This window comes from Thermobia domestica, chromosome 6 (assembly GCF_964235325.1).
Source record: "Thermobia domestica chromosome 6, izTheDome1.hap1.1, whole genome shotgun sequence".
In the NCBI taxonomy this organism is placed as follows: Eukaryota; Metazoa; Arthropoda; class Insecta; order Zygentoma; family Lepismatidae; genus Thermobia; species Thermobia domestica.
This window is the reverse complement of record NC_137459.1, coordinates 304049084-304193262: the sequence shown is the minus strand read 5'-3', so window position 1 is coordinate 304193262 and position 144179 is coordinate 304049084. Positions and strand designations below refer to the sequence as shown.

Sequence of the window (144179 nt, the reverse complement as noted above, 5' to 3'; positions counted from 1 at the left end):
GAAGATATACATCATCCGTGTGAAGATTGTGGACAGTGGGAACATATTTTTCAAGATGATCCGATCAATGCCTTTCTTGCGTATCTACGTCAACCACGACCCAACATCAAACTTATTGTATCTTTGGCACATAACTCTAAGGGATATGATGGTCATTTTATTCTTAAATCCTTAGTGGTAAAACATGAATTGAAACCTACTTTGATCTTGAACGGAGCAAAATTTTGAAGCATGAAAGTGAATCACTTATCGTTTATTGACTCCTTAAATTTCATGTCAATGGCTTTAAGTAAATTATCCAAGGCATTTCATTTACCAGCGACCAAAGGATATTTTCCACACTTTTTAATACTGCTGCAAATCAAACGTATGTGGGAAAATTACCGGACATCCATTATTATGGTGCAGATGAAATGAAAGTGGATGAACGAGAAAAATTCATGACATGGTACAACGATCACCAGAACGATACGTTTATTTGACAAGAAGAATTATTGAAATGTTGTATCCTGGACGTCAACGTACTTCGAATGGCTTGTATATCTTTTATGACCATTTTTGACAAGAAACTCACGTCAATCTTTTCCTGGAGGCTATCACTTTGGCGAGTGCGTGCAATTTAGTATTGCGACGAAATTCTTTAAAACCCAATACTATTAGCATTCTTCCTGCACGAGGATAAAGTCACAGAAACAATCAGTCACGGATTGATTTGCAGTGGCTTGCATACATGGAAGAAAAAGAGGGCCATCACATTCTACATGCTGCAAGAGGGAAAGAAGTTTATGTTGCTGGTTTTCATCTGGACGGTTACTACAAACATCCCGACACTGAAGAGGAACACGTGTATGAGTTTCAAGGCTGTAGAATCCATGTCTGTTTTCTATGTGTCCCTACAGGTCGTGATCAGCCCATTTATGAGAACTACGAAGAAACGATGAACTATCTCTACGAGAGAACACAGCGTAAAATGAAATTACTACGTTCCATGGGATATAAAGTACATGAAATGTGGGAATGTGAATTTCGTCAAGTGTTAAAATCCAATCCAACATTGGCCTCTTCTTTAAGCACACATCCTTATACCAACAAGACACCATTAAATCCAAGAGACAGCTTCTATGGTGGCTGTGTTAATGCCATTAAATTGTATCACGTCGCAAATGAAAATGAAGGCGAAAAAATAAAATTTTTGGATATCGTTTCCCTGTATCCTTATGTGAATAAATGTGGACTGTATCCAATAGGGCACCCACTAATATATCTACAGGGAGATCCAGAAATGCCCGCCATTCAAGATGTCAATGGATTAGTCAAGTTGAAGATTTTGCCTAGCAGAAATGTGTTTCATCCAGTACTTCCATTTCGCTCAAATAAGAAGTTGTTATTTCCACTTTGTGCTGACTGTGCCACAGCATTAAATCAAGATTCTGAATGTACACATACCGACAGTGAACGAAGTCTAACAGGAACGTTGGTGTCTTATGATATTCAAAAAGCCATTGAAATTGGGTATCAAGTCATTGAAATTTACGAAATTTGGGATTACGACATCACCGAATATCATCCAGAAACCAAGACTGGCGGATTATTCAGCGAATACATTAACACATTTTTGAAACCTAAGCTAGAAGCTTCTGGATGGCCTGCCAATTGCGTCACCGAAGAAGAAAAGCAGCAGTATATTCAAATGGTACAACAACGTGAAGGCATAACTTTGGATGCAGCAAATATAATGACAAATTCAGCGCGTCGTAGTCTTGCAAAACTCTGTTTGAATGCCTTCTGGGGACGACTCGCTATAAGAGAAAATTTCAGCCAAACGACCATCATTAATGACCCCAAAGAACTGTATCAGAAATTAACTGCTCCAGACATAAAAGTCAACCAAATTTTACCTGTTAATGATTCGTTGTTATACCTTTATTGGCAGTATGAAAATGATGTTCCAGTACAAAATCACAATGCTAATGTTGTCCTTGGAGCATTTACAACGTGTGAAGCTCGTCTGGAACTCTACAAATATTTAGAATTGCTGCAAGAAAGAGTACTATATTTCGATACAGACTCCGTGATATTCACGCAGCGACCATCAGAGCCCACATTAAAGCCAGAAGTATTTCTTGGTTCAATGTCAAATGAACTGGAATCAATTGGACCAAAAGCATACATTAAAAAATTCGTGTCTGGTGGCCCAAAACAATACGCTTTAGAAATCTACGACCCCGACACGAAATCGTGTATGCAAAATTCGTGGATTCACACTCAATTATACATCAAGCCAAAAGTTAAATTTCAATAGTCTGGAGCAAATAATCGTAAATCAATCCAATGAAAAAAATCTCCATTAGCACGCCACACAAAATTTACAGAACCCACTATTATCAGCTTGTCACAAAATCTGAAGAAAATAACTGAAGGAACCTGAAGGAACGAGAGGCACCTAAGAGGTGCGGGATAACAATACCAAATTTATAGCAATAAAGCACATACTAAATGGGGGCGACTCCACCACTAGCCTTAGGCGACTAGAACCACGAGCAAAATTAGACAAGGTAATGAATATGAATTTAGTGTTAAAATAATTTGAAAATAACCAATACATTTTCATTGAGAATTGGTGGCAATAGGGGCGTTAAGGAATAGATGGTAGAGCAAGGGAATAGCAACTAATTTTGAACAGTCTCACCCTAATTCGAAGTAGTTCCAATCTTCTCCCTCTTACTCATAGGTGATGTTTAGGCGTTGTCCTCGAAGTTCCAGTAACTTGCAGGTTGGGTTGTCCTGATGAAGTCCATGATGAAAACTTGTCCGACAATCAACCATGGCATTGAATGCCGGACCGAAAAGGCAGGGAGACTCTGATGTGTCCCGCGTCGTGGTTGAGATTCAAAGACCCAGATCGTGTTCTCTCAATTGCTTTTGACCTGACTGTCCCTCTGACGTCAGAATGAGATGATGGTGACACCACAGAGTTTCCTGAGCGGGGTCGATTACCCAAAACTGGCATTGACCAAGTCAATGTTTCTACACGTCGTCGACTCAACACAAAGTTCTCAAACTAGCTCCTGAGATTGCTAACGTTGTTAGGTAAACGAACCCAAAAGAGACTCACCTGAGTCAAAGTACTTACTTCTGTATTTATTACTTCCTTGTTGTAACATCGTGTCGTGGGTAAACGAACGAAACGGACAATGTCTTGCAGTAGCCTGACTATGAGGGGCCAATGAGGTATAACCAATTGAGATAAGCAATTGAACTAACAAAGCAAATTAAAAGCGTCGCGTGTGAGACTGTTTGGTAGGCAAAAGGTAATAGGAAGTTGCTACCACTGTTTATTACAAATTACAAGTACAAAGACTTCCTCAATAACAGCAAAGCAATAGTTAATTAATTTTTTGATGTAAAGTCAGCAAGCAACGTACAACAGAATATTGGTGTTAATAACATCAGGCAGTGAACTCTTGAAGGCTGTTTGGCTTCCATTGATGGCTGGTTGAATTTCCACATGAAATAAAGATGTCCTAGCTTGTCCTTACTTCATATCCCGTAACATTAGGGTCCAGTACCATGATACCAAATGTTTAAATTTAGCAAATTTTTAAAACTTAAGGGGGGCAAGGTACCATTCCCAAAAATGTCAAGGGGGTGCACAAATGTACTTATGTTTCATAATAGGGAATGGACTCCTATACATGGCCATAACCATACAAGGTAATAGGACTTCATCCAAGGAAATAAATTAGGTCAAAAACTAAACACCTGGTACAACGTACTGCTTACGTTTATATTTTGGCAATTTTATACCCCTAAAAGGAAACGAGGTAGACCACCCAAATTTATAGTGATCTATATTAGGATTCTATAATATTATACAAAATGTTTAAATAAGGCGATTTCCAAAATTTAAGGGGTGGGCCAAGGTACCCCTCCCAAATTTTTAAAGGGGTGCACAAATGTGCCTATGTCTTATGATAGGGAATAGACCCCTATATATAACCATATAACCATATAAGGTAATAGGACATCATCCAAGAGGATAAATTGCGCCAAAAGACCAAACACGTGGTACAACGTATTGCTTACGTTTATATTTTGGCAATTTTGTACCCCTAAAAGGGGACGAGGTGAACCACCCAAATTCATCATAATACATGTTAGGGTTCTATACTATTATACCAAATGTTTAAAATGGGCAATTTCCAAAACTTAAGGGGTGGGGATAGGTAAACCTCCCAAATTTTTCAAGGGGTGCATTATTATATCCATGTCTTATGAAAGTTAATGGACCCCTGTTTACTCCCATATAACCATATGGGATAATAACACCTCATAAAAGGGGAGAAATTAGGTCAAAAACCTCCGAAATTTGAATATTTGGCAATTTTTTACCCATGAAAGGGAACAACATAGACCCCCAATACTGTTAGAGGTACATACTGTGATCCTAGGATACCATGCCAAATTTTTAGATTTGGCAATTTCCAAAATTTAAGGAAGGTGGTCCTATGTACCCGTGTCAAAATTTAGAGGGGGTGGTCCTGTGTACCTCTGGGTCATTGACCCGTCCAGGGACCATGGGTCCTGGGGGGTGGTCCTATGTACCCTTGCCAAAATTTAGAGAGTGGTCCTAAGTACCCCTAGATCATTGACCCCGGGCCAGGGACCATGGGTCCTGAGGCAGGGACCCAGGGGTCAAAAGTGTCATCAGGTATCCCCATTACTACTATGCTCTATCAGATGTGCTATGTGACAATCAGATTTTAGCGACAATCTGTGGAACCTTAACGTGTGACATAACAAATTCGAAGTTTACTTTCAAGAGATGGATTGCAATAGTTTTAAAATACTAAGTACTAAATGATCCAAAAATAACATTGCAGTAACACTGTTCTCTGACACAAGTATTTTTCCCAATAATATGTTAAGATTGATAAGATCAATGTTGACTCAATTACTAGCAAAAAACCTCATATAACGAAGTTTGCTCTAAGCGCCATCTTTCCCAACAGGCGAAAGATTTTATTAGTATGCAAACATATATCAGTTTAGACATAGATTAACATAAACATGGGTATGATTTTACCCACCTAAAAGTCTTGATATTATGACACACACACACACACACACACACACATATATATATATATATATATATATATATATATATATATATATATAGTATATGTATATGTATATATCATAGTTTACTTTTAAGAAGTAATGACATCATAGACCACTTTTGTGACCTCATATCGAAAGGTTTGAATTATCAAAAGATTCGAATAATTCTATTTTCCACGAACAGAGTCAAATGAAATGAACACCTTTTATAATGCTACAAAAATAAATTAATAACGGAGACCAATTTTCCCCTATCAAATGAGGTCTTCGTGTTCAAGAAGCCTAAGTTAAATCTGAAATTGTGACAATCATGAAACTCAAAATGAGAAGTAATATGTCAGCTTTCTTATTCTTCTTCCTCTTCTTTATCTTCTTCATCTTCTTATTCTTCTTATTATTAGTAGTAGTAATAGTTGTATTAGTAATAGTAGCAATATAGGTAGTAGCACTATTTCACTCGTTGCTGCAGAAAGGTGGTCCCGCGTAGCGTACTCGCTAAAGCTCTCGCCCGAGCGGTCCTGGGTCCGATTCCCGGTGGGGGTATTCGATCATAACATGTAAAAAGCTTTTTCAGGCCAGCCGTCAAAAATGAGGTTTCATTGGGTTTTCCTCATTCACGCTAGGCAAATGCCGGGATGGTATCTAACATATAGGCCCCAGGCCGCTTCCTTTCTTACCTTTCCTCGGACAACGTGATCGCAGAAAGACGTCATCCCTCGTTATGTGAAGGGCAAAATGGTCATAAATGCTGAAAGCCCAGAAATCTACATCCTATATGGTTGCTGCAAATACCGCAGACTGAAATAGTAGTACTTATTTTAATCACACTTTGTATTATAGTTTAAATTTCAAATCATGCATTCATTATTGGTGGCATCACAATGTACTAATTTATGAAAGTGTATTAAATTATATTGTGACAATATTATTAAATTAGCCTTCCATGAAATCAATTTTAGGTCTCACATATTTGAATCACGACATTTGTCTGTTGTTTATTACTGTGCGTAATTAAGAATTACTCTATTCAATGTTTCTATATTACAAACATGCAGATAATAATGACTGCAAATAAAGCGAATTTGAATTAGTAGCATATGCAGATTTGTTAGCTATTCTGTTCTTCTAGTTACTAACTTTAGAAGTGCTAAAGAGTACGTGATCCAAATTGAAACACACACACACGCATACACACACAGTAATTTAAAATAGAACTTGCTGTGGACATAAGAGAACTCTGCGCTCGAATAGTAAACAACAATTGACAATAGCTCAGTTCATCGCACTGCAGCCTTTAAAGGAATTCTAAACGTTTGCTCGTTAATTTAATTCTAGATTAAGCGCGTTACTGCTAGTGTCTATTATATGATGGAAACTACTTTTCAGTGAAAACAAACGTAAATGAAGTTTTAGAATTTCTCTGAGAAAATCTGTCTTCGCTTTGACAGAGTCATTCCCTTGCGTTACGTTGCAGAATGATTTGCTTACGCTGTTTCCTTGTGCAAATTTATTTCATTGTCGATAATTGCTTATTATAATACCCTTATCAATATATAAACAGTTACGTTGTATTTAATAAAAACAGTGTTCTTTATAAACGGATCTTTTGATAAGTTCCGTATCTTTCTGAGCAGTTAATAGCGTTGTGTGTAGGTAAAACCAAGGAATTCGGGTTATTATTCAGCTCAAAATCTCTTGTGGTTGAGGAATTCTGTCGAGAAATTTGAAGCTTAAAATATATAAAACGATAATCATGCCTGTTGTTCCGAAACATGATCGCTTACTCTGAGGGAAGAACACAGACTGATAGTATTTGAGAACAAGATCCTGAGGAGAATATTCGAACTCAAGAGAAACAGGAATGGGGAATGGCCAAAACTTCATAACGAGGAACTACATAATTTATACGGTTTACCAAACATTGTTAGGGTCATCAATTCTAGGAGGCTTAGGTGGGCAGGTCATGTAGCTAGAATGAAAAAAAAAGTAGGAACGCTTTCAAAGTCTTGACTGGAAGACCAATCTGAAAGCGACCATTAGGAAGACCTAGGCGCAGATGGGCGGAAATATTAAGATGGATCTCGCAGAGATAGGAACACAAAGTAGAAACTGGATCTAGTTGGCTAAGGATAGAAGTCAGTGGAGAGTTTTTGTGGACGCGGCATTGAACCTCCGAGTTACATAGGCCATAGAGTTAGTTAGTTACTTAATAGCGATAGTGTATCATAGCTAGAAACGAAACTCTTTCGCTCATGCAATATGTGCGATATAACGAAATACTTTGGATAGTTTAATAATTACCTGCACCTTAGGCAGAAAGTGCTCATACATGTGCACTATACTTAATATAATGTTAATGTAAAAATAACAAAAGAAGAATGTTTTTAATATATGTAAAAATAATATATTAGGGGATAGTATTATGTAGTGGTTGCTATGTAGTTGTTTATGGATACCTAATCATCATGTCTGTGTGCATGACAGTTTGAATGAAAAAAATATTATAAAGTGTATCAACTAGTAAACCATTTAGTACCGTTCATCGACTTTATAATTCTTATAGAAAAGGTGAGAATAATAGTATATATAATTATTAAAGATAATTTTACATGCAAACGATTACTACCACTCAAGATTTTTATATCATCGATCGAACCAGGTTGACGACTACCCTTGGTGAGTCGTTGTAAAAATTTTGGTGCCTTCACACCGGGATTAGCTAAAAATTTTGGTTTACCTCACCCGGGAATTGCTGTAATTTCATATCCCGAAGCAAAGTAAGGGTGAATTTACTTTTGTAATAAGGTTAATGAATACAAATTTCACAAGACTTAGGAGTGGTAGGATAATTATAAGAAAAATGAACGGTGAAGCAATGGAGAATGAATCCAATAATAGTGACAACGGTGAACATAGTGTAGCACCAGGAATGACATCAGAAGACCGAATCTTGCTAGCCTTACAGCGACAATTGATTCAGATGTCTACCGAGTTAAAGCAGACGATAGAACAGAAGTCCGAAGAATCTAACAAGCAATACGAGGAGTTAAAGCAGACGATAGAGCATAAGTCCGAAGAATCTAAGAAGCAATATGAGGAATTAAGTAGACGAATGGAACAGAAGTCAGATGAAACGAAACAGTCAATTGTCCAGGCGATGAATCACATCTCCTCGCAGTTCGAGGAAAAGTTAAAAAGAATATCCGAGGATTGTCAGGATAAGCACGATCACCAAATCCAAGAAATCAATGGTGTAAAAAAAGGATTTAGAAGTAATAGAATCTTCTGTTCAACAGCAAAAAATTCAGGTCATCAATAATTCTAACAACATACGTGCAAATACGCAATTGATAGCTACTCTACAGGAAGAAATTAGGACGCTACAGGTTAAGGACAACATATACCACATTAATATGGGTAGTGATCGCTTGGAGTTTCCCCACTCACCAGAGATGACTTCGCCTTCACCTGTGTCTGATGAGGATATTATCTTGGAAGAAATTCATCCGAAGAGTACAGATGGGCGAAAAATGGATGGTGCAACGACACATCACGTAATGGATAGGAATTGTCACCCAATAAGTACACGGAATGATAAAAGAAAGGTAAAGTGTTAAGATGAGTGAAATACGGGCTATGAGCAAATTCAGTGGTAAATGTAATGAGAACGCTACTTCTTTCCTGGAAAAATTTCAGGACGAATGCAATATAATGTGTATAGATAGATCACAATATATGAAACTAATCCCTCATTTATTACTCCCACCATGTTCTTTATGGTTTAAAGCAGTACGTGATCACATCAATACATACGAGGAATTCAAAGCGGCACTGATCGCAAATTATGAAAATGACTTTTTGCTTGCAAATCGAGATGCCACCATTAGAAATCAACATTTCAATCCTCGTTTGCACAAATCTGTTGTTGAGTTTGTCGTAAATACATACAACGAATTAAAAGTCGTTAATCCATTACAATCGGAATCTAGAATAATAGCATCGATTCGAAATTTGCTCCCATTTAAGTTACAACAGATCTTGTTTTCTACACAGTGTATGAGTTTCAACCATTTATTAATGCTTGTCCAATGCTATGAAACTCAATACCATGCTTTGAATCAACAAGTAGGAGTGGGTAAAAATAAGAATAATTCAGATCATTTTGTACCTGTTCGGAATCTAAATATCCGTAGTGTGAACGATACGGAACACAACCTAAGCCGAGTAAATTCTAGCAATCAAAACGAGCAAAATAGGCAAAGTTATGTAGGGAATCAGCCTAACCTAATTAATCGTGGTAATCATGATGTCAGATCACCCAACAGAAATAGACATAAAAACAATCGGAATATAAAGCGAAATTACAGGAATACAACAAGCTACATGGATAGACGTAATTGGAGGTCAAGAGATGGCACTTTGTATCAAAATCAGAATCACGATGAAATACATGTACAACATATTGTGGAACCTAATCATGATTGTGCAGTACAATGTACTTTATTAGAGTCATATGCAAGTATGAATGTAAGCTGATTACCGTTAATGAAATTAGGTTAAACCCATATCAGTTATAGATCCTTGTAAACTTTTATTTTTAAGTTTATGTGTTAATATCAATAATGAAAACAATTCTTATAACTTCGCTATACAGGCAATATGAGGAATTATAATTCGATTCATAATTGATTAAAAGCAAAGATTATTTATATTAGATTGACTTGTGTTGAAAACTTAATTGCCAAAAGATTATGTTAAGTATAAGGTTCATTCTATTAAGTTAATTATTCAACGACTGTCTTGAATGAGATTCTTCTATATGTTGATGCCTTATTGATCCAATGTTTATTTTAAAATATCACCTAATATAATTATTATATAATGCGCCCTGGATAATGGTAACTCATGTTTGTTTCTTACGATTTTGACTTCGCACCCTTCAAAGATTAAATAAATAGGCGACGACGTTTTAATAAATAAATATAATTAATGTAATAAAAGATAAGTATTAATGAAGTGAAAGATTTGTTATAAATGTATCTATATCTATAATATGTAATGAAGATACATACGAGGGGCGATCAAAATGTGAGGGACATATGTAATGTAAGACCATTATTGTAAACGGACCAGTGGTTCTTGAAGATAAAAGCCAAGCTCGCTTATGACTTTTATATTCAGTCCAATTGTCGGGCGACATTTTATATAACGAAATACTTTGGATAGTTTAATAATTACCTGCACCTTAGGCAGAAAGTGCTCATACATGTGCACTATACTTAATATAATGTTAATGTAAAAATAACAAAAGAAGGATGTTTTTAATATATGTAAAAATAATATATTATGGGATAGTATTATGTAGTGGTTGCTATGTAGTTGTTTATGGATACCTAATCATCATGTCTGTGTGCATGACAGTTTGAATGAAAAAAATATTATAAAGTGTATCAACTAGTAAACCATTTAGTACCGTTCATCGACTTTATAATTCTTATAGAAAAGGTGAGAATAATAGTATATATAATTATTAAAGATAATTTTACATGCAAACGATTACTACCACTCAAGATTTTTATATCATCGATCGAACCAGGTTGACGACTACCCTTGGTGAGTCGTTGTAGCGAAACGCTAATAAAAAAAGGGTAATTTTTCAGGAAACCTCAAACTTTTCGTTTCAGGGACAAAAATAAGGTTTATATTATCGCGAAGATTTGAGAAATTCGGCACTTTTTGCTATAAATGCGAATGGGAACGAAAATGTAGAATAATTTCTGCTAATAATTACTAATAATAACCAAAGTATTGATGAAGCTGCAAAATTACACGGAAGCAAGTGACGACAATTCTGTGTGGAGATTTTACGAAAAGCTCTGCGAGTTATTTGATCCATAAACTGTTTCACTACATAAAGATGTAGACATCAACAAAACTGAACTGTTGTTTGAATCGTTGACTGTGTTTTGTTGTGAAAGTGTTCATGATCTGTTGATTGTTTACCGTGAATTTAAAAGTCAGGTCATTGAAATTTTCAACAGTGAGGATAAGGAAGTTGACTTACATCATTGTTAAACAGTTTAAAAGGTCTTGATGTCAGCTCGTTACTTTCAATATTATTGCCAGTCTTGAATGTTGTTGCCGAGAGATTCTTTTCCAAGCATAATATGATTATTACTGACAGGAGAACAAACTTAAAAGTAGAATTTTTGGTAATGTATTTTTGCATGTTATCCTTTAATTAAGGATAAGGTTAGACGAAGTGTTTAAATTCTTGCATTACTTTCTATATTTCAGTGAATACATTAGCTAGAATGTTCACCTTATCAAGGTTTGCCCTCATTTTTGTATTGGATACAACATACTGCCAAAAATATACTGTTCACAAGTACCATAATTAAAAAAAATACTTGTGTTACATTTAAAAGAATAAATGCTACATAAATACGAAAACTGTGATAATCCTACAAAATATCAAAATAATTGCGAAAATGTTTCGTCTATAATCATAGCACTTTAGCTACATACTTTATTATTTTCACCACATAAACTATATGTAATGTGGATCTATAATTAACCACGTGATCTAAATTACATTAACTGCCATTGGGAATCGAACATGATATTCCCTCATAACAGATGCGAATGTTAATTACAATTCATGTGAGAGTTCTAAGATTTATGTGTTTAGGTCTAAGAAAATCCAGTTAAGTTACACATACTGTAGATTGTAAGTTACTTCTACCATCATTCTCAAATAATTTGCGTAAAATAAACACATCTTACAAGGTTTCGGAACCTGGTTAAACATTACTAAATTTTAAATAAGGGCATTATAGATTTTAATCGTTCTTTTTTAAGTAAGTGTGATTTCCATTTCACAAATTTCACCAGAAACATACACAACTGATTAACCTGAAACAAGGAATAACCGGATAGCTGGAAGTTCCTGTTGTTATCAACGACCGCATTTGTACTATATCGTCGTCTGAGATTTAATACCGCATAAGTAACATTTCACCAATTTTACAGGAGAAACAAACAAACAAACAAACAAAAATTGTTTGCTAAGTAGTTTCAGTTTCGTTATATGCTATATTACTTTGAGGCAATAACAGCGCCATTTTGTTGTGATACAAGTAAGTGTACTACTTAACCAGATTGTAGGCCATCCTATCCTGATTCTAATGGCATCGAAAAATCAATTTCGCCAAAATTAAGGATAAGAGCTGTTGAATCACAGATGACGATATGCCAATTTCAATGTTTTGGTGTGCGAAGTTATTTTTATTTGAGAGGAAACCTCTATTTTATGATTTCCGCAAAATACTGCAATTTCCCTCCACGCAGATTATGTAAACAACAACAGAAACAGACGACGCCTCATTACTATGGTACCATCATGTGACACGAATAGAAACACAAGCATCATTTTTTCCCAGAACCATCGATATAAAAGGAGCCGATCATCACCACTCCAGATCAGTTAACGTTTGTAATGTACCATTACAGTCGATATAATAAGATTTTTTTGTTTGGAGAGGTCTGATATTTTTTGAACATACTGCACTGTACGATTTTTTTTTTAAATATATATTTTCGGACTATGTAGTAAATTCATTTGATCTATATTTAAGTCAGAATTAACGTGGAAGCTTTGAATAACCTAGTAGAAATTATATTTCGGGGAATAATATATTTATTTATATATTATTTTAATGTATATTTTATAGATGGACATTACAAATAGATGGGTATTAAAATTATACACCTTAATTCTATATGAAAACATAAGCCCGGATTGAAGAGAGATTCTTCAAATTATATACCAATCTGATATTTGACAGAATAATTTAGACCAATTTCGTGCCTCTGAGATGTACTATACTCCCAACATCCGGTTTCATCCAGTTTTTACCACTTTCTATTAGCTTTGTATTCTTTCCACCGCAAAACTCTTTGTCACGATTGGAACTATTTCGAAGCGCTTGCGTTAAGGCACGATTCTTCTCATTCTCTACCTGAAAAAGCTGTGAGCAACCACGTATTAGTTGGCTTCGAATAAATATTGGATTCCTTATGGAAAAGCAGTATTATCAAGGTGAAATTAGTTTCAAATAATGACTAAATAGCCAAGAAGCAGTTGAGTCTCAAGGTATTGAAATTTCATTAGAAACAGTTAGAAAATCAAAAAATCAGTAAATCAGATATATTTATAGAAAGTCAGATTGACAGACGCCATGTTTACATTAACAAGTAGCTATGGACAGGTTCTTCAAAGTGAAGTGCGTTAGTTTCCTATCTCGTGATTTCATCAAAGTACAGGTGGAATTATTGCTTTTCATCTAAATAAAAATCCCTTCACCCTCCAAAAGTTAAGTTTAAGTTTACGATAGTCTGTCCATCTATATATTCGTACGTAGTAAATGTGCTTTTTAAAATTATTATTAACATGGCGGTAGGTGTAGATTTGTTTGTGGTTAAATTAATTTTCATAATGTCCGTGTAAGTTAGAACAGGGGATCTCATTTCTGAATTGACTAAGGCTTCCAACAGAGATGGGATGAACGATTTTTTGTTAGTTTTTTTTTTCCTTCAGGAAAGGGACCCTTACCATTAGCACTTTTAATATGTCCTTCTGGGCTATTAAAAGCGTTTGAAACACTATGGTTTAATTCAGTAGTAGGGCCATTGGGCTCTAATTATTCAGTTTCTTTTCCCCCAGTTTATAGAGCCGATTTAGAATGTTGAAAACAATGATTCATTCAGTGTGCATATAGTGAATTCTTTTAATAACATGATTTTACGTACGTAATGATATGTATTGATATGTTACTTAGCTTATGTAATATGTAGCATGCATGTGTGAGTATAGAATAGTAATTTGACCGTAGTAACATGTCAGTCAATGTATGATTTAGTTATGTACGGATAGTGTATTGTTGTTTATTGATTATTCATCTTCTTTGGTCCCTCGTAGTAAGTGCATTGATACATGATTAAAATTTATAGTTATTTCTGTACAGTATACTACTTATAGATAGACGATAACAGAGTGCAAATAATATTTAATAGTACACAGGTTGTTTTCGTATTACTATCGCCACCTCGTCCGAGTTAAAAAAAATATACGCTGCTAGTGTTCTGTTACTCGAATACTTAGTGATCTGGTCAACATGAAAATAACCCCTTCTTGCTATAAATAATGAGTAAATATTATGTCTGGCCCATAAGAATAAATATTTAGGTAATTCACGTCGTAAATTACCCTTCCAGAAAGGCACGATCATTTTATAACCTAGTAACCAAATTATGATTAATATTAAACTTCGCGATTTGTCTTAACTCAAAGATCGTTTATATGGCATTATTTTGATGCCAGGCTACATTTACGAATCCTCTCTATCGGTTGCTTTCTGTGAGCAATTACGTTGTTAACATTTTCTAATATATAGATGCATGCTATTCAAAACATTGAATCCTCATTGTATACAAAATAAATTCGAAGCCGTGAAGTGAAATATACCATAGTTTGTTATGAAGGAAATTCATATTCAGTTCATATAGAATTACACGTGTTCGTTAATGTATTATAATAATTTGCTGATTGTAATTTAAATAATAATACCGCTTTCAACAGTCTGCGGCGTATTGATATAGTATAGGATATCTCAAAATAAATCGACGTTATAGAGAAAAATAATTTAATATATAAATTAATAAGCGAGTAATGATAATATTATTGATATATAGAAGTGTATAGTAGAAAGTATGAAAAATAGTAGGACGCCTATGTGTATGTGTGCCCAGTGGTAAAGATTGATACGAGATATTTATTGCATATATATAATGATAAATTGCTTAGTGCATTAATTATCACATTAGAATTTTGTATGAGGGCAGTGTGTTAAATAAAAATGATTGATGGTATTTTCACTTCGTGGCTCGACATTTAATAGTAAACATACCAGTTAACTAATAAATTGGCCTAACAATATAAATAATAGTCATATGACAAATGATTCCGGATATTTTACAGTCAATCAAAGAATAGAATAACCGTCTGCAAAATGGATACAATTTAAAAAAAAATACTCTTTCAGTTTATTTTTTTGATACTACTCTGCAACTTTGAATTTCTCCACGTCACCTGTCAGAGCTAAGTTCACTATTGTCCGCAGAGGTGACGAAGCAGACATGATCGAATAATATAGAACATGTTATTACAGGAGAATATCCTATTTCCGTACCCTTGTGTCAATCCTCTCTCCCCTTCAAATATTCTTATTTTTCCTTAGTTTTAGACTAGGTAACTATTGAAATTAAACGACACCTCAAAGATTGGCACCCTTGCGGATTGGCAGCTACTAGTAAGATTTGGCAGATAACTTATTAGTACAGAATTTATTTTATTAAAAGTTTTTTTTTATTTTAATTTTGGCAAATAACTGTTACGCTTATTTTCTAGTTATCGACTTTAGTTTTCCATACTTTCCTCATAACTCTTCTCAGTTTCTGAGGTGTCGGAATTTTTATTATTTTGAAATTCTAAATAAGAGGCCTCACCATCCTTCCGGTAGTGGCGTAGTCTCCAAGGTCTCGGCCGGATACAGTGAGTTGTGGAATTTCCCTGAAGGCTTTGAATTTACGAAAATTCCATTGAGGGCACGGACTAGCTCTTGGGCTTGGAAATATTTATTTTAGGCTACGCATTGTAGTAGGCCACTTTTTCGGCATGGGAAAGCATATTTGGCTGTGGACAGCTGTGTGTTGAAATTCGACCACTTATCTTTATAGTTTTAGTATATTAGCTTATTTCTTTGGCGCCGCTTCTCTTTCTCTCCTCTATCTATTCCTCTATTCTTTTGCTCAACATTTCTTATTTTAACCTACCCTTCCCGAGATTTGAACTTGATAAATATCACTCATTCGACATTTATCATTTGGACTTCACTTACCAGCTGAGATGTCGCAAGATACGACTCGTAGAGGTATTCGTTATTGTGGAAGGTCAAGGGAATGTTTTACATCATATTCTGACCCACTGCAGCGGTGGGCGATGCTTCAGTACCCGATATAGTTTTACTTTTATTCTTCCGTTATTCATTTAGAATTACTACAGATTATCATTGAGTTTCTACTCTGGTTTCCCACAAAGATAGATGTTGATGTAGTTATTCTGGGTCCAAAAGAGTGTTAACATTTTAAAACTATATATTTAAATATATTATGTGCTTACCTGTCTGTCATGCTATTGAAATATTTCCCAGTTTAAATAAAATATTTGAGAATTCTAATTTTATCATTATGCGCGGGTAATTATTTTATTTTATATATGTGCGATAGTCGTATATTTTATGTAAAGTGTTGCCACCCTAATATTCAATTTGTCGGGGTTAATAATTTGAAAGATTGAATAATTATATATATATATATATATATATATATATATATATATATATATATATATATATATGAATATGTGTGGAATATGAATATTATTTTTACTTACCCCGAAAGGTTCTTGGTTGCCATAGCTACGAAATGTCCGATAAAGTGCATAAAATGGAAAAGTTGCAAAATACTGCCGTATGTTAGATATTCTCGTCAAACTCTGTAATGTATTTGTATAATCTATGTAACAACTAACATCGTATGTAGTTTACTAACTACAGGTAGCATGGGATTTAGGCAGGTCATCATAACCCTAATGTATCCTTGAATCAACCATCACATTAGTAAACTAAAATCGTTCTCTAGAATTTCACTTCAATTTCCGTCCCTCTCATACGAATCCTCAAACTTCACCAGTGTTTCCAGTTTAATAGTTGTGTTTTCCATAGCAGCAACAATCCTTCTGAGCTTGGAAAATTCTCGTGCAGGTATATATATAGTGCAATCCTAACGATAAATATGCGTAATTAGTAGTACAAGGCGACATTTATTGAAATATAGTGAATGTTATAGTAAGCCAATGACAGACTACGTAACATGGTCATCATGATACGATTGACGAGACCTCCGACTTTGATCTCTTAAACTCCCGAAATAGGAAAAGTGTTGATGAATACTTTTTACAAACTGAATATGTGTTTAAATCCTTATAAAATCGAATAAATATGATTAACGTATATACATCCTTATGTGCAAAGATAAGAAATGCAAAAAGTGAAAATTGTGGACGCCAGAAAAGGTGCTTCGACGATATACAGAATATTATATTTAACCTGTAGTACGAGAAAGGACTTGTTTAAAATCACTTTCAAAATACTCATAAATGAGGCAGAGACTTATTACAAATCCTCATTTTAAGATTTTTTTTCTTTCCATTAGTCAAATTTGGATATTAAAATTATTATCAAATTTATGGTATTTTTTTACCAGAAGCTAAATAAAAATATAATTTCCTTTTTTTTTCTTTTGAGCATGTCTAGTAATAATATATATATATATATATATATATATATATATATATATATATATATATATATATATAATTTAGTTGTATATGCTACTGCATTAGTATTATGCAATTTCGTATGTGAATTGGCCAATATAAATGTATACTTATTGCATGTTTACGAAATTCTCTGCCTTAATTTCTTAGTAAATGTAATAAATGTTCACCAAATTGTGTTAGATGTTTTCTGTCAAAACTATTATTACCCATGTTAATACGCTGTCCTGTGTGTATGTGAGTGTGTGTGAATGAATGGTAAATTTAGTCTTAAGTAGTAGCATTTAATATTGATTTACTGTGATAATATTCGTAATAAGTGTGTAATAGCATCTCATATGTATTCGTGTATGACGAAGTTTATGGAATATAACTGATTCTAAAGTAGTTTAAATGGGATCAAGGAGAAAAGCTAAAATACCAGGATGAGCCCGAATAACTGACAGTCTTTTCTGAAGTATCAAAACATCTATTTGTGGAAAATATGCATTTTGATGTTTTTTCCTGGCTGATTCAAGTGTGTGTTCGATCACTATTACAAAAATGCAATTACTGGATACAGGTTATTTAACACTTCGAAATAATAGTCAAACAGTTAAATTAAAACTTCTTGTCACCTGGGCTGGGTTAGGGCAACTCAAAATTGTGCAGCTGACTGGATCCAGGTCGGGGTAGTATGTGGGAGCATGCATCTCTTCGGAATCACATCAGAATTGATCCTCCGGTAATAACCTTCGAGTACGAACCACCCTTTTAATAACTATTCAAGTTTCTTTATCGCATGTCCATAATTATCCAGCAATCATTTATCCGTAGGTTTTCCCTTTCGTCTTTCTCTTTTTCTCCATTCTCCTACCTCTTTGTCTTCTTTCTCGCTCTTTCTTTCTTTTTTTCTAATAAAACTGAAGAGGGGTCGTGACTGGGAGTGTTCGCGACACGGTCATGAAATAATTTTTCGAAGTCCGATAAGAACTAGTTAATCCTAAAACATACAGAAAGCATTTCCAAAATTCATTAATTTATTTTAATTTAATATGTTGACTAATTTATTAAAATTACAAGAAACTAGAGTTCAAAAATAGCGACTACATTTCCCACTACTCATGATTTATTTTTTTCTCTTCACGTTTGACTGTCCAACCTTAGCTTCTCTTCTTCAGCTGCTACGGGGAGCAGAAATCTTAAACCCTCTCTCCAAATTTTATGAGCAGGAGAGATTCGGAGCACCTTTTTAGGAACATTAGAAGATTATATATATATATATCACTGGTTAGTTTTAAAAAGTGCAACATAGTTTGTGTAATTATTTATAGTTTTGTAATAAAACGAGGTGAGAGAATTAAAATCCGTGTACGCTTATCTCTACCGAAACGTAAGTGACATTACAATATTCATAAATAAACATTACTATGCTTTTTAATACAGCTGGGGCGTAGGGACTTTGTTTGATCTCAGCTTGCGCCAATTCAGCTTTATGATGGGTAAACATCGTGTAATTGGATTTCCTCCCGTTTCCTCCCACTTCATTCATTTCGTTCATTTATCACTTCCGCCGTCTTCTTTAGATTGCACGGAATATTAGTGGGGCACAAAAAAAGAAGAAAAATGTTATCGATTCACTTTTAACACAAGTTTGTATTAATGTAACATTCTGAAATAGCAACAGTTAAATATAAAATTAATTATAACGTTGTATACCATACATTTTCCATCTTGAAAATAGTCTTTATTATTTCTGGCATTGTTGATTCAACAACCTCCCCATTAAATTGTTTTCCTTTAGTTATGTCCTTAGAGTCTCCCGTTTCATTCGTATATTTAACTCAGTTCCGAATACGTTTCTTGAATTGGGTTCACAATGATTAAAATGTATCGCTGGTTTGGTTTATATATATATATATATATATATATATATATATATATATATATATATATATATATATATATATATATATATATATATATCGGGTGATTCCGTTAGGCAATACCAGGCCTTTAAATCGAAAATGGTCCGAAATATGTATACACAACTCCAAAAGTGCATTATCACCTGTAATTATCATTTTCCTGCAATAGCAGGCAACACAAAAAGCTCGGCGGTTGGGTTGGTTGCAAATTTGAAAGGCGTTGGACTAAACCTCAATTTTGTCACAAATATATCAGTGTTGCAAACTGCAAATAAGAGAATAAAACAAATTGTTAAGAATGACAATTTTATTATTGTGATGGAGTTGGATGACATCAAAAGTTGCAAAATGACTTACTTAAGCAGTTCAAACAAGATGAATTGTTAGAAACAGATATAAGAATAAAGCATTTCTCTCTTTCCCTAACCCCCCCAAAAAAGAAACTCATAAATAGAAAAAGTTATATAATATAAAGGTTTCATATAAAAGCCTAACAGCACAAAAACAAATAGATAAACGAAGCGAAAAAGAGACAAACACAGAATAGGGGCACACCAGTGGCGTAGCAGGCTTGCGGCCCTCTCATGCAAGATAAAGAAATGGGACCCTAGTTGTAAACCCCATAATAATAATAATAATAATAATAATAATAATATTATTAGAAAGTCGTTTCCTTTTCAAAATCTTTGACTCTGTCTAAGAGCATGAATGCATATAGCGATCATGTGTGCACGTTTTGTCAATGAGCGGTTCCAAAGGCCAAAAGGGGTGGAAATCTCAAAGAGAGAGAAATAAAAAAAAACTTTCTTATGGTAAATTCTAATTCAGAGTTCGAAGCACTTGCTTCTGCACGTGATTTTTTTTTCAGGGAACAGAAAGTTCTGGCGCCTAAGAAATTATACCAAATAATATTGCAAATTTGCAAGTGGATGTATTTATATTGCAATTTGTGGTAATAAAGATATTATGGTTAGAAAACAATATTGTAAAATTAAGTTTAATTTCTTCATCCATCGCAAGTCTTAGGGGCCCCTTATACCTTGTCGCCCCCCGAATATTGATATCGAAAACTTAGAATGATATATTCATGTCCATATATTCGCGATATCGAATGTTCATATATGATAATATAGATATCGACGATAGCGATGAATCGACATATCACAGGCCCAGGTATGAGAAGTGATGCTTGTAATATATTGGAATCAACAATAAATTCTAAATAAGTTCTCCATTTCGAATATTCAATGTTGAGGGGGAAGGGAGTGAACCCGAATAGAAATTTTAAGAAAAACAAATGTTAAGATGAAAGTAGGTTTTCCCTCTCCCCTTGAATATAAAAGTTAACAGAAAACTATTACTGTAATTTACTTTTACATCTGTTTCTGATTGTTATCACAAATAATCGACAGTACACATACTTTACATAGAATAACAATACACTTTATAACCTTTCACAACCAAGCAAGCCGGAAGATGAATTTCCTGTAATATTAAAGTGGAATATTCTACAAAATAGTCATAATTCATTGGACATATTTCTATCAGTACTTTGGTACGGACTAAGAGCTACAAGACTAACATAACTAGAAATTAGAGATTTCATTCCTTTTTTCTCTCAGACTAAAAGACTTCTGCATTTTCCTGAGATTTTCATTTTCTTAATATAAGTCCCCTATCCTGGGCTAATTCTGGCTACCGCTGTTTCGAGGTAATCGGTAAACGAAAGAGCAAAGTTTGTTGTTGTTTCTTCGTTACAAAAACACTTCTAGTTAACTTTATTCATGGTGAATTACTGAACTTATAAACATATACAATTATTGAAAAATGAATAATTATTTTTAAACATAAAAGGTCGTTACAGTTCAGTAGAATGCTGTAGTAGAATGCAGAAGTGAAATAAAATATTGTTTATTTGTTGAGATGTGCAAACTGAATGTGAATAATAAGTGTTTCCCATTCTCTTGTCCAGAGGCGGATCTACGATGGACTTCTGGCGACTCGGTGGTTGGTAATACTCCTACTCAGAGCTAGTTTTAAGAGCTCCAAACTCTGGAATGGGTTTTATTTATATACAAAATAAGAAATATCCCCCTTGTGGGGGGCAATCGCCATGATCGCCTACTGGATCCGTCCTCGCTCTTGTGTAGCAGACTTTGAAGATATTTTGCTCGTGTATGCTCTTGACGATGCTGATTAGGGGTTGGCACAACTAGTTAATTTTTCATACTGAAATCAGAAAGAAACTTATCCGGATTTGCAATACCCGGTTGACGGATAACAGATACTATCAGGATAACGATGACGGATAATATCCGGATAACGAATGACGGACAATATCCAGATAACGGATACTATCCGCATGATGGATAAGAGACACTATCCGGATAACCGATGATGGTTAAGATCCGGATAACGGATGATATCCGGATGACGAATAATATCCGGATAATGGATTTATCCGGATAATTTATAAAATTAAGATAACGGATAATATCTGTATAATATAACATTCGGATAACTGATTACATCCGGATGACGAATAAAATGATAATATCCGGATAACGTATATGGTTTGAAAAAGACCATATAGGAGAGGGACATATCAGTCCTTTTTGCTCATGCTGTTTTTAAAAGACGATCTTCAGGCAGTGGTCTTTACCATTGAAAGATATTGCTTCTTAAAATATTTCCAAGTAACTTCCAATTTTCTTGTTCTTGTTGTGGGGCTCAATGGTAAACCGCTTACTCTGGCGCGCGTGGTCTTTATTGTTTCAATCCCGGGCCAAGTAAGTTTGCGGTGGACAAGATCATATCCGTAGGTTTTCTGAGGGTACCCCCGCTTTTTGCCACTTTCCATTCCACCAATTCTTCTATTATGATTGACTTGTTGTAATCATTGGGCGCGGTGGTTCAGTGGCAGAGCAATTCCTCTCGTGCGTGGGGTCTTTATTTTTCGAATCTCAGCAAAGTAAGTTGTGTAGTGGACAGGATCGTATCCGTGAGCTTTGCCAGGGTACTCCCGCTTCCTCCCATATTTCATTCCGCCATTTTTTCTCTTATCATTGACTAGCTTCAATCATTGGGGGCAGTGGCCCAGTGTTAGAGCGCTTCCTCTGGTGGACCAAGTAAGTTTGTAGTGGACAAGATCGTATTCGTGGATTTTCTCAGGGTACACCCACTTCTTCCAACTTTTTATTCCACAAATTCCTCCATTATCATTGACTTGCTTTAATCATTGGGCACGCTAGCTTAGTGGTAGAGGGCTTCTTCTGGTGCGTGGGGTCCCTAATGTTTCGATCCCTGTCCTGATAAGTTTGTGGTGGACAAGATCGTGGGTTTTCTCAGGATTCTCCTGCTTCTTTCCACTTTTCATTTCACCAATTCCTCTATTATAATTTACTTGCTACAATCATTGGGACCAGTGGCTCAGTGGTAGAGCGCCTCCTCTGGTGCGTAGGGTCTTTATTGTTTCGATCCCCGGTAAAGTTACTTTGTTGTGGACAAGATCGTATTCGTGGTTTTTCTCAGAGTCCTCCCGCTTCATCCCACATTTCATTCAACCAATTCTTCTATCATCGTTTACTTGCTTTAATCATTGGAGAGGTCTTGGTCCCTTGAGCATTGCGGTGATGTCAGAAATCAGATTCGGTCCCAAGCATTTGGGTTGTGATGTAAACCTTTGCTGTGGTTCAATCTCAGTATTTTATTACGCGAGATAAAGCCATCCATACATCTATAAATGTTGTTCTATCTTGCGCAACCAGGTATTGATATTTAGCCAATTCGGAACCTCATTTCTGGCGCTTTGAGGCCAGGAAACGATTTCGGACATTACGCTGTCCTCAAAAGACTAGGATCTTTCCAATGTTACCATCCGCGTCCAACAACCCCATGCTTAAAAGAGGAATAGAAAGGACCCGTGTCTAAAACTTGCGGTCCCAGTTTCTTGAGGGTCAAGGGTAGGGATTGATTTCTGACATCAGAATTGTGCTCAACGGATCAAAACCTTTCAAATGCCGCCAACGTCGTCCAACAACTTCATCTTTAATAGGTAAATAGAAGGGACCCGAATCCATAACGTCAGGACACCATTCCTTGAGCTTCGTGGCCTGGGCCAGACTTCTGACATTAGTACTGCACTCAAGGGACTCGGACCTTTCCAACGCTACCAGTCGCGTCCAGCAACTCCATGTCTAACATGGTCGTCCTGACGTAGAAGAATCGACTCCATGCTTTTTTCATAATTACTCTCCAAATGGATTTGTATACAAGGTAGTTTGGCAAGTTTAGCAGCAAGTCTAAAATAAGCCTCTTGAGAGCGGCTCTTATTTGTTAAAGAATACATAACGATCGCTTTTGGCTGTTGCAATGGTCTGTTCAAGCGGCTTGGTAAAAAGAAAACAAAGAAAAAAACAGCGCAGCATAACAACTAAAAGTTGTTTCTCTTATATGTTAAAAATAAAAGCACAGAAAGGAAAAGTCAAAGTTTTGTAAGGTGAGTGTCGGGGGACGCCGAATTCTACTTCGCCCCGTGCAACGAAATATATAGCTACGGCTCTGAGCTCCAACACTTATTTCTGTTTCAGAATCTCATCCCTTACCTACAAAAACGAAGTTTGATTAACCTGCTATACCTAAACGTTTGGAAAGAACCTGTGAGTGTGGCTTTTTGATACTTATGCAATGTGTTGACAGAGTACTAGTCTTTAGTTCAGCAACGAAGGTGCCCTTAGGCGATCACGTTGCTCTCTACTTTTGTCTGTGCCTTGTAAATCGTAACATTGTGTTTAAAGGCAAACAGAAACAACGTCAGTTGTTTAGTAATTCTTTGTAGAACAACTGATAAGGCGTTTGCGTCCTTTACACAAATAATTGTTGCCAGATTGCGGTTTGAAGCCTTTTTGCATTATACACTATAAAACAACATATCCAGATTCAGAGAAATCCACAGAAAGTTTAAAGAAGGGTGAAAAATATCTTTATTATTCAAATCCTTTATTATTATTATTATTATTATTATTATTATTATTATTATTATTATTATTATTATTATTATTATTATTATTATTTTCTTGAGTACAGAGATACAAAGAACAAGAACACCGTCACCATTAACATGGAAGCAAAAATGACTTCGAATTGGAAATAATAGATTAATGCTTATAATTTCGGGGAGATTCTATAGGGCAGGGACGGATCCAGAGAGCGATCGGTACAATCGCCCCCTCCCACGGAAGAGGAAGCTTTCTTATTTTATATATAAATAAAAGCCATCCCAGAATTTGGAGCTCTTAAATCTAGCTAAGTAGCAGTATTACAATCCACGCCCCCCCCCAGAGGTCCGTCCTGGATCCGCCCCTGCTACAGGGGTACTTTAGGGTTCACTGCTTTTCCTTGCAATCCACGCTCATTGTTGGGTAAGTATTATATTTCATTATATTATTTGTTAAATTCAGCAAAATAGTTTTACCACAGCGGCAAATTCAGCAATTAGGTTTAGGAAAAATAACGCATTGGTTTAAACACACACAGAAAGAGAGAGTCCATTTTTTGGGGAAGTTTTTAACAAGGAACGTAAATTGGCATCCGGTATATCAGTACTTCAAATGAAAAGCAAAAAGAATAGAGACAAAGATGAGTGTATTTTCCTATGCTGTATTTGCGGCATTGAAGAATATCGTTACTGTTTTACTGATCTACTGTACACACTTCTGCGTTTTACTAACCAAGCCCCAATCATGCTATATATACCATATATCGGCTAGATCCAATCTGCTGCCAATGCGCCTTTTCTTCAAGGAACTTTTTTTTTATTATTACACGCTCAGAAACAAGGATAATGACCCGAAACCTGAGAAGATCTGGAGAATACCCAGTAACAATAAACTGACAAAGGGAAGGAAAGACAAAAGTGGAAAACTATTGTAATCCAAAGTTGAGGCATTTTTTCTTGCAATAACCAACCCTTCAAGTCGGGGAAGTTTCTTGAAATAATAGTAATATATGTTTAACTTGCTGCTTATTTTAGCTTACGTAGTAATTTAAGACACAAAGATATATCGCAAATTTGCAATACATTTTTTCAATTTACATTGCATTTCCACGTTTGCACGGCATTGCATTCCCATTTGCATTGCAAACTCCGATGCGATACTCCATTCCAAGATGCAAAGAGATTCCTGACCAGTTGTTCTTTCAGAAAAAAAAATGTTCCGGGGGGGGGGGGCACTGCCATAATCTATTTATTATTGTATTATAGACGTATTATTTTGGTCTCCTCCGGGGGACACTCTCAGAGCTTCGGGGGGGGGGGCGTGCCACTAAAAACATATATGGAAGAAATACTGTTCCTGACACCAAGATAAGACAAAAGGTAATAACTAATCTGGGTGCACAAATGCTTAATTTCGGAGTTATAGGCTGCCAAAAACATGAAAAAAAAGAACTTTAAAAGTCCATAGCTCCAAAACTAGGCAATGTATATGTTTATTCATTTCGGTATTTCATTTGAAGATATACGTTTCACTGCATTAATGTCTCATGGATTTCAATTTTACACGACGCATAGGGAAGAAAAGGGCAGGTAAGGACAGGGCTGAAACCTTGCGTCAATTCCATTATTCGCCTGTTGTTACTGAGGAACACTGAGCTTAAGATAGGTATACAGACGAACCAGGTGTGACATCATTCAAATATAGGTCGGGAATTGGGGGGAAATGCATTCTCGAACGGAAATAACACAATAACGCAGAGAGGGTCGCAATGTGACACTCGGGCATTGGCAAGACTTATACGTCATTGGATAGCACACGGCAAGTCCAGAATACAGATCTATTTATACCGCCGTTTTGGGTTCTGGGCTGAATGCGGGCAAATGGTGCAAAACAACATGTCCCAGAGGAATGTTCCGTATAATTTCTGTACCCTGGAGAGTTATGGTGTGCATCATGGAAACAAATCAGCGCGTAGTGCACACAGCCGAAATATTTCGTCCGTTGCACTGGCCAGTCGTGAGGATACAGTGTTCAATTTATTTGATCCCATAGTGACGGAGGTCTGGGAGGGGAGAGACCACCCTAAGAAGCAACATCACAACTACCGACAAAGGGCTTTCAAACACACATCCTGTGCGGAGACTGTAACCATTTCCTCTCTCCGTCCCCACAACCCACCCATGACAACATTGAATAAATCCAAACATGTATTGGAAAGCAGGTCGTAAGGCCAGAGAGACAAAACAACCACACATCTGGATGAGTTATTTAACTTCCCGAAAATCTAATTTGGTTTCTGGCCAAAATACATACATGAATTCTATATACTATTGAGGTTATAAAGCTGGTTTTTAGAAATATTAAAAAAAAAGTCAATAATTAACAATTGTATATATAATCTTTAATTATCAAAAATATTCAACAAGAAACTAAACGCAATTTAGTTTTGTCAACTCTAAGTTGTGGATATGTAATATTTTTAGTTTTATTCAAAATTACCTTAACCACGAGGACACAATAGTCCATCTTCTTTTTGTTACAAAAATGGCGTCAGCCAAAAGATAAAAAAAATGACAAATAATTATAATTATTATGTATGAAAAATATATGAACTAATATTCGGAATATTCACATAAATATATGTATATATTTTAAACTTATCTGCAATAGGTATATTACTGGCAAGACTCGATTATACTGTCACAAAACTATAAATAATTGATGAGCTATAAAAAAATGAAGTTAACTCACCAGGCAATTACGTCAACTAAAGCAGCTGAGAAATTTTACATGGCGAGCCAGCAAAGCTCCCAGCATGCTCCAGTTGATAATAAGTGAGAAATTAAATTCGTAAAAACAAAACTACAATGCTGTGAAGTAAAAATAATGACCAAAGCAAGGAAACAATAACATAATAATAATAATAATAATAATAATAATAATAATAATAATAATAATAATAATAATAATAATAATAATAATAATAATATTTTATAAATGACTAGATTCTGAATACATTACATATCACCCTCCTCCGTCTGAAAAAGTTCAGGTGATCAGGCTGAACTTTTTCAGGCCCAGAATGATACCAACCTTATTCAGAAAATAGATCATTGAAATATATAAACCATAAATACATATATATATAATATATAGTAAATGAAACAACTACCAAATATATACAAAGGAAATAAGTATTACATATAGATAATTTTGACGTTTTTGTGGCCACAAAAAAACAAATTATGAAGTGCAATTAACACAACAAAACCAGAGAAACATATTTATATGTAAATATTATATATCTAGTAGTCATGCCAGACCTCCTTAAACCTTAAGGATCATTAACATGCATCCGAGGTAAGTAGCGTTTTAATAACGATACATGATAAGGAAACTTCCTATTTTGAGATTCATTGAATAACAGAGCTGTATTTTTACACAAAAACGAGTCAATAACCACGGGCCCAACCCATAAGGGCGACAAGGATTTATTAATCGCATCTTTCTTAGACGACACAATATGAGAGCGATACAGCACTTTATCCCCTTCTGAAAATGTTACTGGAGTTACTCGTTTATTATAAATACGTCTTCGTTCATTCCATACTTTTTCCATATTGTGAAATACCTTAGACCAAATATCCTTGGCATCTTGAGCTACAATATCGTTATCAGAAATATCCCACCTAGCCATTAAGGGATCAATGGGTTCTCTTCCCATATACAAACGAAACGGGCTATATTTAAGTTCTGAATGAACTGCCGCATTAATGCCAAATTGCAATTCTTTCAAATAACTCGACCACTTGTCTTGTTTGTCATGAAAATAACTTCTGATAGCCGTTTTCAAAACCTGCACGTATCGTTCCACGGCGTTTCCACCAGGAAAATAGGGTGAACTACGTATGTGCTTAATACCTAAGCCATGCAGGAAAGACCTAAAGGTATAACTTGTAAAATAAGAAGCCCTGTCCGTAGTGAGAGAAAACGCGAACCCAAATTTACAAAAAATGTTATATAATTCGCGTGTAATAGTAGTGCTATTGGCCTTCCGCAATGGAACTAAATGCAAAAAACGTGTACAGTTATCAAGTACCAATAACACATAAGAATAGCCAGAACTAATGGGCAAAGGACCAGCCAAATCGGCAAATAGATGCCCATTAGGAATCTTATTATATTTAGATATTAATTCTCCTTGAGGTTTGACTAGTCTAGGTTTCGAAATTTGACACGTATGGCAAGTGGTTACAAAAGACTTGATATCAGCCATCATATTCGGCCAAGTGAAAAGCCTACGAATTTTACATAAAGTTTTAAAATAACCAATATGATTGCCCGTTAGCTGAAATTCGTGATAGTAACTCATGATCATATTTCTCAAACACAAAGGTAACAATATTTTATACTGAACATTACGAGCTTTAGTTCGCTGGTAAAGAATACCATTTTCTATTCTATAATTACCCAACTTATTTCCGTTATTAGCCACTTGTTGATATAAGTCTTTCGTGTCAGATTCAGTTTTTTGATAATTCCTAATATCACCATAGGCTAGAGGCAAATCTCGCAAACTACAAATAAAATTCTTACCATAAACATCTTCATCCAGTGGTTCATCTAACACATCATACAAATTGGTGTCATATATACGGGTGAGAAAATCCGGTATTAAATTCTGTCCCGAGGTAATATGTTCAATTTTAAAATTGAACTCAAAAAGTCTTTGAATTATGTTACCATAACGAGATACTTTCTTAGGATTGCGTAACATATGTACCAAACTCATATTGTCAGTAAGGATTCATTTACCAAGAACTGCTGAAATCTAATCACCGCATTAAAAATACTAAGCAGTTCCAGTTCAAAAATTGTACGATTAGCGTCAGCCTCCTTTAAACGTTTAGAGTAGAAAGCAATAGGGAGCATTGAACCATCAGTTGTCTTTTGTGAGATTGTCGCAGCCAGGCATTTTAGAGATGCATCTGCCTGAAGATAAAATCTCTTATTAAAGTCAGGAACCTTTAGTATTATATTTTCTTCAAAGGCTTCCTTTATTCTTTTAAAGGCATCGACCTGCCTAGGCCCCCACTCAAATTTTTTCTTAGGAGATTTTAACTCCGTAATAGGAGACATTATTTCCGCATAATTAGGACAATGTTTCGCATAATACCCCAGAGCTCCCAATAATTTCTGAACCCCTCTTCTACAACGGGGGGGTGGCAATCGACGGATCGCCTCAATACGCTCAGGGAGTAATGAAACATTACCATCAGAAACCAAAAAACCCAAATACTGAATAGAAGTTTGAAACAGCTTACACTTTTGAGGCGAGACCGTTATCCCTCTAGAACGCAATCTAGAAAATACCTCAAGCAACAAATTCTTGTGAGATTCTACATCTGAAGAAGTTAGGACAATATCGTCAATATAGAAATCAACACCCTTTCCTTTTAGATCACCCAGCACATCATACAAAACACGAGTAATTGCTTGACTTCCTATCTTTATTCCCATAGGGATTCTATTCCACACATAGGTTTTCCCCTCAAAAGCAAAGGCCGTGTAGGCCCTACTACATTCTGCAAGGACAATTTGATGAAAACTCCGCTTGGCATCAATATGTGATATTATCTTAGCGTTAGCTAGTGAAGCCATACACTCTTCTACATTAGGACAGATCATATTATCACCCATTAAATGCTCATTTAATTTCGCGTAATTTAAAACTACTCTCTCTTCACCTTTGAAATTTTTAGCAATGAAACAAGGAGAACGGTAATCAGAATTCGCTTCTTGAATGACCCCATTACGCTTATATTCTTCTATAAATTTTCTCATCTCATTTCTGTGAGCTTTCGACAGCGGATATTGTTTTTCACAAACAACAGTGTTATCCTTTAATTTTAAGTGATATTCAAAATTGGTAACCTTACCTATTTTATCTGTAAGAACTTCTTTAAATTCATCACACATATATTGAACAAACGAACTTAATGTAGGATTTGAAACAAGCAACTTTTTATCAACACTATTTATAATACTATTCGTATCAACACTAGGAGCCAAGTTGGCTGCATTATCAACACTACAACAGTACATTTCATATTCCACTGGTTGAATGTCTGGCACAAACAGGTGTATAGGAAAACAGCTGTTATTTTTCTTTTGTCTTTTTGTTGATAAACATTCATTTTTCGCTGGCAAATGATAAGCACTCGCTGAACGTGTGGACTCTCGATTCTCATAATTATTAATAGATAAAGACCTCACCTGCTGTTTTTGAATGTCAGTGGCGTATCTTACCGGGACATCCACCTCACTAGAAACGCCAGGAATCAGGTTCCCCTCAGATAGCCGAGAATGTGAATCCTTCCACTGTGCCCCAGCAACAGAATAAACAGATGTAGCCTTAGATCGACGATCCTCTGCATTGTTAAACATTCGAACAGCGCAGGAAGTATCTGAGGTGACAGCATCCCCAAAAAGAGCGTGTATTGGGTGCCCTTCATCGACAGACTTCCTGCAAGTAGAATCAAAGGCACCAGTATCCATTTTGGAAAAAGATCCAGGGGAGGGTGGGGGGAGTTGAGTTGTTATTCCCGTAAGTAGGGGAATAGACAGTTGATAGCGTTGAAGTTTTAAAGATTTACTCTTAAAGTCCATGTAGCACTGAGCATCATTCAAAAATTCCAAACCCAATAAAACAGGAAATTCAAGTTCTGGATAGACAAATGAACGCACACTAATAAGTTTGTTTTGTATTTTAAAACTGAATCGTACACACTTGTCTAACACAAGTTCGGTATTATTAACTGCCTTTCCTTTAAATGTTTTAGGAATAATTTTTAAGTTCATTTTTGTTTTCAAAAACTGAAACACCTCATTATTTATTAAATTGACTGAAGATGCTGAGTCTATACAAGCATGATATTGTTTACTAAACAGCTTAATTAACACATAAACACCTCTATTGGTCTCTTGTGAAATGGTACTGAAGCGTCCCTGGCCTTCAGTATTATACGAATGTCCTTTTATGTTCTTAGAATTAAAGGAAGACGAAGGCAAGCGCGCAGCACTATCTTTATTGTGAAAAGTTCTACCACCTTTTGGAGAAAAATAATGCCCCGATCTAGATTTATGAAACGAGGGGGAAGCACTATCAGTAGCAGTTCTCGTAGAGGACGATGTGGGTTGAAACGAATTATTGAATTGCAGAGAATAAAGTTCATGCCTCATATACTGTTCCAATAATTGTTCAAAGTCTCTCATGGATTTAGGCATTCCAGCATAGAATAATTTCTCCCTAACACTGGGAGTAACACCCGAAGCAATTGCACGCAATATACTTTCTTCACCCACTGTAAGATCTAAAATTTTTACACTAGTACACACCCTCTTTACATAGTCCTTAATGCGTTCACATGGACCTTGGGGACGATAAAAGTTAGTAACCATAAGGTGATGTTGAGCACAGTCAGAAATTAACTGCCGAACAACGTGCCTACATACAGGGTCCCAAGCGCTAGCCAAAGAACACGCTTCAGTAAAAATATCACTAAGAGGATTTCTCATCCTGGATCTCACTGCCAACATTAAACATTCGAAAGGAAAAATGTTTAACTCGTCCAATTCACTCAAATGGACTAAAAAGGTATACAATTGGTCGGGCACTGTACCATCACACATCGGAAGTTGATTCACATACATATCAATAAGCTTCAATTGTACATTTTGTTCTAATTTGCTATGAGGGATTGAACCCGAACTCTCATTCATATAAGGTAGTGTTTGTCCGCCTATCACATGTTTACTAGTCCCACTATCACCTCCTGACACAAAATCGGTTTGAGTAACTTGTGACTTCGCCTCGGGTTTTGAACCCCATACCTTTCCGGAACGAGTAAGGTGCAAGTCCTTATCTTCTTCAGATTCTGACATTATGAATTATAACAAATATTTATTGGCAAAACAAATAAATGAAGTTTGTAAGACCTTAACAGAATATAGCTGTCGCTTTTTTTTTGTCCTACTAAATAATAGCACGTACCTGTATTCGTAAGTTCAAGGCTACACACCAGCAATCTACACCTGTTGTTTATAATCCAATTGATAACACGAGAAACAGACAGGTTTCTTTCACTATCAAACAAATACAAGTAATAGCAAAGACTACATGCCACCGAGCTACTTCGATTAAAGGCCAGAAACAAAAACATACGAGAGTGAGTTGACGTAATCTATTATATGTAACCATTTCCTCTCTCCGTCCCCACAACCCACCCAAGACAACATTGAATAAATCCAAACATGTATTGGAAAGCAGGTCGTAAGGCCAGAGAGACAAAACAACCACACATCTGGATGAGTTATTTAACTTCCCGAAAATCTAATTTGGTTTCTGGCCAAAATACATACATGAATTCTATATACTATTGAGGTTATACTGCTGGTTTTTAGAAATATTAAAAAAAAGTCAATAATTAACAATTGTATATATAATCTTTAATTATCAAAAATATTCAACAAGAAACTAAACGCAATTTAGTTTTGTCAACTCTAAGTTGTGGATATGTAATATTTTTAGTTTTATTCAAAATTACCTTAACCACGAGGACACAATAGTCCATCTTCTTTTTGTTACAAAAATGGCGTCAGCCAAAAGATAAAAAAAAATGACAAATAATTATAATTATTATGTATGAAAAATATATGAACTAATATTCGGAATATTCACATAAATATATGTATATATTTTAAACTTATCTGCAATAGGTATATTACTAGCAAGACTCGATTATACTGTCACAAAACTATAAATAATTGATGAGCTATAAAAAAGTGAAGTTAACTCACCAGGCAATTACGCCAACTAAAGCAGCTGAGAAATTTTACATGGCGAGCCAGCAAAGCTCCCAGCATGCTCCAGTTGATAATAAGTGAGAAATTAAATTCGTAAAAACAAAACTACAATGCTGTGAAGTAAAAATAATGACCAAAGCAAGGAAACAATAACATAATAATAATAATAATAATAATAATAATAATAATAATAATAATAATAATAATAATATTTTATAAATGACTAGATTCTGAATACATTACAAGACCAAGGTCAAGATCTGGGAAGAGCCCCAGACCTCTTACAAAACAGATGCAGGAAACAATGGTACAGCATGCTTGCTTCGTTCCACATCTCGAAAAATTATGTGCAAGCAAAGTATAAATAGTTGTTTTCTCCTGACCGACTAGTGTCATTAACTCAATATTTCGGCTGTATGCACCACTCGCTGTTGTGTTTTTATGATGAACACCCCAACTCTCCAGGGCTACCGGGCACTGTCCAGCAATTTTACCGCCAATTCCACTGGAATATGTGTTTTTTTTTCACATTTATTTCAATGCAACTTTTGATGAGATTTTGACCCGCCGCCAAGTTGCATAGGGTGATCGTAGAGAATCGGGACTTGTAGCTTCTTTCTTTCTTCAAGAGCTTTCAAGAGATATACCACTTGACCCCTCTTTCCATTTGACAGTTTTGAGTTGGACCCTGTCTGGGGCCCTGCGGGAGACCCTGGGACGAAATTTTTTCTTCGCCCTGTTGTCCTTTGCAACTAATTGGATACGTGTTTTTCAGTTTGTTCATATCTCGGACGGTTTTCGATTTAAAGTCCTGGTACGGACTAACGGAATCACCATATATATATATATATATATATATATATATATATATATATATATATATATATATATATATATATATATATATATATATATCGAGCGAGTCAAAAGTCCCTTGCCATAGGCCAACTCGATGACTATTGAAGATATGAAAAAATGATAAAAGAACCTTTTGATTGCCAAGTGTAGGTTGTTAATCTAAAATGGTGGAATTTTCGTAATCGAACCAACCGTTTAAGCTCGACGCTGGTATAGCACGCAATAACAAAGAAAAATGCAACGTTCCCACGTCAGTGGAGGAGAAGATGGAATGAAATAATCTGGAGCGTAAAATGACCTGGACCAAGGAGAATAGAAAGGGGGGCAAATTAAAGAACAAAGGAGCAAACCTATTTGTAGGGCCCACGACAGTGGTGTGAGCACCACAAAGAGGAAGGAGTAGGGGAGAGGAGGTATAAGAGGAAGACAAACAAATGAAAATAAGTCGTGTCGTTTTCTGACAGGTTTACTGTGAGAGGTAAGTGTACGGAAGCCAATATCCCAACTGAAGACGCCTGTTTCTATAACCGGGTCCAACCCTTGAATTATAGATTTTGGTTTGTGTGGAAGGAAAGGGCTAAGGGAATAGTTCGTGCCGCAAACGCTGAGGCCATAGCGGCCCTGTTAGGTAAGATGAGGAGTGGGGGTGAGCAGCCCTGGGGATGGCAAGTGGGGATGAGGAGTGGTCAGCGAAACGGTAGCATCCCGGCACTCGCCTGGTGGGACTGCGAAAAACCATGGAAAACCGCAGTCGGGATGACTGGATCTTGTCATTTCTTGTGTCCATGTAATTGTCTATCACTGGTATTTGCTTGTGTATATTTATTTTCTATATGGTTATTATTGCTATTATTATTATTATTATTATTATTATTATTATTATTATTATTATTATTATTATTATTATTATTACTAGTACTAGTTGTTGTAGTACGATTATGTAAATTGTGATTCGGGTGTAGCCATTGGTTTATGCGTTGCTGCTATTGACTACGCACTAAGCTCTGTCCGAGCAGTATATCGATGTTGTTTACTCAAGAAGAAACAACGGGTCAGCAATTCCATTTAACTGGTGGTCTGTGATACATTTGAACAAAATTGGCAAGGTCGCAACCTGTACTTACACAGATCATTTGTCTGAGTGAATTTGATCGTTATCATCAAAGTGTAGTGGTGGAATTAGTACATAGCAATCCGAGCTACCTGTGCCACACGGCTATTTGTTCGTGGGGTGTCTAATCCGACCGCCGTGGATGAATTGAGAACATTTCTGTTATCGACTTCATCTCTGACACGTGTGTTTTGAGGACGTGATATGTATTCAATGCAAGAAAAAGATGAAATGGTGCTCCTTCATGCAGCTGAAATGAGTCAACGGGAAGCAGCAACATAGTATCACAGACATAATCCAAATCAGGTCGCGCCGTCCCACCAACTCATTTAGATACTCATGGCTCGCTTTAAAGCTACAAGTAGCGTGGTGGACAGGCCCCGTAGTGGACAACCACGAACTGCAACATCCTGCGGGATGATTATTGATGTGCTTGCAAAGGTGGTAGTTATTTCTGAAAGACCAATACGGAAGATTTCACAAGAGGCGTCCATACCTCAGAAGTCCGTCCCCAGAATTTTATCACGTGGACGGTGTCATCCTTACAAGATACATTTGGTACAACGGTCAATCCACACGAACTGGTCTAGAGGTGGTTGCTCGACTATCTCCGGAAATTATAAAAATTTGAGTTTGATGACCCTTGTGTATGAGAAGGTCAATAACATAATTCACGTTATCGTATGTACAAGTGTTCCTGAATGACGGCCATCTTTGTTGTCGGTGGAGTAACAATTTTTGCATTTGCAAACGTTTACGAAAACTGCAGTTGCTCAGGATGTACAAACCAAAACGAATGTTTACAAAAGAGACTGAGGTACGCGGAGAATATAAACTTTTGCGTCTAAATAAATATGCAGTGTTACAAACCAATACATGAAATCACCAGAAAAAAGTACAGAAAATTACACTTTTAAAGGAGCTGTATTTTGGAATGGCATAAAGTGAGACTTTCGTAAGTTTTGTGCTAAATATTATTGCATGTAAACAGTCTGTAGAAATATTCTCGGCTATGATACTACTTGCACCGTAGATTTATGGGGGTCCGAAAGTTGAACTTTGCGATTTTGATGCCACTTTTGGGGCGTAATATCTCAGGATGACAAAGTGCTAAAACTTGCTGCTTATGCCACAAAGTAACTCAGTATGTGAACAAACTATTGCAAAAAATCATGACTGATATTACACGAAGAAAAAAGTGAGGACATGGTACAAACGCGAAGAAAGCACGTGCGTGACGATGGTTGTAGCCCGGAAAAAAATAAATGTTTGGATATGTTTCATGCTAGAACTCAAAAACTATGCGTGGTGCAGCAATTAGGCCTGCTTTTGTTTGTGTTCAGTTGTGCAAAAGCTTGCGATTTGTTTTTGTTTCATCTTTCTAGCTCCATGATCATTGCCACGTCTATATGGTAAGGAGGTTAGCTCCCCCTTGCTCCCACGAGAAACATCGTTGAACTGGACCACAGTATTAAGTCATTTAATGTATCAGCAAAGTATCATTGAAATCTAATCACAGTTACGAAAGTTAATATGTCCATAAAGTTGCATTATATAGGATAGACCAGTCTTTGGTTAACTGGGTACTCCACTCCAAGACCCCCGCATTTGCTCAGCCTACGAGCTGCAACATCTAAAACCTACAATTCTATCAAATTTCAAGTTTCTTTTCGTATTTCAACTATCTAATATATATGATTTTGTGTCACAAGAAAACACGCATTAAAATAATATGGGAATTACCTCATCCCCCGAATAGATACCTTAAGAACTAAAAATATTCACTTTTTTTTCAATTTTCCTCTTTGTTAGCCCCGGAAGACTACAATCATGCCAAATTAAATCATTCTAATACTGCCGGAAGTGCCTAAACATTTTAGGATGCAGAATATTTCCTATGTAAATAACATTGAAAAGACTTTTCAGTTCCCCATAAAACCTCTCTACGGTTGAACTTTTTTTCTTTTACTTTTCGTGATTTACTGAAGTAGTGCTAGTAGCATCGTACAAGCATATCGAATTTCAAGTGTTTAATCCAATTCCAAGTACCTAAAATATACGATTATATGTCCAGAAGAGGTCTCATTTAAATAAGAGATTTTTTTCATCCCCCCTTTAGACCCCTTAAAACTTAAAAAGATTAACTTTTGGCAATTTTCCTGTAGGTCAGTACTTGAAAAATACAATCAAACTAAATTTTAACTTTCCACGTCAACCGGAAGTACCCTTTTATTTTATGTCAGTTCATGTAGTTTTATACAGTTAGGATAGACACGACGCAACACTTTGAACATATTAACTTCCATAATTGGGATTGGATTACAATGTCACTTTGCTGATACATTAAGTGCCTTAATACCGCGGTTCGGTTCGACCATGGTGTCGTGGGTGCAAGGGGAAGTTAACCTCCTTACCATACAGACGTGGCAATGATCATGGAGCTAGAAAGATGGAACAATCGCCACTCGCAAGCTTTTGCACAACTGAACACAAACAAAAGCGGATCTAATTGCTGCATCATGCATAGTTTTTGAGATCTAGCATGAAACATAATCCAAACATTTATTTTTTCCGGGATACGACCCTCGTGACCCAAGTGCTTTCTTGTCATTGTTACCATGTCCTCACTTTTTCTCCATGCAATACCAGTCATGACTTTTTCCGATAGTTTATTCACATACAGAATTACTTGGTGGCATAAGCAGCAATGTTTAGCAGTTTACCATCCTGAGATATTACGCCCCCAAAATGGCATCAAAATCACGAACTTCAACTTTCGAACCCCCATAAATCTACGGTGAAAGTAGTATCATAGCCGAGGATATTTCTGCAGTCTCTTTATTTGCAATAGTATTCAGCAAAAAAATTATGAACCCCCCACTTTATGCCATTCCAAAATACAGCCCCTTTAAAAGTGTAATTTTCTGTAGCTTATCTGATAATTTCATGTATTGGTTTGCAACCCTGTATATTTATTTAGACCAAAAGTATATATTCTCCATGTACCTCAGTCTCTCCTGTAAACAATCGTTTTTGTTTGGTATTCATCTGATTCGTACATCCTGAGCGACTGTAGTTTTCGTAAATGCTTGTAAATGCAAAAATTGGCACCCCACCGACAACAAAGATTGCTGCCATTTAGGAACACTTGCACATACGAAAATGAATGACGTTATTGACCTTCCCATACACATGGTTCGTCACACTCAATTTTTTATAATTTTCGTAGATGGTCGAGCAACCATTTTCACCATTTTCGGACCACTCAGATGCATTGACCCACAAGCGTTACATGGGAATGACACAGACAGACGAACAGAGTTATGTGAGTGGTTTCACCGGACACGAACACAACATCCTATGGTAGAGTCTGACATTGTATTAATGTGATGAGGCAACTTTCCACCTCAACGGCACAGTCAACACACCGAACGCTCTGTATTGATCTCGCGAGAATCCCTACAGAGTTGTTGGAGCGCACAATCAAGCCGATTCGCGTGCAAATGTGTGGTGTGGAATACACTGCAACGTCATATTAGGGCCCGTGTTTTTGCCCGAAAGGTTAACATCAGACCAGTATCTACATCATCTGCACACCACATTACAGCCTTATCTGGACGAAATGCCTTTGGTATCGCGACGTGTATCTTATTTTCGGCACGATGGAGCACCGCCACATTACGGCTGCATAGTACGAAAATGGCTCAACGAGGTGCTTTCTGGCAGATGAATTTTTCGAAGGGGTCCCGTGGAGTGGCCGCCCAGATCATCTGACTTCACGCCATTAGACTTTTTCTTGTGAACTATCAAAAGTCCGATGTGTATCGGAATAGGCGCAGAACCGTGGAACAGCTGCAGGAGAATATTTTGGGATGTGTGTAGAGCAATAACGCCCCAAACACTCCGGCATGTGCGTAGTAGTGTGCGAAGCTGTATCCGTTTTTGCTACAAGGAGAAGGGAGACCAATTTGAGCACATGTTGGCATAGTGCCCAGGACTGTTCCGTCTGGAAGCAAGTGCCGTGGGTGCGAAGGGATGTGCATTTCTTCTCACTAACATGTACAGTAAACCTGTCAGAAAACGACACGACTTACTTTCATTTGTTTGTCTTCCTCTTATACCTCCTCTCTCCTACTCTTCCTTCTTTGTGGTGCTGACACCACTGTCGTGGACCTTGCAAATAGGTCCGCTCCTTTGTTCTTTATTTGCTCCCCTTTCTATTCTCCTTGGTCCAGGGAATTTCACGCTCCAGGTTATTTCATTCCATCTTGTCTTCCACTGACGTGGCAACGTTGCATTTCTCTTTATTATTGGGTGCTATACCAGCGTCGAGCTTAAACGGTTGGTCCAATTACGAAAATTTCACCATTTTAGATTGACAACCCACACTTGGCAATAAAAATGCTCTCTTATATATATATATATATATATATATATATATATATATATATATATATATATATATATATATATATAAGGCCTATGGCAAGGGACTTTTGACTTGCTCGGTATAATATATATTCTTTACCAATAACGTAAAGTTTAAGATTCAGTTTACTGTACCAGTAATCCTAAAGACAATAAGGTGGTTCAGTTCATAGGTGAACCCAATTTACTTCACAAGTATCCTGCCATCAGTTCAACGAACTAAGTAATTTGAAGCTTTACATGTGTGTAAATTTAATCGATGACTTGTTGTATTGATACAAAGATGAATAATTTTCTCTTCAACAAAAGGATAATGGGAGTAATGACAGTTTTTATTCTGTATATTCTTTGTTTGGTGGTTTATTTGCTGATATGGTCATATTTTATATACTGCCGCATATTGTTGTGACGCTGAAATGTGATATAATGCAAATAGAGGAATAATTATTTAACATACTCTGCAATGGCATCAAATTAAGTGTTACCAACACATCATATAATTATATTGTTTATGAAACTACTAGAAAACACATCAGGAACTTATTTTTAAATTTACTAGTCTTGTAATATTTTTACAAGTCATAAAATATCATAAAGTAGTAGAAGTTACATCTAAAGCTAATGTGGATACCTCTAATTTGTAATGACTCAATGGTGTAAGAAAATGCAAAATGTTTGATTTTGGAAAGTTTCACTCTAGTATTACAAGACTAATAGTTTTGAGAAACAGGCTCCAGTTGCATTTCAAATATACTTACTAGACGAAAACTTGCAATATCACATTTAATATTCAGTGTTACAAACTAAGGACTCTACAGTACAACAAACATCAACACTTTGGACGCATCTACAAAAGTAACAAAGCCACTGAGACAGACAGGGCAACTCACAAGTACGCTCAAGTCAAATACCATAATCATGATACGGGAGCCTATTCCGTAACAGTTTGCGTCTACCCAACGTAAAATCTGAGCTTTAGTTTGTGATAATAAAGCATACCAAAGCATATATATATATGTGTGTGTGTGTGTGTGTGTGTTAAGTTAAAATTACTTTGTGCATATAATTTACTAAAACAGTAGTCTACTCAAATTAATACTTCGTATATCCACTTTAATCTTGTTTATTCTTATCTATACCTTTATACTAGCTTCCTACAAATCTCATTCGTATCATCAATCCAATTAAATCATATTTCTCATCATTGTAATATCTTTTGTAATCTTGAAACCTTAAATCATAAAATCAATAATCCTAATCTTCATCACATCTAATTTCTTACTGTTTGCACATACTCATAATTATCTCTCTTAGCAACGGCTAGTGCCACATTTTAAAACCCTTTTCACCTACGTACTCTTATATCCCAACATTCTCCCCTCTTTACAAAAACGAAATTGTACATCTTTCAACAAAATCTAATCACTTGTAACCTAATCTAATAACTGGTAACCCAACCTAACATTACACATCTAATCTACCAACATACAACAGAACCTAATCATCAAAAAATATTAATCCTCTTTAAGAACTCTCCGACTCAATCGAATTAACTTCCTTTCCTTTCCACCTTCTGTGGTTCCCTCTTCTTGGTTGAGCATGCCACCTGTCCAGCAGAAAATCAATCTGTGCTTCCATGCACTGTTGTTTTTCGATCAACTTAATAATAAGTTCATCCCGTTCTTGTTCTTGCAGTCCGCATATTCCCGACATACTCTTCTTCTCTTCCATAGAATCATACTTCTTATTTCTACCATTTAGCCACTTTGACCAGACCTTTTTGAAACGTTTACTAGACTTGGTTGACTTATCTTCCACTATACCCAATGCCAGGTAGTTAGGTAACTCTGCCTCCTTTGAATCCGACCTATACACTTTGGGTACTTCTTCCATTACTAATTTCCTGTCTCTCATTTCATCCTTGCCCTTGGTTAACTCTTTGCTCTTCTGATCAAACCATAAGACATCCGATAAACCTAGGTGTGGATCTTCATGTGATGACAAGGGTTCCTCTACACTGTCACAAAATATGTGATCCATGTTCAACTGGCTAACCATCTCTACCAATTCTTCCTGTTGTGATTTGGGACTGTGAACAATGGTATTCTCCTGGGTTTGAAATGTGCTATACTGGCAGACTAAAGCAAAATGATTCTGGCGACCACATTTGAAACATTGTTGTCCCCACGCAGGACATTCTCCTTTCCTATGACGCAATCTACAAAAACGACATCTAGTTGCTGATTGGGGAGACGATTGCGTCGAAGAAGACGATTTTGGCGATGATACACTGCTACTAGTCACTTGTCTGTCATTCCATTTTGAGAAACGCTTCTTCGTAGGGTTCACCATATTAATCCCACTTTCTGTCTTCGGTTTATACAAACGTAACTGTTGTTCCGTACATTCCATATTGAGGGCGATTTCCGTAGCTAACTGAAATGTCAGATCCTTGGTGTTCAATAGTTTACGTCTGATCAATTCATCACCAACTCCGAATACAAACTGATCTCGTAAGTTTTCTTCTAAACAACAAGTGTAGCCACAATATAACGATTGCTTCTTAAGGTCCAATACGAAACTGGTAATGGATTGGTACGGCTTCTGTTTCATTGAATGAAATTTATATCTTTCCGAGATAAGATTAACTTTGGCGGCATAAAATGTTTTCATCGCCGTTTTAATTTCGTCATACGATTTATCTGAAGGGGAAGCAGGCCAACAAATATTGCATATTTGCTCATAGGTTTCTGATCCAATCACTGCAAACAAGGTTGATACTTTCCGTTCTTCGGGAACTTGTGTGGCAATGCACAAATGCTCAAACCGATCTAAATATGCCTGTAAACGATCTGTCTCACTGTTGAATGGCGGAAAACTTGGTAACGAAGACATACTGATTTATTCGTTCTTCTTCTACTCAAATATCTATCTATATGTATATATATGTATAGATAACCTATTCGACTGCGCCAAATCTGTTAGGTTAGAATTACTTAGTTGCATATAATTTACTAAAACAGTAGTCTACTCAAATTAATACTTCGTATATCCACTTTAATCTTGTTTATTCTTATCTATACCTTTATACTAGCTTCCTACAAATCTCATTCGTATCATCAATCCAATTAAATCATATTTCTCATCATTGTAATATCTTTTGTAATCTTGAAACCTTAAATCATAAAATCAATAATCCTAATCTTCATCACATCTAATTTCTTACTGTTTGCACATACTCATAATTATCTCTCTTAGCAACGGGTAGTGTCACATTTTAAAACCCTTTTCACCTACGTACTCTTATATCCCAACAATATATATATATATTGTACGCTTTGTGTTGTGTTATTCTGCGCAATTTTTGTGAAGTAGATGCGGAATAAGGAACATGATGTATATTAAATAAATGACAACAAAATTCCAAGGAATTACAAATTTGAGTTTTTTTTTCTTCAAAAGACTTCATTTCGATAAACTGTTTACGTAAGTATGACACTTAATCATATAGATGATTTCCAATAGACATGAAGACCATAACTCCCATTACAGCAATTTACCGTTTTTAATGGTTTTGGAATTCTGAGAAAAAAACATTGACAAGGTTTGCAATACTGCATAAAATTTTTGCAATTGCGAAAACTTCTAATTACAACCATCGAAAACTATTGCTGTAATGTTACGAAAGCAACACTTATTTTTTTAAAATTTCACACAAATTAAAGCTGAATATCCATGTTTTTCATTTGCACTTAATTAAAAATTTTACACATACTTCGAATGAAGAACAAAGGGATTGCCTCACTTGCCATAGGCAGCACTCTAATGTATATTTTCTATAGAACTTATACACTGAGGCAGTATAAGGTCTATAGAGAATATACGAATATTTGGTGAGGGAGCTTGGCTCAGTTGGCTGTGTTGTAGACACGTAATAAGACACACCCCCCCCCGACCGAGGTCAACCCTGATCGGATACGAAGTATCCGGTCTAAAAAATGTACGAGTAACTAGTCGGTCACAGACGGGGCCATTATGCATCGATGAGTAACGATTTACCATTTAACGGAACTAACTTCCTGCCGTGGCACACGTGCAGAACATCGAGCATGGGCGTGGCCGCTCGGGGCAGTTCCGACGGCACGCGACCATGAGTCGCTATCATCGACAGAGGTCAAACCCCGCACATCCGGAAGGCACCGAGGAAGATTCGCGGTCAACGATCGTGCCATCATAATCAAACATGCATTGTGCTAATTGTAATAAACGTATCGATAAGCTAAAACGTGCACAAAAGCGAATTTTGAATGTACAGTGGTTCTGTAATTCGTGTGCTATGAAAATGTATAGAAGAGACAATGTTCGAAGCCGATCGAGATCAGCTTCCAAATCAGGTTCAAGTGGAGGTTCGGAAATAGAACCCAGTTCGGAGTCAGGCACTGGATCGGACACAGATTGTAATAGTGATAATGTGGTTAATGCGGATGAAAAGGAAGAAGAGAAAACTGTAAAGCTACCATTCTCTAGAACATCAAAGACGAAAACAAATTGCTTACTAGGGTGTAAGGGAAAACCGCTACGAAACGTGACAAAAGAGGCAATAACCCAAGTGATGGTTGAAAAGGCCATAGTCGTTCCTATCGATACAAGGTTCTGTCGTGATCACTTCAAAAAAAATGACAACTTCAAGCAAGAAGCACTTGAAAAAGTGGTTCAACACGAGATCAGTGAGGACTTAGAGCTGCCTGTAAATGAATGGGTAAACCTCATCACAGAACTAAGAATCGGTAGTTCAGTACATGAGAAGGCAAGCGATTCCTTCTCAAAAATGTCAGATGTGGAAATGTCACTAGCTACAGGTAGAACTAAAGCTCAGTTTCATGACTTAGTTAGACAATCAAAATGCAATAAGATAGATCTTGGAGTATATCTGACAATGCTGTACACTGGTGAATCCCAAAGACCACTTGGACTAAGATATAAAACGGATAAGACTCGTGTACGAGTATATAGATGTATTCAGAATGCTCGTCAGTCAATGTGGATGAACTTCGTTTCAAAACATATCAGTATAAAAATAGAAACACAAGAAGATGCAGATGCTCTTCGAGCTAATCTCAAAAATAACCAATCAATGTTCGCAAATACATTGTACGGAACTAACGATGAATCGATAATAACGGTGTGGAATGGTACGTACTTGTACTTGAATAAGAGCTTCAATTTTCGATATCAAAGAATGTCATACTCTGGACATAAAAAGCGAAACTGTGTGAAGTCAATGGTGATATGTGCTCCGAACGGATACATACAGTCCGCACTCAGAAAATCGGACGATGACTTCTGTGATGGAAACTCGTCAGATAGAGCAGTTCTCCGCATGATAATGAATCAAACCTGGTTCAAGATGTTGTACAAAACAGGTGATGTGTTCGTACTAGACCGAGGATTCTCCCATGTAGCAAATAAGCTTGAAGAAAAGGAATTTGTAGTTAAAATACATGTACCTCACCAAGGAAATAAACAGTTGAATGACATTCAGGCAAATCAATCAAGAGAATGCACAGCTGTTCGTTGGGTAATCGAAAACACGAATCAAGATCTTAAAAAATATAAGTACTTGGCTAAACAGTTAAGGAGTAGAATGATACGAAGTCTACTTAGAGACACAACAGTTGTAGCCGCAATGCACAACGCGTACGGTAAGAGAAGATACAGAAAGAACGAAGCTCAGGCGGCTCAGAAGCTAATCAGCTTGATCAATGAACGCACCTGGCTAGCTCCGTTAGTTCAGCCGATGAACAAAGTGAGAGCAGCGTTCCAAAAGATGACAGTTGATGAAATACCAGAATTCCCAGAGGTGAGTGAACGAGACATGAACGAACTAGGCACGACATACATCAAAAGTCTAGCCAAGTCATACTACTTCGACCACGCGTTCAATGGAGAATATGAGTTCTCGATAGTAAAAGATAATCATCATCCTGACTATGCCGAACATATGCCAGCAATTCCAATGCTTGTAAGAGGCAAAATGCAATCGCGTCATTCGAGCTGTAAGCAGTACATGCTGTGCATTCTGTGTGACTTGGACTTAGATGGACAGAAAGCCATCAAAGCACACTACTGTACTTGCAACAACGGTGGAAGAACTGCAGGTTGCTGCGCACATGCAATGTCAGTAATATGATATCTCTGGTACTGTAGACACACTGACGAAACGATACACGCTCCTTTAGACTTCCTAAATAGGCACTTCAACGGAAGTGCAATGCCACCATACGAACCTGACGATGAACCTAGGATGTAAATAGTGTGGATAAAGAAAAACAAATCAAAAAACGAAAAAAATAAGGCAATCCATACGATAGTAATAAACTACGAAAATAAAAAAAACATAAAATACAAAAATCAAAAAAAAATACGAAAATGCAGAAAAAGAAATAAAATGAAAAACTCCAAAAAAAAGTCATGCAACTATAAAAAATGTAAGCATAAAAAGAAACAACTGTACATATACATTTTTTTGGCTACCGATTTTCATGTCACGCGATTTTCTTCAGATAAAAAGATATACATTTTCAGAAAGCTCTTTGTCCATAGTTTCTTATTTTTTTTTTTTTTTTTTGTTAAACATTTCCGATGTTCACGTACCTAATATCTTAAAAAAAAAACTACTAATTTTCGCTCCTCCCATAGACTGCCATGTTAATTCAAACCGATTTGTAGGTATGATCCAGATGGTCATCGTACTTACATTTGGTATTAACGTACGCAGAATTGATCGCGCTACAACATAAATCCATATCATTATTGTTCGCAATGGGGTGCTACAGCATTATACGGGAGGCAATCTCTTTAGATCAATTTATGCTCTCTGAACTATTGGCATGTGTTCTCTTTCTGCTGGGAATTGTTGTTGAAAATTCTAAAGAAGTTTGTGTTGGAATGGAAAGATGGAGGGCTCATCATATATATGAACCAACAAGTTAGAGTAGAAGAGGAAATGACATTAGAAGTGCAATTGGAAGGAGAGTTCGATAAGGATGTTGTCTCTCGCCCACATTAATTTATATCCATCTAGAAGAGATAGTGAAAAAGAGCCTACAAAATGAAGACGGTGTTTCGGTAAGAGATAGAATGATTAGGTGTATACGGTTTGCAGATGATATGGCGCTTGTTGCAGTATCTGAAGATAAAACAAATATTATGTTAGAAAACTTGAGGAAAGGTTCTGAAGAATATAAGATAAAAATACATGTTACAAAATGGGGCCGCGGTCGCTCAGTGGTACAACATTCACCTCTGGTGCATGTGGTTTCCTTGGTTCGATCCAGCTCGCGCCAAGTGAACTTTGTGGTGGACAAACACCGTGAGCATGGTTTTTCTCGGGGTTCTACCGTTTCTTTCAATTTTCTTGATTCCGCCATTTCATTTATTTCTCATCAACACCGTCTCCTTTAGCCTAGCCTGCACAAGTGTGGGACGTAAAATTTGAAGATTTCATTTTATTCCATAAATGTTAGAAAGACAAAATCCATGGTGATTGGAACTAAGAAGTCGGTGTCAAATATAAAAGTAGGAGGGGGGAAAATAGAACAGGTGAATAGTTTTCGATACATGGGTAGTATTATTAGTATTATTAGTGATGATATGAAGTCTGAACATGAAATAAGAGCAAGGATAGGAATGGCGAAATAAGTCTGTAGGACGGAGAACTATTTTGTAGGACCTTGAATAAAGAGTTGAGAAAAGTGCATTTTGTGAAGTATTGTGCTGTGAGAGTCAGAAACATGAACATTACGCTAAAATGACGAAAAATGGCTGGAAACTTTCGAAATATGAGTGCGGAGAAGAATGGATAGAATTAGATGGGTCGAGCGGAAAACGAATGAGAGGATATTAGAAATGGTGTGGAGAGAAATAACAATTTTATATATTATAAAGAAGAGGAAGATAAAACGGTTGGGACACTGGCTAAGAAGGAACTGCATCATGGGGGACGTTTTAGAGGGTATGGTGGCAGGAATAACAGTGAGGGGGTGAATGAGACTACAATTAATGGACGATATCAAACAGAAGTTAGCGGAAGACCCTGGAGCATGGAAGGTTCTCAGTTACAACAAGTGACCTGCCAATAATGGCATAATACATATGATGATGACTATTTACATAATTTTCTCTTAAAAAGAATCTATCAAATCCTTCTTTTGTCAACAGTTCATAATAAATATAATCAATACAGAAACCATACTTTAAAAAAAAATATGTATAAGTTCCTCAAATCTTTATTGTTATATGCTTTCCTTTTTTGTGTAGCAATCTAACCTTTACGTGTGTATTTCGAATCATATTAGGTGTAATCATATTGCATTACTGTCGGCATTTGATAGGCATTAGTCACGTTGTACTATCCTATATTGCGGATGAATCGCGAAATGAAATTAACACATACACACACACACACAAAATGCTTCTCCCAATTTGTTCCAGTTTGAGTTTAAGGGGAATCTTACAAAATAATTCATCACTTGTAATTATATTTATTTCTTATTGTTAACATTATCCTATTAAATGCTTGAAGGCGGATGGTTTTAAGTGATTTTCAATTAAATACGCACTTGCTGTAAATGAGTGTGGTGTTAAATTTTGGGGGGGAAATAGTTAATGAACTCATGTTTTTATTTTGTACATGAAAATATACGACATTGAAAAACGTGTAGCGTAGAGGGAGATTTTGATTGTGATTACCTTGTTAGTAACCTTCTGTTCTGAGGAAAGCAAGCGTAAGGGAGAGCTAAGAACAATATTAGCAGTTATACTAGCTTAAACGAGCTGTATTCAGTACGATATGGGTCCATTGTGGCTGTACTGCAGGAAAATCCATGGATGTGAAGTGGGCGTGTTATACAATGTTAAGGGAAGTTTTAGTGCTCTCAGACATTTTCGTAAATTTTCCTTCAGTCAGACCGTAGGGGAGGCACTTAAGATGTTTAATTCTTACCTTGCGTTTTGAGCTTCTAAGACTCGCTATTGAAAGGGATTTTAGCAGTAAAATATCACATTGTCATTGCTATAAAAGTACGCATGACGTTTGTTTCGCTAGACAACGAAGTCATTAGCTTTTATCACCAACTGTTAGAAAACGGCTTGGCTGCACTTTGCGATGTAACAAGTCTCAGTTTATTTTTTTCTAGTGCATCATCAAACATAAACAAGTAAAACTTCCTTAAACTTCAAGGCAGCGATTTTATAATTATGAAACGATTTTTTTTTTTTAAGAAAAGCAAAATGTAAATATGATGTGTTAAAAACACCTCGAATAATTCAACGAACTTTTGAAATATTTTATGAGAATATGTTCATGGTTTTGTTGTCAAAATGAACTTCATAATTAGTTAAATGGGTGAACAACTCACTGAGAAAGGACAGATTTGAAGCGACACAAAACGTTGCTGATTTCCCTTATTATTTTATTCATAGGTCAATATGATAATATATACGCTAATATATATTTCTATGAGCTGAATAACGTTTGAAAGGATTTTAGGTATTAAGAATTAGATTTCTGGGCAGTTGGCATCTATGGTCATGGCAGCCCCTCACGTACGAGAGATGAAGTCCATCGGCGATCACACTTTAGGGAAAAAAAGAAGCGGCATGGGACCTAAATGTTAGGTACCATCCCGACATTTACCTGGTGTGAATAAGGACAACCCAGAAAAACCTCACTCAAGATGACTGGCCTGAAAAAGCTTTTACACTTTTTCGACCGAGTGTCCCCACCGGGAACTTTGAAAGGATAGAGTTATTTCAACTAGCCTATATGATACCATTTTGATCATCAATTATATTCTGGAATGTCAGAGCAAATGGAGTGGTTCTGCAATATTGCTCTTTTGGAGGCAAAATAATGTGATGGGGAATACAATATATTGTGAGAAATGATCTTGATGGTCTATGCACCTGGCAACTGTACCGAATCAAGTTCCAATTTTAGTTCAGAGCCCACGCTTAAGTAGATCAGTTCCTTCATATACTCGGTGCTCTACAAGGACGCAAAATACAAACATTCAAAAGTGACTCTTAAACACATTTTATATGTTGATATAATCATCGAAAGTACCAATTCTTCATTAAAAGCAATTGCCCACAAGCTTAGGGAGTTGGATCCAATTGTTAAACGCTGAAAATATATAAATGGTACTTAGCTATTATTATCATTACTAGTTGAACCTGCGCTCTCTACACAGTGCATAATTCATATGAGCATGAATCTCCTTGTCATTCCTCACAACATCTGTACATGTCCCTTTACACAAGACGTATTGATTAAAATCTTCAAGGGGTACCAAGACACAAGTGAAAGACGTATTGATTATAGTCGGCAAGGGGTACCATAAATGAGAGCTTTTTATCTATTATTTTTTTTTTTTTTTCAATATCTAGCACGGTTTGCAAGATTTGAGCCTATTTTCGGTTGGAGTTTCTAATTCGTGTATGATCAGTGTTTTCTTTTTTCTTGTATGCAAGATTAATAAGTAAATACATAAATACACAATTAATTATAATGACAGTGACATATGGTATTCATTGGACAAAACACTGCAAACCATAAAGATTCATCTTAGACTAGAGAAATGGTTATCCTTCGGTTTTCATCATCGTTTGAACATGAAACAATCGCCAGAGAAATATGCAACTCCAATGTACAACTATATTGTGTTGGAATGTACAACCCGTAGGATATGATGTTTTATTTTTAAAAAATCGACAATTCAAGTGTTCTCCTGAAAAATGTGATTAATAAATAACGGACACGTTTTTTTATATATATATTCAATTAAACTGGACAATCCACACAAAATTTGGAATCGACCAGTGAGAACGACACGTTTCTAGCACTTGTGGTTTTCGAGAGCTCATTTTCGAAAAAAATGGAGACAAATATACAAACCTAGCATTTTAATATATAGACTAGCTGAACCTGCTCTGTCTACTCAGTGCATCGTTCTATTATAGCCATGGATCCCTTTCCCACGGTGCATGTTTCCTTACTCACACAACTAAAGGATAGGAGACTCACGAAGAAAGTGAATTGCTACACATAGATGTTGGAGTGAGTTTGTAGCAAAGAACAACGTATACACAAAGCATTGAATTTCCTCTTCTTTCCGATTTGAGTGATTTTTATATATGTTCTAGCTGAGGGCCCCTGGTCAATTGTTTATATTTGTCCAGCTCCCTGTGGCCCACCTTGTAACCTCCAGAAGTCAGCAAATGTCAAACCGTTACGTGGACTATCCTCTTACCATAGCCCAGTATAACACACAACTAATTTTTGTATGCCAAGTTTGAACCAGTTCAACCAACACCTGTTGGGTGGTCTTTGGTGATCTCTGGAGGGCACAGGGTTGATCATAGGGAGTTGGCCCCGTATAAAAAATTTCCAGGGCGGTCCTCAGCTACAACATACCCAGAAATCTCCCAAATTGGACAGACGAGGAAATGCAATCCTGTTTGCACGATTTGACCTTTGTTGACCTCTCGAGATCACAACGTTGGTCATAGGGAGTTGCTCCCATATTAACAATTAAGTAAGAGGTCCTCAACTACAACATATCAAAAGATCGCCAAAATCTGACACAGAAGGAAATGCAATCCTGTTTGTACACTGTGACCTTTGGAGGTCACAGAGTTCATCATACGAAATTGAGCAAAATATAAACAATTGGCCGAAGGGTACTCAGCTACAACATATCAAAAAATCACCCAAATCAGACAGACGAGGAGATGTAATGCTTTTTGTACGATGTCCTTTGTAGAAGTAACACGATATCAAGTGGAAATATTTTTTCTGATAAATCCATATCCGTCCGATACGCCTCATTGCGCCTCTTGAAGCCTTTGAAGTTACCAGCATGCAATAGGCTTTGCCATAGATATTTAAGCAAAGCGCCAGCAGTATCCGTCAAATCTCCCTGCGTAACTTCTCTGCTGGTTGCTTAACACCGTAGTTTCGGCCTGCAAATATGTTAATCTTATGGGTTCAAAATGGCCCTATAATGTTGAATAGAACAATAATGAAACGGTTCTTGAAAATTTGAATAAGAATTGGACAATCTACACAAAATTTTGAATCGACAAACTAAAACGGCACGTTTCTAGCACGTGTGGTTTTCGAGATTTTATTGTCGAAAGGATTGGGGACAAAAAAAAAGCCTAGGTACATTTCGCCAGCCCCAAACTTAAAATTTCGAAACAAAACCTATGTCAATCGTTTGTGCTACGTTTGTGTCGGAATGTACCGCAAAAATTTTCGTTTGTACCACTTCCGGTACAAGGTTAGAAAAGTTTTAAAGTGTGGGGCTGGCGAAACGGCAGCCCCCACCTTGAAATTTCGAAACAAAACATATGTCAATCGATTGCGCTACGTTTGTGTCGGAATGTACTGCAAAAGTTTTCGTTTGTATCACTTCCGGAACAAAGTTTTAAGTTTTAAAGTGAGGTCTGGGGAAACTGCAGGCCCCCACCCTGGAATTTCGAAACAAAACCTATGTCAATGGTTTGTGCTACGTTTGTGCCGGAATGTACAGCAAAATTTTTGTTTGTACTACTTCCGGTACAAAGATATGAGAGTTTTTAAACTGGGAGGCTGTCATTTCCACAGTTTTCCCTCCTTTGAATTTAGAAATAATGTTATGTCAATCGTTTGTACCGGAATGTACCGCAATAAATTTCGTTTGTATAAAGATTACGAAACAAGTTCTTTCGCTTTTTCACCCATCGCCTTCGAACATCGATGTGTCACCTAAAACGTACCTGGAAGATCAAATGTAATCCCCATCAGCATCGACCAGCTCCTGCAAACGTTCAGGTCATGGATTCCAGCGCGAAACAAATTGTTGGGCCGTGAAGTGAAGAAGGTTTGAACTGTGTTTTGCACTTCTACCACTGATTTGAATTCCGTCCTGTAAAATGATTGTGCAAAGAATGGAACAGGTGATAATCGGACGGTGCAATGCCCGGGAAGTATATCGGATGCAACAATGCTTCCCATCCAAGGCGTAGAAAGGCGTTCCGGATCATCACTTTCGGTACTATGTTATAAACAACTAGTAGTCTGCTATAGAATGCATTCATTTTCATTGATGGAGCTCTGATCATAGTGGTTCCTAATACAACAGATACGGAGGGTATTTCATATTTAGGCTTGATTGAAGTCAAATTATAAGAGACACGGAGATATAAACTTGCGTCCAGGGTTAATGGCTAACCCACTATGGCGATTATTTAATATGTTCAATCCTGACATATGAAAAGAAAAAGATCCCATAAATGCTGATCATTTTTGTTATACTTTTCAAAGAAAACTCTAGAAATCTACAAATGAATAAACTACAAGGTAACCGGAAAGAAGTTGTTGCTGTTTCTGACGTACTGTTAATCATGTGCTTACAGAGAGAAAATGAAATAACACACGTACCTGCCAAGCAATCGGAAGTTAATCTGATCGTCGGCTTTTAGTAATACAGGCACGATCCGCACGCACAGGAATCACAGCTCGTGCAGTGTCGAAGAGAAATATAACTATCGTAGCAGTTTGTTCACATGATTTTTTTTTTGTATGACTTCAAAATGGGCCTGTCAGATGTCGCATCAAGTCTCCACATGTGCTAGGTAGGCATTTGGGAAGAATGCTCTGAACGAGAGGTAATAGCTCCAGAAGTTTCGTTCGGAAGATATGAGTCTTCCTTGTGAAAATTGCAGTGAAGGACCACATATGTTGGACTAAGGGGCCCTGAAAGCAGCAATCGGTGTTTCGAAAGCCCCCACTTCCAGACTCTTATAACTTTGTACCGGAAGTGGTACAAATGAAAATTTTTGCTATACATTCCGGCACAAACGATTGACATAGGTTTTGTTTCGAAATTCCAAGGCGGGTGCCGCGGTGGCTCAGTGGTAAAGTGTTCAACTCTGGTGCATGGGGTCTCGGGCTCAAACCCTGCTCGCGCCAAGTGAACTCTGTGGTGGACAAAAACTGTGTGCGTGGGTTTCCTCGGGGTTCTCCCGTTTCCTCTCACTTTCTTCATTCCACGGTTTCATTCATTTCTCATCTTCACCGTCTCCTTTAGCCTAGCCGGCATAACCGTGGGACGTAAAACTCTAAACTTTCATTTCATTTCGAAATTCAAGGTGGGGGCTGCCGTTTCCAAAGACCCCCACTTTAAAACTCTTTTAACTTTATACCGAAAGTGGTACAAACCAAAATGTTTCCGGTACATTCCGGCACAAACGTAGCACAAACGATTAGCATATGTTTTATTTCGAAATTCCAAGGTGGATTGGGGCTGGCGAAGTGCACCTTATGAACCTAATATTTTAATATACAGACTAGCTGAAACTGTGCTCTTTACACAGCGCATCATTCATATATGATCATGAATCTCCTTGATATTCATAACATCTGTACATGTCCCTTTGCAGACACAAGTGAAAGAAGTCTTGGTAAAATTCGGCACGAAATACCGTAAAGGGGAGATTTTTTTCGATTACATTTTCAATATCTCATACCGTTTGCAATATTTGAGCCTACTTCCCGTTGGAGTTTTTAATTCATGTATGATATGTGTTTTTTTTTTCTTCTTGCATGTAGTATGTAATAAGCAAATACATAAACTAAGTAACTCTATGGCCTATGGAACTCAGAGGTTCAATGCCGCGTTCACAAAAGATCTCCACTGACTTCTATCCTTAGCCAACTGGATCCAGTTTCTGCTTTGTATTCCTATCTCTGCCTGCGCCTACGTCTTCCTAATCGTTGTTTTCTAGCTGGTCTTCCAGTTAAGATTTTGAAAGCGTTCCTACTTTCTTCCATCCTGGCTACATCACCTGCCCATCTGAGCCTCCTAGATTTGATGGCCCTAACAATGTTGGACAAACCGTATAAATTATTTAGTTCCTCGTTATGAAGATTCCGCCATTCCCTATTCCCGTTTCTCTTGGGTCCGAATATTCGCCTCAGGATCTTGTTCTCAAATACTTTCGATCTATATTCTTTGTTCCAAGTAAGAGACCATATTTCGCAACCATACAGAACAACCAGCATTATTATCATTTTATACATTTTAAAATAAGCTAATAGGTTACACATACAATCAATTACAATGTCAGTGATATATGGTGTTCATTTGGCAAAACACTACAAACAATAAAGATTCAACTTAGACTGCAGAAATGGTTACCCTTCGTTTTTCATTATAATTTGGCCATGAAACAAACACCTGAGAGATATGAAGCCCCTATATACAATTATATGGTGTTGGAATGTATAATAGGTAGGATATGATGCTTTAGTTTTTTTTTTTTTTTTTTTTTTTTAATTTCAACACTTCCAGTGTATCCATAAAAATGTAATAAATAAATAATGGCCTTGCTTTTTTAAATATTGAGTTAGAAATGGACAATCTATGCAAAATTTGCAATCAATTAGTGAAAGCGTCATCTTTGTAGAGCCTTTAGTTTCCAAGATCTCACTGTCGAAAGGATTTGCCACAAACATATAAACTTCCACAAACGTATAGTTTAAAGAACTCCAGAGATGGCAGCACAATTCATTTGCATTCATTTCGGGGAAGGCTTATTAAAATGCAAAGGCTTTGAACAATAATATAAAAGGATAAACTTTGTGAAAAAATCTCTCTTTAAGTAATTTATTTAAAGCACACCTTTTTAAAAATATTTGTCTTTGTTATAAACGTGAAATCACAAATAGCCACAAATCAAAGGCTTGAATGCTGTAGTTATAGGTTGGAGCTCGGTCGCTCTTAATTGTTATTCTAGCATTTAAATAGATATATAATAGATTATATGAATTAGGGGGAGCGAAAAATCACTTTTTATATATCGAAAACGCAATAGTTCTGAAAAGTTGTCAATTGATGTTGAAAAAATACTGTAAAAAATTCGTCGATGAAATCAAATATCGTCGGGTGGCGAATCGCCACAAAAGATTTTACGTCTTTATAGGATATGCAAACACGCCGTACACACCTCTCTTTTATGTTTCTATAGTAAATGAACAAAAGTATTACCTACATTTCTTAACTTAAGTAATATATAAAATTTAGGAAATATTTCCTGCATGATTTAGGCATATATGGAATCACAAAATAGCCAATTTGATCAAAATAACAATCTACTTAATACAAAATACACATTTTTTGCGCACTTTCTGTTTGTTTCAGTGAAACGACCCAGGACCTACGACGAGGACGTGGATGCAGGTCGGATCCCTGCTATGCCCACCGTACCATCCATACACGTATGTTTAAAATTAGGTCTTTGTTTCTTTGCAGAGCGTAGTTTGCCTTTGTTTCTACTTTTGGGTTTGCAGATCGGGATTTTAGTGTAAGTCTGATAAAACCATCTCTGCCACAAACTGCTAAAGATGCTTCTATTACAAGTTTCTCGCGGCGTTCTGAACTCTTAATGTGACAGGAATATTGCAAAGCTCTTTCTATGCCTGAATGTTCACGGTTATTACTGTATATTTCAAGTTCTTTTTTTGGAAAACAAGACAGCACTGGAGGATGCGTCACTTTAACTGATTCGCAATTAATAACGTCTGTGTAATCGTTTGCATTGAAACTGAGCTTTGATAGCTTTTTTTTTTTTTTTTTCGTATGACCCATTGTCTACTTTAGCTGGTCTTTCTCGTTTCGTCTTCCTAGTGTTGCTACTGTCATTATCTCTACTCTTCTCGTTCCTAGCTTTTCCCCTTGCGTAGATTATGTTTCGAGTTGGTTTTGAGTTTAACGTCCCGTTCAGCAGCGATGCTATATGAGACGTAGACCTACTGATTAACGTGGAATCCGAACCATATGAACTCCGCCGGGAATCAAACCTGGATCTCCCACGCCAAAGGCGCGTACGCTAACCGCTTAGCCACGAGGGAGCTCCCGATGACTATGTTTCTCCATGCATCTTTCCTGATGTGAAGTCTATCATTGTCAACTATAGAAAGCAATATATTCTCCGGGTGTGTGAAATCATAGTTATTTTGGATTACTTCTTGAACCAATTGCAGCTCCTTTTGTGAAACGTAGCTTGAAGAAGTTATCATTAGTCACACGTGTTTGGCTCCATTTTTAAAAGTAGAATATCTTTTTACTGAAAAGCAGCAACCTCCAGTCTCTTTCCGGTATAGAGTTTCATCTTTAAGACCATCAAAGTACAAGACTCTAAGAGCCTTTCATATGGTCATTATCACTTTCTTTTGTCATATCTTTTCCCTTTCTCGACTGATTTTTGAGCAGTCTATCATTTCGCCATCATTCTTTGGAGCAATTATTCCAAAACTTTCAATGTAGCTGTTGCTATCAAAGCAGTTGCACGATCAGATGTTTCAAATCAGTCTTCCAGCATAACGAGAGGTTTAAGGACGCCGTTGTTGCTTGTTTTTTTTTTCTCTAATATCCAGTTGTTTCGCAAAGTAATCATCAGTACTTGACACATCACCATCAGAAGATGATGTATGGAGTTGATTAGAAGTACTCATTTGTGATATGTAAGAAGACTGTTGGCGGGTGGTCTCTTGTGATTTCCTTTGAAAGTCTCCTCGTAGTCAACTCCCTCTGTTCTGCCTACTCGTGTTCTCTTATCTTGCAGAAATGTCCACTTCTTCCTAGGTACTTTCTTTCTCGATTCATATGAACACATGGAAAGTTTATGACATTTACAGAAACATACATTAAAGAACTTCGTGTAATCTTGTTTAGATATATCTTTTTTTTTTCTGGAAACTAGCGGAAGTTTTCGTTTTCTCACAGATTTAACGAACTGCTTGTATAGTTTCCGTTCAAGGCCAGTAGAAGCTGAACTATACGTTCTAACGACACAATAGGGATGGAAGCCTTGTCCTAAACTAATTTCACACACTAAGCAACTTTTCTCGCCAGCATCTTTACAGATCGATCATACCTTTTCTCACACTTTTCAAGCTCTACAATTGAAAGTAATGGTTCATTACATCTGCTTTTGCGAGCAAATGTGTAATCGAAAGCTCAGCTGAATATCGAAACACGGGGTAAGTCGTTCTTAATCTTGTTTTATCTTCGACATGTTTAGAGTTTCAATATTGTTATAAAATACAGATCCCACATACATTTCACAAAGATTAATTTAAAGTACACAAACAAACTGCTTATACACTTACCAACTGCATACAACGAAATAAAAACTGAAACGCAATTTTAACCCCGCAAAATTACCTTGAAAAGATAGACTTCCACACTCGAACCAAGTTATCGAATACTAACGTTGTTTCTTTTTAATACTGCTACTATCAATTGGACTACCCAAATTGAATTCTTATGCAGGGGAGGAAGGGAAGCTGTATAAAGCAGTGCGATATTTTTTTAAAGGAATAAGAGTCTTGAAGGAAAAATTATAATGAATAATGAACACATTTATCGGCGTATTAATTGCATGCTAGATTCTTATATGAAAGAACAAATACTGTATATGATATACAATGCTTTGTTTTGCTAAAATGGGCTATTGCGTTGTTTCAAATCTCCCAAAACCATCTAGAAATTATTTATTCAGTTTTATATACTGATTAAGTTAAGAAATATAGGTAATACTTCTGTTCATTTACCGTAGACACACAAAATAGTGATGTGTACGGCGGGTTTGCATACCCTATAAAGACACAAGATCTTTTTCGGCAATTCGCCACCGGAAGATATTTGATTTCAGCGACGAAAATTTTTCAGTATTTTATCAATATCGATTGACAACTTTTCCCCACTATTGCGTTTTCGATATTTAAAAAAGTGATATTTCGCTCCGCCCTAATATATATATATATTGATTATTATTATTATTAGTAGTAGTAGTAGTAGTAGGAGGAGGAGGAGGAGGATTAATTTAAATAACTATTTTATGAAATATATTCCGATAGTTTTTGTACGTATGCCACTGTAATTCTAAATACACAAAAATCTTAGATAAACCAACTTCAAAATCAGTGGATAAACATGCTTCTATGCAATCGCTTCAACTTTCAACAGTAATAGCAATGCACTTTAAATTGAAACAGTTGTATAGTACTGTACAGATAAGCGTATCCATATGTATTCACAATAGACGTTGTGTTAGGAAACATTCATTTCTACTGTAAAGTGTGAAACCTGTGAGTATTAGGCTTCCTTTAGGCAGGTATCTTAAAAATGTATTATGATGTCACTGGGAGGTTCTCTGTTAATCTGGTTCTTCTAATGTAAGTTCCAAACCATCAAGAGCTATTACCGATATTTGATTTTATTGAATTCTGGTAATAAATAGTTACACTAATAGATGTCACTACTTGCACTATCACTTGCCTATGTGAAGCTAATGAATGTAGCTATCTGCACTGTATCGTTTACCTGTATAGTAAAGTCCTTATATGTTTGCGTAAATATGGTATGAATTCCGGGTGGTTGGTGGATAAACTCAGAAAGAAAGAAATTAATACATTTATTAAGTATAAGCAGTTGAAACTTTTAATTATAAGTACAATAATGAGCAGCAGACCAAATGCTTGAGCGGAACAACAAGTATTTGTAATGTTAGAGGGAACTAGACAACTTGCAACTGTTGCCAAAAATAAATCTTAATACTTGTAGCTTTAATACAATTTAGCTCTCTCTTGAATCTTTTATCATATGGAGTTGTATAAGATACCATAGTTGATATGTGTTAAACAAATTTTGGGTTACCATATTGCAGAATGTTTATCATTTGATTTATAACCAAATATTCTTGTTTATATATATATATATATATATATATATATATATATATATATATATATATATATATATATATATATATATATATATATATATATTCTTTTTGAAGCGTACATACTGATTTTTTAAAAGTACTTTCTTAAATTTTCTTATTTCAACTTTTGAAAATAAATATTTTAGCACAATTTACGGCGGAATTGACCACAATCTATTTCCCTCTCTCCGTCCCATTTCCGCTCATTGTATCTTACTTGTTACCGAAAGATGAAAAAGGAAGAGCGTCAGATTGTGGCAGTTAGTGTTGAAGACATGGCTTCACGATCTCGACTTTTCTGTGGCTCGCAGTTAGCGTGTCGCCACAGCTATTGATTACTGGATTGTTAAGAACCCCATTGGGCCGGAGACCTATCTGGGAGGTGGCTGTTCTTTGGTCCAGCCAACAGACAATCAGACACAACAAAACACTAATATCCCGCACAATGTTCATCTTACATCAATTAGCTACTGGCCACTAGAAAGAAGCCAATACCGTTTCAGGAACATCGCTTGGCGATTAGATTGACCAGAACCAAACAAATTATTGTTACTACCAATAAATTTGTAATAATAATCATATTTTTTTTTTCTTGCAAATACTGATTAGAATTCAAAATGAGAGTATAATTTAAGATTAAATTATTCTACTCTTGACACTGTAGATAGTCAGATATCGGATGCATATTCATTGAAGTGTAGAAGCTACTACCTGTGCAATGAATTTATAATTATACAGAATCGTGGGACGTTAAACTGATGATTTCATTTGTTTTATTTAATTTCACGATTATATAGATCTTGAATACCTAGTATACGTAATTCCAGTTCTAAACCAGTTCTTCAAGGATGGTATCGAGACGAGAGGAGGCGAGACTTGGTACAGTCTCGGTCCGGTCTCGGTTGATAAATAGCGGTCTCGGTCTCATCTCGAGTCACAAATCGATGTCACTGTCTCAGTCTCGTCTCGGTCAGCAGATGCTTGTCTCGATCTCGGTCTCGTTCTCGAGATCCAAGTCTCGACCTCGTCTTGAAAGTCTCGAAATAAAAAGTGTGAAATTAAAATTGTGAAAGTAGGTATCGTACAGTCTATCGTTTAAGCTGCTTATTTTCTGTATTTATTCTTGACTTAGAATTGTGGCGTGGTGTACCTCTTCATAGCTAATTTGCTAGCGCTAACGCTTTCCGTCCGTGAGTTCCATTTTCAAACATCAGTGGATATTCATACCTGGGATGAAACCCTAATAGTAACCCATATTTCACTTTCAGCAAAAGACTTTGTCTCATATTGCCTCAGTACTGCCTATAGAATTAAACTGCATTAAATTAACTCAAGTATTATACAGCAGATTTGGCGTGGGTCAGTGAAAACTTGGTCCACGACCCACTGACCACCCAGCCGCCATGACCTACTCTGACCCACGACCCACCATGACCCACCAACTACTGTAACCCGCTCTGACCCACAACCCACCATGACCCACTGAGATCCAACGTGACCCACCACCGACCGTGACCCACTCTGACCCACCACCCACTGTAACCCACTCTGACCCACCGTGACCCACCAACCACCATGAACCACTCTCATCCACTGTGACCTACTCTGACTCACTAAAATCCATGGTCATCAACTCTGAACACGATCCACGGCCTCTTCTGTACTGACTAAAGAGTTGTCACTTGTAATAAAACATGACTGTAAAATTGTCACTAATCGGAGTTTGAATTTCTAATCAATCGCTCAAGCACCGCTCTGTTACAATAACGGTGGATCTGACGTTTATAATATCAAATGGTAAAGCATTTGTCAGTGAGGAAATTGAAGTACTTCGATGTGGGGGGAAATTAGTGTGTTCCTAAAAAATACTTGTACTAAGAGAGCCTTCTTGCAAGTGTTAATTTCTCAACGCATTTCAAAAGAGGCTTCTATTCACAGGAAAATACAATATGGAAAATCTTATGGTTTCTCAGTTCACAGTATTTTTCTCACAAAATATTTGAAAAATCAGTTTTTTACAGTGTATAAAGGTGCTCGGATACCCTATGTGAGAGCATCTCCATAAAGTATTCTCATAATTGTAATTTGTGTAATCACTAAAACACCACGTTAAATTTAAGTTACAAATGTGCATAATTCTAATTATTATGAATTCAAAGTAGTTTACCTAATGAAAAGAAGAGACTTATTAAAAATTAGGTACAAAGTTGAATAACACAAATAAGTCATTAGTAATACAAGTATACATTTTCCATAACTCGTAATTTTCCACCTTAAAAAAAAAAATCTGAACTCGAGTTTATTTCCTGTTGGCCTCCAGAACTTTTTCGTGGTAAATCATCCGCAGCGGAATGATGTCCATCCTTCAGCCAAGAAATAACTATCTCGTCTCCTTTGAGCTTGTCTAGTGGTGGGTCATTAACATTGATGAACAACAAGTTAAACATTGTTTGAGCACTTAGTCTATTTCTAATATCAGTCATCTGTAAATTCATAAAAGGAAATCCCCGTTCGCACTCTGTCGTGGAAATTGATATTTCTACCTGATTATACAACTCCTCATCGAAAATCTGCTTGTTACACTTAAATCTAATCGTTAATCTAATAACGATTTTTCTCGGTCAGTTTTAGAATACTCAGCAAGAAATATCATCTCTCTATCACCATACATCTTTCCCATATCGACCATGTCAGTTGGCAATGTGGACTCATGGAGAACAAAAATTCCATCTGCCACACCTTCGATAGGGAATCTTGTGCATAAATTATGAATTAAAGCCTGATAAACTAATGATTTCTTATTTGTTTATAAATTTAATTTTTGTAAATACACATGAAGGTTTGATGCCATTACCAAGTTCCCTCCCCCCTGTAGAAAGCGAAAAGGAACGAGATTCCTGGAAAGTGTTCAGAGGTTGAATGGGAATTTAGCTCCTTCTTCTCCTTCAATTACCACACTGCTGTTTGCCATGTGCGAAATTACGATGAATTTCAATTAAATTATCATAGTATAATTATTTCCTTGATAAATTATCGATACTTTTCAGTGAAAAAAAAAAGATGAAATTTGAAAGTCAAAAATCAAGGTAAGTAGACCAACGTAAAGGAAAAAAAGAGTAAAATTACTCATATAATAATGTATGCAATCCAAACTTAAAATTTCCGTGTAATTAAGCTTACATTACAAATTTTATGTCTATTTTTCTCACAACCTTATGGGTTGATTTACCTGTGCTGTAACCGCTCCATATAATAAATATAAGCTTCAGCAATTATTATAGTAGAAAGCAATGTGTATATGAAGCCAAGCACTGTATTTTTTTGCTTTTGATTTTTTTTCTTAAATAACATCGATCGTTTTCGATCATTTTTACAACACATAGAAAATGGAAGACCAAAAATTGCATATTCTCCATATTTTATTGTTTTACTTCAGGCAAGGGAAGAACGCGCGAATAATGTTTGTGATTTTTACTGTCCTCAATGTTTCTGTGTTTTTGTCCCTCTTCCTAAAGAGTTAGTGGAAAACTGTAAAAGTGAGTAAAACGCGTTAAAATAGGAAACAAGGTACTGAGGAAGTTTCGTTAAATTAATTAACTTAAAAAAATAATCCAGTGCCCTGAAACACCAGATTCCAATCAATATAAGTATCTGTCCAATGCCGTTCCGTGCAAAATCAGGGCCCGAGGCGAAAAAATATGGCAGCGCTTCCGTACATATGAGTTGTCAATTTAAAGTTGACTTCTCTGAACTGTTCCTTCTGCATAATACTTTACTATTTTATCACGACTGAAATCAGAAAGTTTCAGCATTATTACACTGGAATCGTAAAAGTGTGTAATTACTGAATTCACTACAGCTTCATTTTTCCTTCTCTATGAACAGCGACGTCTTAGAGTAGTGGTTTAAGCGTTAATTTCGTAATGTTGATGAAGCGAGTTCGATTCCGGGTGTGGCAATTCAGTAAATTTTTACCATCTACAAAACTGATACTTCTGATGTATACTAACATGAAAAATATTCAATTTCTCTGGGTCTAAGAGCTGAGACGACCCCCTTCACAGGCGAAATGCCAACAACACAAAATTACGTCATTTGTATCAACTTCATTCGTAACTGTCTGGCAAGTAACATGCTTGAACAAGAATTGATGAACTCATAAGGACTAAACACGTCCTTACTACTGTAGTATGGGCCAAAAATGAGTTCCAAGGAATTGTTCGTAGCTTTGCACAAATTGCAAATTGTGATCGAATTTACAACGCTAGTCACGGGAATGATCCTATTTAAGAGGTCATATCACCTTTCTACCTAGAAGAAGGACGAAACAAAATGCATTACTATTATCAGCTAACAAATATTTATATTCCATTTTTTGTTGTCATAAAATAATAATTCTATCTGTAAATCCATAAACGTAATAATATTATTGCATTCATGTGTAAACCTAAGAAACATCTGATATACTCTAAATCTTTTCTGTTCCTATGAATACCTTCGACTATGTTACTTTTTCTTTCCTTCTGTGGTAATAATAATAATAATAATAATAATAATAATAATAATAATAATAATAATAATAAAGGAATGACATAATTACAACAGCAATTACATAAACATTATCTTCCCATTCAGAAAAAAATAATAATTGCTACGACGGGATTTGAAAACGCGTAGCTACAATGGGAGTTTCCTGCTTTGACAATTTCTTTTAAACAAATCGCCCCAACCGGAGTATTGTTCGCCACTGGCACCTCATGTCCTTTCTACGTATTCCAAACACTACAGGAACACGAACACAGAAATACTGAAGACAATTAAAATTCCAACCTTGCTCTTCAGAGGAATTCGAACCCTTAGTGGATTGCGCCCATGTAACGTGGGTTCCTGTCACCACGGCATGGCGCGTCCTCAGGTTGCGGATTGAGGAGAAGGCCTCTAGATATAGAGGTTAGCTGCGAATATACTGAATAAGCAGTCGCGGACAGACGACTAGGAGTGATCCTCCAGCTTGGGGGTTTGGGTAAGGCTAACACCCTCATCCTGTAAAAAAAAGGTACTTGTTCAGAAACATTCACAAAAGCCTCGGACAAGGACTGAAAACTTGGCACGACATCAGCAAAAGAAAATGGATATGAGATTTGGAACATGGAATATTAGAAGTCTTTATAGGGCAGGCGCGTTAAAATCTGTAACGAGTGAGTTAGAGAAATACAGGATGGACTTAGTAGGAGTTCAGGAAGTTAGGTGGAAAGGAAATGGATCTGAGAATTCCGGAAATTTTACGTTCTTTTACGGGGAAGGAAATAAAAATCACCAGTTAGGAACAGGGTTTTTCGTTCACAAACGAATATTACCAGCAATTAAACGGGTTGAATTTGTTACTGACAGACTTTCTTTTATTACTCTTAAGGGACGGTGGTGTGATATTATTGTTTTAAATGTACATGCTCCAACTGAAGATAAGGGTGACGATATAAAAGATAGTTTTTACGAAGAAGTGGAACGGATATTTGACCAACTCCCGCGATACCATATGAAGATTCTATTAGGGGATTTCAATGCGAAGGTAGGACGAGAGGATATTTTCAAACCGATTATAGGGAACGAAAGTTTGCATAAGGAAAGTAATGACAACGGTGTTAGACTCGTGAACTTTGCAACATCCAAAAACCTAATCGTGAAGAGTACAAAATTCCCACATCACGACGTTCATAAATACACTTGGACACCACCAGACGGAAAAACACATAATCAAATTGATCACGTTTTAGTAGATAGAAGAAGACAATCTAGCATAATTGAGGTCCGGTCGTTTAGAGGGGCTGATTGTTACACTGATCACTACTTGGTAGTAGCGATAATACGGGAGAGATTATCGTTGAATAAAGGTAATATTCAATGTCTGAAAACGGAGAGATTTAATTTAAAGAAATTAGAAGAGAGCCAGGTAAGAGAGGAATACCAGATTGAAGTTTCGAATAGATTCTCGGTCTTAGAAGACTCGGAGTGCACTAGTGTTGAGGATACTTGGATTGAAATTAGAGATAGCATTAAAAGTTCAGCAATAGAAAAATTGGGACACGCGGAAATACGTAGGAACAAACCATGGTTCGACCAAGAATGCATAAAACTAGCAGAGAAGAGAAAACAGGCAAAATTACGGTTGCTACAAAATCCGAATGAAATAACTACACAAAATTTCGCAGATATCAGGCGGGAAACTTCCAAAACTTTTAGAACAAAGAAACGGGATTTTTTGAAAGCTAAAATTAAGGAACTTGAAGATAACAGTAAAAATAAAAATATTCGGGACATGTATAAGGGAATCAGCGAATTTAAGAAAGGCTATCAACCTCGTGCTTATATATTAAAGAAATCTGACGGAACAGTTCTCACTGATACGGATAGCATCTTAAATAGATGGAAAGATTTTTTTGACGATTTGCTGAACACGCAGCCAAAAACTAATGTGCGTGGAGAAAAGGAGATACACACCGCAGAACCGTATATTCCAGAACCCAATCGAATAGAAGTGGAAGCCGCTATAAAGAAATTAAAGAAACACAAATCCCCGGGTGTAGATGAAATTCCGGCTGAGTTAATTTTAGCTGGAGGCGAACAATTGTGGAACAAGATACACAAACTCATTCTCCTTATCTGGAACAAGGAAGAATTGCCACAAGAGTGGAAAGAGTCAATCATTGTTCCGATTCACAAGAAAGGCGACAAAACTGACTGTAATAATTATCGAGGCATTTCTCTTCTGTCAACATCCTATAAAATCCTTTCAAATATTCTGTTAGCAAGATTGACCCCATACGCAGATGAAATTATTGGAGATTATCAGTGCGGATTTAGACGAAATCGATCAACTATCGACCAAATATTTATCATAAGCCAAATACTCGAAAAGAAGTGGGAATACAATACCCCGGTACATCAACTATTTATTGATTTTAGAAAGGCTTACGACTCGGTTAGGAGAGAAACATTATACAACGTTCTTACAGAACTTGGAATACCGAGAAAGCTAATTAGATTAATTAAGATATGTTTAAGTGAATCCCAAAGTAAAGTCCGGGTAGAAAAATTTTTGTCCACGAGCTTCCCCGTCGAAAATGGCCTGAAACAAGGAGATGCGTTGTCGCCATTATTATTTAACTTTGTGCTGGAATACGCCATAAGGAAAATCAAAGATAGCAACCAGGGCCTAGAGTTGAACGGCATTCACCAGGTTATGGCATATGCTGATGATGTAAATTTAATAGGGGAGGATAGGAGAAAAGTAGAAATAAATGCAGAGATCTTATTAAACGCTTGCAGGGACATGGGCTTAGAAGTAAATGCAGAGAAAACTAAATACATGGAAGTGCGTCGGGACCGTAATACGGCAAATTGTGGAGGCGTTAAAATATTAAATAATGCTTTTGATAAAGTGGATACTTTCAAATATCTAGGATCAATATTAACAGACGAAAATCATATTCACGAAGAAATTAAATGTCGACTAAAAGCAGGGAATTCGTGTTACTACTCGGTTCAAAATCTCTTGTCGTCGCGAATTCTGTCGAGGAATTTCAAGCTTAAAATATATAAAACGATAATCATGCCTGTTGTTCTGTAAAGTTGCGAAACATGGTCGCTTACTCTGAGGGAAGAACATAGACTGAAAGTATTTGAGAACAGGATCCTGAGAAGAATATTCGGACCCAAGAGGAACGAGAATGGGGAATGGCGGAAGCTTCAGAACGAGGAACTACATAGTTTATACGGTTTACCCAACATTGTTAAGGTCGTCAAGTCTAGGAGGCTTAGGTGGGCAGGTCATGTAGCTAGAATGGAAGAAAGTAGAAACGCTTTCAAAGTCTTGACTGGAAGACCCATAGGAAAGCGACCATTAGGAAGACCTAGGCGCAGATGGGAGGATAATATTAAGATGGATCTCGCAGAGATAGGAATACAAAGTAGAAACTGGATGCAATTAGCCAAGGATAGAAGTCAGTGGAGAGGTTTTGTGAACGCGGCACTGAACCTCCGGGTTCCATAGGCCATAGAGTTAGTTAGTTAGTTAGTTAGTTAGTGGATTGCGCCTCATGATCAGCAGCCTCATGATCATGTGGCCTCAATTTGCCACAAATCCCTCATATGAACATAATAAAATAAACTAGTAGTTATGGAAGATACACATAGAACTGTCTATTTCTACACGTGTTGACGCAATTTAAAGAATGTGAAAATAATTTCTGTCGCCTTTTCTTCTTTGGCAATTAGAAGTTATATAAAATACGAAATGTAATGTAAATCGGGACAATCCCTGCAACCGATGACCTGCGCCGTAACTTAGTTTTTTTTCTTCTGAGGATTGAGGGCAAGCATTAATAAACTTATTTGGGTCCCTTAGAAAAAGTTGTTCTTCTGATTCTTGGGTCCCCTCTTTCCAACTTTCTCTGAATCTTTATGGGCCTCCCGGAGCCTGTGGGCCCTCTCGTATGGCAAGGTCTGCGGTTCCGTTAGTTACTCCCTGGTCCCATTCCATACATGACAAAATTATTAAGCGGACAATATTGATAATTCTCAAAGCCATACGAATAAATATTATTTCTACAGCCCCTAATAGCAGACATTTTTTTTTCTGAAATGGGTCCACGACTCGTTTTTGTTCTATTTACCTTTTGTGTACTGTTTTGTTTATGTAATGTAGCGACCCTATTTGATGCTTCGTTTCTGATTTCATGTTCATATCGTATATGGAGTAAGAATTTTTTTTCTGAAAATGGGCCCCCTCGAACGGCGGGGAGGTTCTCTGGTTTGACAGTTGCCCCCTGCCCCACAAGTTGTGGCTCTGCCAATGGCGTAGCCTTAACTTGAAGAACGTTTAGTAATATTTTCCTCATTGAGCAACATCTACATGACTTGTTTTTGAGTTAAACAAGGAAATCTCAAGTAAGTCATTAAGAAACTCACACAAGTTGCTTATATTTTATTATTTATATTTTTTATTTTGTTTATATTTGTTTTTTTTTATATATTTTAGTATCTTGTTTGTAGTTTTGCATGAAACGATTTTAAGTAGTTATTAGTTTGGGTGGAAGTTTAACCTTTTGGGGATTTTATGGTACAATTTGTACCATACGCGTTTTTCATGGTACATTGCGTTATAACTCTCCTATTTGAGCTTTTTGGTCCGGGTTTTTGTTTTTGTTTTGTTTTTCAAGTCCAGAGGTATTGTAGAAGACATTACGTATGGTTTCACACCTTCCTGCGTCCAGACATAGTAGGTGATGACGTCATAAGTCTAAAATATATTTTTTCATTTATTAAGTCTATGTTCAATATTTTTTGGCGCCCTTATTTTTGCACGTAGAAGATTGAAATTTTGCACAGATATTCAGTCCACCGAGTAGTATTTACCAGATTTTTTTTCAGATTTGTTAGTTAAAACAAGGGGGGAACCAGAGGGTCAAAGTGTTGAAAAAAGGGATATTTTTACTCCAAAAATCCCTTTCCTCGGGATTTTCCCGCCTTATATACGTGATGGAGACACATGATTCATACCGTCTTAAAGGCAATTTTATTCTGAAGAGAATGATGTGCGAAACATGACCCTAGGGTAATTAGGGATGTCTCAGGGAATTTTAAAAAATCCCTCTGTATACGAGAATATGGTACATTGTCGGTATATATATTTTTTGGCGGGCTTACTTTTGTACCTAGAAGATTGAAATTGTGCACAAACATTCAGTCCACCGAGTAGTATTTAACAGATTTTTTTCAGATCTCTGCGTTAAAACAGAGGGTGGGTCCAGAGGGGCTAAATGTTGAAAAAAGGGATATTTTTACTCCCAAAATCCCTTTCTTCGGGATTTTCCCGCCTTATATACATGATGGAGACACGAGAGTCATACCGTCTGAAAGCCAGTTTTATTCTGAAAAGAATGATATGCGAAACATGAACCTAGGGTAATTAGGGATGCGTCAGGGAATTTTTATCAAAATATACTTCTGTATAGGGGAATATGGGGCAAGGTCGGTATATATATATATATAGCTATATATAGCTATATATAGCTATATATATATATATATATATATATATATATATATATATATATATATATATATATATATATTTTGGCGGGCTTATTTTTGCACCTAGAAGATTGAAATTGTGCACAAACATTCAGTCCACCGAGTAGTATTTAACAGATTTTTTTCCGGATTTATGCGTTAAAACAGGGGGGGCCAGAGGGGCTTAAAGTTGAAAAAAGGGATATTTAGACCCAAAAAATCCTATTTTCGGGAATTTCCCGCCTTAGATACATGATGGATACATGTGAATGGTACCGCCTGAAAGGCAGTTCTATTCCAAGGAGAATGATGGGCGAAACATGACCCTAGGGTAATTCGGGATGTCTCAGGAAATTTTTTCCCTGAGATCATAGTGTTTTGTGGTAATTTGGGGCATTGTGGGAATTTTTCATAAAATTTCTCCCGCCCTTACTATTCAAGATTGGAACTTGAAATTTGGCACACACATTGAGTATACCAAGTACTATTTATCAAATTTTTCTTAGATGGCTACGTTCACACAGGACCGCTCCAGGGGGGGCCAAAGTGCGAGAAAAAATTTTCCCTCCGAAATTTTCCCTTTGACATCATTTTTTTTTTTCGCTCTTGGTATACGGTATGAGCATGCAAGTGGTACCATTTGAAAGCCAGCTCTATTCTGAAGAGAATGAGGTATAAACCATGATCCTAGGATAAATAGTGACGATGCAGTAGCTGCTTGACTGAAAGTCTAAAAAATAGCCCAAAAAGTCGAAATCTGGAAAGGGTTAAATGGCGCGGTGGGTGAGTGGTTAGCTCATTGAACTTCTACTTGGTGGACCCGGATTCGAGTCCAGGCCAGGCTGAAGCTTTTTCAATTGTTTTTTTTTTTCAATTTCAATGTCATTGCATACTGAGTGTGATAAGCAAGATCTTCTCTCCTCCAGCAAGAAGAAGATGTTGGAATGAGGAGAATTGGAGAAGGTTTCTTAATGGAGGCAATCATTTACAAAATTATTTCCAGCAGTTGTTCTAGATTTGATATTTTCAGCTACCTTCAAGCATTTTCTGATTCATATGTGATCAGTGTTTTTATTTCTTTGAATATACAGTATGTAATGAAAAAATACATTACATACACAGCAATAGCGAGATTAACATATGGTGTTCATTGGACAACACGATCTGAACCAGAGAGATTGATCTCAGAATAATGAAATGTTTCGTGCGTCATCTACTCACAATTTTACTTCCATACAGACTTGACTCAGTGCTACCAACTGCTGTCCGTGCCGAGAAAAGTTACGTGTAAGTTGGATTGCATCTGTCTAGGCGTTCTCACAACCGCAAATGACCTGGGCTCCAAGTAATGGCATTAGAGAGCTTAGGGAGGGGGGGATAACTTTTGTGGCTTGGTGTACATGCAATGCGAAAAAAATATCTCAAATTTATTTCGGGAGGTACTTGAGCCCGTTAGACACTCCTTAAATACGCCACTGTTCATCAGTCAGCCGTTCCCATATTATCAAACATAGCAACGAAATAAATTTTGAGTGAAAACAATTTTAATTGCTATCAATATTCGAGACGAGACCGATATTTTCATGACTGACCTAGGTCTCATCTCGATTTATAGAGGTATGTCTCGGTCTCGGTCTCGTCTCGGTATAAAAAGTTCGTCTCGGTCTCGTCTCGGTATATAAAAGTCCTTCTCTGTCTCGGTACCATCCCTACTTCTGATCCATCTCGTTTAATTACCAGTATGTCTTTTCATGTTTTAAACCACAGGATAAATAAAATGACCACACTATTCCCAAGTAAGTACCTTAGAGGTTCCACCTAAGTACATTAGGTTAAGTGGACTAGAATCTGCCTTGGCAGAATACTTATAAGAGTCCACAACTGTATAATTATTCGGTCATTTTTTAAATATATTGATCTAAACACACTTGTTTATGGACTTAAAGATTCTCAAGAAACTGAACTAACCTAAATTGATTTTTCAGATGAAAATTTCTACCTTTAAGTATGTGTCACCGCTGGTAGTACAATCTCTATTAGGTCTGACACTGACTTTCAGTCAACAATTATACAAAAGTTTAGTAGCATAATTGACCACTGAAAGTGTATTTAATAGAACAGAAAAAAACATCAACAACTAATACATAGCATTGATACGAAGCCTAATATGAACATGTAATGTTAAGTAAACATTAAGTAGGTTTTGGGTTGTCACAAACTGAATATTTGTGTAATCATGGGTAAACTATTTAAAACATTAATGTGTGTTATTAAATAGGTGTAAACCCACTAAAAACTAAACAACTTATTTGATTTGATTTGACTTAGAGTTTAGTGTTCTGTTCAGCAGCGAGTCTCTATGAGACGTGAACTTAAAGTTTAACATAGAATCCGAACCACATATGCTCCTGCCAGAATCGAAACCCGCAATTGAATCAGCCAAGCTTTGCTTTTAATATTTGTCTCACCAATGTGACAGAAATAAAAAAAAAAATGGATTATTGACTGCACTTTTAGTTAATCAAAAATTTGCTCTAGAATTACAGAATTCAATAGTGCAATCGCAAATGACTCATAAAACCGTATCGTCGTTAGCCTTTTTTTTATGTTCTCTACTCATCTGTTGTTGTTGTTGTTTTCAATTTTACTTATTTGTCAGGATCCGCAACTTGGAGGCATGCTATTTGTGGGAAATTTTGCAGAATGCTAATTGAAGTGCCTGTCCTTCACACGGGGAAATAGATTTTTGTGAAACGTTTGAATTCCTTTTCATCTTAAAATATTTATCTGAATAAAGTAGAATAATTAAAATACAGAAAATATATTTTTTGGCATAAATATTAAAACAATCTACCCCACAGAATACGCCCCTAATCAAATTGATATTATATATATATATATATATATATATATATATATATATATAAGCTTCAAGTGGGTAACAACTATCTTCCGAAGATAATTTCAAATAAGTCAAGACGCTTTCCCGACACTAAGACCCATATTCAGTGAGGTTTACCAAGATATTCGGTGATAAATTGCTTTCCAAATAAATCTTACTTTCATGAACCTCCCTGTGTGCATAGATACTAGAAGACCATGGCAGGGAGGGTGTTTGGATTTACACTATCATGCGGAGCACTGCAAACAAGATTGTTTTTTTTTTTTTTTTTGTTTTTTTTTTCATTTTAAAACAAATGTATATTCTATACAAAAAGTCGATGCAAGTAAGCGCGAATTTCAAGTAGAGAAGCAACAAGGAATTTTCTCATCCTTGAAAAAAATAAAAAAAAATACTGATGAAGGCAGGTTGGCGTTTGTCGCATCGTGTCAATAGCTTCGCCTTAATCCATGGTTTGCCCGCGGCAAGGTGATGACTCGCGATTTTGTGATAGCAATAGAGACTGCCTGAATGCTCTTTGAAGAATCCCCTCTCCCCTGTGTCTCTCCGGCCGTCCTTCCTTTTGCATCTCAGAGTCTCAAGTTTTTCTGCACTGTCATTGTTGAAGGCTTGCCAGTTGTGAAGTGGAAAATCTCTTCGAAGTAAACGAAGCCTTTCTTCTAAAGAGTGTGTGCCAACACAACAGACGCTTGTGTTCTGTCGTCCAGAATATTTTACACATGGATCCATTAAGCGACAAAGATTAATGTCATATTTCTTAGTAGATGTCACACTTACTCAAGTGAATAGCTTGAATGCTCTGGACGTAACGGTTAAATTCCTGTATATATATATATATATATATATATATATATATATATATATATATATATATATATATATATATATATATATATATATATATATATATATATATCAATTCACAAGTGTTTGTTAAAATTGTTGCTAATGCACTCAGCTTACTACTGTAATATTCTCCATTATACCAGCTTTGTCTCTTACATACTATAATTAAAAATAAATTATCGCTGAGCAAGGCAAGCCAATTTATTATTATAAAACTAATGTGTTGTGATAGTTTCGCCAACTGTCTACTTTGCTTCATCAGACACTGACCTACATGGAAATTAACATATTATTAAAGAGTTTAAAAGCGTGAAATACGCATCATGTTTGCTGTTCAGAAAATTGATTATTTAATATCTACATCTATATTTTAGTCGCAAACACTTTTCAGTCGTAAATATTTTTTCGTTCACTCTAGAAAACCAGAACCAGCAACGATGAATACCTATGTACTGATCACACATCAGCCACCTAAAATAATGCTTGGTTAGTCATAGTTCTTTGGTGCTGGAACTGAATACGCGACAAAACGTACCACCGACAAAACGTACCACTTACCCTGAGGGATGCTTGTGAGAGGTTTTCTAAAAACACTTTAAATAATGACAAGCGACAAAACGTACCACTTGCCTGGAGGGCTACTTGTAAAGAGTCTTCTAATCAGTCATCAAATAATGACAGGCGACAAAACGTACCACTTGATAGGACGGTATATAAATATATATATACCGGCCAAAATAAGGTTAAAAGTTGAACAGATTGCTGGTGAGAAAAGTACCGATGCAAGACTAAGACTAAAACTAAGTCTAAGACTAAGACCATGCCTGCAAGATTCTCGCAACACCAAGACAATACCTGCAAGATTCTCGCCAGACCAAGACCAGCAAGAATCTTGCATGTGCAATGTTTGAATATTTGCTGATTTCCATCACACTTTATTCAGGCTTTGGACCAGAGACGGATAGGCATTATTAGAGGGACGCGGGCGCTTTCTCCTACAAGGGCCACCAGCATCTCAATGTCACAAATCAATTGCAGTTTTCTTTCTACAGTAAATCAATAGTATTAACAATTGACAATTAAAACCTGATATTTTTTCATCAGTATATTATTCTGCATTGTTCAAAATATTATATGAAGTTCAAGGAGAACGTATACTATATTACAAAATTAGCAGATGTTTTAGTGTACTAGTTTTTGATGCTACTGTATCTATCACTTTTGTATTCGAAATATTTTTTTTTTTTTAAGAAATCTTTTTCAATAGACATCAACATAAATGTTTTCAAATGTTCCTGAGATATGGTACTCGTTATCCTATTTTTAATGTATTTCAGTTTATTTAAGTTTTGAAAAAAATATTTTACATGTTACCTGAGTTACGGGCAAAGTCAATAAAAATGTGTATGCTGGAAACCTGGATAAGTATTACTGCAAAATTTGCAATTCTTCAAAATTAAAAAGCAGCACATTGGACAATTTTGCAACACGTTTTGCATTCGATTTCCTTGTAAACAAATGTATTTTCTCCTAATTCTGAATCACTTGCACCATCAGGGCAATCATTTTTTTCTCGGTTGTGCTCGTCATCAAGACTGACTTTCAAGGATATCCACGTCCTTCAAAAGTCCAAGAGAATACATTTATAGTATCCTTGGAAACTTCTTCACTGAAGTTTTTCAGAAAATATGTAAGTTTATCGAAAGGCACGTCTGGAAGTTCTGTTACTTGGTTGAAGTGGCTAGGGTCCAAATAATCCATAAAGTATATTGCTTCTTGAATCTTGAAGAAATACTCGAAGCTACCATGTCCAATATTGTATTGAATGCTTCGAAGCAATTCCTGGTGATTGGATGGAAGCAGCTTCATTTTCATATTTACAGGAAAATCTTTGTCCATTTCTGAAGGCGAATTGTCTACAGGTCAATAGAAAAAAAAAAGAAAGAAATCACGTTCTAAGTCTTCAAATTTGTTATTGGCCCATTCTGCAAAGCTTAATGCTGCATTCTTAACTGATTCAAAATCATCTCTCTACTCTTTCACTTGGAACAGAGTAGTCTGCGCACCATCCGATAGGACTACACTAGCCGCACCCTCTATTTGGAGATAGGCTGACAGAGAGGTCGTCACTTGAAATATCTTAAGGAATATTTGTGCTGTCCGAGTTGTTTTGAACTTGAGAAGATCTTTTATATATCATTTCGCTTTACACCTAGCTTTTGGTTTGATATTTTCTGTAGAAGCAATTTTCTTAATTATTATGGTCAACTCTATATACAAAGCACTTTCTGGGTTCGAAAAATGACCAAACTTTTTCTAAAAAACAGTGTGTTTTCTACCATCTTGTTTCCGCAATAACTGTAAGACGCCTTTGTTAACATTTTATCTTCCAAATGTGCATTCGCTGATAAGACTCACGCATAAATATCGCACAGTCATTCACCAGAATAATGCCACAGATTCAATGCAACTTTTTGTCAGATCACATATGACATGATTGAGTATATGAGCGTAACACCACACGTGTAACTGAGTTTCTTAGTGGTTAAGCGGTTAGCGTATGCGCCTTTGTCGTGGGAACCTGGGTTCGATTCCTGGCAGGAGCTCATGTGCTTCGCATTTCCCATAAATCAGTATGTCCCGTCTCATATAGCCTCGCTGCTAAAAGGGCCGTTAAACTCAAAATCAACTGAATCACAGTGCAACTGATCATAGGTGAATTGGAAACATCCGAATATTGTTACTTGAGCCATCGGTTGAATTTCCAATACGCTTCTTAATATCGAGGTTCAACTTCTGCAGAATTTCCTGCAGAAAACCGCAAGGACACTGGTCTGTGGTAGATATACATTTTACAATGACAACAATACTTTCTTTAACAACCATTTTAAGAACATACCGTAAAAAAAACAGAGCACTGGCCTGAAACTACTATATCTTGAGTAGTGTCTGATAGAACAGAAAATATTGAAGCTTGAGAGACTTCTTTCGAAACATCTTCTCTGATAAGCAGAGCCCGGATGTTGTTGACCTAAAATTTTCTAAAATGTGACCTATAAAATGACACTAAAATTCCTGTAAAATGACCCTAAAAAACACAAAAATTGACCTTAATACTTGCATTTTCTTAAACGTTTATTTCGTTAAACACTGACATTTTTTAATGTCCATTGGATTTTTAGTTAACATTTCTCACTCATATTCAAAAAGTATTGTTTCACTTAGTTGCAGTCCATTGATCATTTATTTCTATTGATCAGTCCAGTATTGAAAGCGTCAATTCACTCCCGAGTTGAAGCTAGGAAGCACTCTTAAACAATAAAAATTTGCAAGTGTAGACTACATGAAAATAATAGATAGACACATGTTTAAAATCCTTGTACGCCTTCTAATCCATTTTTAGTTATTCACGTGATCACATCTTTTGTGGTCAACAACCCAAAACTATATGTTTGGCCACCTACCAACCCCCACCTTTCGTTAACCAGCTACAGCTTAGTTTTCATTAGCTTGTTAAGAATGCAGTTTTTCCACCCCAATAGGAAGCAAGAAAGGAGATTATTCAACTTCGTCTTTTACACATTCGTAAACCGTGTTCATTTAAAGATTTCCTTATGTAGAAGAAAAATAATTAAAGACCATAAATGACCTAAAAGTTACCTTAAAATATTTTTAAAAAAATGACCTGAAATTTCAAAACGGCAAAAATTGACCAAAAGTTGACCCTAAAAAACTATATTTTTAGAACCTAGAGCTGATGGATAACGTTTTTATTTGAACTTGCCTTGTCCTATGCATAACAGGAAAAGTTGACTTGCCAACAAGATCCGGGCCCTGCTGATAAGTGTGTTGATAGCATTCAAAACAAAATTCACCGTGTTTAGTAAAAGTTATGCGACAATTATCCTGCTTACTTCCTCGTATATGACTCTTCTCGGTGACCTTATCTAAATTACTTTTAAGCGGAAGATAAAATTTGCTTAAGAAAGGAATAATACCCAAAAAGTTTCCATGATCTATAGCTGTGTCTTTCAGTTTATAGGCTGCTACATTTCCTCTGTAAATGAGACATCTTTTACCAATGAGTTTCTAGACTTTGACAACTCGATACACTACCTGTCCAGTGGCGTAAGGAAAGGGGGGCCAAGAGGGGCCGCCCCCCCAAAGAGGTCCGGCAATGTACTTTGGTACTTTGATGTTTGTATTTTTTTTATATATTTTTATGTTTATATATTTTTTTGTTTGCAATTTTTCTATGTGTACCTATAACAGCACTCCCCCCCCCAAAAAAAAAAACACTTCCTGGCTACGCTACTGTTGTCAACCTTATACTGCCGTTGTTTTACCTGTTCATGAGGAAGTAGTTTCTTAACATTGTGTTCTCTTTTTGGTTAGATATGTAAGCATCCACATTGGTCTAATCTATTTTGGAAGACTCGTGTTCTCTTACTCGCTGATAAAAGTGTTTAATGTTACGTTTGTCACGTACAGAGCCTTTAAGAGAAGTTTGTTCGATCTGGGGAATAATCTGTGAACATGCTGCAAAAAGAAAATGCTTGAAGTGGTACGTTTTGTCGCGGATTAAATATCCGAAATGTTTTAATTAGTCCAAGACAGGTTGTAATTTATATAAGTGGTACGTTTTGTCGTGGAATAAATATCAGAAATGCTTTAATTAATCCATGACAGGTTGTCATTTATGACAGGTCGTCAAAAGTGGTACGTTTTGTCGCAAAAATTCAAGTGGTACCTTTTGTCGGGACACCGCTGGAACTCACTTAAATATTTGCTAAGCGGTTAACGTATACGTCTTTGGCGTGGGAGACCCAAATTCGATTCCCGGCAAGAGCACACGTGGTTCGAATTCACGTTAATCAACACGTCCACGTCTCACATAGCCTTGCTGCTGAAAGGAACGCTAAACTCAAAATCAACTTAACTCAGCTAAAATACTTCTTGGATTCCTTCAATTTTGATACAGAACTTTTTTTTTTGTACACAACAGATTAGATTTGGTAAACACTGAAAATCTACCTTCGAAAATTAGATGAGGTATTTAATGTAACTCTACAACATTAACAGTGTTTAATGGGAAAAGCATATCCATACATAAGACATATACCAACGAACGTGTCTTATTTAGCTCAAAGAAATTATATATATGAGTGTAAATCACCATACATCACCATTTTTAAAAAAATACGTGTAAAACAGAAACAACATATTTTCTCTTCCAAATTTAAACACTGATGCAATACGATAACCACAACTATGAAGATAAAACTAATGCCAAAGTACACCATAATAAAGCTTTTAATTATGATAGTGGCAAGACGACAGTACATGGCGCGATTAAAATAAATTGAAATAAAATATTTTAGTCTAGCGTCCCACGATCATGCCCTTTAGACTAAGGGATATGATTAGGGATGCGCACGAGTCGAGTCGAGTCGAGATTTAAGCCTGTCTCGACTCGTCTCGAGAAAATGTTAAATCGACTCGTGTCTCGACTCGAAAATATGTTGCTGTCTCGACTCGTCTCTCGACTCGACAGTCTCTGTCTCGACTCGACTCGAATTCGAGTCGAGACCTCTCAAAATTCGAGTCGAGACAAAATATACGAGTTAAAATATACACACACATCAGCCAGACCATTACGACTACCTACCTAATTGTTAGTACGTCCACCTTTTGGCACGAATAACAACGGCAACGCGTCTTGGCATGGTCGCAATGTCCCTCGGTGGGTCGCTGGAGAGAGTTGGCACCACATATGCACACATAGGTCATCTAATTCCCTTAAATTCCGGGGAGCGGGTGATGCGCCTTCACGTCACGTTTAATCACATTCCAGATGTGATCGACTGGGTTCAGATCCGGGGCCAGCACATCACTTGGAACTCGCTCCTGTATTCCTCGAACCACTCCATCACACTCCTGGCCTTGTGAACTGGTGCATTATCTTGTCGAAAAATGCCACTACCGATGGGAAACATGGTTGTCATGAAGGGGTGTGCGTAGCCTGCAATCAGCGTGCGATGCCCCGGCCGTCATGGTGCCTTGCTCGAGCTCCACTAGGCACATGGATGTCCCCAGATAATAATTAAGCCGCAGCCAGTTTGTCTCCGTCCCGCAGTATAGATGTCAAGGAGCTGTTTCCTTGAAAGACGACGGATTCACACCCTCACATTGTCATGATGAAGAAGATATCGGGATTCATCAGACAATGCAACGCTCTGCCTTTGTGCCAAGGTCCAGTGGCGATGGTCACGTGTTCATTTCAATTGTAGTTGCCGATGTCGTGGTGTTAACATTCGCCATCGTTTAAGAGTGGTCGGTGCACTGTGTGTTCAGACTAGTGCTGTGAAGTCCTGTAAAAAAAAAAAAACGGAAATTTTGGGAAAAAAAGTTTTTTTTTACGGTTTGCCAGAGGTGGGGAAAAAACGGAAAATTTGGGTATTATCAGAATCATCATTTTAGTTAACATGTTAAATCAAACATATTTCGTACAGATGTCTTCATTATTCTATGTAAAATTCCGGAAATTTTGAAACCATTAGAACAATCATTTGTTCAGAAATATTGGCAAAAACAGGAAAATATAGTTTAAAAACTATTTATTGGTCTGATGCTAGTAATCTTACTTGCTGTAATATGTCTGCAACACATACAGTGGAAAGTCGAAAATGCGAACTAATTGGGACCACAGGCAGTTCGGATTTTCAAATTGTTCGCATTTTCGAAAATGACCAAGAAAATGCCATTTAGGCTTACATATACTGTACGGTGTGTTCTTCTATCGATACAGTGGTTATTCAGAAAATACAGTAATTACAATACCGTACGTAAGGCTACTTACATTTAATATTTCTGAAGTACCTGCTGGTACTCTAAATAACACTGTTATTGTAAGTCACACTTAAAACGTATAGGCCTAAGAAAAAAATAAAAAAAATAAAGATACATGAAAAACAATTACATATAAATGAACATTTGTAAAAACACTGATTTCACATAACGTCGATGGGCACGCTATTGTTTGTTTATTGCTAGCGTTAAGACAAAATGTAAAAACCTTCTAGGGACCGCGTTCGGATTTTTGACGTTAGGATTATCGACGTCCTACTGTATATGCAATGTATTTCGCTAACGGAAAGATACTTAAAGCAACAGGTTTTAATTCCACTTTAAACATATACCGCACAAGTGAGTAAATTTGAGCACCGAGAAATATATTAACTGAAACTTCCGTTAGTTATTATTACAGACTAGCAGAATATCCGTTCTTCGCAAGGGGAGAATACGTTTCATTTTGGACACAAAGGGCACCAAAACTGTCACCAATGAACTTGTGGAGCTCCAAAACTATGATTTTGACGTTAATATTGATAATTTTCGATTATCTTTACACGTCACCATCCCCCTTAGAGTACTAATGGGGCTGAATTTGTGGATATAAACAGTATGTTCTGTTCATCTGAGCGAGTATGGATTCGAGGCCATTTTCGATCATGTTTATATCTGTATCTATCTATCTATCTACCTATATATATATACAGAGGCGGATCCAAGGGGCTATAGACCCCCCTTCACACTCAAGTATACACTGCATAAAATGGGTTTCAATCCTGCTTTACACTGGATAAAACTGCAAAGTATGGTTTAGCCCCTCCGTTGATCATATCCTGGATCCGTCACTATATACATACATACATACATACATATATATATATATATTAGGGGTTCCGCTGAAATATCACACAAGGCCTTAAGATAAGGTATGAATAACCTTGTGTTTGACTCATATATATCATACAAGAAGGAATGCTTTAAGATACAGTAGAGAAATGGCTCACATACTGGTGTTGGGGCACGGAAAACCTTGTTCACATGGCTCATGACACAAGACGGTTATGTGTGCACCTCTCGAAGTGCTCACAAACAGGCAAGGCAACAACACTGATTGTTCCTTAATATGTCATATGATCAATTCGAATAGCCAACAGAGCCTCGTACCTGCGTGGCGTGGATTCAATCAGATTATCGATGAGTTCTTGGGGGATATTGTGCTACTCATCCAGAAGAGCGACTTCCAGCTCTGGAATGGTTGTTCGATTTACTGGCCTAGCGGCAATTCGTCTGCCATGCATATCCCAGACATGCTCAATTGTGGTGAGATCCGGAGAGCATGCTGACCATTTCATCCGAGCGATACCCTCAGCTTCCAGCATCTTATCCACTAACCGAGCTCTGTGAGGACGAGCATTGTTATAAATGAAAAGGAAGGAATCACCAATGGCACCAGCATAAGGAAGAACAAGAGTTTTCAGTATCTCATCCCTATACCTTAGAGTCGTCAAAGAGCCATTTCGGATGATGTGGAGATCAGCACGCCCACCAATGCTGATTCCTGCCCACACCATCAGTCCACCACCATGATACGGGGATCTTTCTCGCACAAACATGGGATTGTGTCGTGTTCCACACTCTCTCCAGATGAAAACACGTCTATTATCAGGCTCCACACTGAATCGAGATTCATCAGAGAACGAAACATTGCCCCATTCATTGCGTCCCCACCCACGATGTTCCTCCACTTACGATCTTCGATCAACACGGTGTCGTGGAGTTAATGGGACACACACCATAGGCCTACGTGCGTAGAGACCACCTTCTCGAAGGCGATTGCGGAACGTTTGAGTGGATATTGTGCGTTCTGTTGTTGTTCGGAAGGCTTGCGGGAGCAGAGTTGTTTTCTGACGAAGGTTTCGACGGGCTATTAACAAGAGATAACGATCGTCTCTTGCTTTGGTTGCTAGTGTACGGCCCTGTATTGTCTTCTTCGAACACTTCCAGTTGTTTGAAATAGATTCCACAATCGGGAAATCACACTTTGTGCCACTCCTATGGCATGTGCCACCTCCCGCTGTGACTGACCAGCTTCCAACCTGCCGACAGCTCGCCATGCCAACGATTATGGCAAATGACGTTGTTGCGCAATTTCACTACGTGGATTTGTGACGCACTAAACACAATGAGAACAAAGGTATCCTGGAGATGGAATGTGTTGGCAGCGCCACACCACAAAGTTATATCTGGTAGCGCCACGTCACTGATCACGTGCACAGATGTTTCAAACGGTTCGTTTGCACGTTGGACCTTCATGATTTTAATCTGAACTGGACAAGATACAGTGTTCTCACATTATTCGTATGAAGTTGTATATGAGTTTTCATCTGATTCCCTAATTTTTTGATCAGTATACATATATTAACTAAATATGCCCATTCTTTGCATGGAAATCAAGGCCTATGGAAGTATTACCCTCATTTCGGCGACCGGGAATACTACGGATCTGAGACTAATATCGATCATTTTGGATTACTTTTACATGTCTCGGTATTCCCCCCTGACTCCCGGGCAGCATACAATGGTAGCTGAATTTGTAAGTGATCCCTAATGAAAGTGTCACCATTGATCTCAGCGACCGCGAAAACTATGGATTTGACACTAATATCGGTCATTTTGTATTACTTTTACATGTTTCGATATCCCCCCAGCTGTCTTCCGGCCCGCATGCAATGGTAGCTGAATTTGCAAGTGATCACTAATGAAAATGTCACTATTGATCTCAGCGATCAGTGATGAATTTGACAGTAATATCGGTCATTGTGGATTACTTTTATATGTCTCGATATCTCAATCCCCCCGGTGACCCCCGGCCCGGTGCCGCATAGCATGAATTTGGAAGTTAATGCGATCGGAGTTTCACCATTGATTTCAGCGACCGCGAAAACTATGAATTCAACACTAATATCGGTTATTTTCTACTACTTCTACATGCCCCGGTAAAAAACCCCTTGAAACCCCCCTGATTCGAATTTTCACAAAATCGTTTAACTCTGGTTTGGAGCCTAGACTAAGGTATTCGTGACTAAAATTTGGTAACTTTCGGTCAATTTGTCTTGTTCCCAAGCCGGTTCCGGTAAACGTAAGCCCTGAGCTCCCCTTGTTCGAAATTTGAAAACAGGGCTTCGTCTTGATCTGGGACCTAGGCCATGTACCCCTGACCAAAATTTGAAAACTCTCGGTCCACTCGTCTGGTCCAAAGGCCGCACACAGACAGACAAACATACGAACAAACTATTTATTTTATGTATATTAGACTAGATGGATTCTTGCAAATTATGCCAGATTTTCATATTATCTTTCCGAACTAATTTTACAGACCCGCTCCTACTTATCTTTATATATATACACAGTATATCTATATTTATATCTATCTATATCTATATATGTATATAACAAACGCAGGAATTACCCCCTAAATAACGCTCGTGGAGGACCCCTTTCTAAAAAAAATGGTGAAAAAAAACTCCTTTAGTGATCGAATTAAAAAGATAGTTCTCCTCAGGCTAGTATTCACTGAAGATATTTTTATAAAATTTAAATTTGACGGGTAAATAAATGGACTTTGAATACATCCACATCGTATCCACTGAGTTGCGAAATTGCGGCCGCAGACATGGTCGGGCGAAGAAAATTTTCTATGAGGTATCTTCAATGTTCGCTATATTAGTCTGGCATTTAACGTGCATGGTTTGTTATATTACGTATACATTTTCGTGAGTCAGGGAGGTTCATTCTTTTCAAACACGGAGATTTTGAACGAGCAGATCTACTGTACAAAATATAATAAAAAACATCTCTTTCGGATTTCAATCATCCCGCAGTCCAACCCCGAGACGGAAACATAGAGATAGGCTTTTTGTTTTTAAACAAGATAACGTACCTAGCAAAGGCTTTGCATTGTGAAGATTATATTAGTGAAAATTAAACGAATATAATTTTACAACTTAATATACGTATTACTAAATGTTGAGCTCCCCGTTGCTATGTGGTTAGCGTTTGCGCCTTTCTCGAACGAGGTTTGATTCATGGCAGGAGCACATATGTTTCAAATCTGACGTTAAACTATAGGTTCACGTCTTGTAGAGCTTTGCTCCTGAAAGCGGCGCTAAATTATAATCTAATTTAATATTACAAAATATTAAAAAAAATGACTTACCAAGTTGACGTCAATTTGGCAGTCATCAAATCCAGTTTATACTTTCACCTAATCAAGTGGATATTAATATAACAATTACAAGACACACGCGCATATAAATACTCAGAAACAAGCACACACACACGTACTCATACACAAATATGAACATTTCAAATCTATTTACATGCGGTGGACTGCGCTGCATCAAGCACTGTTATCTTCGTCATCATCTTCTCATGTATCTGCATTATTTGGTTCATCCACAGATTTGTTATTTGTACGCATCATTCGTTTTAGAATTTTCGGAAGGGTTCAGGGTTTTTTCCTCATTTAAAGAGTCGGTTATCTGTATTGGAATGAGAATCAGGGGAGGAAGGGGGAATTTATACTTTATGAATGGATAACATTTTAAGAAATATATACAAAACATGCCGCTTCCGTCGCAGCACTGAAGCATTTCTTTAAGCGGTGTATTACTAGTGGTCCCCTGACGATCATACCCCCTCCTCTCTCAAGTTGTAAAGTGAGAAGGGATAGAAACATCCCAGGTAGCCTCACACTCAGGGTTCAGTTGACAATAATAAAACTATGGGTAAGTAAACATCTTGTGCAGAGTCACGTTTTGCTTATTTTTGAACATTTCTGTGAATTCAACAATACAATAGCGGAAATACTAACTGGTTTTATTACTCCAACCATCCCTTCAACTAAGGGCTAATTCCAAACGGTCAGTGAACCATCTAAATTTTCGTTCTTTTTTCTGTTCTCCAGAGGGAAGAATGAGATTTTGCAAAGATACTAAAGTCAAGATGCTAGATCCTAAATGGGAGTGAGTTATGCTAGATCTAGCACCAAGATGCTAGATATGGCGTCACTGGCGAGCATCGATATCTACAGAAGTTTCTGCCAAAGCATACAAAGAAAAAATAGCATAATAGTTTCAATAACATCTGTGTGGACCTTCGGTGGGCTACACATCCAGTAAGAAGCTCAATCCTAATCATAAAATTAGTAGGAGGAAAACGTAGTTTGGATTGCACCCGTGGCCAAAACAAAATTCTCGTAGCCGGCTTGTATAGATAATTGAATTCAAATTTTCCAGTATCCATTTACTGAATGCCCATATCGTGTATGCATACATTTGCATGCATTATTTAATAAGTACATAAATTACACACACAATTAATTATGTCAGTAATAAACGGTGTTTATTGAGCAAAAAAACCTCTCCAAACAATGAAGATTAATCTTAGACTGGAGAAATGGTTATCCTCCGGTTTCATTATCACTTGGTCATGAAACAAACGCCTGACAGATATACAACCCCTATATACAACTATGTGATGTTGTAATATATAACTCGTAGGGTATGATGCTTTACTTTTTCAAAAATTTCAGTACTTCTAGTAAAATGAAATCTTTAGTTTTACGTCTCACAGTTATGCCGGTTAGGTTAAGGAGACGGTGATGATGAGAAATGAATAAAATGGTGGAATGAATAAAGTGGGAGGAAACGGGAGAACCCCGAGAAAACTCACGAGCACGGTGTTTGTCCACCACAAAGTCCACATGGCGCGATCTAGGATCGAACCAGGGACCCCAAGCACCGGAGGTGAACGCTCTACCACTGAGCCACCGCGCCCCCACAGTACTTCTAGTGTACCCCTAAAAATGTAATAAAGAACTAATGGCCATGCTTTTTTTTTAAATATTCAATTAGAACTGGACAATTTACACAAAATTTGGAATCAACAAATGAAAACGGCACGTTTCCAGCACTTGTGGGTTCGAGATTTCATTGTTGAAACGATTGAAGATAAACATATAAAGTTTTCTGTGAGGAGAAACATATACGCGTAAATCTAGTATTTTAATATATAGATAATAATTGGAATAGTTTTATTTTCGAGTGCTATTTTTTTAATATTCCCAATATTCAAATTTTTGAACTTACATTTTTCACGTGTTTGAAAAAAATAAAAGAGATATAATTACTAGTAAAATTAACCTAATACAAACATTTTTATTTTTTTTTTTCATTTTTTTCCGAAAAATCGAAAAAGTGTATTAAAATAAACAGGTTCAAATTCCGGAAATTTGACAATACTAGTTCAGACACACTTGTACTTTGCCCAGCATTAAACTCTGATCTTAGTTCCGACATAGTTCGCTGCCTGTTCTGTTTTATCAGTCTGCCAAGCCTACGACGTCCGACATCTGTAATGAGGTGGGGGGCACCCAACCCCTCGACATTTGGACGTCTTCTCCCCTTGGTTTCGCCACTTGTTGAAAACAATCACCACAGCACTCCTCGAACACCTAAGAAGTCCTGCAGTTTCCGAAATTCTCGTGCCGAGTGTTTCTGAGTGAGTACTTTCTTCAAAATAATATTAAAAATTATAGAAAGATTTTCGAGACATTCGAGTCGAGTCGTCGAGATCTTTACCAGCTGTCTCGACTCGAATCATGTCTCGACTCGAAAATTCGAGTCGAGAGATACGTTTGTCTCGACTCGTCTTGAATTTTATAAAGTGTGTCTCGACTCGAATCTCGACTCGATTTCGAGTCGAGTCGAGTCGAGATTCGGGACATGTCTCGACTCGTGCGCATCCCTAGATATGATGACTAAGGCAAGTGAATAATGACGGAATAGTTGGTGGAATGGCATTGCTGGAGGAAACGAGAGTACCCCAAGGAAACCCACGAACACGAAAAAAAAAATGAAATCTTTCAGTATTAAGTCCTGTGGTTATGCCGGTTATGCTAAAGGAGACGTTGGTGATGAGAAATGAATGAAACGGTGGAATGAAGAGAGTGGGAGGAAACGGGAGAATCCCAAGAACACCCACTAGCACGGTGTTTGTTCACCACAAGGTCCACACGGCGCGAGGTGGGATCCAACCAGGGACCCCAAGCACCGGAGGTGAACGCTCTACGACTAAGCCAACGCACCCCGTTCCCACGGAGCTGATGTTGTCCACCATAAATATACTTGGCCGGGGATCGAACTAGAGACCCCGCGCAGTAGAGGTAATCGCTCTACTAATGACCCACCGTAATAATATGCTTTCTGGCGGTACCACCATGCCAAAATTGGAGTGCAACGTTCTCGGACGTAAGTCGTGCTGCTTGTATATTTCAACGTGTGATAATATCTTAAATACAGGTGTCAGGGTTGAAAAAACATTTTTTTTTTTTGAAAAGGAACAGAACATGTGTTTAAAACATGAAAAAAAGGTGTTTAAAATGTTTTAAACAAGTTTTAAAACACACACACACAATGTTTTAAACATTTTGAACAGTTTAAAACATGATTTTAAACATATATATTTCAAAATCGGGTAATAACTTATTTGTTAAGATTTCTTGCTCTTTACTAGCAATCAGTGATGTTATTCAAATTCTTTAACAACTGGTTCTGTATGTATACACAAGCATAACATTATATATATTGTTAGAATGTTGTTAGTAGATGGTTGTCAAAAAGTATTGGAAAGACCTTAATCCAGCAATGGTTCGGCAAGTGTTGATAATATGTATGCGTTTCAAATATACGTAGACCTAAATAGCCCTCATCACTACACTCATGTGATCCCAGTTTTCATTCTTGATATCTGAGCATTTTAGATTAAGAAATAAATCGCTTATACTTTGTTTCTCGGATTCATGTGTTTAACCCTTTAGCTGTGAGAATTTCTAAAAACAAAGATAGTTAAACTAAAATTTACTATTCCTGAGTATAACTCGATAAAATTTACTGTTATGTCTGGTTATAACAAACAGTTCTGCGAACTCGGAACATTTAACAACCGGTTCCAGCGAATCGATCGGAACCGGCTGAATAGCACCACTGCTTATAACCGACCTTTTCATTTATTTTATCCCTGTTAAGACTACAATGTGTTGGGTACAGAATATTTCAGTATAGATTAGTAATTCTCATTTTTTTTTATATTTCACGACCCCCTTTTATTACACCCTCTTGCCAGTAACTCTCATAAGTACTTTCTTGGTTGTAATAAGCTTCTTAGGTAGATTTTAAAATCTACCTACTATGGAGATTTCACATCTGTCAATATACATAGTGAAATAAAAGTCCTCACCACCCTTGTGTGTTGAGAACGGGTTGAGGGAGAATGATGAAACTTGAAAGTGGTCTGACACATCGGATGGCGCTATCAAGCATAATGGCGGCCATCTTTGATTGCAATTCGAAATTTCAAGTGCAAAGGGAGTCATTTTACATTTTTTTAGGGTTAGAATTTTACCAGAAATACGCTTGTTTGGTTATTTTAGCCCTAAGGCAAGTCATTTCAAAGTTCACGTTTCTGAACATTTCCTAGTTATGTCCTTAGGGCTAAACTCACATATCGTGATGCTGGTGAGATTTTAGTTGCAAAATTTGATTACCGTACTATTTCAGAACACTGATGCTATATATAGATATATATATATATATATATTTAAATAATTAATTTTCGAAAAGCAATATTTGGAGCACACTTCGCGTTGTGTTAACTTTAGAATATTGTATGCAAGCCTATGTAATTGGTTCCTTTTTTCAAGCCAATAATTTATGGAAGAAAAGTAATGTTTGGGGCGTTCAGAGCACAGTGGATCCAAGTTCATTTCCAATAAGGTTCAGTTTTACTCACGAAATGAATTCTATTTGAAAACGTAATATCTTCGCAGTCAAGAGTCCGAAATAAATGTAACTAAACCCACGTAAAATGGCGTAGGATAATTTCATATGACAGTCGCTAGACAGGGGCACCAGTGGGGCAGGAGGCAGCCGCCCCAACCCCACCCTGAATCCCATATTTTGGGGACAGTAAGACTGTTTTAGAAACCTTTTGATAAGTAAAGCCCAACACAACAAATTTAAGGTCCTTACCAGGGTTTCCAACCGTCCTGATTCTGTCGGGATGCACGGATTTCTGACTTATTCGTCCCGCGTCCCGACCGGACATTCGTTGGGACGCATATTGTCCCGTTTTATCGATTTTCAAAGTTAATTAATATTTTACTCGGCCATTTATACGAAGAAATAACATTCTTTTACCTGCAGTTTTATGTATTGATTTTGTTATTGGCGAACAGCGAGCGTATGAAAGTCAATCGTTGCATCAGTGTATATATACCAGGATACCGAATGTATGTATGTCTATCGAATGAGTGTTTGCACAGCGTGGATACAACTCAGTTCCTCCGCTATGGGCTTTGGACGAAGTTGACCGTTCATATGTGCTCCAACCAATAAATGCTTCGTGTTAAAATGGAACAGCTTAATAATGTGATCTTTATTTCCAAACTGGGAAAACCCGCAACAGAAACTTACGATTTGCTAAAGGTAGTGTTAAGAAGACGACTGCTTATGCGACACGAGTTTCCGCGTGGTTCAAACTGTTTAAGGAGGGATTATTAATGCCCAAAGACGACTCGCGTTCTGGACAAACTTACACGTCAAAAACAGAATCAAACATTCAAAAAGTCGCCGATGTGATTTGAAACGATCGTCGCTTGAGCATTCAAGTTGTTGATGAAATTTCAGGAATTGATAAATAAAGCTTTCGTCATATTTTACATGAAAGTTTTAATATGAGAACAGTGTACTCACAATTGTTGCCAAGGAACCTGACGTTGAAACAAATTGACACCCGGACAACATCTGCGCTGACACGTTGACAAACACTGAAAAATAAAATCTTATGGAGTGTGCCTGTGGCTGTGGCTGTGGAGCAGCGGTGTGTAATCAAATTTCTTGTGAAGGAGAAATTTAAATCAGGTGAGATTTTTAGAAGACTGCAAACTCAGTATGGCAAACAAACGATGTCACGGACAAGAGCATACGAATGGTGTGAACAGTTTCGAGAAGGACGGGAGCTGGTGACAAATGAAGCACATGGACACATTCGCCCGACTGCAGTCACACCAATGAATATCGCACGTGTTGAGCAAATGATTCTTGAGAACCTACGAGTAACAGTGCGAGATATTGCTGCCGAGGTAAATATCAGTGTCGGGAATGTTGAAACAATCATTCGCGACTACTTACGCTTCCGCAAAATCTGTGCAAGATGGGTTCCCTGCCAGCTGACACTTGATCAGAAGTGGACACGCATAACGGTCTATGAACAGTCTGTGAACAGTTTTGATCCATCCCCATTACAATCCAGATTGAGCCCCCAGTGATTATCATTTGTTTTCACTCCTTAAAGACCATCTGGGAGGGAATAAATTCACGACAGTGGCTACGACAACAACCAAATTATTTTTATTCTTAAAGAATTATGGAGCTGCCACAACGATGGCAACGGTGCCTCGACGCGCACGGAGAATACTTTGAAAAGCTGACATAGTTTGGTGCTTCTTGAGCTACCTGTTTCCTCTGAAGAAATGAAAGTCCCGGTCAACCTTGAACGACCTTTGTATTTTTAAACCATTCGTTTGATATACCTAGATATACATTTCAGGGGTAATTTTTTGGAGATATGGTCTTTTTTAAATTTAAGAATGAATAAATTTTACTCATTCAGGGGAATGCCCATTTGCCTGTGAATGAAGGTGTGAAATTTGACCTTCAACTCTTAAATAAGAATGAGGAAATACGTGTTCCAGAGATTTCGAAAGTTATGCTTCTTATTTCGAAAGGGAGGAAGGACGAACTTTTGTAATGCTAAAACTCTCTTTATTTATTCACAAAATGCAAATGTGGGGATTCTCTTAAGTTGAAGATGTGAAATTCAGTATATACTAACTATATATAAAACTGCATGAACTGACATAAATTAAAGGGGTACTTCCGGTTGACATGGAAAGCTGAAATTTGGCATGATTGTAGCTTTCCGGGAATAACACACAAAAACATTGCCTAAAGTGAATAGTTTTAATTTTTAGGGGGGTCTAAAGAAAGGATCAAGAATTCAGTCATGTTATTTAAATGGGCCTTCATTTTTACTTATAATCTCATGTTTTATGTATTTTTAATTAGAATAAAAACTTAAAATTCAGCATACTTGTACGTTTTCGTCATAATTATCTAACTAAATCAAAAAAAAAAAAAAATTTCAACTTTAAAGTGGTTTCATTGGGAACTGAAAAAAATCTCCATGTTATTTATATGGGACACCTTTTACACCCCAAATTATTGGGCACTTCTTAGAGGGTTACAATGATTAAATTTGATATAATCGTAGCTTTTCGGGACTAACCGTCAGGAAAATTCCTAAAACTGAATATTTTTAATTTTTAGAGAGTGTAAAGGGGAAATGAATAAATTTCCCATGTTATGTAAGTGGTCTTTTTTTTTTTTTTTTTGGACCTGTACCTCATATTTTAGGTATTTTGAATTGAATACAAACTTCAAATTCAGTATACTTATAAGTTTTTGTTAGTGTTACCTAAGTAAATCACTAAAAATAAAAATTTCAAGCTTTAGAATGGTTTTAGGGAGAATTGAAAAAAAAATCTTCCCATGCTATTTATATGGGAAATTTTCCATATTCCAAAAATGTTTAGGCACTTCCGGCAACATTAGAATGATGAAATTTTGCATGGTGTAGTCTTCCGGGACTAACCGACAGGAAAATTGCCAAAAGTGAATATTTTTAATGTTTAAGTGGTCTGAAGGGGAAAGAAGAAATTCCTATGCTATTTATAAAAGGGCATTTTCTTGGGATACAAAATATTTTTAGATAGTTGAAATACGAAAAAGGAACTTGAAATTCATTAGAATTGTGGGTTTAAGAGGTTCGAGGTCGTAGACCGAGCAAAGGCGTGGGTGTGGGGGTGAAACCCCCAGCTTGACTAATTCAGGAAATATGAAGAGCAAATGCACAAGATTCACTATTAATGCAAAGGCTGATACACAAGAGATGCGACGCCGTAGGCCGAGCATACGCGGGGATCTGGGGGCTGTGCCCAGAGCTAGCCAAAGACTAGTAAACTGATATAAAAATAAGAGGTTAGGTTAAAAGTGTGAAATACAGTCTATAAAGTCTTAAATAGAAACAAAAGTATACGTGTTTAAGCAGTTCATTAAATTGCGCTCATAATGGAGAAAGAAATAACCTGTATTATAAAATTGAAAGTGACTATGTTTGTGACTCTTAATCTCTTGAACCGCCCGGAGGATCTAGATCTTTTTTTTTTCTTCACGTAGTTGCAGTTCTAGCGTGGGAATGCTTTTAGCTTTTCCTTTGACGTTAGAACTTAGGGCTGTGAGAGGAAGGGGAATTATATAAAATAAATAAAACTTAATAACTCTTGAACCATCTGACCGATCTTGATCAAACTTTCAACATAGGCAAGGTTCGTGTCTGTGACGTTTTCGTCATTTCACTTTTACGGTGCAACGTAGGGAAGGGGGAGTGAGAGATATATGTTTAAAAATAAAAATAAAATTGATTGTGACTTCATCACAATTAAACCACTCGACCGATCTTAACCAAATTTTCAACATAGGTGAGGTTCGGACTTCTAAAGTTTATATATATATATGGTATATATAAAACTTGATAACTCTTGTACTATTGGACTGATCACGATCAAATTATTAAATTTACAACCTAGATAAAGTTTAAACCTGAGATTTTTTGTCTTTGACGGTGTAACTTAAAGGTGGGGAGGGGGGGGCACATTTAAAAATGATCGAAACTTACCTATATTAGTATCGAATCTATAGTTTTCGCGGTCGCTGAGATAAACAATGACACTTCCAATGCTGTTTAAATCCAAATTCAGCCTCGCAACTTGGGAAGGGGAAGGGGGATATATAAACATGATCGAAAGTTCCAGTATCAGTGTCGAATTCATAGTTTTCGGGGTCATTAAGATGAACAATGGCTCTTCCGATACTCTGATCTGCAACATGAGGAACGGAGGAGGATATATAAAAATCATCGAAAAGTGACTGATATCAAAGAGCGCTTTAGTAATAGTAAAAAGTGACTGAGTAACAGAGCATAGAGCATATTACTAATAAATAATAACCCAGAGAAGCGGGTAAGTGATGCTAGTATTTCTACACTGAGAAAAAGAAATCATCGAAAATTTAACAGTAAAGATACGTAAAGTTGATGTTTTTCTGATTCCGTACTTGCATTACGTAAGTTTTGACTTGAAGCCAACATAATGTTAATTTGTTATGTGTCGAAGTGCAAATACAAAATGCTGCATGTTGTCTTTTGCGAAAAATCTGTAGTACCTAATAAATGTCCGTAACGACAGGAAAGTTTTCAGTTCTGTAATGATAAGAATACATTTCAGACTATACAGATAAGCATGACGTCATACAAGAGAGACACATGTATTTCAAGAATAAAAATATTACATGCTATCTTATCCAATACGTGTTTTTTGTCATGAGTAAGGAAAATATCGAAGAAAGAAGAACAAATTTTGCATGCAATGCATTTTTACATTATAATGTTAATAAAATTCAATAATGTGAAAACGTTCGTAGTAAAGTGTAAACTTCATGTCAGGAATGAAATTTTGTCATTATAATGGAAGTCATGCATTCTTACAATGCAAAGAGCAAAAATCCGTATTACACAGACATTACAAACGGAGACAAGTTGTTTTATGATTACCATTAAAAGATAGTCTCGGAAAATATGATTACTTACAGTTTCTATGTACAACTGACCTTTCATTCGGAATGTGCGACAAATAAAGTACGTAAAGGTATACAGAATGTCATTATAATGTTATATATCCCAGAAAATGGATAAAAATGCATTTAGAACGAGTAATTTATAGTAATTAATGTAAAAGTGTCCTCAAACTTTGTGTAATCATTCAGTTGTTTGGTATTAACGTCGGTATTGTCATGCTATTTTAATATTACAATGCAGACAGTAACGCATTACTCCTGTTATAATAGGTGGGTAAGAAAATAAACGTAAAATGTATACTACTCACAATTCCACACTATATGACAAAATCAGGATGAGAGATCTGTCGTTCTTATATGGTAGGACATAAGAATAACAGACACGGGAAATAGATGGCAGCACTGTTATCATCTAACTTTTGTCAGACAATTCACACGTTTACGAAACTATTATTGAAAGAGATTAGACCTACATAAAACATACAACTTTATTCGTTACTTGGTGTAAATGCCAAATATACTGCGTAAATCTTTGCTTATACCCCCCCCCCCAAAAAAAAACGTACAAATTATCACAGTCAGTAGCTAGTTATCTCTGGTACGCTCGGACGCTCGGTGTTATTTAAACATCCCGAAGAAAGGGCGTAACCCTTTGACCGGCTTAACCCCCCAAAAAAATATTTAAACTATTGAGTGGACAGAAAGTTGGTACTACTTACCCTCTGGTACAGGATGATCATCTTTTGCAGACAGTTCAAACAAAAGCTGATGCTTTTACAAGCAGTCTTTACACCGCCTCTATCCACACACCGTTTAAGTCCCCGGCTATCTGAGCCGGCACTTAACTGATTGATGCAACCTTCGACAGCGCATGAGTTAGATAACTACAACCCTTCCACTCAGGAGATTACTTCTTATGAAATACGTGGAGCTCTTAAACGTAAACGTAATACTGCTCCTGGCTGGATTTGATTCTATATCTTACAGAATTCTTAAACAAAGCTTAGTACATTTTTTTTTGTCTTCTTAGCAACAATCTATACGTTTATTCTATGAACTGACCATTATCCGCAGGACTGGAAGATGTATAAAATTTGTATGTTCTTAAAACCTAACAAACACCTCACTCTGTGACATCATATCGACCCGTACAACTAACATCTACTTTAGGTAAACTATTTGAAAAAATCCTAGTACATCGTCTCCATCCATATCTTAATGATCATAACCTTCTACCTTCTCACTAAACAGGATTCCGGCCCCTATATACTATTATGACCAATTATTTCGCCTTACCACTATTATTACTAATCATTAAAACAAAGAACTACCGTCATGTCTCATACTTATGGATCTGGAGAAAGCGTTTGACCGCATTTGACATTACGGCTTATTTTATAAGCTTTTGAAACTAAGAATTCCTCTCACTTATCTCCCAGTTATATATTCCTTTATACTCAGCCGTAATGCTTATGTGAACATCAACGGCTCTCTATCGCATCCTATATTTTTTCACCGGTGTACCACAGGGTTCAAGCTTATCACCTCTTCTTTACATCCTCTATGCCTCGGATTTGGCATCTCTAGCACCTAATACATATTTGTTCCAATATGCGAATGATACCGCTTTTCTAACTCTTGGTAAAACAATCCAGCAGATTAACGTCCACTTACAGGTTACAATTACAGCATTTCTTCACTGGTGCGATAAGTGGAGACTCACTGTTAACGAAGACAAAACGCAGGCTATAGTAATTTTAAAACAGAACCGCCGCAGCAGGGTTAATCGAAATCCAAATTTGCTACGGATACGTGTTGGCGATCATCATTTACAACCTACTAAAACTGTTACATATTTAAGTATTGTTTTTGATGATAAGTTGCGGTGGACAGCCCAACTCCAGAAACTTGTTGTGAAAGGAAAAATATGATTGCAGCTTCTACGTCGTCTTGTGGGTCAAAACTGGTGTTTAAACCGTAAGTTATTACTGAATACTTATAAAGCCTTTATGAGTAGTGTCCTTACTTCCGGTCATATAGCCTGGTGCTCTGATCCGCAGAGGTTTTGCAATAGATTAGAAATGCTGAACGTCATGCTATCAGACAAGCATTTCGCATAAAACTATCGTACCCCATTGATGACCTTCATAATAAGATTGATTTTCCTCCGCTTGTCCAACACATAGCTCTCTTACGCCCAAAATATATAGCTAAATGTCTTCATTCATATAAAGATATATTTCTCGACAGCATATTCACAGACTTGGAACAAGACTCTCAGAACCGATACTGCTATACATTTCTCAGCATCCTCCTTTCCATTTATGCTCGACAACTTCCAGATGATCATCATCATGCAAGATTTTTCAGACAACAGCTCATCCATGACGACATTCCTCATCTCTTGTCATTATAGCACTGTCTCACACAACACTAATAAGGGCTTCCCCCTGTTTCACATCAGTCTTCAGTCGCCCCAAGACAGAAGACTAACCAACATTCGTCTCACTAACTTATTTCATGGAGTTGTGATGTGATGTGCACTGCATTCATTGTCATGAGCATAACAATCTTCCCTTACAATGCGCTTAATTCATTAGCACTTTTGTATACTCATATTTTGACTATTCATTTATTTTGTGGCTTTCTCTGCACCTTTTATTTATTTTATGCGCATATTCTCTTCTACTATTTATTTATTAGTTTAGATATTATTACTGTTCATAATGTTATATTATTATTATTATTATTATTATTATTATTATTATTATTATTATTATTATTATTATTATTATTATTATTTCAAATATATTCGATTATATATGTTTGCAACATTTTGCTTTTTGTATATTGTTACTTATAAACAATTTCCTTTGATAGCTTACTACCCAATTAAAATGCAATCAAAAATAATTGATGCTCCCACATCCCAGGCCAAGAGAGAGGGCGAAACCTTCTAGTGGCAGTTCTTCTTATTCCTACATGTTGAATGACAATAAAGATTTCAAACAAACCTCTCTCTCTCTCTCTAAAAAAATCGGTGTTGAGTTTGCTAACCCTCACAAACCTCTTAATAGCGTATCATCTTACCGGTCTATTCAATTAACTCCAACTTGGAATACATAGTGGTCAAACGATTTCACACCCACTTAAAGCCGAGAAATTTACTTCCTTTGCATCAAACCGGTCTCCGAAGCGTTAAAGATCAGATACTTCGCCTCACCAACATGATCACAAACTATTACACTTCTTCAAAGCATTTCTGTTTAGTTTTATTCGATCTCTAAAAGGCATTTGATAAAGTATGGCACATGGCACTTCTTTTCAAACTTCTCTCTTTTCGTCTTCCTATTATGTACCTCCGCTTCATCTATAACTTTCTTACCAACCGTCTGGCTTATGTCTATATCAATTATAATGTATATTATCCTATATTTCTTCATAGTGGCGTTCTCCAAGGCTCCACCTTATTCCCGCTTTTATATCTGCTTTTTGTTACTGACATCCGTCATTACCTCGTAATGTCCACACCTTCCAATATACTGATGACACGGCTTTCCTAGCATTAACTACGAGTATCTTCCAAATAAATACTGTGGTGAATGAAGCTATTCGTCAGTTTAGTGAATGGTGCCGGATGTGTCGCTTAACAAAAAATGAAATCAAAACCCAGGCCATAGTCTTTATACCACCAAAACGTCGTTCAAGAGTTCATCGAAACCCAGCTTGCCTTTCCCTTTCAGTAAACGATGCTGACATACACTATTCGAAAACAGTGACATACTTGGGTATCACATTTGACCACCATCTTACACGGCGTCCACACCTCGCTACCGTCGCAAGCAAAACTAAAACTAGACTGAATTTATTTAAAAGTCTCGCTGGTACAACGCGCGGTCTCCGTTCTTCTACACTTATCAACACGTATAAGGTCCTCTTCTGTCCAGTTCTTTCATATGGCTTCACGGCATGGATATCTACAAGCGCCTAATATTACGAAAAACTCCTAATAATAGAAAAACATGCTACGCTTAGCATATCGCATTAAGTTACCGAATCCAACCTGTGTACTGTACGCCATCATTAAATTTCCGCACCTTCTCTATCATCTCGAAGCCCTTCGTCTCAAATACATCAACAAACGCTATGACAGTGAACATGTTGTCTTCTTTGAAACAGTTTATAATAACGCTCCTTACATACAAAACCATCGCAACGCACCTCATATATCTCTCTCATTGCTTTTTAGATTGTACAAATATACTGTTTCTCCAGATCATCCCGATTATAACATCATCCGCAATCTCAGCACATCAAACATTCCGACCCATATCTCTCCTTCATATCGTGTACAGTAAATCCGCTTGCTACTAACAGGGCCTCCTTTCTGTATATCATCACTAGACTTCGGATTTTTGTATATTTGCACGCTTTTTTTTTTTCCTGATGTGATATTGATATGCTCTTTAAACATAAATTCGTTTCAGGTGATTTGGGGTAAAATAACATAGTTTTATAGTGCATATATTTGCATATCTCGGAGGTTAGTGCATGTTTATGTCGTTACTGCATATAAATGCATATTTAAAGGAACGGCCAAATTTGATAATTTTTAACATCCAACAACTTTCCTCATAAATGGAATTTCAAGTTCCTAATATAAATAGACTCAAGATCTTTAAATGGTTCATTGTTATCGATTTAGAATATCTTCCAAGGTCACGTGAAAGGAGAATAACAAAAGGGTGAGTTATTCATCCTCCCGGCAATGATTCATGACTGTACAATTTCTGGAGGAAAACATGAATAACAGTGTCAAATCACCTACAACAAAATTTCACGTCACCCATCTCGGAAGTTAAAGTTGTTACTGTTGTGTGTGTGTGGAGATTTGAAATTGTGTGGTACTGTAGCAGTATTACAATACCAGAAGAAAAATCTGAGTCCATTTAGTTGTAGTGCGACATCTTCAAATTTGAAGTTTAACTAGCTCAGTATTTTGTCCAATTTATGCCCATTTTTGTCCACCCAAGAAAAAAATGTACTATTCAAATAAACGAGGGAAGGCCATTTCAAAATTTTGGCCACTTCTAGCACTTCGGTGCGACATTTTCAAATTAAAATTTTAATTAGCTCAGAATTTTGTCGAATTTTTGAACATTTTTGTACCACCAAGAATAAATTCTGTACCATTGAAATAAATCAGAGACGGTCATTGGTTTATTTCAATGGTACAGAATTTGGTCACTTGGATCACCTGTAGTGAGACGTTTTCAAATTCGAATTTCAACTATCTTAGTGGTACAAAAAATCTACAAGAAATAGAGAAAATTCTAAGCTAATTAGAATTCAAATTTAAAGATATTACACTACTGTTGATAGAAGTGACCAACATTTTGAAATTGCCCTCCTCTGTTAATTTTAATGGTACAAATTTTTTGATGGTACAAAAATGTACGGAAGTTTTACAAATTTCTGGGCTAATTAAAATTCGAATTTGAGAATGTCGCACTATAGGTAATCGAAGTGGCCAATTTTTGAAATGATCCTCCCTTGTTTATTTTAATGGTACAGAATATTTTGTTGGTACATAAATGCATAAAAATTGAACAAAATTCTAAGCTTGTTAAAATTCGAATTTAAAGATGTTACACTACAGGTTATCGATGTAGCCAAATTTTGAAATAGCCCTCCGTCGTTTATTTGAATGCCATAAAAGTGTTTCTTGGTTGGACAAAAATGGACAAGAATTGGGCAAAATTCTGAGCTAATTAAAATTCAAATTTGAAGATGTCGCACTACAGGTGATCGAAGTGACCAAATTTTGAAATGGCCCTCCTTTGTTAATTTGAATGGTACAAGATTTCCTCTTGGGTAGACAAAAATGGATAAAATTTGGACAAAGATGTCACTCTAGAGCTAAATGGACCGAAAAATCTAGAAATTATCTTCTTAAACAATGGATTGAAGTGGAGAGACATTAAAAATTCAGGAAGAAAATATATTTTGTAAAGTATATGCTAAACAAGTAATACAGGGTGAGTCAAAAGTCCTCGAACACTGCATAAGTTTGAAAATCGACGGTAAAAGTAAAAAAATGATAATGGGAATAGAGGTCTGATGAGGGTCCGCAACTTTTGACCGCCATTTTGAAATCCGCCATTTTAGATTCAAGTCAATTTTTAAATGGGAAGGGGGTGTATGACACATCAAATAACGCTAGCTTGAGCTCAGTAATTTAGTGGTGTAATTTGTTTTCGTTTCTAACTTGTACAGTTTAGAAGTTATTAATGTTCAAAGGTGGAAAATTACCTTGATACTAAATGCTACAACACATGTTCTAAGTGTTGTCCATCCCGTGCAATGCACAACTGTAGTAGCCGCAACCACTCTGACTGTACACGGAGAAGAATGTCTCCTGAAATTTGGTCACAGGCTTGTTGGATGCGTTCCTCCAGGTGTCTCAAATCACGGATTGTCTCAGCATACACTATCTGCTTAAGATGTCCCCATAGATAAAAATCAAGGGGCGTTAAGTCAGGGAATCTGGGCGGCCACTCCACGAGACCACGGCGACCAATCCACTTCCGTGGCAGTTGTTCATGAGCTCAAGCTGGTGTTATTTGATGTGTCATTCACCCCCTTCCCATTTTAAAAAAAATGACTTGAATCCAAAATGGCGGATTTCAAGATGGCGGCCATGAATGATATACACTCCAAAAGTTGCGGCCCCTCATCAAACATATGTTCCCATCTCATCACTTTTTACTTTTCCCGTCGATTTTCAAACTTATGCAGGTGTCCAAGGACTTTTGACTCACCCTGTATTTTCAAAGTAAGTAAGCTTGTTTTCAGAAGAGGACATTTCTATTTTGTTCGCCAGCAAAATCTCAATCTTCAGCAGAGCTCAATTTTTTGGCCTTCTTATATTTTCATAGCATTTTCAAGTCTAATAAGGAGTTTATACAACTAAAAAACAACCCAGGTTTTGTTTTTCATACTCGACAGAGTTCATCCCAAAGAAACCGTTGAAGTATGTATTTTGAGAAGAAATGAACACATCTTTTGAAAATGAGCTCTAAATTAATTAAAATATTTGCTTTACAAAATCTAAAAGTTTGTCACAGCAGTTACTTCCTGAGATAAGGAGATAAGTTCCGAAGTTTTTATTTAAGGAGTTGGCGTGGGAGACCCGGGTTCGATTCTCGGCGGGAGCTCATGTAGTTCGGATTCCACGTTAATCAGTAGGTCCACGTATCATATAGCCTCGCTGCTGAAAGAGACGCTAAACTAAAATAAACTTAAACTCAAACTCTTTAAGGAGTATGTGAGAGTATTTAAATATAAGCTTGTGTTGCTTTGATACGCAGCTCGGTCTCTCGAAACGTAACTTTCGTACTAATGAGGGAAGTATCAATGAGCTCATATCGAAACCTGCCGTAAAATTTCACTCAGAGGAAGGAAGTCCCACAGAAAGACCACACACAAAAAAGCAGCTGCGTTTTTGAAGCGGAATTAACCAAAATGACAGATTGAAATGTCACGTATCCATGTCGACAATTTCACAATACGTTCAGTACAACCCCTTGTAAACTGCCTGTTAATAATAAAAAGTCAATAACAACAATGTGGGTACATACTATACCTAAGGGAAAGTCGTACGGTAAGGTAAACCTTGATGGCAGCCATATTGAATTCAGGTCAAGGTTTGTAAATGGGAATAGGGCAATATTATACATGATTTTGGGCTGGAATTTAAGCAGAGAAACAATGGTAGCAATAGTTTTAAGATACGTGCATTTGGTAAAAAGTTACAGGTATATTTATTGTGTATGTTTCCATGTGCATAACTCCCGAATTAAGCAGCTGTCCAAAAATAAGTTATCGCTATTGAAATGTAACTCCTACTCGATAGTTCCACAATACATTTCAATGAGGAACGAAAGAAAGCAGAAGTGAGGCTCATCGGTGGAATGAGAGAAACACAAATTCCGTTGACACCAGGCACAACGCATAAGCACTTTGTTCTCACACTGCTCTTCACTGACATTCACGCAGGAGGCCCCTCTTGTGTGTACCCAGTTGCATGCCATCAATATAAAATCATGTCCCTGAACCGCGGAGAGGAAAACTGGAAATGAATGCAAGACTGTAGTTTCAGTATATTGTCTCTGTGGTAAAATTCAAAATGAATATCGTCTCTAGACATCAAAATTTCTGTCAATCGACGGTAAAGAGCCTTCCACTGTCAAGAAAAAAAGAAAAAAAAAAACTTGTCCAATGGCTATATTTTTCCTGTGGCACCGGGAGGTATCTGGAGAAGTAATAGTGCTATTTGGAGGAATGTCTTCAAGACAAACGGTATCACTTCAAGACAAACAGATGTCCAAGAGTCTACAAGCAGAGCTGACTGTTCTGCACAGAAAGGAAAAAACGCTTCTTTAAACCAACATTTCAACTCTGATTTCCCCATTTTCCCAGTTTTAGTGACAGTGACAATGAGATTGTCAACCTGAAACATTTGTTTGGTAACTCTGGGACCAAATGTTCCACTTGGCTCTTGAAGCACAACAAATAATTTTGGAAGAAGGGAACCATTCATAGTAATAGTGGGCATTATTGTGTATGAATGCGTCAATGCATTAGTCGATTGACAGGCTGATTGTGTGAGTTTTTCTCCCATAAAAGACAAGGTCCGTTTCGACCGCATTTCATAGACAAAACCACTTCGATCGATAAATCGAAGCCGGAGTATAGCTCACAAATTGTTCCCTGACTGCCTTCACGAACTGTTCTGCGGCTCTGTCTATTTCTTCTTCATCATGTGTGTAAGCGCGAGATATTAATTTTGTAGTTTTCCTGCAATTCGGAAATGTTTCTTGAAGCTGTTTAGCCACGCTCGGGATCGCTGAACTTACACCTGTCAATTGCATGTTCCTTCGCAATATCCAAAGCCTACATTCGCAAGTCAAATTTGCCAACTAATCTGCTACAAGTGTGTAGCTTTGCTCAACAACATTTGGGATAAATTGGGAAAATATAGAGGGTGTTTCCTATATTTTTTTTGTATTTTACAAATTGTTGGACAGCTGCTTCATTCGGGAATTGTGCACATGGAAACATACACAATAAATATACCTGTAACTTTTTACCAAATGCACGTATCTTAAAACTATTGCTACCATTGTTTTTCTGGTTAAATTCTAGCAAAAAATCATGTATCATATTGCCCTATTTCCATTTACAAAACTTGACCTGAATTCAAGATGTTTGTAGTCAATGTTTACCTTACCGTGCGACTCCTCCTTAGGTACAGTATGTACCCACGTTGTTGTTATTGACATTTTGTTATTAACAGGCAGTTTACAAGGGGTCGTATTGAACGTATTGTGAAATTGTCGACATGGATACGTGACATTTCAATCTGTCATTTTGGTTAATTCCACTTCAAAACCACAACTGCTTTTTTGTGTGTGGTCTTTCTGTGGGACTTCCTTCCTCTGAGTGAAATTTTACGGTAGGTTTCGATATGAGCTCATTGATACTTCCCTTGTAAGTCTTCTGTTATGTTTCCGATAACTTTACCTTCTTCCCATTCATGCTCCATGTCTCACTCAAATTACTTTATTATATTTAAAGTATCAATATGATACATTGTAAATTCTTACTGTTTTAAACGAACCATGTTACGCTGCAACAGAATATTCTAGGATTTAACACAATTAGACATAAAAAAGTAATTTCAAGTGGATTTTTTTTTAACAAGAATATAAGGTTTTTGAATACAGGCTTTTAATACAGCAAAAAACTGCCTTCAACCAGGCCCCTTATTAAACAGAAATTTATTTTAAAAGGAAATATTTAACAGTTCCATGAATTTAAAGGTTAAAAAAATTATCTTGATAGGCGGAACCTGTGTTGCGTACAACGGATGTTAAAGTACTGCATACTCTTTAACGAAAATTTTCAAGTTCCGGAATGCAGCGTTTAGAAAAATTTTAGATATTCTGTGAGAGGTTAGGTATATGAACTACGTTGTCTGTAAAAGTATTCGTTTACTTGTTACCCAACACATTTAGCCTTTAGTCCAGCGCCATATAAGACCCTAAGGACTAAAGGTCCACCGCCACGAATTTAAAGATCTATTGGCAAGTAACATTGATTATTTGAAATACTGTCCCTTAACGACCCGTGACACGGAAGTAACATTTTCAATGTGCAGTAATGTTTTGACTGATAAATGCAGGTTGTTGCCAGGAAACACCGGAAACTACATACTGTAGTTGTGTATTGTAGTATGAATGCATCATAGTTATACACTAAGTATATATAGTTCAAGTAATCCAACTTTTTTCTCTAAAGATAATAAAATTCCTCGTTTAACTTTAGCTTTTGATTGGCACATATTTAAAATTTTTAGTGCATATTTGCATATTTTCAGTGCATATTTTCGTGATTTTTAGCGCATATTTGCATGCATATTTGGCCGTTTTTTAGTGCATATCGATCCGAAGTCTACTCATCACGTCCAGAATCGCCCCTGGACAGAAGATTATAACCCAGCATTCGTCTTACTAACCACTTCCTCTGTGTTATGTCGTTTTAACGCACCTCCTTCTCATCTCATCTCACAAATACTCCTAAACAGCATCTCCATTACAGATCTCCGAACAGCCTCTGCTGATTATAAAGAAATGCTTACTGATGCTAAATAAAGTTAATTAATGTTCCTTTGGCCACCAACAATTCTTCCTTTGGAAAATTACGTGAAATATATTTCATTAGTGGAGGATATAGTCCTCGCAATGGGTGCTAGCTACTGTGTAGCTAGCTTCACTTAAAAAAAAAAAAAGAAAAAACTCGGTGTTGAATTACAACTAAAGATATTCCTTCAAAATGGGTACCTAGAATTTACACCTTCAGAAGGAGTATATTTCAGTTCTGAGTAGTATAATCTGCATTCTATCAGTACTTTTGTGCAGTATTTACTGCAATCTTTACTATGCTGTTTGAAGAAATAGTGTGTATGCACATGAGAAAAACATGGCTGGATTGGGTTTTAGTCTTCCTTTCATTAACATCGTCCCTGACTGATTGCAAGCATTTCATTATACCGTGATAAGAAAGTCTATGCAGGACAACAATGCCGACAAAGCATCTATTTGTGTTCTTTCGTCATGGCATTTTCACAGTAGTGAATGCACATTTAACTGGAATATACAGTGCTTAAAGCTCCACATATAGATTTAAATGCAGTCAAGGACGGAGTTTTTACCACTCCTTTATGTAATTTGTCCATATGTGCCTCGGTAAATGTCTAGCAACAGTTGGAATTATAACATTTCTATTTTGTGATCTTTCTAAAAAACTTGAGTTTTAACATGACAAGTAATGGTGTGACTCCATTATTACTGTCATTATCTATGACGTCATATCTACGAAGTCTTGGCATCATCATTTTTATCTGGAAAAGTAAGAAGAAAGTATACGTAAAACTGACAAGAACATTCACATTCTCCATAGTGTTGAAAAGTCATTCTTCTGCAAGTTCCCGAAAATCACCGTAGTTTACATACATTTTACCCGTTTTTTTTTCTCAGTGTATACTATTGATTTTTTTTTTATTTTTTAATTTCAACTTATTCACAAAATGACATAGGTCTGCTTAAGTTAGAAACAAGGAATTTGGTAGCCTATATAGACTTTTATATACAAACTAGCATTTGGCTAGCTGGGGGCTCAGCCCCCAGACCCCCGAGTCTACTCGGCCTACGACCTTGCATTTCTTATCTATCGGCCTTTGCATCAACAGTGAAATTCGGGAACTTGCTCTTCATATTTCCTGAATCTACCCATCCGGGGTCTTCGCCCCCACGAACTGTCCTTGCTCGGCCTACAGCCTTGCACCCCTTGAACCCACAATTCTATCGTTTATTTTCCTATTTCAACTATCTAAAAGATAAGATTTTGTATCCCAAGAAAACGCCCGTTTAAATAGCAAGGGAACGTCTTCATTCCCCTTTAGACCCTTAAAATTTAAAAATATTCACTTCTGGCAATCTTCCCTGTCGGTTATTCCTGGAAGGCTACATTAACGCCAAATTTCATCATTTTAATCCTGCCCGAAGTGCCTAAACATTTTGGGGTGTAGAAGACGTCCCATATAAATAACATGGTAAAGATTTTCAGTTCCCCATAAAACCACTCTACGGTTGGAAATTTTTATTTCTGATGATTGACTTAGGTAACGCTAACGAAAATATACAAGTATACCGAATTTCAAGTTTTTATTCCAGTTCTAGGTAACTAAAACGTGAGATTATAGGTCCAAAAAAGGCCCTTTCAAATAACACGGAAAAGTTCTTCATCTCCTTTTTAGACCCCCTAAAAGTTAAAAATATTCACTTTTGGCAAATTTTCTGTACGTTTGTCCTGAAAAGCTACAATCATGCCAAATTTAATCATTATAGCTCTACAGAAAGTGCTTAATAATTTGGGGGTGTAAAAGGTGTTCCATATAAATAACGGGAAAGATTTTTCACTTCCCCATAAAACCACTCTAAAATTTGAATTTTCTAATTTTCCTGATTTACTTAGGTAGTGCTAAAGAAAACGTAAAAGCATGCTGAATTTCTAGTTTTTATTCCAATTCTAAGTACCTAAAACATGAGATTATAGGTCCGTAAAAGGGCGCATTTAAATAACATGAGGAAATTTTTATCCCCTCTTTAGAACCCATAAAAATTAAAAATATTCGCTTTTGGCAATCTCCTATTGGTTAGTTAAGGAAAGTTAAAATCAGGCCAAATTTAATCATTGTAGCCCTACAGGAAGTGCTCAATGTCAGCCCATGTAGTTTTATATATTGTTAGGATAGGATAATGGGACGCGTATTTCATCATTTTGAAAAATTCCGGTTCTTCGGGAAGAATAGGTGTACATTGCTATAATATCCAAAGTTCCCTGTCTTGATTGACAAAGGACCTAGTGTCATTATTTGCTTAAGTTTATGTTGCGAAAATCGGTGTATAATCTCCAGGGTTGTAGCCACGGGGGGGGGGGGAGGCATCGGAGCCAGGCCTCCAAATGACCAGCTTTTAAAACATCATTGTAATATTACCTCGCTTCAGTCATTTAAAAATACAAAATGTATATATAATTAATAATTTACAGTAAAATAGTATGGGGAAAAATATTTTCTATACCGACCAGAAAATAGTATGGTATACTTTTTTCGTGACAGCAGATCACACAATTTACTGCGATTTATATTTGACAGTTTGAAGACAAATTTTATCAAGGTACAATAAATATAAGTTCTGTAGTGTTTTCACGCACCACGATCGAACATCAATATACCTCCTAAGACGTACCTGGAAGATCAAAAATAGTCCCCATCAACATCAACGACCTTCTGCCAATGTTTTGGAAGGTCATGGATTCCATCGCAGCAGAACTTGGTCAGCCGTGAAGCTAAGAAGGTATCAAGTGCATTTTTTACCTCTACTAGGGATTTCAACTGGCGTCCTCTAAGGTGATTCTCCAAGGAATGGAGTAGGTGATAATCGGACGGTACAATGCCTGGGAAGTATGGCGGACGCAAAACTGTTTCCCATCCAAGGCCTAGAATGGTGTCTCTGGTCATCCTAGCAACGTGAGAGTTAGCGTTGTCCTGTAAAAGGAGGACCCCTTTTCGATTCGGAAGTGCTTTCTCCAGTTTAGAGTCTTTTATGCACACAGCTCAACTGCTGAAAATACAAAGTTGTATTGATGCTCTGACCAGCTGGTAGCAGCTCACAATGCACTGTTCCGCGAGCAGTCCGCCAAACACTCAGGAGGACCTTCTTCTGGTGCAGTTCATGTTTCGGCGGTTTTGGAAACTGTTCATGGGATGCTAACCAATGATGACGGGGCCGTGGAGCTTCGTACAGGATCCACTTCTCATCACATGTCAACACCCTGTCCAGAAATGGCTCCTTCCTCAGACGAGACAGCAAAGAAAAACAGGTGTCTGCTCGCGTTGCCTTCTAGCCCGGAGTCAAATCATGTGGAACCTATTGACCCAACATGTAGTGTTTCCCAAGTTGATGAAGGTGCTGTTGATTGGTTTCTCCACTCGCACTGAATTGTAGTCCCAGTTCCTCACATGTCTGGCCTCTGTTCCCCTCAATTGCTGCCTGAAGAGCTTTATTCTGTGCATGTGTTGATCGTCCGCCCCGTGGTGTCAGGATATAGGAACCATGCACCCAGTGGCGTAACAATGACATTTGGCGCCCCTAGGCAAAATCCCTTGTGGCGTCATCTCACCCATCGAATAGGCCCCATGCATGACTGTCTATAACTTATGCGTACGTGCAGTAACGACCATAAATCGAAAATTATCACTGCGGGGGGGTTGACCGTTTTTATTTTTATATCGTTGTGGTATATCTTTTAAAAGTAAATTCGACAGAGTGCCCTGTTCATTAAAAATATACAACTGTAAAATTCTGACTTTTTTTCTTGCAGTGGTAGTGTAGATAAAGAGTAATGTATTAACTAGTATTACGAAAAGGATTTCAAATGAATATATATTAGGGTGGTCCTTATTTATATGGGGAAAAATAAGTTTAGAAATTTCCTTGGACTCACCCCATAAAATGGTTCCATATGGGACAAAATTAAGCCAGGAGAAAAATTAGATCCATTGAATAATTTTAAATGGTGCCCCAAACGACCTAAAATTTTGAATACGTTTACAGTACATAGTATATGAGGAAAAGCTGGAATAAACTCTTGTAATTTACAAACGGCTTAAAGGAATGGAAATATATCTTGGATAATGGAACTAGAGGAAATGAACAACCTAATTTTGTATAGCATTGTTATGGCGGCCATCAAGAAGTCCGCCATCTTGAATTCAGGTCAACATTTTCAAATGGGAAGAGGGTCATGTTATATGGCATTTTGAGGTGGCGTTTTCCCAGAAGCACAAATCTTGTATTATTTTCAAGCTACCAATAATCTTGTAAGAGTTATTACGTCTGAAAAACGAAATGTTTCGATGTAATGTTATTTTATTGTAGTTATGGACCACAGATATGTAAGAATTTTGGAAGCATTTTACATAAACTGGAAACAAACTGCTAGAGAAAGTTAAATCTTTGTTTCCCCATGAACTGCCAATAAGTTTTCCATCAAGATGATTCATAGACTATTATGAGGAAAAATAAAAAAAAAATATATAACATGGAATAAATTGAAATATCCCTTATTTATGTAGTACTGTAGCTTTGGGGTAAGTTTTCAATAGGTTTTCAATCTTATATACTACACAGTACACTTTTGTCACATCTAGGAAAAGATTATCTATGAGAATTCACTATGTGCAAAAGAAACTGTTTCTGATACTCATTTTTCGTAAAAGCGATGTTGTAATCTTCTGTTAGTTTCATTCCCCTTTCTGCCGCATCGTTTATTACGGAGATGAATTTAACTATTGTCTTTCCTTCAAGATAGTCATTGTTATCTGACCATGAAATCGGATCACACTCAAGAAACACTTTGGGTATTTTAAATATCACGAGAAAAAAATTGTTTGTTGTATCAAAATCACTGATTTCTCTTTTCGCAAGAATTTTTATTGTATTATCCTTGCATCAAGCCTCTTCGCTGCTTCACGGTTTCTCCTTACAGTTTTAATTCTTTCAACCAATTTTTGTTTTCCACTATGTTAACTTCATCATCAAAAAACTCCAATGCTATGTATTCCTCCTTCAAATGCCAGAGATGCCGAGAAAATTTAGAAAGAGCCACTTCAGATAATCCATTATCTATTTGCCTATAACTGTACAAAGCTTTCAAAAATTGCAGGACTTGTAATGATGAATGGGATACTTGATCACATTTAAATCAAACTTGGACATGTAGTCGTATCAGAAAAAAATCATGCTCTCCGAAGACCCGTTTCTATTTGCTTCGTTAAAAGAAAATGTTGGCGAAAGATAAATATTTTTAATCAGTATATTGCTTTTCCCATCTACCTTGCATGGTGAATTTCTCCAGGCAAACGAAAGAAAACTCTTCGAGGAGGTATGCCATCCAAGAATGTCAGTTCTAAAAATTTACTGTAATCTTCTCTGCGGTGTCCTGCTTCTACAAGTTTGATAGCAAAATTCAGTACTTCATTTCTTACATCTGAAATGTTGTTCCTTACGTCATTATCATCATCAATTCTGGAATAAAGTTAGTGCAATCTATTTTAGATCAATCGTTCTGAAAATCCTTAAATAGGGGAACGTCCGGTCCAGATGCAAACGAAACACAACACTTGTCAAATACAAATTTTAAAACTTATTCATAAAAGTAGTGTCTACAAGGAAGGTATAGAATATCATTTTGGAGCATCTGCTCTAGCAGAATGAAAGCACCGTTCACATGACATATTGCAGGGAATAGTGTGACAACAAACTGCCTGCACCAACTTTACCAAGTTGCATTCTTCAAGCTAATGAACTGTAGTAGAAACAATATGTTCGTTCTCCTCTCCATGATGACAAACTGAGAACATCAATTAGCCTCTCATGAGCATCTCCTGTAATAAATATTGATAACCCGTCGATAGTCTCTCCACCAGTCAAATTCGGCAGTAGGTTTCCGTCTCATTGCACAACTAACGCACTTGATGCACTCCGAAATTGTTTTTGTGGTATTATGCAACTTCGCTACGGATTTTCTCTCAGCATCGATGCATATTTATTATTAGTTCCTTTACATTATGGCCTAATGTTTCTGCGTCGCTGTCAGAATATGTATTCTCGTTCTATCAGTGGACTTGTATCGATCAAGAGCAGCAACATGTCTTGGAGTTTCAAAATTAGTTTTTCCCCTTTTACATCTCTTGCAGGGTCCGGGCGCACACAGGCACATATTTACATTTTATCTTACATATTCAACTGGGTTTTCCTCTTCATTTCTTGAAATGCTTACCTCAGTGTATTTTGGTGTAAAATTCATACAAATCATTTTCAGAAGTGCATTTTTTTTTTGCGTTCCTCTTTCTAATGAAGCTGCGCATATCCCTCTTGTTCTTTTCGAGCCAAACTCGTGTCTTTACATTTAGTTGTGTAAGAGTTATTGCTTGTGAAAAAGAGAAATATTTTCACATATAATAATTCTTAGAGGACTAAGGCTATCTTTAAAATAGTGCCAGATTTGCGTTTCTGGTGAAACGCCACCTCAAAAAGATATGTCACATAACCCTTTTCCTATTTGAAAATTTTGATCTTAATCCAAGATGGCGGACTTCAAGATGGCCGCTGTGACAATACTATACAACATTAGATGTGTTTCATACTCTAGTTCCATTATCCAGGGTATTTTTGCGTTCCCTTAAGCCGTTTCTAAATTACAAGATTTTATTCCAGATTTTTCCCATATATTATCTACTGTAATCGGATTCAACATTTTAGGTCTCTTGGGGCACCATTTAATATTATTCAATGAAGTTAATTTTTCTCCTTCCTTAATTTAGTCCCATATGGAACCATTTTAGGTGGTGAGTCCAAAGAAATTAGTAAATCGAAAATTAAGGACCACCCTAATATATATATACAGTGTTGGATAAGTTACTTGTAAAAATGTAACGCGTTAGTAACGCGTTACTTGCCTCAAAAAAGTAATTGTTACTTTACTTCGAAAGTAGCGCGTTACTAACGCATTATATACTTTTAGGTCCGAAACTTTGAATATGTGGACAAAATCTTATTACTTGAGTTTTCCGTACTGTTATTACTACCACTATTATTATTATTATTATTATTATTATTATTATTATTATTATTATTATTATTATTATTATTATTATTATTATTATTATTATTATTATTGCACGTTCTGAATCTCTGAATCGATTTATGTCAATGTAAGGACAAATTTTTACTTGACAACTATATGAACATTTTAATGTAATGTAACATTGACTAAATGTCATACTGCGTTACTCCTAGGGATGGGCACGAGTGAATTCGAGCAAGTTTTCTTTGCAACTCGATTCGACTAGAAACATACATCTTTGAGCTCGGCCCGAGAACTCGGCTTGAAAAATTTCCTCCAACTCGACTCGCATTCGGGTCGAGTTTCGAGTCGAGTCGAGTCAAATCTGGTGCATAGTTTCGAGTACTCTCTTCAAGTATCTTACATAGACAATATAATTATTATCAATGGTACTACTACAACTTCTTTTTCTTCTTCTTCTTCTTATGTTATTATTATTATTATTATTATTATTATTATTATTATTATTATTATTATTATTATTATTATTATTATTATTATTATTATTATTATTATTATTATTGTAACAACGCTGTGTATAAACATGAAAGTTGGTTTATATGAATACTAAAAAAAGTAGTTGATTGCCAACCTCGGTAGTCGTGAAGTCTAGGAGTAAAGGACATTGTTCACTGGCTTCTGAATTTGGGTTGAGGGTCTAGGTTGAGTATTCGGGCTCGAGCCAAACGTTATTAAAAGTTATAGGGCACTGGCCAATTATCTTCAAAACTGCTCGGCCCGGGTTTAGAATTGTCAACGACTCGAGCAGATCGGCTCACAGCTCATTCACTATCGACTCAAACCGAGAAGTGAGCTGAGCCAACAACTCACCCAACCGAGTCGGCTAGAGCCCTTCGCTCAGTTGGGTCGAACCGAGCAGATTTCTTATCCCAACAAAGTCAGCTTGAGCCGATGGTTCACCCCAAGCGAGCCGGCTCGAGCCATCGGCTTAGTTAAGCGGAGCCGAGATAAGCTTGTTATAAAAAATATCTTGTAGTCTCGCTATCGAGATGAGACGAGATGCGAGCAGTGTCCCCTCTCGTGAGCAACACTAAAAGTATTCCATATTACTGTTTAGCTTACATTTCTCATGGCTTTCGCTTTCCAGTGTAATCAGCCCATGATTTCAAAACGAGTTAAAACTAGCGATCCACTTATCAAACGAGACTCGACTCGAAACTCGACGCCAAAAACAGTGAATCGGTTCGGAACTCGACTCGAGAATATTACTTTTGACTCGACTCGAAACTCGACTTGGATTCGAGTCGAGTTTTAGCTTGACTCGTGCGCATCCCTATGCGTTAGAAAAAATGGTTGCTTGTTATTATTCTGCTAAACTAATTATATAATTATAACAATGTTGCTATGTAAAATTAAAAATACAGAATATAGAGAAACATTACAACTGACAAAATGAGAACACATGAACTGGGGGTGAATCAATTACCAATAACTCTAATATCAATACATGCTTTTTAAAGCTAGTTGTTCCAAACCCTGTAATCAACGGGACTTTAGGATATGCAAACTGATCTAAAAGAACCCTAATATTACATACCATCAACATTACATCAATAAAGTAGGCCTGCTCATCAGAACACCGTTTATTCATATTAAACTCTTACTGAATGTCGTTCATTATGGCACCCTAATTGTTGAAAAAATATTTCCCGCCGGGGCACCACTTTACTTTTAAATTCTGTTCAGCAGTGGCGTACTTACCATTTTGTTTCGGTGGGGCTTTGCCTGAAACTATGAAAATTCTGCAAGATATTTTATATACTTTACTATAGTAAGTAAGATTTCGAGGGGGAGGGCTTAAGCCCGGAAGCCCCACCCCTAAAAACGCCACTGCTGTTCACCATCATCTTCAGCTTTTAAGAAAAAGTATTCTTTCAAATGTTCGAACGATAAAATATTTTCGTTCTCCATCTTTCTAGAAACAACACCATTCAAAGTAAAATAGATTACCAGTACCATTGCACTCGTAGTTCACTTACTGAATGTATTGATTTGGAGCTGTCAAAATCTAAGACAAAATCTTCCAAGTGCTTGCAATCAGTACACGCGATTTTCCTGAGGCTGTTCTCATCTTACAAAAGCAGCAAGTGGCACTATATTTTATGCAAATAAACAAATCAAATTGTATCTATGAATGTATTTGCAAGCCTACCAACGTAAAGTTCGTAAGGCGAAATGGGAAAATGCACATCGAGATTTCCCGTTTCGCCTTGCATTAAGATGAAAAGTGATAACAAGTTTTACATGCAAATTTCATTGCTAGAAGTCATAAGGCGAAACGGGAAAAGGCGAACAGTGGAGGAATTGTCGGTCACTGACATCGTCCATGCTCCATTGTTCCATTCTGAGAAATTCACTTACAGGAAAGAAACATTTGTTTCCGAAAAAAAAAAAAAAATATATATATATATATATATATATATATATATATATATATATATATATACATATACATATATTGTAGTTACTCATCCGAAATGTAACGCCAAAAAGTAACGCAAACTAGGTGCGTTACTTCCCAAGACTGTATATATATATATATATATATATATATATATATATATATATATATATATATATATATATATATATATCATTTTTTTATTTTCATTTTTTAAAATCGACAAATTGTATACACAATCAGAAGTGTGTCTTTCTCACTTTTGCTTCTGCAAATACTTTTATCAGATCAGAGATGTCCAATTCATGAACTCTTTTTCGCTCAATACTCAGCATAGTCACATCTCAATGGGTTCTTGGGTCATACTGTTTCTGAGATATACAGTATCTTGATAAATTTTAGCGTAGAGAATGATCGCTCAGCAGTTGCAACTGTAACAGGAAAAGTTACATATAAACAAAGCGCAGCCACCAGATGTCGAAATGCTGAGAACGTCAGATTCGGTAATAAAATGAAGAATCTCTTCGTGGGTTGAAAGATTTGAAAGTATGTCTTGAAAAGTATCTAAAGTCAACATTAACTAACTAACTAACTAACTCTATGGCCTATGGAACCCGGAGGTTCAGTGCCGCGTTCACAAAAGCTCTCCACTGACTTCTACCCTAAGCTAATTGCATCCAGTTTCTACTTTGTATTCCTATCTCTGCGAGATCCATCTTAATATTGTCCTCCCATCTGCGCCTAGGTCTTCCTAATGGTCGTTTTCCTAAAGTCAACATTTCTCGTGGAAAGTCACTGGATAAATCGTCTGTATACAGAACTGCAAAGTCATAAGACTGCTTGGTGACCTCTTCTTGGGGAATGGTTCGTAACATTGACGGGCATAAAAACGAAAACCTTTCACAAAGTTCTATCATTCCTTCGAAGCGTATCTTTATGTTTACTATTACGAAGTCGGGGCTAGGCAATAGCCCTTTGATATCAGATTCTTTGACAGGCCAGTAAATTGCGTATTTTGTGCCGTGCCAGTTAATTAAAAATATTTTCGACACTGGCTTCTTTCTTTTTTCTAACTTATCGAAAACACCAAATTTGCGCGCACAAGCACTGGCTTCCTCGAATACATAAGACACATTCTTTCAAAGATCTTGCACTACTGTACAGCATTTTTTCAGGTTCTGTGGAAGCACAGAGTAGGGCTCTGCAGCTTTTTGAGACCACATTAATGCTTCTTAGGACATTTTTTCCACAATATAAGCATTACCACGAAATCGTACCTTTTCATTTTCCGTTTAAAATGAGCTGCTTCTGTCCGTTCTTTTTCTGTTCCAGTAAGGCACATGACATCGGGCAAAGGAAAATTTTCACCCGGTCAAAGTGTATGTTTGGCGCCCCCTACCCACCTAATCCTACCCTATATTTTACATTTAATTACAGTGATATTTTAAACAAAACGTTCGAAAATTTATTTTGGGGTGCTGGTTTAGGCGTCCTGGGCAGTTGCCAGGTTTGCCCGATCCTTGGGACTTGTTCTTCGTTCTGTGTAGCTGCGGTACGTGGTAATTGTACTGTGCCTATTAATCATGGCAACACTTTTTAACTCGTGTTAATCCAGATCTTATAGTTCATAGAAATTGTCATTATTTTTGAAAGCCTGTTACGCAGAGGAATTTTATTTAAAGTTAGTAAGCTCAGTATAGGTAATATACGACTGATATCGTATTAATACAGGAGGATAAATTTCTTAATCACACTGTGCTATAATCTGAAGAGTTTACAGTAATGCTGCCAATAGCTTGATACGCAAATGTAATATAATGCTAGCGAAGGGAGCAGGAATTTTTATTCTTGCCATGTTCGGAAATGAAGATTGCGAAATCTTGGGACTCCATTTATATAATTTACTTCTCTTTTATTAAAACTTGGGCGCCCCCTAATATACCGAAATGTCCTGCGCCAGTAGGCAATGCCTACCCTGCCTACCCTGCCTACCCTATTGATACGCCACTGTACTTAATCAACTTGGGTACACACGCACAAAGATATTTAATGTGTTTCAAGACTCAGCTGCTAGATCTTTAAAATAAGTCACTGATTGAGTCAAAGTAAAGACCACAAAAATACCTTCCTGCATTGGCCCTTGAAGATATTTATTATGGATTTGATAATAGGTAATAATTTAAAATATCAAATCAAATCTCCTAAAGGAGATGCTTAATAATATGTTGCTGATAGGTGTATACTCAATTTGGGGGGGGGGGGTACTTTACCCCAAATGTTGACTCTCTGCATGAAATACTCTCCACCGGACACATTACAGTGCATTTTGTTTTACTTATCTAAATGAAGATGTTTACTAGTTGGAGCCACTATACCATCATGATATTATATTCCTCTATGACATCGGTACGTCTCGTGTTGTCATTCATCAGCACAACATTCAGTTATAGGAAAGGGGGGCAAGAGTACGCAAATTTTAATTAAACTTATATATTTTGGTAAAAAATAGTTACAACGCAAAACTTTTACACGGAACACAAAACTTGAACTCTCCTTTACGAAATGTGAACTCAACTTTTATATACCCCTATTTTTAGAGGAACTAGAACTCATGAAATGAAAACATTCAAATTCGTACTCTTGCCCCTATATGGGGGGCAAGAGTACGAAATCAAAGGGGCAAGAGCACGCACCCAAAAGAACATTAACTATATCACAGATGAAAAGTGCATTGTTCATGCCACCATTCATGGCATCTTGCGCACTTGATCCAGTCTTCTATTGGTGGATCACTGTAGATGATATTGCATAATGGACACTCGTACACTACTTCCTCACTGACCTGAGGAGTTGTAGCTACAAATTCGGTTGTAGCTTTCCTGGTGCAAGATGATGTTTGCCTTTGCTCTTTGGAGGGCGCCGTTTCGGAAATAAGTTCTGCTTGAAAGGAGAGGATGTCACAATCTCTGACTTCAAGAAGATCAAGATCTACTGGTTGAGTGCTTGGTAGCAGTTGGAGGAGGACTGACAACCACCAAAGGAGTGCATGATGTAGATGGTCCACATGGGCCCCTGCTTACCTCCAGTAAAGATCAGTTTACTGGTTGAAGGTTTGGTAAACCGGCCAGCAGAGAAGTGTTTGATGTGGACAATCTGCATGAGCTCCTGCTTGCTTCTAGTGAGAATCCAATGTTACTGGTTGAAGGTTAGGTAACAGATGAATGAGAACGAGCAACCGGCAGAAGAGTATTTGAAGTGGACAGTCCGCATGAGCTCTTGCTTGCTCCTAGTGAGGATCTAGCGTTACTGTTTAAAGGTTTAGTAACAGATGGAGGAGGACGAGCAACTGGCAAAGGAGTGTTTGATTTGGATGCACCGCATGGGTCCCTTTTTACTTCCAGTGAATCATCCGATGAACGATTTTGGTCTCTATTCAGATCTGATGCTTGATTTGTTGCTTCAGGAATGCTTTCGTCTTCAGACCTGGCTTCTACATTTAAGTCTACCACATCCACAATAGAAGGAAGAAAATCTTCTTCAGTGAACACATCTGGATTCAGTAGGACAACTCCAGATTCTTGAAGGCTGGATACCAATGGTTGCAGCTTTGTAGTAAGCCTCAGTAAACAAGCTCGCAACTTGGAATTATGTGGGATGGATGATTCCTCATCCATTTATCACACGCTATTGAATACCAGGATTTCAGCGGGTCAAAAAAGGGGCCTTCTAATGGTTTCAAATTATGACTGGGATTTGGTGGTAAACTCAACATCACTATCCCATTTTGCCTGCAGAAATCAATCGCTTCGATTGAAATGTGAGAGGTCTGATTGTCAACAAGTAAAAACACCTTTTTCGTAACCAAATTTGATCGCACATGTTGGTGTAAATAATATAACCATTCTACGAAAAGTTGTGAGTTGATGAACCAGAATTAGATATTCCCACAGAACCTGGCGGCGAGCCATCGAATAATTCTTGTGTCATTTGTTTTGTGGGAAATATCTTGGGAATAAAGGAACCAGATGCACTCCATGAAACAGCTGTTATGTTAACTCCAAAATCACTAGATACAGTTTTATTCACAACTGATTTTTAGTCGACTTTTGGAACTTTATGAGGAACCGTATTTATGCCAGTTTCGTACATGTTGTAGATATCCCGTGGAGAAAAGCCGTTTTGTCTTACAAGATTTTTAGGCAATTAAAAAAGCATTCAACTTGTGGCTTGCTAAAACCACGAGCTCTCCCCAGACCAGTCTTTGAAGGCTGTTGCAAAGCAATCGTTAAATGTCTAATACGGGAAAACTCTGTCCAATCTCTTTCTGCCATTCAATTCACATGGCTAAAGGATATGGGGCAACTAGTTACGTTCAGCAAAATTGTATGTCATTCTTCTTAGATCTTTTAAAGTTAATTCATAGAAGAGTTGATCCAGTAATGTGATATATTCCACTAATTCGTTCTCCATTTCTTCGGTAAATAGGCTTACTGGCTTTATTGTACCTAAAGACGTTGCAGATTCTCGTTAAAAAAAGAAATAAAGGAAAGAAAAATCCTTAATTCTCATATCAGTAATGGGAATGCATAGGATACCAAAAAAAAAAATCAGATAATATATAGACCCTTTATAAAAATATATTTCCAAATTCAGCTTATTCCATCAGTTACAGAATGCTTGTCACCTACGAGGGTAACTTGAGAACTTCTCGACCAATCCTTGATGAAGCTACATATTGTCAAATGTTAGGTTATCTTTATATGTCTTTATAGGATCCCATACCAATCATTGGACTGATACCGCCTTATGCAGAGTCGTTTTAACGTATGATTACTAAAGGGCTGACTACTACAGGAAACATACGGTAGCCGAACTTTTTAGTATGGCACTAAGCACCAGGGGCGTCATTTAGGGGGGGCAGGAGGGGGCAATTGCCCCCCAAGAGTTTGAGGAATACATATACTTTAATAGATTGCCTACTAATCTACTAGTACAAAACGTGAAAGTCTTATGTCGGTGGGGCTCTTGCCCCCCCCCCCCAAGCGAAGTCTGAAATGACGCCCCTGCTAAGCACGCGTCTGCATAAGGCCCATTGAAATTTCTTACTGAAGACTACTGACATTTAAGATAAAAGAGGACAAAGCATAGTATTTCCGAAACCTGAATAAAATAAGCAAGCGTAACGATATTCAATAACTGCAGATGTCACTATCTCACACGTTTATCTGTTTCGAAAACAAACACCACCTTAGATACTGTTATGTAAGGAATGGTATTTAGAATAAAATTGTATCCCTCGTACATAAGAAAATATCAGGGTTCTTCAGAATTCTTAACGTTAGAGGCTACATATAAGAACCAGTATTCGTAAAGTTTGCCGTCACTCTCTATTACAACGGAATCCACATTCTTTTTTGATTGTTAGCTCTAAATCAAATTGGATTCTTTTTCATAGAACAGAAGGGGCAAGAGTACACACGCGTACCCTTGCCCCCTCACTACACAATTGACTTTCCCGTGATGTTGTACAGCCAACTGTTGGAAGAAAGGCAATTTACTCCATCCTGTCAAACAATGGATATGTTAGAAACTAACGCTTTATAGTACTTTGAAATCGTTATAAAATTGTGTAAGTTATTCATTAACTACTTATGTCCCAATATTACATCAAACTATTAGAAAAACATAAATAATTAAATAGATAGCTTGTAGTTTGCCGCAGCACACTCAAACTTGTTTAGGTTCTAGACGCCATTAACATCAAACTCCACGTGACGCATTATTGCCATACGCGAATATATTCACCTGATTTTAGGGAATCGTATCCTTACCCCGCACGTACTCTTGCCCCCCTCTGCTCTACATAGCGAAGTCAATAGTGACGTACATGGAGGGGATGGTACACGGAAGAGGAAGTCATGCATTCTCTTTTCAGATTCCTATGAAATTCTCTGATCCCATGGATTTTTATGGGTTCCGTTTGTTCAAATGAGTGTTTGACTGTCGATAACAGCACACTTTCAATTACCTTTTCAAAACTTGTCAAGAGGAATGAAACATAGTTGATCAAGCTGTGCTTAAATGTAGTCTTTTTTAGTGGAAAATGAAATACAAGGCGATAGCTAACAAATAGAATTTCCGCATTGGACACACCACTGACGGCATTGCGATATTTCTTGAGTAGTAGGCCTAAGGGTGTCAAAGTCGTTACATGAAACTAGCTTCTGTAATCGTTATAGCGAAACAATGAAGAAAAAATAAAGAAAAAAAGAAAAGTATAGAAAAAATGCACCCCTGAATATTCCAACGTATCTCACAGAAGTTTCATATTTGGCCTCGTTGACATAACCCCACAAAATCCAGCGCATGGGTTATATCTGATAAGCGTAGCGGCCAAGGAGTGGCCCACCTCATCCATGCAACGCCCTGAGAAAATTTCGTGAAGATATGCACGAATATCCAACCACCAACATTATAGTTATTGAAATTATTGATTGTTGGAAAATTACTCCCGATTGATAACTTCCAATTTAAGCACAGACAGCAGGTTTAGCGTATCTTGATACACATTTACCAATACTGAACCACTCCCACATTTGCATATGATGACAAAAAGACTCGCATACTATATGCAACACATTGAAGTCCGTTTAGTGGGACATGGATTTAAAAGAAGTGAATAGTTTAGCTTTATTTCGTTTTATTTATTTATTTATTGTCGCAAACCTTATATCACTTAATGAATTTCTATCAAATGATATGCAGAGTGTGCTCTACAAAATATCCACATTTACAACCATTTGTCAGAGATTATCACAGAAACACTTTATAGACACGCTGTAAATCATTTCAAGGAAATCCGTACGTCGAATCACTTCATTTATTTTTTGATGCGTATGCAGTTGGTATCGAGTGCAATTACACTACTATTTTCATTTGTAACGTATATGTCAATTTTAATTAAATGTAGAAAAGTTACGTGAAACACTTAATATGAAGAGAGAGAGAGAGAGAGAGAGAGAGAGAGAGAGAGAGAGAGAGCAAGAGTGCGAACTTCAAAGCTGGTATGTAAGTGGAAAAGCAAAATGCGTAACATTCCCCAGTTTTTTTACATACAATACACATGAAATGAATCCACTTCGATAACTAAATTGACATTCCATTAATAGTGAAAACAAGAACAAATATTTGGAACTCTTAACTAAACAGGAACTTTAGAAAAGCTTTCAAGACGAATGTTGGGATCTCATTATAGAGCCATAGTCGTGTAAACTGTCCGGATTTTTTTTTTGTGTGTGTGTGTGTGTATGCTTTGCCATTTCATGTAATTGCCTACATCAGCCTCGCTTCATGTATTTGATTAGTATTTTTATTCCTACACCTTAAACCTATCTCAAGTACAAATAAATGTGTTGAATTTAATGACCAGTATATATTTTAATGTGTTAATCATTGTATTTTTATCGTTCTAAATTAACTTAGATAATTTTAATACAAATTAGATAGCCCATTCCTTTTACCACTATTATTACATACCCCGTTCCTTGGATTTGTGTTAAGGAAATGAACTAATGATTGCTCCCTACCACCCTAGTTTCGATGACAATTGAAATTATGATAAAATTTAAATGTGCATTAAGTAATAACAAAGGAGGGAAGAAAAAAGATAACGATAGCGAATAGAAGAAATCCTCCATATTATCCTTCATATTATATTGACTATTGCCCATCTAAGTGCCGGCGGACACTTGGACGAATATAGAAATAATTACATTGGAAGCAATTTAAAACTTTGGGCCAAAAACCCGTCAAGTCCAAAAAGGGAAAGTGTAAATTAGATAGCTTCACAATGGTTTCTCGTCATCCGAACTTTTTCAAACTTGGTACATATATACTAAACCGAAAATAGAACGACAGTTTTTTTTGTTTGTTTCTTGCGGAAAATAGGCTAAGGGGACAAAGGAAATCTTTCCAAAAAGGAGTCCCTTTGATTAAAATGACCAATTTAAAGAAACTTAACTCTTCCGATGCAAAGATGACTTCAAAGTAGGAAATACGGGTTTTGCTCATTTTTACGAGAAAAGGGTTGCAAGGGTAATATCCCCTTCGAAATAACAAAGAACAGCGCACAATCCTGATGGAAATTGGATTTCGGTGGAATTGCTTGAAACCGTGATATGTTGTAGATATTGTGTTCCTGAGAAAAAAAATCAACAGCACAACTACAAATCACTGATCGTTTGGCCACTACAGTGTCACTTTTTTTGAAAACAGCTGGAGATAACGACATTATGGTTTTCGGTAAAAATGACTGAAACCGTGATTTGTCGTAGATATTGTGATAGTGACAGAAAGACTTAATGGGCACAACCATCAATCACTGATCGTTTAGCCACTACGAGGCCATTTTTTTTTAAAAAGTAGCCGAAGATAATGATATTCTTGATTTCGATGAAAATTACTGAAACTGTGATATATTCTAGATGTTGCGATCCTGAGAAAAAGTCTCAACGACCCAACCACAAATCACTGATCGTTTGGCCACTACAGGGCCACATTTTTAAAACAGCCGAAGATAACGACATTCTGGATTTCGGTAAAAATTACTGAAACGGTGATTTGTCGTAGATATTGTAATAGTGACAGAAATACTTGATGGGCACAACCATCAATCACTGATCGATTAGCCACTACGAGGCCATTTTTTTAAAAGTAGCCGAAGATAATGATATTCTTGATTTCGATGAAAATTACTGAAACTGTGATATATTGTAGATATTCTTATCCTGGGGAAAGGTCTCAATAGGCACAACCACCCATCACTGACCGTTTGACCACTAGAGAGCCACATGTTTGAAAACGGCAGAAGGCAACGTCATTCTGGGTTTCTGTGGAATTGCTTGGAACCGTGATATGTTGTAGATATTGCGATCATGAGAAAAAGTCTCAATTTGCACAACTATCCATCACTGGTCGTTTGGCCATTACAGGACCACTCTTTTAAAAAGATTTGAAGGTAAGGGAATTCTGGATTTCGGTGAAATTGCTTGAAACTGTGATATGTTGTAGCGACGGGGAGAGTAATAGATAATATCATTTATTCATAGACAACAATCATATGTTTCTTCTTGCGGGACAAATTTAAACCCTGGATAGCCCTAGACATTTTTTCTCAGGATCACTACATCTACTACATATCACAGTTTCATTTATTTACCCTGAAATAAAAAAAATATCGTTATATCCGGCTGTTTAAAAAAATCTCAACCTGTAGTAGGTTGTGTCCAGTAAAATATTTTCTCATGATGATATCTTCTACATATCCCAGTTTTACTCAATCTTACCAAAATCCAGAATATCGTTATACTGGGCTGTTTTCAAGAAAATAGCCCTGTAGTGACCAAACGATTAGTGATTTGTGGTTGTGCCCATTGAGACTTTTTCTCAGAACAACAATATTAGAGATGCGCACGAGTCGAGACACACTTTGGAAAATTCGAGACGAGTCGAGACAAACGTATTTCTCGACTCGAATTTTCGAGTCGAGACACGAGTCGAGTCGAGACTGCTCGTAAAAATCTCGACTCGACTCGAATGTCTCGATTTTTTTTCTATAATTTTTAATATCATTTTGAAGAAAGTATTTACTCAGAAACAGCCTTGAAACTAATTCAAGTGAGCATCCATGCATAGACGTAATTTAGGGGGACAAGGAAGGCAACTGCCTTCCCCACATTTCTGAGGCTTATGAGGGTAGTCATCCAGTGTTATCTATGAACTGAGCTGAAGCGAATACAACAGCATTTTGCTTAATTTTATGTTTTTGTTTCACAATATTAAGGTTTTTAGGCGACTAACGAGGCCAAGAGAAAGAAGGGGCAAGGAAATGAAAAGACAACGACCCTGGCCTGACAAAGGGAACCAGGTAAAACCTCAGTCACTCAGTCAGGATAGCCGGTCGGGACAGAGTTCGTGGCCATGCTCAACCTTTAAAATGCTGCTCGTTAGACATACACACTGCCCAGGGCTTAAAGTGGTTTCAGTGAACACCCACCTTGCCAGAATGCTTATCCACAGTGATTTGCGAGAACACAGTCAACAATGAAAGTAAATAATCCCTGATCCATGTTCCTGATCTGCTTTGATAAACCATATTAATAGACGTTTCATAGACGGATCTAAAATATTAATAAAGAATTAATGCACAATGTTTGTAAAGTGACAAGTGTTGCACACGAACTAAATTCTGACAGCAGGTTGATTTGCCGGAACGCACTGCCGGCGCGTTCCGGCAAACTTTAAGCCCTGACACTGCCTCTCTACTACTAGCTGGGTAATTGTCACTCACTTTCGATGCATGTGATCTTGAATTGGTTCACACCTCACCTTATTGCTTTTTTTTTTTTCGTTTTTAGACATTACATGTTCCTTTACGACAGTAATAATAATTTATAAACTATATTGTCAAATTTAGGATTTCTTTATTTTTCTGTTACATCAGAAATGCTTGTAATTTGAATAAAGTTAGGGCTAGTTATGCACATGTTTTTTTTTTTTCTCGGGGGAAGGGTAGGATCACAGAGGCAGTGTAAAATTGTGATTGAACTATATCTAAAAAAAAAAAAAAAAATGCTAATGTTCAGAGATTTTCATATACCTTCTCCCTTAATGATTCTGGCTGTTTCTTGGGCAATGGACAGTTATTAAAAATGTTTTCTTATCTATGCTAATATTATTATAAAATGTTCGACTGTAATCTGTCTTTAAGTCTGTAAAAAGTTCTAGAATAACAACGGGAATGGAACTCTGATTTTAACCATATCTGGTAATGTCTTGCAATAAATGTTTTGCTACATCCATCTTAATAAAGCTCAGTGAATTTTGAGAGTGAAGGTGAACGCCAGCACCAGAAGTGGATGTCGTGTACGTTGATGGTCAAATGAAGTACGGGTAAGCAGAGACATAGAGAACTTGGCTCTTTGTCGGAAATCTTGTGGTCCTAAATACAAAATATATATTATTGCTTTCCCTGTGAGTCACAAAAATTGAAATGAAATGAAAATTTTGAGTTTTACGTCCCACAATTATGCCGATTAGGCTAAAGGAGACGCCCATGATGGTAGATGAATGAAATGAAGAAAGTGGGATGAAAGGGAGAACCCCGGGAAAACCCACGCACGCGGTGTTTGTCCATCACAAAGTTCACTTGGCGGGAGCAGGGTTTGGACCAAGCACCAGAGGTGAACGCTCTACCACTCAGCCACCGCGGCCCCTTAATTAAGTCACAAAAATAGCAACATCTGGTTTTGTTGTAAAGTGGAAAGGGAGAATTGTAAGGTTAAAACAAAGAGTTATTTTTACTAATAACCACCCTGGCCCTCAAATCAAAAATAATACACTTGATTTATTCTGAAGTTTGTTTGCAGTGAGCAAGGACGCCGATCCTGGGGGGCCGAGGGGGCCAGGTCCCCAAAACTCATATGGGCCCACATGTATTTTTCTGAATATGTATTTTTTATATGTATTTTGTTTTGTTATATGTATGTTTATGAATATACAAACCCACATCTGAATGTCCGCCCTTCCCCAAAGTTACAGAGAAATCGGCGTCCTTGGCAGTGAGCAGTTCGTTTGAAGTTTTTTTTTTCCTGTATATATAGACTTCAAGTGTATCTGTGTATAGTGGTTTCATTTTTTATATTTTATCTGTGGTACTTGAACATTTCTCAAGTTTCACAGGAAGTTGTTGTGACTAATATGCAGTGCTCAAAACAAAACAAAACAAAAAATATAAAACTTTGTTGGAATATTTTAGTAAGAAGTGGAAACTTAGCAATATTGACAATCCCAGTGGAGATAATGAAATAAAGACTAAACAATCTACTTCTTGCGTTTCAGAAGATAAGAATTGAAATGCCGGTACTACTGTGGAAACAGTGTCACAAGATGAAGTTTCAGAAGATCGTGATCCAGTCAAAGGTTGTGAAGAGGCAAATACATTTCTGTTAGTAGGTCAAGGACCCTTTCAACCGCAATTGGAAACATACCCCAATGAAAATGGCCGCCGGTTCCGATCTCAGTGGTATAGGCAATTTAGTTGGTTAGAATATAGCATTTCTCGAGATAGTGCTTTTTTGCTTTTATTGTCGCGCATTCTCCGAAAATATTCCGAAATCTGAAGACACCTCTACTAAGGATGGTTTCCGTAACTGGAAGAAGGTTGCAGATAAATTCGGTATTCATGAGGCAAGTAACGCTCATAAGACTTGCATTTCTAAGACTACGGAATTCCGAAACGTACTATTGCACGGATTAGTTGCGCGTAAATTAGATTTGCAGACGAACCAAATAGTTAACGGCAATATAACTTATTTAGAAGCACTTCTAGATAGTATTTTGCATTGTGCTCGCCAATGTGTTCCTCTTAGAGGCTATAGGGAAAATAACGAAAGTGAAAATAAAGTTAATTTACTAGAACTCTTATAGCTAAGATCCAAAGACAATGACGTGATTTTTCGGTATTATGTTAACAAAGAGAAAACAGTTAGATACGTTAGTCCCAAATACCAAAATCAATTTCTAGATTTAATGTGTGAGTATGTGGTGGGAAAAATAATTGATCGTGTGAAGACCGCAGATATATCTATATAGTGTCATCATGGATGAAACTCAAGATTTGAAGAGACATGTACAAGTATCAATTGTTTTGCGATACTGTGATGGAACATTAAACGTTTACGAAAGTTTTATCGGATTTTACAACACAGAAAAAAAAAAAAAAAAAAACACGACGGAAGTTTGTCCAAACTGTTAACAAATGTGTTAATATCATTGGGACTGAGCGTAGATAACATCCGAGGACAATGTTACGATGGTGTAGCCGCTATGCGTGGTCAGTACTCTCGCGTTGCAAAGAGGGCCATGGACGTGAACGATGTAGCCATTTACGTTCATTGTCACGCTCACATTTTGAACTTATGCATTGTTGATGTGTGCGGAGAAGTGTCTGCGATTCGAAACATGTTTGGTGTTCTGAGTAGTTTGCATTCCCTTCTTAGAAGCGTCGTCAAAAAAACACGCTATTTTTGAAAATATTCAACGTCAAGGAGAAAACATAAATCATTTGGTAACATTAAAATCTTTGAGCGACACTAGATGGAACTGTAAATTGGAAGCTATTCGTGCAGTTTTAGAACATTTTGGGCCTGTAGTTGAAACTTTAGAGGAAATAGCAGATCACGATCAAATTTACGGCCCAGATGCACATTCCCTGCTAAGAAATATTCATGATGTTTTATTTTTGTTTCGTCTTAAACTGATGAGACGTGTTATTGAATACACGAATCAACTGTCCATGCACTTACAAATTACACGTGCCTATTTTTCTACTGTGAAAACTTTGTCTCAAGCCAATATCTGCAGCCTTCAGTCCTTACAGTGTGAGAAAAATTTCAATACGCTGTGGACAGAAACAGAAGAAATTGCAGAAACCATGGGATGCAGTGCATCGAACGTTCCACAAAGAAGACGAATCCCACGAGCATTTGATGGTGGTGCACTTCTTCGAGTGTGAGACAGCAGCTGAATATTACAGACGCGAAGTGCATTATTCTGATATTGACAATCTTGTGGCAGATATTAGTAATAAAAGTTCAAATAAAATGATATGTAGGTTCTTCATTCCCTCCGCGACGTGTTGGATTAACACAAGCCATCAGCAGAAATTATCACAATTGTCAGCAGCACCTGCAAAATCCCCAAAGTTGAGCTGATATCAGAGTTAATAGTTTTCTCCAATTTGCGTGCAAACTAAATTTGTTCTACATTTCGCTTCTAAATTTGTTTTAAAAATTGAACCTTTGCGAAGGCTTCCCAAACTTGAACCAAGTTTATAAGACATTTCTAAGTCAGTTCCGTAACCAGTGAACGTTCCTTTTCGTTCCTGACACGGCAAAAACACACGTTTGTAGCACTATGGGTCAAGAAAAAATTCGTACTTTAGCTGTGTTGTGCACAGAAAGGTCTTACGACATTAACGTTTCCCAGATTATCGACAAATTTGATTCAGAAGCAACACTTGGAGGAAGGCGGCTGCAGCTCTATTAACAGTTCAAGTCCAGTTTCCATATCATTACACTCAGAGGTAGGTGAAATAAATACTTCTTAAATGAAAATTATAAATGTGATATTTACTGGCTACTGTTTGGATTTCCTAATATTGTGATTTCCTTGTATTATTGATAAGTAGTATTTCTTTCAGAGGATGAGCCGGGGCTTTCCCTCCGTACACACACAGTCAAGTGCAAAATACCCTTCAGGCAAATTTTCAGAGAAAATCAGGATATCAAGAAACGTATGTTTAACTATAATTTCTCTCTTTACTTTTAAAATACTCTGAAAGAAACGCTATATGAGCTATATGAAACACTATTAATGAGCTGATAGGTTGTTCCAGGTAATTCCTTAACAACATTTAAGGCTCAGGTCAATATTAGGGATTGGGCTAGTGATGTCAACCGGCTCGGCTCGGTTCAACTGAGCCATCAGTTCGAGCCGGCTAGGTTGCGATGAGCTATCGACTCGGCTCAGGTGAGCCATCGGCTCGGTTCGGCTCGACTCAGTTGAGCCACAGGTTCAGTTCGGCCATCGACTCGGCTCGGTTCGGCCTGACTGAGCCAAAGGGGGCTCGCTCGGCTCAGCTCGGTGGCGAGCCGTTGATAACACTAGTTCCAGGAAACTACGATTTCACCTTGACTTTCACTCTGTTCGATATCAACCTCAGAACTGCAATTACCACTGTAAATGAAATGAAATTTTTGAGTTTTACGTTCCACGGTTATGCCGGTTGGGCTAAAGGAGAGGGTGATGATAAGTAATGAATGAAATGGTGGAATGAAGAAAGTGAACCCCGAGAAAACCCACGCACACGGTGTTTGTCCACCACAAAGTTCACTTGACGGAGGCTGGGATCGAACCCGGGACCCCAAGCACCAGAGGTGAACGCTCTACCACTGAGCCACCGCGGCCCTGCAATTACCACTGTATCAAACATAGGTGTGTTATACATTCAACCATAGAGGGCTCACGTAACAACTGTATATATATATATATATATATATATATATATATATATATATATATATATATATATATATATATATATATATACGTATTTTGGACCTATGTCTGGTTATTTTGTCATAACCTTTGTAATTATAAAGTTAATACTTCATGCAGTTTATTACGATAATTAGTTGTTTTGTAATGAAATAAATTTGTGATTGAAGCTACTAACTATTTACTGCCAAATGTTAAAACAAAAGCCCAATTTTCGAAGTTGGATTACTGAAGACAAGCAAAATGTATATTTGAGTTTGTAGTAACAGATTTGTTAATCAATCTCTTAAATCAGTGGGCACTAGTTTGATCTATGTTGTAAATATCATTCATGAAACTAATTAAATAATAGGACAAATATGTAAAAGTTCGAGTACGCCTACAACTATTATTGTTATGATCGTGTAACAGTATCTACGTAGTTTCTAAAACGCGTCCTTTGTGTTTATATAGAGACTTGTTTTGTTTTATTACTTCCATCTATTTATCAATATTTCTAAAAGACCTTGCATTTTTTTCTTTGTTGTTAATCAGGACGATGCTGCGCCCAACCGGCTCGGCTCGAGCCAGCTCGGTTACGATGAGCCATCGCACAGTGGTTCAGGTCGAGCAAAAAGCTGGCCAAAACCCAATTTTTGAAAATTGCGTTAGAAGGACACTGGTTTAGTGTATGGGTTACGAAATATTCATAGTTTATTATATACAAATGATGAACACGACTAACATGTAACGTGTGAGTTAGAAAGGGTGAAAGTTAACCATTGTGGACATATCTGTGAAATAGCTGCCAAACAGAGTATTTGTCATTCAAGTTCATGGCTTGGTATCTGAGAATATGTGGTTACAAGAAACATTTGTGGTATATGGTACAAACATACCTCTCAAGCACTGCAACTGTCCAAAGTGGCTATGCAGTATCTTCCATATCTAGGTTTCCTCGAACAAAATATGTTAATGTGACAAAATCTAATTTGCTTTAGCAAAAGGTCCACAAAACTACAGAGATTTAGTATAGTGCCCAGCGTTCCCCAGCAGAGTTGTTGAAATGGCCTGAAAGAATAATCCATGATGAATTGTTTTTCAGGAAGTTTAGGTGCGAATATGTGCGAATTCGTGAAATACATGTTCCTTTGTGATTGTGTGTGGTGACAGGACACTGAAATTAATTATTCCTACTTTTTACGTGCAAGACATCTATAGTTCATAATGATGCTGAGACGCATCCAGGTCACTGAAAAAATGAGAGAAATGTAAGGACGTTGTAAAAGGGAACAAACACAGCATGCCCAGACCTGGGTTTTGACGTAATTGGACCTTGGTGATCACCCAGCCCAAGTTAGTGAAGACATTCGACGAATTATTTCTAGGTTTTGCACCCAAGTGTACCAAAAACTGTATAAGAGCGGAAAATAATGACATTTCCTAAAGACACATACAGAATGGCTTGATGAAGAACTGGCATTTAAATTCCGGAGACAGATGGAACGTCGATCAAATCCTGGCAGTTGTCCATCGAAGGATTTTAGAGAATCTATTGACAGAACTAAACGGAGGAAAGTGGAAGATTTACGTACATCTGGAAGTACGTCGGAACTCGCTTTTGCTGCCAAAATGAGGCTTCGGGTATCAGAACAACAAGATGCAGAAAAAGTACTTCGTGAGGTGACAGAGACAACTTCGACTAGAGTTCGTAAGATGAGACAAGCGTTTATGAGCGCAAAGGACCAGAGCATTTTACTCAAACCATGCACCAAAGAAGAGGCGCTTGCATTGCTTCTCGATCGTAAGTTAACCAAAAGCCAATACAATTGTCTACGTCTTGGTGCCAAAACACGCAACGCAGGCATTTATCCAAGTTATCACCAATTACTCGAGGCTAAGAAAGTTGTTACCCGTCAGATGAGAGTATTACTGTTTCAGATGTCAGCGCAGAAATTTAATCGCAAGCTTTATTGTAAAAAAAAGTTGAACGAGTCCAGCGCATCGAACAGCAGATTCAAGATCACCTATCAACTGTGGATTCCAATTTACTGTGCATCACGAGCTCATTCTCATTATGGTAGATGGAAAAGTTGTAATGTACTCCTGAACAACAAATCTCTTCAAAAGTGTTATATTTGCAAAGCATCTCCCAAAGAAATGAACGATTTAGAGAGAGTTTCTATGAAAGACATAGACGCATCCACATTTCTCTTTGGATTATCAGTGTTACATGCGTTCGTACGATTTTTTGAGTGCCTCCTTTATATTGCATATAGACTCGATTTCAAGACATGGCAAGTTCGAAAGACGCACAAGGAACTATTGAAATCACGAGAACATGAGATTCGGAAGCAGTTTAGAGCAAAAATAAGTCTTAATGTGATAGACACAAAGCAGAAGACAGTGGAACAAGCAAGTATGGGAACACTGCTAGGAGATGTTTTGCGGACTCGCACCGATCTTCGCAAATAATAGGGATTTTTGAACAACTGATTACACGTTTTTCGGTGATACTATCTATAACTACTTCTGGACTTGATATTGATTCAACGCTTTTGACAGTTATGCACTGGAGACAGACAAACTATTTGTTCATATTTACAGTTTGTTCTATGTGTTTGCTAGTCTCCATAACATTCTTGTCCATGGATCGGCTACAGAATGTCATTTTACCAATAGGTCAGCTTTCTGAAGAGGCACAAGAGAGACGGAATAAAGACTTACGAACATTTCGGAAAGATTACTCACGCAAATTCTCTCGCACTATTACGAATCAGGATACGCTACATATGCTCCTTATTACTTCTGATCCCTTTCTTTCGCGTATTAGGCACGTGGCTACCGGGAAGAAAATACGTTGTTTGTCACATGAAGGACGACTGCTGTTAAAGACGTCGGAGCGTGGAGCAGAAGGAGCCAACGCGGCGTCCAGCACACAAAAGAATGAAGGCATTCCATTTCTATTCAGCGATATTGACAGTGACAGTGAATGATTGACGTACAAATGTGGTTTACAAAATCAATTCTCGTTTTTCATTTATGTGTGTGTGTAATGAAGACTTGTATGTATGCGTGTAGTGCAGATTTTTATGTGTGAGTTTACTGACGTGATACATACCAATACGCAGTACTTTATCAGTATTTACAAACATTTCCTACTAACTCTCTCCTGCACATAAGGCTAGTGCAACCGAACGATGAACCTGTTCGTTAATTCTTAGTACTATAAATATACAATTTTCACATATTTGAGGCATTAGAAGCATTTTGTACATTGTTATAAATTTTTATAGGTTTTGGCCAGGTTTTTGCTCATTCTGAACCACTGTGCATCGGCTTGGTTCGGCTCGGCTCAGGCGAGACATCGGCTCGACTCAAGTGAGACATCGGCTCGAGCCGGCTCGGTTGGGTGAGCTGTTGGCTTAGCTCGGCTCGTGGTGACTGAACCGTGAGCCGAGCCGCTCGACCCGTTGACAATACTAGATTGGGCAAAGATCAGGGAAAGATTGGCTAAGCGAGGCTTAAAATGGGTCGGAACGCACCACTTTTGCGTTCCAGTAAGTCAGCGTGGTGTGGTGTCCGAATTCAGTTCCTGTGCTGTACTTGTCTCGCTCCAATTTTGAATATTATCAGTTTATTATTGTCATGTTTTAAGCAAATTAGTATCCTACTAAAGCACGATAAAGAACTAATCTAGAACTTTTTGTTCTGCGTCATTGTTTTCCGCGAAATTATTCTAGGAAATGCGTTCCGGCTATTGACTGAAACAGTTTTAGCACAGAGGCAAAGGCTTAATTTTAGGTCTCATCCGCAAAAACTGACGTAAAGTTAGGCTGGATATCTGCCTGAGTAATATTTATATCATTCCCACACTCCAACTACACAATGGTGATCTAAAATGATCTAAAATCAGAGAGGGTTTATTGAAACTACGGTGCTAAATATTTGGTTAAAACATTAGAAGCAAATGTATGGTTGGTTTCAAAAAGTGATAATTTAAGGTCGAACACTACCTGCCCAAGTGGAAATTTGTGAATATATTTTTTATCGAAACAAAGAAAAGTTTACACGTGCACAAGCGAGCAATGTATATTATATACTTGTAATTGCAGCTAGGAATCTTACAGTTAATAAATAAAACTTATTGTCTCTTAATAATGAAAGAAAAGAAGAATCGCAATTCACGCTCATACCATGTAGCAGTCACCGCAAATTCAAACTTTATAATCGATTTTTATACCAAAGGCAATAATTTGAAATATATTTCTACTTCCAATCTAAACTAGGAATTAAAATCTACGCCTGGTTGAATTCACAACTTTTTGTGATCAGTTGTTAATGTATAATGCTCTTTCTTAAACTTCCATAGGGAGAAAGCATATACAACTCAAAGAAGCATGGAGAGATAGAACCCGGAGAGATAGAAAAAGAAATACATGGATCAGGAATATGACAGGAGTGACCGGTATCATCGCGGAGATAAAAGTACTCAAGTGTCAGGGAGCTGGTCATATAGCAAGAAGAACTGACGATAGGTGGACAAAAGCAATCCTTGACTGGATCCTAAGGGAACGAAAACGATCCACAGAACGTGTAATGCAATATGGTGTGACGAAATTAGGAAACAGTGTGGAGTAACGTGGAAACGACCTGCCGAAAATAGATACGTGTGAAAAAAGAATTGGAGAGACCTTCATCCAGAAGTGAGTCAACAAAGGTTGAGAATTATATATATATATATATATATATATATATATATATATATATATATATATATATATATGTGTGTGTGTGTGTGTGTGTGTGTGTGTGTGCACAAATGTTTTGCCCCCCCCCCCAAATATATGGACCAAGGTTACGCTTATGTATCCATGTGTCTAGTGGAGCTCGAGTAAAGCACCATGATGGCCGAGGTGTATCGCGCACTGCTTGCAGACTACGTACACCCCTTCATGACGATTGTGTTTCCCAATGGTAGTGGCATTTTTTGACAAGATAATGTACCATATCACAAGGCCAGGAGTGTGATAGAGTGGTTCGAGGAACACAAGGGCGAGTTCCAAATGATGTGTTGTCCCCCTAACTCGCCGGATCTGAACCCAATCGAACACATCTGGTATGTGATTGAACGTGACTTCAAAGCGCATCGCCCCCCTCCTCGGAATGTACTGGAATTAGGTGACCTGTGTGTGCACATGTGGTGCCAACTCTCTCCAGCGACCTACAAGGATCATTACATCTATGCCAAGAACGTTCTCCGTTGTTATCCGTACCAAAGGTGGACATACTGACAATAGGTAGGTAGTCATAATGTTCTGGCTGATGTGTGCGTTTATTTTAACTCGCATATTTTGTCTCGACTCGAATTTGGAGATGTCTCGACTCGAATTCGAGTCGAGTCGAGACAGAAACTGTCGATTCGAGACACGAGTCGAGACAACATTTTCTCGAGACGAGTCGAGACAGGCTTAAATCTCGAAACGACTCGACTCGTGCGCATCCCTAGACAATATCTACAACATATCAGGGTTTCTGTCATTATGACCGAAATCCAGAATATCACTATATTCGGTTCGGCTGCTTTCAAAAAATCTTGGCCTCGTAGTGGCCAAATGGTCAGTTATTAGTTGTTGTGCCCATTAAGACATGTTCTCAGGATCACAATACCTACAACATGTCACGGATTCAAGCAATTGCACCGAAGCCCAGAATACCGTTACCTTCAGCTCTTAAAAAAAATGGTCCTGTAGTGGCCAAATGGTCAGTGACTGATGGTTATGCCCATTAAGTATTTTTCTCACTATCACAATATCTACAACATATCACGGTTTTAGTAATTTTTACCGTAATCCAGAATGTCGTTATCTTCAGCTGTTTTTTTTTTTAAAGTGGATCTGTAGTGGCCAAATGGTCAGTGATTTGTGGTTGTGACCATTGAGACTTTTTTCTTAGGATCACAATATATACAACACATCACGGTTTCAAGCAATTCCACGGAAATCCAATTTTCGTAAGGATTGTTCGCTGTCCTTTGTCAATTCGATTTGACCATTGCCCTTGCAACCCTTTTCTCTCAAAAAAAAAAAAAAAAAAAAACGACAAAACTCGTATTTCCTACTCTGAAATCATCTTTACATCGGCAGAGTTAAGTTTCTTTAAACTGACCATTTTAATCAAGGGGACCATTTTTTGTAAAGGGGTCATTTTAGCCCTTAATCTATTTTCTGAAAGAAAAAAAATATGTGTCGATTTATTTTTGGTTTAGTATATAAGTGCAAGTTTGAAGAAAATCGGATTACGCGAAAGCATTGTGAAACTATCTCCTCTACAATTTCACTTTTTGGACTTGACGGGTTTTTGCCCCAAAGTCTTCAATTGACATCTTAATATCAAACCCACCCGAGTGAAACTTATCCCAGTGCCAAGCTGCACTCGGCTGTCGCTGCTACAACCATCCTAGATTCGTCAGAGCGTCTGCACGGACGGCGTAGAAGCGGAAGATTATGGAAAGTGTGCAAATGACACTGTTTTGAAATTAAGTGATATAGCAAGTGTTCCCAATTTTAATGTAGTTCAAGCATTTCCAATTTCTTAAACTAAATTATGTCGTGTTGTAGTTATTAGTTAAAAACGCTTTCTTGTGAAATACCAAATAAAAAAGAAAAAAAGAAAAGAAAAAAGAAAACAAGAAAAAGAAAAGAAAGAAAGAAACATAAGGTGTTTTCGGAAAATTTTACTCATATGGTACTCATCGTAAGAGCAAACTATCCCTTGTAGATTATTTTTCCATAATAAAATATCTTATGCAATATGTTCGGGTCATTAATAAAATATTTTTATATAAAAAAATAACAATTGCAGAATTCGTATTTCATAAAACTCCCAAATAATATTTACACTAAGAATAAACTACCCCTTGTGAATATTATCATAGAAGTTATTTGTGCAACGTTATAGTAATATTCATGAAATATTTGTATTATGAGATATGACCAAAATTGTTGAGTCTTTTTTTTTTTTTTTTTTTTTTTTGTAAGAAAGTTGTCTGGAAAGAATCTCAACCAAAGAGTAAACTACTCCTTGTAAATTTATTCGTACGACGTAATTTACACATTATATAATTATTAATTAAATAGTTATTAATCAAATATAAACAAGATCAGTTGAGCCTTTTTTTTTGGATTAAATCATTCTAAAAACTTATCCCCGAGAATAAGTTAACCCTCGTACATTTGTTTCAGTACAAATTAGTTATGATTTATTGTAAGGTCTGTAACGAAATGTTTATTTATGGAGCATAAACTAAATCGCCTGAGTCGTTTTAGAAAATAGTTCGAAAAAAGCTTGCCCCAAGAGTATACTACCCTTCTAGATTTTCTCCATCTATGTAGCTAATACCACAAAATAGGGTTGCTATTGAAAGTCGATATATGAAGTAGAAATAAAATCGTTATAGCAGTTTTTGAGAAAATTGCAAATTCTGATTTTCACCCTTCTGTAAATTACCCTTGATTTAGTGGCAGGAAGAAAATTGGAAAACTTCCCTGGAAAGACGGACTTTTTTTTTTCTTCGAGATTTCAACGGATATAAGTTTCATGGTCCATACACACCGAAAGAGTTATTTTACATCATCTGTTCGTCCGTTCGTTCCAATATACATCCATCAAATTTTAAACTTAATCGTTCAACGTATCGACACCAAATTTTGAACTTAAAATTTTATGTGATTCTTCACCTGTAAGTTGGGAATTTTCTCTTAACTCTAAAAATAACAGTAGTTTGCTGATTGTATAAAACCAAAATATGCATTATTTTCACTCTAACGATTTTGTTTCTACTTCATACATCAACCTTCAATAACAATCCTATGTGGCGATAGAAGCAATTTCTCGTGGAAAATCAAGAATAGGTAGCTTACTCTTGTGGGTGAGTTTTAATTCTCGGACGAATTTCTGGAAAACGATGCAGGCGATTTTATTCATATTTCATAAATAAATACGTCGTCAATAATCCGACAGTGTGGCATAATTGTTGGCCTGCGAAAAGAAATGTACGAGGAGTGGTTTATTTTTTAAAATTAGTTTTGTTTTCGGAGGATTTCCTCAAAAGCGACTCAATCGAATTTGTTCGCATTTCATATACATACACACACACAAACACACACACACACACACACATATATATATATATATATATATATATATATATATATATATATATATATATCTTGAAAATCACTATGTTTGTGACTCTAAATCTTCTGAACCGCCCGGCCGATCTCCATCTAATTTGTAACATGGATGAGGTTCGAGGCTGGGCTGGTTTTAGGCTATTTACTTTAATGCTAAAACTGATGGGTTGGGGGGAGGAGGGGGTAAAAAATAAATAAAACTTAATTCTTCCTGAACTACTCGACCGATCTTGATCAAATTTTCAACATAGATGAGGTTTAGGCCTGGAATCGCTTTTATTATTTAAATTTTATGGAGCAACGTAGGAGGGGAAAGAGGGAGGTATATATAAAAATCAATTTATATAAGACTGAAAGTGACTATTTTTATAACTTAATAACTCCTGAACTATCCGACCAATCTCAATCAAATTTTCAAGATACATGAGGTTCGGATCTGGAAACATTTTTGTATTTTTACTTTAACGGTAGATTCTAAGGAATGGGGACGTATAAATAAAAACAAATAAAACTTAAAAACTTTTGAACCACCCAACCAATCTCGATCAAATTTCAACATATATGTGGGTCGGGCCTCGGGTGTTCCTTATCGTTTCACTTTGACGAGCCAACGTAGGGGAAGAGGAGGGGAAGATATGCGTAAAAAATAAAATAAAAATGAATTCCTTTATAACTTCATCACTCTTGAACCACCCGACCGATCTCAATCATTCTTTTAGAACATAAAGGAGTTTAGGGGCAGGGATTACTTTAGGCTATTCACTTTGACGATGCAACGTAGTGGAGGGATAGGGGGAGATATATTAAAAGTGATCAAAAATTACCGATATTCGTGTTGAATCAATAGTTTTTGGGGTCGATGAGAGCAACAGTGACACTTATTATGATGTTTCAATCCAAGTTTAGCCTTGATAGTTGGGGAGGGGAGGGCACAACGTAGGGGAGGGAGAGAACCAATTAAATTGATCGAAAATGACTAATATTAGTGTCGAGTCCATAGTTTTAGGAGTTGCTGAGATTAACAGTGAGAATTCTAATGCCGTATGCCACAGCACGGAGAAGGGGGAGGGGGAGCTATATATAATAATGATCGAAAATGACCATTATTAGTGTCTAATGCAAAGTTTTCGGGATCATTCAGATGAACAGTGGAATTTCCGATCCGGTTTAAATTCAAAATCAGCCCCGTCACTTGGGGAGGGGGAGAAAGTGATATCTATTTATTTTTCTCTCTCTCTCTCTCTATATATATATATATAGATAGATAGATAGATATAGATAGATAGATAGATAGATAGATAGATAGATAGATAGATAGATAGATAGATAGATAGATAGATATAAATGATCGAAAATTTCCACTATCAGTGTCGAATTTATAATTTTCTGGGTACCTTAAATAAACAGTTATACTTTTGATCCCATTTAAATCCAAATTTAAACCTGCAACTTGGAGGAGGGGGAGGAAGTTATATTTAAAATTATCGAAAATGACAGATATTAGTGCTGATTCACATTTTTTGGGGTCGCCGAGATGAACGGTGACACTTCGCTCGCAATATGTGTAGGGGGAAATATATATTTATATAGTGGCATATACATGATATGATCAAGGAAGGCTAAACCATAGTTTGCCGCTTTATCCAGTGTAAAGCATGATTGAAGCCCATTTTATCCAGTGTTTACGTGAGGGTCAAAAGGGCGCTATAGCCCCTATATCTCTTCCCCTTGCATATGCTTCTGTACGTGTATATATATATATATATATATATATATATATATATATATATATATATATATATATATATATATATATATATATATATGTGTGTGTGTGGGGGGGGGGTGTATGTGTGTGTCTTATTATGTTATTCGTATTTTACAAGAAAATATTTCATTTATAACTGCAGTACAAAATGATTTAGCTTACGGAATTGGAGCAAGGAAGTTCAGTGCGGTGACCCATAGCTTTCATTCTGTATATATGGGTCATGATTACAGGTAAATCAATTGAAATCTTGAATTCGATTTTTTTTTTCACTATCATCATACTTTCTTCTCTCTTTCGTGGCTCGAAAATGAATAGAAGGTAAAACAATTATCAGTACAACTGCCATTAATGATTAAAGGTTATGTAACTTTCAACTAAACAACTTGATATACTTGGTACCCTTGTGACACTCGGTCGGAGAAGTGTAAAACCATTTGAGACTAGTCATCTTCAATAAAGTTTTTCCTCATTGTCACCAGGCGAATATCCGGTTGGCATCTAAGTCCCAGGTTGTTTCCTTCCTTCGACATTTCTTTCTTCTTTGCTCATTTGCCCGGTTACAGTGATAGACGAGGGACGTCAACTCTGGTATGATATTCTCTAAAATTGCGATAGATGCCGGAAGCCCAGAAATATCACGTCTAATTTGTTGAAAAAAAGAGTGCTTGAGAAAACAATAATGTTTTTTTTTTCTAAAAAAAAAATACATTTGACAATACAATCTTTGGATAAAGCTTAAAATTATTCAAATAATTTAATATATTAGAGCGAGATCAGTGAACTTTCTACCATTCGACTGGGTTGGCATTTGTGTGTTTATCCATCTGTAAATAAATTATTTCTTTAGGCATTTAGTAACAACTACCTAAACCTGCGTTCTCTACACAGCGCGCCATTCAGAATTCGAGCGTCAACTTATTTGTCATTTCTCACAACATATGTACATGCCCCTTTACAGACACAAGTGAACACAAATGAAAGACGTCTTTATAAAAGTCGGCAAGGGGTACCATAAATGGGAGATTTTTTTCGAATATATTTTCAATATCTCGCACCGTTCGCAATATTTGAGCCTACTTCCGATTGGAGATTCTAATTCATGTGTCTATGATAAGTGTTTTATTTCTTCTTGCATGCAGTATGTAACAAGCAAGCACATTACACACATCTAATTATAATGTCAGTGATATATGTTGTTCAATTGGACAAAAGACCCAAAATATTAAAGATTCATCTGAACTGGAGAAATGGCTATCCTTCGTTTTCCATTAAAATTTGGCTATGAAAAAAAAAGCCTGAAATATATACAATCCTTATATACAACTATTTGTGTTGGAATGTGTAGCTCGTAGGATATGATACTTTTTAAAATAATATTTCAAGCGTACCCTAAAGCTCAATAAATAAATAATGAACATGCCTATTAAATATTCAATATACAGAAAATATGGAACAAACCAGTGAAAACGGCACGTCTCTAGCATTTGTGGTTTTCGAGATCTCGTTGAAGAAACGAATGGAGACAAACATATAAACTTAGCATTTATACATATACATACATACATACATACATACATACACACACACACACACATATATATATATATATATATATAAATATATATATATATATATATATATATATATATATATATATATATATATATATATATATATATATATATATATATGAAACAAAGGATATGATCCTTAACCTTTTAAAGAATTCAACACTTCCAGTGTACCATAAAAAATGTAATAAAGAAATAACATCCCCATTGTTTTTAAATATTCAATTAGAACTTAACAGTTTATACAAAATTTAGAATCGACCAGTGAAAACGGTACATTTCTAGTACTTATGGTTTTCGAGATCTCATTGTCGAAAATATTGGAGACAAACATATAAACTTTTCTTTGGGGACAAAGTTATAAACCTGACATTTTATTATATAGATTTTCAATAACGTACAGTATTCAATTGTTATTTTACATTTTGTCGTGCATTATGGAAGGACACAAACACGTCAGAGAAACATTGACCTTCTATTAGGAACCTCACATTCTGCCAAGAATAAGAGACGGAAAATATATTGCTAATGGAATCTAGGTAAGACACTACTCCTTATTCGTGTAATAATAATAATAATAATAATAATAATAATAATAATAATAATAATAATAATAATAATAATAATAATTATTATTATTATTATTATTATTATTATTATTATTATTATTATTATTATTATTATTATTATTATTATTATTATTATTATTATTATTATTATTATTATTATTATATTTTCCTGATAGGCTTGGGCTGGACTTGAACTTACTCACTTGAAGCTCAATCCACTTACTTTCATCCAGCTTGCATCGTCTTTGAGTGAACTCAAACCTGTTTTATTTGACAGCGAAATTATTCGCTAAGGTAGACGTATGTTCTAGTTGAACTGATAAACTATAGAATATGGATTTACTTGCAACTAATAAATTTTCATTGCTAGAATGAAGATAATAATCGATTATATGTTGTCCGTATTTCACAAGAAAATGTTTCGTTCACGATTACAGTACCACATGATTTAAGGAATTGGAGCGAGAAAGTTTAGTGAAGTAGTTTGTCCCTTTTATTCTCTCTGTGTGGGTCATGAAACGTATGAATCCGTTAAAATCTCGAATTTGATTTTTCTTCACATCATATTTTCTCTCTTTCGTCCCTCGAAAGTGAAAAGAAGGTAAAACAGCTACCTGTACACTGACATTAATGATTAAACGTGATGTCAAAGTATTATTAGTTCAATTGTTTATTAGTTATTAGCTTATTTACTTGTTTTCCCAGTATACATTTAAGAGTACCTGTATAAATGGATCGCTCAAAGTTAGTACAAAAGAATAAAATAGTAAAAAAGAAATACCTATAGTAGCTTAGTATTGTATCTATGAAATATCTCGAAAACATCATCGATTTGATGCATTGAGTAGTAACGCAAGAGAATGGCTTAGGCAGCATTCAGCTGGTAGGCCATGGACTGAAAGCTTGTGGCGAAGTATGACTGTGTTACAAAAGGCACAAAATAAATAGTCGACTCATTAGAAAGGGCCCACATAGTCGACCTAATGGGAAATTATTTCTAGTACTGCTAAATTGACGTGCATCAATAGTATGTGCAGTGGGTTACAGATATTCTTGATGTACAAAGTCCGTGAGTTAGGCAACACAACTATCGCCTGCTCGAAGATTAATTACACCTGATAAAGTAGCTAGAACAGCAGTATGAAGTAGTCACACCTGTTGAAAGAACAAATCATAAACTGTGTTTTTGTACAGGAGTGAGGAGAAACGCTGGCTGACGAAATGACAAAAGGGAATCTTTGGATACTTGTACTCACAGTAAACAAGACAATACCAGAAAAAGATATACGGACACAAGAAGCGCCGATGAGATTATAACAATCGGGGAACTTAAATGATCTTATAATTAACTCAAGTGAAAGATTATATAAACAAGTTAACTTACTTCAAATGACCATACATATATGCGTATCAAATAATATACGGATAGATTATGCGGTATATGTATTAGGTGGTTATTCTTTTAAATAAACACAAAGACTTGCGCTGAATTTTGAAACTATTAACAGTAGCTCTACCTGCAAATCAACTAAAATATGGGAAAATCATTCGGGGGAAGTGCCCAGCCTCTAATGAAAATTTTGGGTGTCTAATAGGGCCTGAGCTCCTAGGTTCCGGCACCACTGATTGATACGTAATATTACTTCGAAAGAAGAACTTGTCCGATTTCATTATTCGTTAAATGACTTTTGAAACTGCTAAATACGCAGTAATTTATTTGTAAATACTAAAAATGCAAAATTCGATAACACTCAAACGAGTTGGAGAACCTATCCGTACTAAGCGCATTTCCCCTTAGGTTGTAAATATAACTGAAGGTTCTTGATTTGAAAAATATTTGTGAAAATTTACACATCGAGACACAAGGAGAAAAGAGGAGAATATAGTGTCAATAAACAACAATTTAAAAATGCACGAAATCAACGGTAAATATCAAATATAGAACCATTGACAGAATTATCTCTGTAACTCGTTTCCTCCATTCATTTTCCTTCCTTTATTTTCAGGATTACATCATCATTGAATTTCCCCACTGGAGATTATCTTTCATTCAGCAGCATCCAACTGGAGCTCAGCCTTGTAAATGAAACATTTTAAAAAGTTGTGAATGGCGAGGGGAGACTCGAACTCGGATCACCGGTTTAGAAAACCACAATGCTAATAAGTCGCCTAAAGCGTTACTTATTTGGGCGCGACTAAATAAAGAGCCTTTTCTGTTCGCTTGTTGATAGTCAAATTCAAAACACAGGAATATGTAATTGAGAACTCGGCGGATAATATATAGCACTGTATTCACGAAATGATTAACATTTCAGATTTTTTTAAAACAAACTACAAAACTCTTTTATTTTGAATGAAATACGGCTCGTATATTATACTCGTGAACAAACTAAAGACGAATCAATTACTGCGTAGTAATTGTGGTTCAGTGGTCAAGGCGCTTGACCAATAATCTGAAGGTAATCTACTCGGATCCACGAACGACCAGTAAATTTTTCTTTTACTTTAGAATTTTCGGTGGCGATTGATCAGCGATGATACATGTTCTATTATCTTCAGATATTTAAATACTGGGATGTTCCAATACTTGAACTATCAAATCTTTAGGAATAGCAAAACTACTACTACTAATAATAATAAACTAATAATAGTAATTATTATCTCATTGAACATTAAATG

The 144179-nt window shown here is 36.7% G+C and overlaps 1 protein-coding gene across 1 annotated transcript; it reads left to right on the top strand.

Annotated features, from left to right (window-relative positions):
• The first annotated feature begins 44089 nt into the window (after positions 1-44089).
• LOC145687606 (uncharacterized) lies at positions 44090-45937 on the top strand. The gene has a single exon (XM_081761073.1). The coding sequence runs from the start codon at positions 44090-44092 to the stop codon at positions 45935-45937; it is 1848 nt and encodes a 615-aa protein (XP_081617199.1).
• The last annotated feature ends 98242 nt before the right edge of the window (positions 45938-144179 follow it).

Bases quoted from the DNA above. Each gene is read 5' to 3' on its own strand.
- LOC145687606 (XM_081761073.1), top strand. From the start codon at position 44,090: ATGTATAGAAGAGACAATGTTCGAAGCCGATCGAGATCAGCTTCCAAA.